The sequence below is a fragment of the Channa argus genome, chromosome 16, assembly GCF_033026475.1.
Source record: "Channa argus isolate prfri chromosome 16, Channa argus male v1.0, whole genome shotgun sequence".
Taxonomy (NCBI): domain Eukaryota; kingdom Metazoa; phylum Chordata; class Actinopteri; order Anabantiformes; family Channidae; genus Channa; species Channa argus.
In genome coordinates this window covers 5,981,943-6,126,121 of record NC_090212.1, presented here as the reverse complement: position 1 = coordinate 6,126,121, position 144,179 = coordinate 5,981,943, and the positions used below count along the sequence as shown (strand labels likewise).

Sequence of the window (144,179 nt, the reverse complement as noted above, 5' to 3'; positions counted from 1 at the left end):
CAACATGTATTTCAGTCACCATATTAAGAACAGAACAGGTTCTTATTAATTATCTAACTTAAACATAAATATGACTCCGGGTAGAAAATGGAGGGTTGCGTCACGAAGAGCATCCGGTGTAAAAACTATGCCAAGTGATCTGCTGTGATGACCCTGAACTCACAGGATAAGCCGAAAGGACAAACATAAATGTGACTATTTTCCACTGAGATCATATGAAAAATTCTCAGACGTTTGCCTCATTAATATCCACCCTGATCTGCGTGTGTTCTGACATACCCACGTCAGCCATGTTTTGTAGAGTAAACACTGATATTGACGTGCTCTCTGCCTGGGTGCTCTTTATTGACTGATCTTTGCTATTCCTGATTTAGCACTGGATTATTACATTTAGTGTGACTAAGCTGCAACTCTCCCCAATATATTTCTTTAATACTTCACTGGCACTTAGCAGTTATTAGGTGGTTGTTTGGAATAATCATCTGCCAGAATTACTTGGAGGACTGTTGCCCCATCAAAGTAAAGCCCAAAAGTAAGGACTGTGTTTTTACTGAGGTATGGAAACACTCCTCGGGTTATAAGTTGGACTGTCAGCAGTTTTACTGTGGGCTTATCCAGTGATGCAGTAGTGGACAAGTGCAAGTGTGGGATTTTGTAATTATTTCATTCTAAAATATATATTTTTATAATTTAAATACATCTATATGCATACTGTAAAATAGGCTCTTCCCGGTCAATGGTCAGCGGGCCCTTCATACGGTATATTATCCTGGTAATGGCTGAACAAAGCAAGTCTTACATTAGGAATGAAAACAAAAGACAGAAAGAATAGAACGTTTGCATGACAAATGTTTTTAAAAATATATGTACAATTACTTTTATGTGAATAACTCAATCCATATTTTGACGTATCAAGCTTTTCTCAATTGCTTTTTCCTACAGTACGTCACCCATCTACTGATCTATAATAATGCTTCATATTTTCTAAACATCAGATTTTTTAAATTGTATGTACAGTATACTATATAACAAAGTACAAATCATAAGTAATTATGTAAAAGTAATTGAAAGTAAAGTAATTGAAAAACTAATATAAAGATTTGACTAAAGTACACTCTGACATCTGCGGGTCTAAGAACAAACCACAACAACAGTCTATACATGCTACAGTTGATGACAGATTTGTTCCTTGTGGTCAAGGATGATAACATTCTTACAGGAGTCATTCTTCAAAAGATAATGGTTAGAAGGCTTGTGTTGTTTAACTTTAGCTCTAAAATAATCCACGTTTGATTGGAATCCCAGGACATAATTGGAAACCACATTTTTCCATAGATTCAAAAGTGAAAAGCACTTAAACTCTGCTGCTTGTCAGTGCAAGGGCTTAGTGAACAGTGGATTGTGTGTGGCGTCATTTTGAGGACAGCCACTGAGCCTTCTGTTATTGGTAGTATGACTCTTCCCATCTCCTAACCACTGCTGCAGCTACTTCATGTCCAGTGGCCTGCTGATGCCCTTGTACCTTTTCCAATTTTCATTAGGGTTTGCAATCTAATTTTTTACATATTTCAGGGAATTCCATGAAACAATGTTGCATTAGATAAAGCCCAGGCCAACACTAACAAAGCTGTGGTGTTTTTAGGTTATAACCCGCTTTACGTACTTAGACTTAATTAGAAATCAGAGGTGTACTGCACTCCCTTTTGTTCAGTTCAGTATTAGGGTTTGTATTTTCACAGTAATCTAACAGGTTTGTTTTTTAATTATTACAATGAGTTATTGCAAAGGGGTGATAACCCTGTCTAGTGCTGTTCACCCAGATACAGCTTGGATTGTGTCCAGCAATCCCAAGATTCATAACGGGATAAGTTGTTAAGATAAGAGACAGCTGTAGTCAAGTAGAAACATAAGGTAATACTCTAGTACAAGTACAAAATCATCCCTTCCACCACTGCTTGCATATAAAGTTATATAATCTTTCCCTTTTAAGGTCAATACATCTCACAGCATAAAGTCATGACTACAATCACTGCTTTGTCTAGTGCAGAGCAAAACATTTGCGCCTTTAAGTGCTGTACAAAAGGGATGATAAATATAATAATTATTATTCTTATTATAGTTGCTACAATTGTCTGAGATAAGGCATTTGCTTGTTTTATCTTGTATTCTACTGAATAACTTGGCGATTGATATGCACGTGAAAGTGTAGCTACTGCTCCGAAAATAAAGGTTTTAGGCTATTTATTTAAGAAACAACCAAAAAGAAGAGTTGCTCAGCCAGAGATGCTGTAAATGCTGATTTATTTTCTTTAATTTTCTTATCATTGTGAGCTGCCCAATGCATAAAATTAGAAAATACCTAATGAGGTATCCTATAAACAAGTTTTTAATTAACTGTGCAGAGCAGGCTTCCATTATTTATTATTATGTACCTGCAATGTCTAAATTATGCAACAAGACACACCCTAAAGAGAAATTAATGAGAGCAGACTAATAATAAATTTTCAATTTGAATAAAATCAAATGAAGTTAAATGTTACATCAACTTCCCCCTAAAAAACAGTAACTAAGAGTCATAATCATGAAAATACATTGTACCACACTAACTGTCACATTACATTTGGATTAAGATCAGAAACGATGATATGATTAAACACTGCTGATCATGTAAATGTGTTAATCTCCTCTCATCATACTTTGATAACAATTCTATAAATGGCATCTGCCATTAGTATGACAGGACTTTCATCAGTCATTAAATCTGAACCTGAAAACTGGTTCCAGCTCCATGTTCAGCAGCTGTATGGGATGTAGAAGTAATTACCTCCAAATAGTGAAAAATGTTAAACAATACACCTCTTTAGTTGTATTTGGTCCAACAGATTAGAAATTGCTGATTGAAAAAAAAAATATTTCTGAAGAAAAATAGGTGCAAAACCAGAGTGAAAAAGAAAATCAATATAAAAAGGACAGGCATAATAATCAAATGCATTTACAAGTTCGACCAGTGTTCTCACAGTCACACCTTCTGAGCCACAGACTCACAGCTGCAGTGACCTTTTAAGGAGTTTATGCCTGTGCATAGATATTGGCATTAACATCCTCCTGCCTAAATGAAAAGTGCTTGCTAAGCCAACAACTGTGCTCAGTGAACTGTGCCCCTTAGAGGTGAATTATATCATGCTGGATTACCCTTACCTTAATTTATCTGTGCCAGCTTTGTATCTGGAGACTCTGGCCATCAACAAGGGCAGGCAGACAGCATCCAGCCAGCGCTTCTCATACTTTGGTTCATTAGCTGAGGGCGAAGGGGGTGATGGAGCCTGCATGGAATACATGAACAATGCAATGAGCCTTCTTTTGATCACTGAGGACGTGGCCTGGATGCAACATTTGCACCATTTACATGCGAAAAGAAATACTTGAGTTAATCAGCTGTACAGTAGACTTACATCCAAATAACATCCTTTTACACTGAGAATTGCTTTAAAAAGTAGCACCTGCTCCTTTACCCTTTGCTGCCTTATTTAAGCGCTGCCCTAGTACTTAATACACTCGGAAGCTCTCACTGCAGGCTCGTCTCACCTGAGGCCATACACTCCAACTGGTTTCTAAGATACAGTATAAAAAGCATCACTTGAATTTTTTTGCCTAAAGTGTCTAATTTTGAGTATTTTAAATAACTTGAACAGGTCCTCTTCACACATTCAGAATATGCATGAAGACCTTAAGTGCTAGAGAGAGTATAATGTGCCAAAACATACCTGTAATGAACACTGCACACCAGCCTAACTACTGGCTTACAGTTCCACTGTTTGGATGTTGACCTTGTAGTGTGAAGAGTCTAGAGGGAATAATTAAGAATGGCTGGACCAGGATTATTGCATTGTGTGACTTGAGTAACGCTAAAATAAATAAATATTTAGATTTAGTGCTAACTTGATCTGTAAAACTTATTTTTTTCATCCATTGTAGTCATTTATTAAGCAAAAATGTCATCTTTTCTCTATAATAATGCAGCTTCATTGTGCTCTGTATTGTTTCCTACTTCCACTTCAATGTTAGTATTTATGTTGGTAAACAGTAAAATTATAATAATCTGTGATTTACAAAAGTATTCAGACCCCTTGCTGTAGCAGTCCAGATTGTGGTCAGTTGCTTCGAATTGCTTTGACTTTTATTGAGATCAGTCTAGAACTTGACTAAAGTGAAATTGAACTGATTAGACATGTTAGAAAGACACAGACTTGTTTCGTTAATCCCACATTTCACACTGCATTCTTCCTATTCTCATCTGATAGGCCAAACTGAGTAACCGCATAAGAAGGACCTCAGTCAGCTAGCTGACCAATAACCCACTTTAAAAAAAACTTCAAAAGTCAACCAAACCAAAAAGCACAGCTTAGAAAAATGCTCTTAAATGTGACAATTTACTTCAGGTTTTAATGAGGACATCTTAGACTTTAAAAAGCACCTAAAAAAAAAAAAAAAAGAATAAGCAGCTTCTCCTCCTTGGGTGTCAGGGTAAAGAATAACTATGGCATTTTTTCAGAAAACAAATATTTAGACTTAAGAACTACAAAGGATATTTGACTTTTTTATCCATTCCAAAGAATAGATCAATAGTTGCACATTGTCTGACTCATGTTGCACAGATGCACCTGTATGTAACAGTAGGCTGTTGTTTCACAGCTCTCACAGAGATGCACAAAAACTGGGTCCAGAGAAAACACACGCAATGTGTATAAAAACAGACAGATGATGCATGACATTTATGAAAAACAGAATAAACTGGTTGTCATATAATCTCAATCCCATAATCCCAAGTGCTGTGGCCTTATGACGTCATAGACTTGTTTAAATTGATGGATTATATTCGTGTTGGCAGTGGCAAGTCTCTGTGAGCTTCTTGTAATGGATTTTTGAAAACAAGCGAGTCCCCAGTATAAGCTTCTGACTGTGGCACAAATACACAGGTGCATTTTGGTTTTCACATGCAGTAATAAGCCATTAGTAGTTTAAAGATGCCTGCCCTATGGCAACAATAAAGATGTTAATGTGGCATGGAAACACATTTTGTTTTTGAAAGCTATGCACTGAATTATGGGTATATGATAGTGGCAATACACACAGCCGCAAACAAGACTTTATATTAGAATGCACTTCACAGCAATTCACAGTGTAATCACTATAATGGTCAACACTTCTTTCTCTAGATTAGAATATGCTCAAAATTGGACTGCATAGAAAAACAATGTGCATAGCCTTGCAGGTCTCTTTGTGCTTGTCAACAGTGCCTCACTTTAAAACTGACTTGTGTCAACGTTTTCCTTTGACAATGGCCTAAATGTGAAATGAGATGGTAATAGATGCTGATGTGACAGATGATACTAAGGACATTATTTACAAGCAATAACCCTACTGTTTGTCCCTACTGTTTTAATTGATTCTCATGCAATATTAATTCTTTACCAAGTGTTTTCAGCAAACTGAAATTCTATTACAGGTGTTCCTCAAGAGGTTTGAGAGAATAGCTGGAGCAGACTGCAGTCTTTCTACACAATGCACTGCAGCACAACACTGAAAACACAACCAACCAACTCCACCTTCAGCATAAACTTTACAGGTTAAAATGTAACACTGGACAGACACACACACACACACACACACACACACACAGAGCTCTGTTTTTGACCAGTATGAAAACCTCTAACTATTATCAGGGGATCGCCAGAGAAGAGCACAATGCAATATTTGATTCTAGACGTCATAAGAGCATCAAAAAAACATTTTTGATGGTGAGCTTGGTAAACTGTGCATATGTTGGCTGTGTTAAATAAATTGGAAAATGCAGTGTTTATTTTGTATATGGTTTAAAACAAAACAAGCGTTTTGAAAATTTTAACTGTACAGTCTGTGAAATTGTGCAGCCATCAAGATTTATGAAGGAAAGCCATTAAAACTGAACCAACAAGCAACACTCCTCTGGGTTTCCAAAGGCAGAAGTTATTAAAAATCCAGAAAGCTGGGAGGAGTCTGGCTGTTAGAAATCTGTCTCAGCATAGCAGTGATAATTTATGTTGTATTTATTTTAAATGTGACTGAGCCTCTTCAGAACATTTTTGCACAACAAAAATGGTTCAAAAAGGGAGCATCAGGTTGAATGTAGTAGTAGTAGTGTAAGAGAATTGAATCATTATGTACAATACTCGGACATGAGCGGAAGCAGGCAAGCGTCCACCCAGGTTAAGAAGTGTAGGAGAGTGTTATCATCCAGTGTCGAAGGCAGCACACAGATCTATAATCCTACAATAAGAGACACTTAATTAATAAGTGTATTTGCCTGAATCTGAATAAAATCTAAAAGTCAAGAAGATTAGGAGACAGATGGACAGTGAGTTGGCAGCAAATAGTATTTTTTACCAGTTTAGACGTGAAGGGGAGATGTATGATGGCTCTGTTGCTTAGAGATTGAGCATTGAGGCTTGTTCCTTCAAAAAAAAAAAAAAGCACTATGTACAATACTAGAAGTATATTGATGATGCAGAGAAGATGGCTTAGGAGCTGTAAGAAATGTGGGTTTTTTTGTTTGTTTGTTTGTGTGGTTGCCAGAAGTGTATAGTGAGTTTAGAGCTTTCGAGTGCATGAACACACTAAACCAACCCCACTGTCATTTATTAACTAGTTTTTCTGTTACTGGTATCAAAGTTAATTGTGGGAAAACACCAGACTATGACATGTTTCAGATGCATCTGAAACTTTAAGGTTTGCTGAATCCCCCTCAGAGAGACTGATGGCACTGCATCAAAACGCATTCATCCTAATGGTCCTGAAGCACAATGTGTTGACAAAAGCTCTGATAGCTTGAAGAGCGGCACATTTAAATGCAAATCACACAGCACTTAATGAAGAACAGATGCATTTCACATTATGTAATGAGTTACAAGCTTAGGGATCAAATGGGTGAAGCTTTAGCAACATCATGTGTCATTACTGCAGAGATCATCCGTCAGCACAAAACCCCCAAATCTCATCTAAACAATCCCATGTAGCGCGTGTATCATTAGACACGCAGTGCAGGTACTGCAGGTGTGTTCATCCCAGAAAGTGAGTTGAAAAATAAAATGGAGCCTATAGTGATCAGCAGACAAAAAACTGCCTAACATTACTGCTTTACATGTCACATGCAGGACCCTTCACCAGTGATTACCACATTTCTGAAGAAATTATCATCCTTTGCTCCATTTATGTCAACCTTGAACAAAATGTTTGAGTTAACTCTCAAGTGGGGGCTTCGCAGTAAGGAGAGGAAGTGACAGAATAGAAAACTATCAGGCTGTCAGAGTGGATTACACTGACAAAGCACCTGCTTAAGAGCAGAAAACCAGGAACCACAGTGCTGTTCTTCACTCATTGAGTCACTTCTTCGTGGATCCTAGTACATTAATGGGGACGGACCAGGTATAATTCAAAAAACTAATTATTATTGTTAATATTATTACAAACTGTAAATGAGCAAATGACTGAATGAATGCATGAATGAAATAATATATGTACGAACTAACGAGTCATAGCAGCTTCACCTGCTAATAGACCTTTTTCCAAAAAAAAAAAAAAAAAAACACAATGGATTGCAGTAGTGTTTTCAACTTCTCTGTCAATGTATAAAATGTTTGTATTTGTATAGTTATGAGCATAAACATTCATAAAGCCGGACATTTAGCCAGGTGGCTGTATTTCAACAACATGCCAGAATATTTTTATGCGACATGCTTGATAAACGTGATTATGTCCGATTTAATGTCTCAGGGTACAAATCATCACCACTTGAATCACTTATATCTCTCTCTACTGTACACAGATTCAGGTACACTACAAATGCTCCCATTTTTAGATTATGCCATTGTCCCTATGTCGTAACTTACAACGGGACGTTAAGCAGCCCAATTTTAGCAAGTTCTGGTAAAACACTGTGGAAGTCTGAAAAATGTCTATTGCTCTTTAACCTTGTGCTTTGGCTAACATTAGCCGAATAGCATGCACACAATGCTAACATGCTAAGCAGGTTTAATGTTTGCCTTTAGCACTTTTTTAGATCAGTACGTGAGTAGGTTTGGTCAGAACATCGATATGGATAAAAGTGTCTGCCCGCTTACATTACATGGCTGGTTTATTTCATTTTGTTTACACGTTTCATTTCTTTTTGGTTTTTATTTCCCATCTCTGTGATTGGAAATTACAATTTTGTATTTCTGACAGCATAAACGTTCAGTTACAGGTGACAGTGTTGGTTATACAGATGATAGCTCTCAGTGGCATACATGGCAACATAGGGAAAAGATCACTAATCTCGCAGTGCAAGCTTTCAGCGTTACATCATTATTAGATGGTTAAAAAAGTGTGAGAGTCCTTTTCTGATTTCAAATTGCAATTTCCCTGTATCAGCCTTGTCTCAATTTCCCTACTTTGACCCCATTTCCCCATTTTCTTCCCCTACATTTACCAGAATGAGTTTGGACATCCCCAGTGAACTCTGGCTATCCTCACAGCATAAAGCCATTTAATGTACAGTTATACAGGACGATATGAGGCTCACAATGTCCTGTCAAGAAAACGGGAGCATCATGCATCTCAGCAGGCTGTGCCCCATGTGGCAGCACTGGATCCAGGTTTATTGGGGCTGCTGTCAGGGAAGAAATTGCTGTCTCTTACTCTATCATTTCTCCCCGTGTGACTGTTGAGCATTAATGAAAAATGTTGCGTTGAAAAAGAAGCCCTTCTGTAGTTCTGAGAAACTCTCATCAAAAGCATTTTCTTCATGTGCTTTCTTCAAATATCTAATTTGTCCTAACATAGGGTCTGGTTGAAACAAGATAATAGACTCGGGAATTTATGAATGACAAAATGTCTCAGAGTTTTTTGCGTCTTTCTTTCATCATCAAGGTCATGCTGGTTAAAAAATAAAAATAAAAAAATTCAAATCCCCAGCCATGGAAGAGCCTGGCAGTTGGCCAGCTACATACTTGATACTGAAAAAAGAAGAAGTGGTACACATGAGGGTTAACACTGAGCTCTAGCACAATATCTAAGTTAAAAGAAACATTTCAGTATAGCTGCTACAAATGACTCAAAGCCTTTCTCTTTGTTAGCCAGCAAATTAGTTGTAAAGTGAGCACTTGAACACTGCATTTTGAAATTCTAGTCCTCATACATTTAATACTGGAAAAACAGCTGGTCAATCTTAGGTTAGTTAATTGGGTTTGAGGGGTTTTGGACACTTTATCTGGACATGTTTGCTGGTCAGGCCACTCAGAGTTGTCATTTACACCAATGTGGCTCACAGCAGACAGACAGTACTTCCTATTGAGTATATGTCCAATAGCAACTTACAACAACAGTAGAAGATGTACTGGCATTGTAATACCATGGATTCTTTTCATGAACTGTTTCAGAAAGCAGAACAGCCAATCAGAGCGGTGCCACTTACTGCTGGACGCTGCTGATCTACTATGTTTGTAGATTCAGGGGAAAAAGCTGTCAATGAGGGTCCCAGTAGGAAACACTGCAAAGACGAAGCCAACAAACACTCCCCAACTGTCTGGCACCTCCTGACGGCTGACTTCGTGTGTCCCGTGGCTTACATCTCATTCCACTTTCAGCAGATACAGTGCAACATTTGCCTTTAGGTGGAAACTCCTGTAGCAGTCCACTATTCATTCCACATTTAGCTCGACTTTGCTCTTTTAGAAATTAATTTATAATCTTCAGAAACTTTGTTAAAAAGGGAGAGGACGGCCAAGAAAGAAAGAAATATTAGCAAGTTCATCTCTATTACTAAACAGAGAGTGCAGAAGCTGTGTAGTATGCACAAGGTCAATTACGATCTCAACCCCCCAACCTCAGGCGTAATGATCCTTTCCATTACAGACTTTTTCATACAATGCAGAGTTGCTTAATGGCATTCAATGTTATTTTCTTTCTTTTTGCGGAAAAAAAAAATAAGTGATGGGTTGCCCTACTTTCCTGCAAATCTCTATCTGGAGGCTTTCTATCATTATTCTCTAAACATTAAAATGAATTCACAAGGTTTACTGTTCAGAAAAAAAAGACACTACAAGCAATTATTTTAAGAACAAAAACAACCACTCACATAATAGTTTTTATTTTGTGAGGCAAGAAGAACCTCACTTGACATGAGCAAAATTAACTGGAGGCCAGTTCTTACTGGTTGTGTTTTCCACTTCTTAAATACTATGTGGCACGAGGATGTCACAGAGCTAATTGTGTAGGTTAGTCAAATGTAAGCATCCCTGCTGGAGCCAGCTGACCTATTATGTGACACTGAGTCATTCCTTATTTGTTTTTGCATAGGTAGGCAAGTGCCAGAGTCTATTATACACTTTCCCCCAGATAAACTACGTGCATCTACGCAGCATTGAAAAAAATGCAGACTATGCAAAGGCCAAGTGCACATGGATGTTTTGCCTCCTCCGGCTCCTACTAGGACTTTAAATTGAATTAAACTCTACTTCATCTATAAAAAGTAACAGTAAAAGTTTTTCCAGTCCTCCTGTATACTGTAGAAACCTTTAGTTTTACACAAAATTTAAGCCAATGTGCTTCATAGTTCTGTACCATGTGCAGCACAGTGGATTTACGTACGGAGACATTTAATAGGTAACCATGACCTTAACCTGGGATATTTTTCTAGGACGAATGGCCACGACAGAGATATACAGTATGTCTTCAGAAGTCGGTGCTGTATTTTTCATATTGACACAAGTAATAAACTGACTGTTTCACAAATTTCTTGGCAAGGTTGAAATATTTCTCTATGGTATCTGCTGTCACAGTACAGTGACCCTCCTCCAACCATGTCGTCCCAGCAGCATAAACTGCAATCACAGCCATTACCTCTGTAAGACTGTGTTACATCACCAGCACCAGCTTTGCAGGTTAACAAAAAGTCAAATGAATGATTTCAACTGTTCTTTTTGACCTTTTTCTCCCTACAAACCCACGGCCACTGATTGAACTTCAGTGTGGTTTTTCACAGGAGATCAATCCGGTATTTGTGTTGCTTTATTGCTAAGGTGTGCGGTAATCACATATCGATCAAATGGCTGCGGAGATGAGATGAAAATTAATAAATGATCTAATCCTCCACATTCTACATCTAATAATCAGTATCTATTTCACTCCCCACTCCCTTTTTTGTGAAAGTCTAGAAAAACAGAACCAGTTTGTACATCAAATCTGATCAGATAAGCTACAACATAAAGACAAACATCCTACTTTATGAGAAAAATTGTCAAAGCTGAAATGAATGCCAGGACTTTCCCCTAATGTAAGATAATCACATTAATTAAATCAAAGCACATTCCTTTACATTACATTGATAAAATGTCTTTACATGTCAACAAAACCATTATTTGTCTTGTTTTTAATTACAATTTTTAGGGACACAAAAACCTGATATAATTTCACAATAAGATAAAATAAAATGCATCTACCATTCGTAAAAAGACTTTTTGAAACTGAGGACTGCTTTCCTCATTTTAAAACTTGTTCCAAGCAAAGTCTCTTGCATCAATCACTGGAGTTAAGATTTAGATTTATAAAATCCACAGAACTTGCCAACGCATTCTGTATGCTTGCAGCTAACAACCTAGTTTACTTCACCTCTGGGCCTTTTTTTAAATTTATTTTGTGGTGGAAGAACAACAGAGAAAGTTGCTAAGATAAGTTTCATTTTCTATCCCTCTGCCACAGGAACAGTTCCACAGAAGTCAGCTATCAGGGCCTGAAGCAACACTGGACAGACAAACTGAATCCTAGTATATATGCGAAGCGGATGTTATGGATTATTTCACACTTAACATGTCAAAGTCAAAGTGGATTTGTAGGAGCCACAGTCCACAAAGAGAGGCAGAGGCTCAGGCTGCTGCTGATAGTGCAGCTGCTGCTGCCTGGCTAGTGGTCAGCTCTGCTGACCAAGCTAGAATGATAAAAACAGAGCCTTGGTGGCCAATAGTTGGCACTTTTGCCCTCACTAACCTCTACAGTGTTATTTTATCATTAATGTAGTGAGACACCAACAGATTATTGGACAAATTGGACACTACATTTTGAGTGTTTTAACAAGCTACTGTAAAGAAATGTGTTTGCATACTGCTGACAATCTACAGTAAGGTGTCATGTTGTCTTATTACTATTTAGGTTTTATTCAGGCCTAAATAATTTGACTAATTACTCAACCCCATAAAAACTATTCACTTTTAACTTTCATTTTTTTATGGAGGACAACTCACATCATCTTCTAATTCATGAAAGCAGGTACATGTACTATAGAAATAAAATAATGTACACTGATACTCAAGCTAATCTACTGGAGCTGCATTGTCTTCACTGTCTTGAAGCAATAGGGTCCACACATTATCCAAACTCAACAAAACCCAGGTGTTCCCTGAATGAAGCCTTAAATATCCTTAGCCAGCAACATAACAAGACACAGAATGTATATTATTAATCTATGAAGTAGCCGGGAGGCAAGATTTGAGGCTCCTTTTTCTACCTCTATGCTCCTCCCCAACTTAATACAGTACATATCAAACAAGGATGTCCACTGCACTTAGTCAAACTCAAAACAATCCAGCTCCTGTATACCAACAAACAAGCTCATAATATAGAACTGTATGTGGCATTAATTACTACATTTAAAACTGTAATTCCTTACATTGGTTTTTAGAGTCAAAGCATAATGAAAAATATTCTATTTAAATTAAGATGACCACACAGCTTTGGCTGATGTATGTGTCCAGCTGTTAAGCAGAAGGCTACACAGTGTTGTTGGCTGCTTAACTTGAGCCTTTCGAACCACATGATCATATTTCAATTTTGTCTTGGACTACTGTATAATGTTAAGGGCATTATGCAGATAGATTATCTTAAAAGATGTTTAGTTACCAGCAAATTGTGTTTCCCCCCAAAGACAGTCTGCAAAACAGGCTCTTTAAGCAGGAGCATCATTTGTCAATATGACTGGCGCTGACAGTCTTAATGGACTGCTAATGGACATCTTGTACATCTTGAACACAGCTCATTGTAGGCCATGTCTAAAGTTCCAGCTATGGGATTTGTAAAATGTATGTGCAGGTTCAAAAGCATATGTATCTAACTGCGAAGTGAACTAGTGAAAACATTTTTGTAACAGCTTATTTAGCAGACGGTAATGAGCCTCTCAGATAATGATCCCTATACTGTGTAAATACTGCATTATTTCCATGGGTCCTTATGCCATCTTAAACATTAAACTAATAAATGATGTTCACTTTAGCTTATTCTGCTTTAATTACATTTGCAGTTATCTGTCCCCTAAAGAATAAAACAAGAAAAGAAAAAAAAGGTACCAAACACAGCCTAATCGATATTGCACTTGCAGTATTAAATAGATATTCTTACTGTGTTGTTTCCATTTCCATTTAAGTGTAAGCCACTGTCGAAGAGTGGAGAGGACACTCTGCTGTGATTTGTGGAGGGCCCAGGAGAACCTTAGGAAACAAAGACAGGAGTAGCTATGACTCATGTTCTTCAGAAAAAGGCTTCACAGTGAATCATTGTTAAACATTTGGCCCAACTTGGTGTTGTGTCTATTATTTTATTGCTTCAGAAACAGAAACAACAAGTCAAGAGTTTCACCTAAAGCTGAAATAAACCATGATTCAGTCGATGGTGTTAAATTGTAAGGTTTATTACTGGCTTTGTTCTAGTGACCGGACCTAAAACTGTGCAGACCATAAACAGCATCCGAAAGGAAAAAATGCAGCACGAATTAATTTGAAGTTGAAATGATATCAGAGGTTCTTCTGATTCACTCACACTAAAGGAAGGGAACCAGCTGCCAGCTTCTTGTGCTCATCATTTGTATCATGGTAAAACAAAGGACAGTTCAGAGGGAATTCAACTTGAATCATTCTGTTCTTGGGCAACCAACACGATTCACCGGCCAAACAACCTGCAGCAAAACCTGAGCATCTCTGCTCTGACACCTTCCTCCTGTATGAATGTTAATATACTGGCATAATGTGAGGGCTGAATTACTCCCAGCCCTGACTTTGAATTTGGGAGAATGTGTTGGTTTATCAACTAAGCCATAAATATTTCTGCACATCTATTAGTATTAATTATTTTTCTACATCTGTGTACTTATCATAATTAGGTAAATTGTACAAAATGATCATTATGTTTGCTGGCAGAGACGGAAATAAGTTGTATTACATGGTGTGAATTCACTTTTTCCTCACAGCTAATTCATCAGACAACAATTGTTAGTGGCTCAGCAGTGTAGATGTTTTCATGTAACACACAACTGATCATCTGAAGATCCAGATGTGATGCCCAGTGATGATTCCTATCAAATCTGTGTCAGCTTAGATTAGCATAAAGACTTAAGACACAAGAAATAGCTGAACCTTGCCCTGTCCAAAAATTGTAAAAAGAAAATAAATGAATCCTTCCATCTCCAGCCTTCCATCTCGTCTAAAACTCCCTAATCAGCATGTCATGTTGTTTGATATGTTGAAAAATTCAGCCATTTGCGGGGGTTATGTGCCATGCCACACTTAGATAGGGGATATCAAAAATATTTTACCAAAATTTTAATTCAAGGTCAACTTATTATTTTATTCCACAGCTTTTAACCAAATCTCATATTCTTCCGTAAAGAGTTTCCCCAGATTCAAACAACTTTTAAATCAGACTCCATATCAGCAGTCAACATATTCAGGGATTCAAGGATTTAGACCGAGATGAAGTCCAAAAATACTTAATTAAGACTTCCCTAATATTTATTCATGAGTACAATCACCACATGTTAAAGGGGCTTTGCTAAATGTGTGATCCAACTGTATTAAGTGTGTATATAACTGTGTACTATATCACTATCCCTAACAGGAAGTCACGGGTATTTGGTTAGATGGTGTAAAGCTGTACAATGGTGGAAAAAAAAAACATTGGAAATTAATTGGAATGAATAATAGAATGATTAGGATGATAACTGTAGTTACAACACAACTGATCTATGCTCTGTGCAGTCTCTGAGCTCCAAACAGCTTGCGTTGTGAATGATGCTCAATTTTAAGTAATTAAATAAGTAAATAAATATACTGCGTTTACAGTTCAGCAAAGAAATGTGTGTGTTCAAGGAACAGCCTCTTTTTAACACTTCAAGGACAGCTATGTAACTGGTTTTACTGCATCCAATACCATAAGCAGTTATGAGCTGTGACTGCTTTTCTGATTTCCAAAAAGAAAATGCAATGTGAATGCTTCGGCACTGAAAGGATTTTCCAAGCAAAAGTGAAAAGAAGCGGAACTGTTTTTGCTGAACGAAATGTCACCTCTTTATAAACTGGTTAGGCAAACAAGCCTTATAGAATAGTGTCCTTTATAAGCTGAACGTTTAGAAGTTTGAACGGTGTTTCCAGCTGAAAGTCTGCCGAAGTAGTTAGGCACCGAAAAGCGTACAGAAGTACAGAAGTACCTACTGTGATTGCTGTTTTTGGACGTCATCATCCTTTTTGTAGCTGAAATAGTTACATGCAACTTACTTTTGATAAAAGGACTATCAAGGACTAAATAATGTTACATCTGATGAACTTGAGGGAAAAGAACCACGTGATTTTTTTGAGATTCTTGGCCTTGTCATACAACTGACTGTAAACAGTCCACATGTGCATATTGTGAAGGTGATACTGAAACAATTTATCACGCAGCCCTAAAATGGTGTTAATGTTTTCATAGCTAAACGATAACCTTTTAAAATGTATCAAATTACTCTGTCTTCTCACCTTTAGCTGCATCTCTGCATTTCTCAGTGTTGACTGGCTCCACATGAATTATTATAGTGTCTTTGTTTTCATCTCACCAAACTGCTGAAGGTAAGAACAGGGGCAGGGAGCTGCAGCTCTAGGTTTGTGACATTACTGCTAACCTCAGGCCACTGTGCATTTACAATTTATTAATGTGAAATAAATGCTCACCTATTGAACGGCTCTGAACTGTTAAGGTGACCAAAAAGAAAATTGCCCATAAATATGGCTTATGCCTTTATTGCTGAAAATGCTTGGTAAAAGAAGGCTTATTGGGAGCTTACATGCCATTATAACTACTGGAATCTTACCTAGAGGCAGTTTTAGAAATGATGGGACTTCTCGCAGGTAGCGAACTGTGATGGTGACCTCATCTCCAGCAGTGCGCAAGAGGTGAACCTGATGGGAAGAAGAGAGAGATTCAAATAGATAGCAAGAGGGAGAGATAGAGAGAGAGAGAGAGAGAGAGAGAAATTGTGGGTGATGCAGCGAGATAAAATGTAATCTCATATAAATGAAACAAGCCACATTCGTGTCAAGCTGTACACAGTCTGAGCAAACAAAATGTAACAGGAGATGAGTGACAAATATGTAATCATACGTTAAAGCCTGACTGAAGTGGCTTCATTTAAATCATCAATCACTGAAGACTGGCGTTTCGTGTGACGGGCGGCGGTAAAGTGACAGCAGACACCACGAAGTACGTTCTCAATCTCTGATTATCTGATGTCTAAGTGATGTAAAACACGTCCTCAAAGATGTCAAGTCATGGTTTTAAACACCCATTCAACTAACGTATAAAGATGAAATATTAAATTGGTCTTTCATGTATGTTGGCAAATATATAAAATAAAACTTAAAAAAAAGTAAAAGTAACTTGGAAGATTTTTGGATCCTCTATGTGCACATCTGCTATCAGGTCCTTTGCGTACAGTATGTGTGTTACTTTAGCCTGAGCATCTGTCAGCGCTGAGAGTGCGACAGCCTGCCATTAAAAGCTCTGGATTTTGTTCTGAAGAGAAAATGCTCATTATGTGTTTCGATGCTCTGAAGGTGAATATAGTGAACAGCTGTTTCGAGCTGCACGAAAAGCCAGATGACAGACGTGGGAAGAGTGTGTGTGGGAGATGGGGGATGGTGGCAGAGAATATAGAGAATATGTAACAAAGTGAGAAGCTAAACTGGGGAGACACTGAGCAAGAAAATAATAATAATAATTTAAAAAAAAGCTACAATCAGTGTGTAAAAATGTCTGCCAAACATTAGTTGCCTCATTTCTTCCAAACCAATCTACTCCCTTTCACTCTTTTCAATTTGTCACAGTTTAAACCAAAATAAAGACAGTTTCCTGCCAAGATGGAAACTCAGATAGTTAATTAGCACCTCTGTGTTGATAACCAGTGGGACTTAACCTGGGGGAAAGGGTGGAACAATAATGGATGGATGGGGATTCAATTAATTACAAATATACTCACAACTTCCTCATGAGTACAATGCTCTACATTTATGCCATTGACCTAAAGAAACCAACAGAGAGAGGTGAAAATTATATAAGTGAATATATAATAAAGAATGTGAGTAGTTTATTAAGTATATATTGGTGTGCAGCAGGGGTGGAAAGAAGAGAGGGAAGACAAGTCCCCTTACATTTCTATGGGAGTGTGTGATTGGTCCACAAGAACAACGCGGTGCAAAACTCCTCAAAATACTTTAAAAAGGCCACAAAGAGCCACAAATCAGCAACAAAATTAAGAAAAAATGGTCAATGCAAAAAGGACAAAACTAAAGAAAGAGAAGCAAAAATGCCCACAATGAAATGCAAAATGACTAGTTAATTAAAAAAAAAAAAAGAGTAGGAATACAACAAAAAGACATGGGAAATAACAGAAACAAGTGTCACAAGAGACACAAAACAACCACAAAGAAACATAAAATGACCACCGTCAACACTCAGCAGGCCTCAAGTCTTAGAATCCACATACATGGCTGATGGGCATTTGGTGCTGCAAACATAAACTACTTATTGATACGGCTGTATGTTTTAACTATTATGCACCATCACAGAAAACTGGGGTATGTGTTCCAGTCTGGTTCCTCCATACCCCTGATGCCCGAGTTTTTAAACCTGCCTCTCTTGCTTTGGTTTAAAGCATGTAAATAGATTCAATTTTTCTGCAGCCTGACAATTCAAATAAGCTATATTGCAAATAAATATGAAACATGGGTGATCCAAAGGTGGAAGCAATAGCAACTCAGTTCATAATATAATTCATAATAACTTGCTGAATGTCTGAATGTTAATATTCCTCGGCTGTCCAATGAATCTACTCGATATTCTAGATAAACAGCTCACCTAATAAACCTGCCAGACAGATTGAAATGAACTTGGAAAAAGATGAAATATGTATTGTTAATAAATACTAGACACTTTTGAGTTTAGATGATTATAATAATCAAAAGAAGTTATTTTTTGCTGACCATGTTACTAATCTACTATGACAAGAGACATTTGTTTGTATTTCACAAAGAGCATTTCACAAAAATATTATCTCTCAAGTGAGACTTTAAAAGACTCACTGGAATTTAACATTTGAACTTCATGATATAAACATGTTCTCTTCCTTTTTCCAGAATGAAATTACACCACAGTCAAAATAACAGGGTTCAAAGTAGATGCAACAAGTTGACACGCTTGACTGTGACCCAAATCAACCTTGAAGCAAATAAGTCACGAACTGATGTACCAACCTGCAACACAGCGTCCCCGACGAATAGCTTCCCCGTCTGATCCGCTGCAGGCGTCCATTGTCAAGTGTCAGAGGTTAATGAAAACATTACAAAATAATTGCTCATTTCATACATGGTAATGTGTTGGAAATAGCAATCAGTGTCGCTGTCTGACTAATCTCTGGCAACATCCTACAGCTCAGAGAACGAAAACAGGAAAGCATGAAATCTGAAACTAATCAGGATATCAACTCATTTGCAGTGGTATGGGAGGAAACAATGAAAGCTCTGTTGTGAAAAGATTTGTAAGGCTCTGTGAAAAGGGCTTTTACCATCCTCTGGAATACAGTTTGAAGCCATGATATTCAAATCGGTCTTATGAGGGACGTGGACAAAAAGACAAATTAGAGGGAGACGATTCACTCACACGATGCTCTGATATTGAATCCTAGCGGGACACTGAGAGGTCATCAGCTCATACCGTTTTACATCATTAAAGTATTTTCTTTTCCATCAAGAAAGCTGCATGCTCACATTACGTTTCTGCTGGATACTTCTTCTTACTTTGTGTTTCTTTTTGCATGGCCAATGTTGAAGAAAAAAACAAAAAACACACTTTGATATTAGGTTGGAAAGTGAGGGACACAGTGAGAGTCCCATGTATGGAACCTGTGCTCATGACAAAACATGTTTTATCTCTCATTTTCAAAAGCAAATTCTGGCTCAGGTCCACATAATTTGCTTCGATTTTCCTAGTGAACTGTATTTATTGGAGTCACACAGTGGATACCTGGATTGATTTGACATATATGTGCAAATAAAACACACCACTGTATACAAGTACCCGCACGTCACTGTGTCTCAGGGCAAAATTCAAGCTTGAAGCCCCAGAAATTGTAGAATTCATCATGGCAAGACACTGACGTGAAGTGTCGAGGCAAGACACTGATTGCTAACCAAAAACCCCCATAGATCATCTGTGGAGAGACTAGAAGATGGTCTTTCATAGGCGCTTTTCAGCTAATCTGTTGACAAGTGAGAGGATCTGCCAGGAAGAATGGGATGATCTGCCCAAAGCCAGTTTAGCAAAAGCTTGTAGAAACTTACCCAAGAAGACTCAAAGCTACTGGTGCTGCCAAAGTGGCTTCTACGCAGAACTGAATTAATGGTCTGAATTTTTTTGTATGAGAGATTAGAATAGAAATGTTTTCTAGTTTACAATGATCATCGTGGATTATTGAGTGATCTAAAAAAGCCAACCCAGTGCAGGAAATCTGAAACTTGGTGTTGCTCTAAAACTAACTTTTTATGTGAGTTTGAATGTCACCTGTAAAATATTCATCTAACTCTACAGTATCGATATTTCTACAATCAACTTGATGATATTTACCAATGCGCTGACAACATTTTCCAGCTTCCCATTACAGTATTGAGAAAAAGCACTTTCTTACCTACTTGGTCTTTGAAAATCTTTGATATAACCACAGGCACGTTGTGCTCTGCACCTCCCTGAAAAGCGGGAGAAAAAGATGAGAATGAATATTATTGAGTTTTGACGGGGAAACCTGGTGCCAAAACAGTTTTCGCAGACAAACAGTCATCTGTGCTACCCAAAGCCTTTTCATTTTCACTTGAGTCTCTCCATAATCAAAACTTATCTGCTTACTTTGATGCTTAAGCCCAGACCGCCAGTCGCCTGTCTTCGCAGTACAACAGTTCTGTGCTTTAGAAAGTGGGAGTTTCTTATTGGCAAAAGGATATTGTGTAAATTGAAACAGTATTATGGAGTTATGTGGCATGAATTACAATGCAAGTCTCAAGCCCTCGGGCGCACTTACATTTACTTGGGATTCACTTCCACTTGTGCAAACCACATCCAGCTTCTGTATGGTTAAAACTTCTTTGGTCAATTTCAGGCAGACATCATAGGTATTGTTGGTCTCCTCATTGTACAGCAAAGCAATTCCAGATTTTGTCTGTTGAAATTGAGAAGAGCATTGACATTTTGCCAAGCAGAGCAATTACACAATGAACATTTTAATCTTCTTTTCTCAGTGTGTCATTTGTGTACCCCATTCTACTGGTGTAGTTTTGGGTTAATTGGTTTTGCTTGACATTGTCAAAGTGTGAACGTTTGTGTGGGAGGGGGGGAGGAAAAAAAAAGGATTTGGATTTTATATCTTTACCTTACAAAAAAAGGGGATACACAAAAGTTCAGGCAATTGCACTAGACAATTTAAGTTTGAGGACAGAAATGACAACAGTGGCCAACTCTAGATAAAAGAAGGCAGCTCAGGCGTCACATTTTACATTATGACTATCTCTGTGTAGGTGAAGATTCCACAAATACCTGTAACCTAACACAGTGCGGATTAATCTAACCCTCAAACCTAATGCATTATTCTCTGATCTTTTACTGCTTAGTCGCTATCTGCCAATGCCAAATAGAATGAAATACTTTAACAAAACCCTGAAGTTGCTTTAATGAATCCGAAATAGCTTGAACTTTTTAAATAAGAGATTAAGTAAATGGCAGCCAAGTGGAGTGGGAATCCTACAGGGCTGTTTGTCAGCACTAAGGGTACAGCTCAGGGGTTTCCAATCATTTGTCTCACATCCTAATCAGATGAACTCAAGTGCCCCTTCATTGGAGCCATTATTCAAACGGGCTTTTGAATACATTTTTTTTTAATGCTATCGATTAAATAAGACCGGATTTTTTCACCCCATCAAAGACATGTTAATGCTTAAATCATTTATTATTTGGATTCGTCTCACTTGGCCAAATTTGTCTTTATCACTATTCCTAAATCTTACTCAGGTTAGTGGGAGGCCTGTCCTATAAACAACAGCTGGTAGGTAATAGTTATTGTGACAATCATTTTAATGAGGATAAACTGCTTTGTGTGTGTGTGTGTACGTTTTTTGTCTCTACAATGTGCCAGACACAGAAGAGTTATTTCAGATATGTCACCCCTCTAAACATTTCTAAAAAGGTGGCTGTGGTCACAAAACACAGGTCTTTCCACAGGCAGCTGGAGTTTAGGATTGGAAACAACTGGCATTAATCTTATTGAACCAGTCATGTGACGAGCCACCGTATCCGGTTGTCCTAATACATGTTTTCATTAGACCCCTGCCTGAACGGGGGCATTTTTTCCACAAAGGTTCCAAATTGTCCCAACGACCAATGAATGTAAACACTGAAGGACTTACAGCCCCAACCTTACAGTGCCACACCCATGAGTTGTTTTTATCATTGCTTGAAATTAGCTTTGAAACTATTTTTTTTTTTAAATGATTCACTGATTCTGTTTTTAACTAATGAACGGTGAACATTCTAGGCTCCATGAATGAAGACACCTTTACTCCTGTTTGAAAATAATAAACACAACTTGTCATGAGCCAACCTGTCATCTTCTTTTCCTTTAGGCTGTTACCATTCAGGGGTCGCCACAGCGAATCATGTGCCTCCATCTAACCCCATACTCTGCATCCTCTTCTCTCACACCATCTAACATGAGCTGTCCCTCTGATGTACTAATTCCTGATCCTATGCTCATCTCTCCCAAAGAGAACCTCAGCATCTTACGCTCTGCTACCTCAAGCTCTGCATCCTGTTTTTTCTTCTTCTTCTTCTTCTTCAAAAAAGAAACATTCAACCAAGTCAAACCTCCGTAAACGGCTCCTGTTTTATTGGTATTTTTTTCAAACATTGTTTAAGAGCAGAGTTCATGTGACTAGGAGGATGTTGTTCACACCATTTCAAGAGAAATATACCATTATGGGTTTCACAAAAGATTTGTTGCAATATCCTTCTGTTGTATTTCAGTTCTGGTGTCCACCCCCTCTCTTATCTGATACTGTGGCAGGTTCTACCCGACAGGCTTCCTTTCTGGGTGAAGTATTATCAAATGCCTCCTACAGCTCTGTTCACAGTAAGTGTTGCACTATGTAGAGTACCCTAACATTTTAACCCTTTTATCAACGCTTTAAACCGAGCATTTTCAAAAGACTTTACCGATAAAAAGTCATACATAAAGGTTTGTCATTATTGCTGTATCCCTATAATGCTTTATGGACAGACCCACTGAAAGTATGGTGGTTTAATAGAAATTTATTCACGATTGATTTAAAGAAATGCATGAACAGGAAATATTACTTGTTAAGTACAGCTGTGTAATAAAATTTATTTTGTTGAACCTTGATCAATTAAAAAAAAAAAAAAAAAAAAAGTATAAAATACAAATGTTAGTGGTCTGTTGACCTTTTAATAGATGATGGGTCCTTGAAGGTCCAAGTTGGAGAAAAAGATGATAATCAGTATGTGAGGAAAGTGAACTAACTCTGTTCAAAGCATCTTTGGATACAAGGTCACACTCTGTTCCCACCAAAGAAGACTGTAAATTAAAGCTTCGTCTCTGACATCTGCAAATATAGGGTGGATACAGTGAGGGAACACAAAACAAGTGTAAAGTTTTGATGTGAGCACTGGTCTTAGTGAGTGCTTGCAAAGGAAATCTGATTCATTTTATTCCTCGTCACTGACCAACGTCTGCAAACTTGTTCAGTTTAAATAATACCACACTACAAAACACAGTAACTTTATTACAGAAAAGGCAGAGAGGAAAAGTATCAATTTCTTGCCGAAAATTAAATAAAAAAAAAAATAAAATAAAACGAAATCATTTGGAGGAATCTCAGTTCTTTATGATGTCATCTGGCTGCTCATACTACAGGAGGTTGTAGTCTTGGTCAATCTGTTCCTTCAGAACTTTGAGAGTGAGAGAAATTCGGGGATGCTAAACAGGTGTACTCCTCCATCTTTGGTGTTGCATGAAAAAGCTGATCCTAAGGGGGTTTTACCAATTTAAAAACTTAAAACCCATTGACGTGAGTTTGAGTTCAATGTAACAAAGTGCCTCTTGGGTCCCTGATCATGAATCATTTTCACATTTACAATTAGGGCTTTCAAGAAAGAGCTAGACTGTAGGAAAATGTGTAGGAAGTGGGAACTGAGGTTCCCAAATAAAGCACCAGCTCTTGGGCAAATCATTTATCAGGGATGTGAGACCATGATGTATACTGTGTTCAACGCATTCTGTTTGCAGAGCCCAATATATTCAAGGTGGAATTGAGTTAAAAACTTGTGACAGCATATTCATCATGCTGACTGTGGTCAAGCTGTGTCCTCTTTTCCCTTCAAAACCTTACAGCCAAACTGTGGGGGGTGAAGCAAAAACCTAATGCAATCCAGTACTATACTATATCCAGTCTTTGTGAAGCATAGAAAGCCCATCTGGGGGGCTTTGGTTGTAGTTTATCATCGTCTTTGAGGCTTTGGTTCAAGTGGAGAAATCAAACCGACTAAAATTGCCCCCACCCAACCCTTTTTTCTTGCCCCCCCCCCCCTTTTTTTTTAAACCAAAAAAAAAAAAAAAAAAAAAGGTTTGTAAGACCCACGCTGTTTAAAAAGTATTGTGATAAGGTGACCTTTGATAAATATCATCAATTGCAGCCTACCTGAAGTAAAATGTGCAAGACTTCATGCAGAAGCAAAACCATTTTATCTACTAGTTGACAATGAGCGAGTCAGAATAATGTCACATTAGGTGTTGACCATGCAAGTCCAGATCCAGTTGTTAAGTGAAATAAACAAGCCTTTTTTATTTAATATATTTAATCCATGGAGAGGCAGCCACCCTGTCCTGACATGTTGCTTTTTTGGAAAAACTGTTCCTCATTGCAGAAGCCGTGGATATTGTATAAAACACTGTGGATAAAATGTAAATTCAATGGAAAAAAATCAACTAAACAAATGACACTGAAATTTTTTTTTGCCAAACAGATTTAGTTTCACTGCTTTGAGTCACTTAATTACGTATTGCGCTACATATTACAATATAGTTGGGTGGATCACCTTTTCAGTAATGATACAAGGTGCACTTAATGGGTAAAAGCATAATGGGTAAAAGATAACAATAAAGTAAAAACGAACCCCACCCCCTCCCATTTCTTTTTTTATTACTGTCATGCAGTTTGGTCAACAGCCACTCTTTGAATCTATTAAAGTGTTAAGTCTTGTAAACAACTGTTACTGGCTTACCAGGTGTTTCTATAGGTCACCTGTTATACAAGAAAATACATGATTGGAAAATTTGATGAGGCCTTTGTTGGACACAGAGCATAATAAATTCTACCAACTTAGAGAGTGATTGTACTAGGGCTGCACAAAAAAAAAGAGGCACGCCTTTTCACTTGTCCCTTCAGGGGTCGACACAACCACCAGGACACACCTGGTGTGGTGGGATCCCAACCCCATGCTCTACCTATTGAGCCGCCAGGCGAACTAGGCCTAGACAATTTTCACAAAAAATAAACTGCCAGTGATATTTTTTTATGATATATACAGTGCACCCACTTATTTTGACTAGGTGACTTGAGTAGCTCTATTTGTAAAGAATTACAATTACTAGAACAATTGGGATGATTTTCAAAGGCGAAACTCAACTGGACCACACTCTGTATGACTCCTGAATGCCTTGATACTGAGGTGTTGATTAATCTGCTGCTCAGAATAAACTTGTGTTAAAAACACCCAATTTCATGTTTTTACTTGAAAATTGGAGAGTTCAGTTCATTTTTAAAAAGTGCCCATTTAATGAAAAGCGCTCTACGATCACAAACACGTGGGTGATCCTACTTTTACAAACGATTTTAGAAAGGAGGGAATTTGGTAGTTTAACAGCGGTTGACTGAAGGCAGCGTTTTTGGTCAACATCATCCTTTTTGTAGTCAAATTCATTTCATACAACTGACGTGTGATAAACTCATCAAAAATGATTGATTGTTGGTTCACTGTGTATGCAGAGCCTTCATGTCCTGCATTTAGAGTATGTGATCAGATAGACTTCTCTCGTCACAGTAGATGAAAACTGTGAGGGTGCCTTTTATGTGGAGCAGAACAAAAAGTTGCAGCATGATGCGTTCGAGCTCACCTTAATAACACTGCATATCCTGTTTAGCGACTATTGCATATACGGGCACATTCACCAATGCTGAAGCAAGACATCATAGTGCCCCACATGAAACTGATGCCTAACTGCAGACTGTTAAGGTCGTGAGCTATAACAAATTAGGTCCCAGTATTATATCAAATTCCTCAGTGTGAACACGAGAAAAACGGTACAACAGTACCAGGGAAGCTATGTGCCTACAACTGCTGTGCACTAGGCAGCAAAACTTTGGACCTGTGAACACATGACCTCTGTCATATATCCACTTAGAGACTCCTGGGAACAGAAATCTTTACATGACCATGTCAAATTGAAGACAAAGGGAAAAAAAAATAAAAATAGTATTCAATGCAGTGTATTTAGCAGAATCAAAGTTACACTTTCAGTGACAACATCACTAAGACTCAATGCATAAAGGCTCACTTAGTGTCTGCAATTCAAAAGGGTTTTAAAATATGAACATGATTTCCAAAGAATGTCTCAACTTTATTCGAATGAGAAAAAATAAAAAATAAAATAAAAAAAGTTTAGAGGCATTTATTCATTTGAGACCATTTAAAGGTTTTGTTTGCTGCAGTTTTTTCTGAAATACAATAAGAAGCTCAGCAGGGGTTGCTGAATGACTTAAACAGACAAAATTCAAGGCACACCCAGTAGAGATCTTTGAAATCTCAAATCTTTTGTGAAATCAAAGAATGTCGAGGCTGATTTTGTTTTTGATGTTTTTTGCTTTTTAGTGTAGTACTTTGTTTACTCTCTGTCCGACAGACAAATCACACGGGCTAAAGAAGGACATGCCACCAGTGGAGATCTGAGATATGGTTAGGGAGAGGCCAGTGTCTGTTGATGTTTTAACTTCTGCATAACCAAGACACTAGGCACAGTAAGGACCATAGATTGAATAACATGACATTACTTGGTGACTTGGACAGTCTGTACTGCTCCTGTTGAGTATAATGAAAAGATGATAGAAAAGGTAATTTAGTATTTATCATCATCTACTATGGAAGCGAAATACTTACGTGAGCAAACCATTGAAATCCGGATGATGATAAAAAGATGTGAGTATATAAAAAGTTATAGTGTTGTTTGATGCAACAGCATGTGGGTCTAAACAACTTTAGAACACGTTAGCACAAAAAGTTAGTTCAGTTAATTGTCAATAGCCCTGTGTGTGCATGCAGTTATATCATTATAAAGTCCAGCTTTTGTAATCTGACTCTCAAAAGGATTTGAAGAGCCGACGTAACTGGATTACCTAATCCAGGATTTGAACATCCAGCATTACTCATTTGATCTTTTGGTTGTTAGGCCACATACAAAGAATAGAGCTCCAGCTGCCAACTCTGTCGTGTTTCTCCTCCTCACTCCTGTGTTTTGTGACCCATCCACCACCACAACTACTGTATATGCCCTTGTTATATTTGATACATCTGCTTGGTTCCACCAATACATGGTAATATGTCGGTACAAAGTTCCCATCAATCTAGACTGAATTGTTTGTGCAGTCCTTTTTAATTTGCTTAAGCAACAGTTCCTCTAGTCTCCTGCCTTTTTTCCTACTCTTTATGAAGTGGATTCATTGGGCTCCCTGCTGTAGATGTCAAACTTTCAGAGACACATTTCCCAGATTTAATGATCTGGCAGCATCCTTTGACTGATCTTCTAAGCAATCATGGCACATCTAAAACACAACTGAAGAATATTCATATCACAGCAAACACAGAAGGGGTGTTGTGCTGTGAGGTATTTACTTGTCCAGAAATCCCAGCAGAACAGTAGAAACACTGCCAACTTAACCACTATGGTAATGTTGCTAACTGAGGATTGCTACGCTTGACAGACCCAAATAGTGCGGTTTTTGTGCCAAACCCGGTGCTGTAGCTGCATCTGCATGCTAATATCTGCTTGGGCTGCTCTTGAATTCAGAGATGCAGAAGTTACTTTTTGGTCCGTCTTATGGTTCGTGTGGGGGGGGGCACCAAAAAGGTGGTCAGCACAGCTTGGGTCATAGTTCAAGAGATTTAAACCTCTGACTTGCCCCCACTCCTCTTTTAGCAACCATCCCCTGGACATCCATGCAGAGCAGTTTTCCCACTATGATGTGAATATGCTTAAGCCTTTAACTGAGAGCACCTACAGATCCCTGTAGTTTTGGACCTGAACAGCATACAAATGGGTAAGACATAATTACTATTATCATTGCATCAGTATAGCTACAGTGCAGGTACTGTGACAATGTACAAGAAGAAATGGAGAATTGTTCAAATGAAGGGAAGCTCATGTTGCACTTTGATCAAATAAAACACCACAGGACAGTGTGACCATGTTTTGTCCATGCTCTCATCATAGGGCCTGTTCACATCTTGTGGTCAGTAAAGGCTCACCTATCCTAGTGCTCCATGTGGAGCAATTTAGAGATGATTAAAAAAATATATATATAGATTCTTCCCCCCAAAACTAATCTATTCTTGATCCCCAGCAAGTTTCAAAACTGTGGAAACCATCAGCGTTCTTGCTATATAGTAAAATAAAGAATTTGAGAGTTTGCTTTAACCGTGGTTGATTACATCTTGTTAGACTGGACGCCTGTTCTGAATATATTTAAACGCAGACTACTGGCTTGTACACTGTAATTTATTGTGTGCAGCTGACTAGATTTCATGAGGTCTCTTCAGTGTATCTGCTGTTCTACCAGAGCAAACAGCACAAGTAGCTACATTTTTATTTTTTTTTGGATAACATGCAGCAACATGGAAACATTTTTCATAAAAGTGAAATGTCGGGAGCAGTAGCCCCTCTTAATTGCATGAGGCAGCAGGTGCTGTCTCAACTTTTGCACCAAAGTACCAACACAGCTGTGGCTCAAATAGAAAGCAGTGAAATACACCGTTCAGAGTAGAAGAAATTGTATCAGAGACAGATATTACTTGACTTGGCACAACTGAAGCAGAAAAAGAAAAAAAAAATCATTGTATATGTTCAGTGGATCATTGAGTACCAGGATGCATGTTTTTTTTTTGTTTTTTTTTCTCCGAGCTAGAAATTGCTGTCAAGGGGCTTTGTTATTGACTATTTCTGTAAGTGCCACATTTCAAGTTCACTGGAAATGAAGCACCAGTGGCAGGGCCACAGCACTGTACACACACACACACACACACACACACACACACACACACACACACACACACACACACACACACACACACACACACACACACACACACACACACACACACACACACACACACACACACACACACACACACACACACACACACACACACACACACACACACACACACACACACACACACACACACACACACACACACACACACACACACACACACACACACACACACACACACACACACACACACACACACACACACACACACACACACACACACACACACACACACACACACACACACACACACACACACACACACACACACACACACACACACACACACACACACACACACACACACACACACACACACACACACACACACACACACACACACACACACACACACACACACACACACACACACACACACACACACACACACGTTTCCCTGTAGGACTAAAACAACTTCACAGATAAAACACAATTTACTCCTTTTCCAGACCCTGCACCATTACCCAATACAAATAAAGCATTTTGTTTTATAGCATTTTATTAAACCACATTTTTCTATTGCATCTAATTTACAGTGATTAAACGATTTTTAGATTCTCGGATAAAAGATTCACTTTAGATCTTTAATCAGCATTTGTTGTCAGACAGCTCATGAATAGTTTTACTGGCAGCCTAATTATTGTTGACAAGCTGTAGCTACAATACAATCTGGAAATGATAAGAGCAGCATATAGTGTCAAATGTATTCAGCACCTACTTACGTTCTCACCTTATTTTTCACAAGCTAAATGCTCCTACCACCATTTTTATGCTTATGCATAAGAGTTGCACACATACTCTTCTGAGTCCACCCTGATGTGATCAGCTGCCATCGTCACACTTTTGTTTGCTCTTGCCTCTGAAAGACCTGGTGAAATGGACTGGGCATCTTTATAACTATTTACATTTCATTTAGCACCACTAAGTTGGTTGTGGTGAACTACAACACATGTTGCCCACAACCAGTTGCATGTTTTGCAAAACATTACCTGAATGTTTTCTACAATCAGGTTGGATATGTGCACTGTACTGCATAAATATTTAGACTTAGATCCTCACCTTTCTATTTAAACACCCTCATGAAGGCCTACAATCCCTCTCACCAACGATGCTCCAATGTGGAACAGTGCCTGGGGGGCCCCAGAGCACACTGCAAAAGACCACGATGTTCCACAATGGAGGAATGTGCAAACTAATTCTGCTCAGTCAGCAACTCCTAATATTCAAAAGAGCAAGACTGAACTCTGCACCTTCCTACTACATGCTTTTTTTTGTTTTTTTAAGTGGTACAAAATGAAAAATTGGTCTGACACAATGGTCCCTTTCATGGCACTAAGTAAAGTTATATAATGTAGATGAAGTTTTACTGAATTCATAAATAACTGCATGTAGAATTTGAAACAGCCAAATCAATTCCAATCGAATCAATTGCATGGGGATCACATGAATTCAGGTGAATGTCTTAACACCACCTTCACAGTGCTGACATTTGAAGAGAAAGAGAGCCATCATAGCTTATGTTGTACAGTACGCTGAAGCCTTTCATTATCCTCCTGTGTCAGAGCACAAACTGCTCCACAAAAGAGCCCTGCTTCCACAAACAGCATTATAAGACAGTTAATAGTAAACCTGTGTGAACTTATTGTCCCATTAGCAGTTCAGCTAAAGGGTACAAGCTAAAAAGTTTGCTTAATAACAGGAAGTTGTTGAGATAGGGCTATTAATTCAAAATATCTAAGTTCAGATAATCAATCACTGTCCGTAGTTAGTCGTGATTAATCACAAACCAATCCCACATTTGAATAGTAAATCCAGTTTACCCACAAGCCATTCAAGTTTCTGATCCCAACAACTTCACAAGAATGAATTAATTTCCCCTGTGCTTCAGTCTATTCAGTTTGGCTGTAGTTGAAAAAACCTGCGATTGAAATGCACATGACTGATATTGTATGAACAGTCAGAAACCAGATTTCTTTGCACACTCACCACGGGTGCACTTTTTAAAAATGTGTTGCACGGATCAGTCACATGGCATCTGAAGAAGTCATCAAACCTGCGTAAGAGCTCAAATAAAACCTTAAGTCCCTAATCCACTTACAGCCCAGTGAATCACACATCAGGTCCATCAGTTTTGTTTAACGTTAATGAACCTCTCATGTCTTTCATACCATTTCAGTTGTGATTCATGCATTTTGATCAGTGCAAGTGTCTGAGCCATAACTACACATATTCCCCAGTCTCCTGTCTGGCTACAGGCCAGACTACAATAAAACCTCATTCATTTAAACCTGGAGGTCATTAATGAGCCTAAAATATACCAAACTGAAAAACCTCTTAATTATACACATTGTAAATTCTTACACATTTATATATATATATATATATATATATATATATATATATATATATATATATATATATATATATATATACATATATACACATATATATATATATATACACATATATATATATATATATACATATATATATATATATATACATATATATATATACATATATATATATATATATATATACATATATATATACATATACATATATATATACATATACATATATATATACATATATATATATACATATATATATATATATATATATATATATATATATATATATATATATATATATATATATATATATATATATATATATATATATATATATATATATATATATATATATATATATATATATATATATATATATATATATATATATATATATATATATATATATATATATATATATATATATATATATATATATATATATATATATATATATATATATATATATATATATATATATATATATATATATATATAATTCCACAAAATTAATTAACATAAATATTGAAATTTTTAGGGCCTGCAGGCTCAGTGGGTAGAGCCTCAGGTTGGGATGCAGGAGGCCATGGGATCAAATCCCACTATACCAGGTGTGGCCCGGCCCAGCCATCAAGGGCCACCTTGGTGTTGGTCCTGAGCTCAGATAAAAATGGTAGGATCACGGCGGGAAGGGGCTGCGGCGTAAAAAAACACAAACAAAAAAAACATGCCAAATCAACATGGGGAACACGTTCCACTGTGGCGAGCCCTGAATGGACAAGCCGAAAGCCGTTATTCTACTAACCAATTCCAAAAAATGAATGCAGAATGCAATGACTTGCAAAGCTCATCAACCCATATTCTTTTTACCATAGAACACAAACAACATCAGATGTTGGAATTTAGACAATTTATAATTTCATGGAAATATTAGCTAATTTTGAATTTGATGGTAGCAACACGTCGAAAAAGTTGGAAGAAGTGATGTTTACCATTGTGCAGCATCCCCTCTGCTTTTAACAACTGTAGACGTCTGGCAAGTGAGGAGACCAGTTCCGGGAGTTTTAGGAGAGGAATGTTGTCCCATTCTTGTCTGATGCAGGATTCTAGCTGCTCAACAGTCCTGGGCCTTTGTTGCTGCATTTCCTGTTTAATGATGCACCAAATGTTTCCTATTGTTGTCCAATTTTTGGACAGCTTTTTTGGAATTGGGGCCGTTTTACATTTTAAGTTAATTCAACTTAATGCGTCTGCTTGTCAGAACTTTTACTGTCAGAGTTAATGTCTACTTGAAGTCAACTTTAAAATAATTTGTTGAATGAATTTTTGAGACTCTCAAAACGTTGAGCTTTGTTTAGTTTACAGAACAAATGAAACAGTGTATAATTGTTGCCATTTTTTAAAACCTGTTAAATTAGGTCACATACACACACACCTACCCAACCACCACTGGCTGCAGTGGAACATGATGATTTTTTACAGACTTTAGCTTTTAGAGAGAGATATATAGAGAGAAAGAGAAAGAGTTTGTTGTGTAAAACACCAAGTTTGGTTGATCTTGCATCTGCATCCTTTAAAAAAAACTTCATTTTAAAATCAGAATGACAAAACAGAGGATGAACAGCAAAGCACAAATCAGTCAATTAAAATTATGTCAGTGTCAGCAATGAAACAGCTCTGGATGCACGGTTTTACATTTATATAGGAATGTTGATGTATCATCTAAATTTGCTTGGGATTTCTTTCAGAAAAGTTGTTATACCACTATCAGACACAGATGGATAAGGGGCACATTTTTATTTATTTGCAATAGTTAAAATGCATATTACTCTGGCTCACACACCAGAATTGCAAACACATACTGCATCATTTGCAGATGGTACGTTTGCATTTTACAAACATACCACATTCACATTTTAAACTGACAAACACCAAGCTGTGGCCTCTTGGTTGGAAAAACTAACATTCAGTGCTCTCTGGCAACTTTAAAGTAAAAAGATTAAAAAAATATTAATGGATTTTCCAAAAATCCATTAAAAACAGCCCAAAGGTACAGCTGCACCAATGAACATAATCCATCACTTTAAATGAGACAACTTTGGTAATTTCTCTTAACATGGCTTTGCCACACTGCTAAATACCCAATTTGGGGAGCTATGTTCACATCTTACAGTCACAAAAGAAAGATGTACATGAAACTCTCTCTCTCTCTCTCTCTCGATATCTATCTATCTATCTATATATATAAAGTAAGTTACTCCAGAACAGACCTTTAAATACCACTGCAATGATTGTTATAAAGCTGTGTTATACAATTGCACAAGTAAATGTCGTCTGTAATCTCATTTACAGTGATGGATTATGTTCATCAATGCAGCAGCACAAGCGGTTTAATGCATTTTGGAAAACAGCAGGAGCCTGTGACTCAGACATGCTGGTTAAACCTGCCAGTGTGGTCCACTAGATACATAGTGGTTGACTCTTCAGACCTCAAACTGGTTACACTGGAGTTAGTGAAACTTCCACTGCTTCAAGTGCAGCCTAAGAACCTCTGTTCATTTAGACTAAATAGTGACTATAGGAAAGACATTTTAAAAACACAAATGTGTTTTCTAATTTATAGTTACTGATCTTTATCACATAAATGTTTTACTTGAAGCAGCAGCCAACTTTTCTATTTGATCAAGATCATTCTTGTTTGGTCTTAATTTTGTCCTGTTAATTAAAAATGGATTAAAATTAGTTTGTTTTTTTTCTTAAGCGAAGGCTCTCTGAAATTCATGCATTTAGATTTTCATAAATGAATGTGAATACCCCCTTTGAAAGCTCAGATTCTACTCCTTTCCTCCGGTTTATGACACCACAAAAAAATCACTAATTTATGTGCAAACTGAAGAAACATTAACAGGGGTACACTTAGTTGAGTCCTGTGTAGGTGGCAGCCTACACAAGGTGATATACAGTATGTAGATGAATAAAACTATTTGACCCATCATGTTTGGCTGACTTACATGTACAAACAAAACCAATCAACATCTCCCTATAATCTAAACCCTATGGGCAATCTAATGAAAATACATTATTAGATTTATCCAGTAAAAGTGCCTTTCTAACCCTATAAAAAGACCTGTTGTGAGCAGGTATTTTGGTTGATAAATATAATTACATGCTTACTGTAATGTAAAGCCAGTATATTAAAGATTAGGTCAGTGATGTGTCAACTCTGGCTTTTAAGATATTTTGAGGCCAGTGTTGCGGTTTTGCAATACCCAACCTGCTGATGCTAAACACTGTGAAATGATGTCATATCTTGCTTATTTTAATGTAAAACATGGCATATACAAACCTTATAATTGATAGGTAATAAGACAAACAGAACTGCACTGTTATCATTGATTGTAGGATGTTATCATTTCTGAAATGTACAAAAAAATAATAATAAATCAATCTTTTCTCTCAAAATGAACTGTGAATAAAACACTAAACACTATTGTTATGTTATATGGAACCATGGACATGGAGCTGTAAGGGGTTTTGGAATCAAACTGTTACATAAATAAATAAAATTAGGGCTGTCAAGCAATTTTAAAAAAATTATCAAATGATTTTTTTTTTTTTTTTTTCAGTTTTTCAGAGTTCAGGGTCGACACAGCGGATCATTGTCCGCATGTTGATTTGGCACAGTTTTTACGCCGGATGCCCTTCCTGACGCAACCCTCCCCAATTTCTACCGGGCTTGGACCAGCACTGCACAGCTGGGGAGGGGAATGGGCTGTTAGGGGTTCAGTGTCTTGCCCAGGGACATCTGAACAAATTAATTGCATCAATTCTGAAAGTATTTTGAAATATTTCAATTCAAATGAATTCTGGCAAATGAGTGAATCAATGAACACTGTAATTGAAAGACTTCAAAAAAAGTTAACTTTAGAATATGCAATATAAAAAAAAATTAGTTCAGCCTAATATTCTGAGAAAACAAATTGCAAAATGCTTGTTTACCTTTAGGTTACCTGGGTTAATAGAGGGCGAATAATCAGCATTTTTTAATGTTATTCTGTGATCAGTTAATCAAAATTATAGAACCCTAATAAAAACAAAACATGTTAATCTGTACAAAAATTACGGAGTTAATGTACAAACCACTTTTTAGCTGGTTCACATTTACATAACACCTTTTCAAACGCAACTTACAAAGTGCTTTGTAGTAAAATACAACTATTAAAGATTATACAATTGCCTCATGATGCAGAAGTGTGAATAATGACATTTTTAGGAAATAACTGAGCAGTGAGCAAAGAATGGCTATTTCACTGCTTTATAGGTTGAAATGCTCATTGTCTAGATCTGGGAACCTCTAGAAGTAGTTGATTAAATCACCCAAGAGAGCTTTCTGGTGTGTGAAGATGTAAAAGATCTGAAATTACAAAGGGGCGAGGCCACGCAGAGAAATAAAAATTAATGGCAACAATTTGAAAATGATTCTGTAATGAACAGGGAACCAATGAAGCTTGAGGGATGCAAACATATAGAGCAGCACAGTAAACGGTTCTTGAGCTAATGATGGCAGGAATTGCTTTTTCAAAGTCTAGGAAAGACCTCAACTTTTGCCCACAATCTCAGCTGAAGAAAACAAGAATTAGCTTTAGAATTTATATTTTTATCCAGTTGAAAAATTACTATCAAAGCCCTTAGGTTAAAAAATAAAAAATTTCCCTGAGGTTTTAGAAAGGGGATCAGAGTCCATTGATTCAACACAGCCAGGATAAAAAACAAAAAACAGCAGAAACTCAGTTTTGCTCTCGTAGATATGCAGGAAGTAAACGGTCAACCAGGTTTTAAAGTTTCTAAAGCATTATGCCAATGTTTCTAATGTCTTATGCTCTCATACTTTCTGGCAAATAAATTTGAATGTTATCAGCATAACAGTGGAATGATTGTTCTCTGCCTTGCAGCAAGAGCATACCAGCTTTATTTCACTCCGTGTAACATTTGTATCAGCCTGAGCACATACCTTACAAGACTAACAGATAAACATCCACTAAACTCTGAGTTTTCTTTAAGATAACTGAGGTTTCAACTACAACTATGACGTCAAGTTATTTTGTCACTTATATGCACTTAGACCTGATATCAATTCATAATCGGTGACTGTGTGAAAATCCCTCCCTGTTCACTTATTCACTACTCCGTATAACGCGATGGTAATTGTCTTGTCTCCAACACAGGGAGCACTGCATTGTATGATTGTCAGGTGAAAAAAAAAAAAAAAAAGTCTAAATGCCATTTATATTTTTCTTTCCATTGTGGAAAATTCAAGTGCACCATATATAATGCACACTCAATATGTGGACAAAACTAACAAATTGTGAGTAAACACACACACACATAATACTGAGCTATGTCTCAATTTGGGGGCTGCCTGCGTCGAAGGTTACCTTTAAAGATCGTCGCATTTCAAAGGCTCCTTCAAATGTGGCCGACACAGTATTGTTTCCCCCGGCAACGAAGGCTCCAATGGGGGGGTCACCAAAATATGATACGCACTACAGTACTAAAAAGGTACCCACTAACACTACCTACCAATATACTGTGATACATACAGCATCATAATACAACCATGGTAGCCATTATACCTACTCTGATACTTTGAAGTTCTATGGTGGCGACTAAAGTATTGTTAGAGTTAACAGAGGAAGACTATGGTAGAACCGGAAACACCTGGTGTCCTGAGATGAAAGTCATCCATAGACCAGACTGTTTCATTTTCGGTTCTCATGGTCTACACCTGGGGTGCCCAATACGTCAATCGCGATGGTGGTGCAGGTAAATCACATGGAATTAACAAAGTAGCCGTCAGCAGATCATCCGTCCTCACTATGTAATTTGTCCCTTGATTGACGTACAGGGCAGCCAATCTGACATCTGATTTTTTTTTCTGACACATCGTTCATTGTGCATGCGCATGCATACAACAGCACAAAGTGCTGCAAAACTCTAGCAAGCTAGCGAGATAGCCTCCCATGCATTCCTGGCTGATTCGATTCTGTGCAAGTCATCAGAGTAAGGTAATGATGATAAATAACAGAGTTGTATTGTGCAATATGGGTTCATATAAAGTGCATATAAAGAACTTTCAATATACTAATAAATAAATAAATACATACATGTTTTGTATTTTTATAGTAGGTAGATCATTTTGACTTGGTCATTTTATAAGTAGCTCACAAGCAAAGGAAAGTGTGGACACCCATGGTCTACACAGTCTACAGAGGCAATACAGCCCAGAAACTCAGGCACAGCTAACGGTGCACTGCATCATGAGTAGGGGATGATTTCAGCCGAAGTTTTAAGTTCAACTTCAGTTCCCTAAATTATCATGGAAGCTTAGCGTGTGGTTATCAACATTACACAGTACATTGCCATTTAGTGTGAGTATGAAGTATTTCTGTTCACCTGACTACTCTGATCTTCTGCAATCATCCTTGTGATTAACAGAGAGGGATTATGAACAAAGCAGTCACAAGCCTGGCTTGAATGAGGTTGATGTTCTTCCGCTGGGAGAGGTAATGTGGGGTGAGGAACTAAGCTCAGACTTTTTACTCCCACACTTCTTTTATTCCCATATGAAGGACACATCTCTGGTATAGACACCAAACCGATTTTTTTGGTTGTTATTCAAGTGCAGCTGTTTGAAGTGCTGAGGGGTGTCCAAAACAATCCACTATCGTTTGGTGAAACGACAAGGTAAATTTCTTTATCTCTCATTTGAAAATAAATGGGGACATTAAAATGCATAAGTTTCCTGCCTTGAATCTAAATAAAAATGCTAATGAAATGCTGTGGGTATTAATAATGCAGAAGAGAAGTTTCCTTTTATTTGCTAAGCAAACATTTCAAGAAATGTGACAGCACAAGTTGTTTTGATGCATCAGGATTTATGACACTACATATCCTCTTGACATTTAAAAAATGAAAAACGCCATCTAATTAAGGATTTAATTACTGCCTGGTTATGTAGTTAGCTGAATAATAGAATACGACTGTGCATAATACTGTATTATATTTGTATCTTTGAGACTCATACAGGGACTAATTATAAGCTTTAAAAAAAAAAAAAAAAAAAAAAAAAAGGAGGAGACTAATTTCTGACAAAATACTGGGGTCTGCCCTTTGGCCCTTTTCACAACTCTCATAAGTTCCATGAGTTCTTGATATTACTTCATATGCAATAATTTGCAGAAGAAGCTATGTGTATTCATTTATATATAAACATTTTGGGTAGTGTCACTGAACATGTACTGCAGAATAGGGAAGAGATGCTTTGAGTCAAACATGTGCCTACTCACTCTTGGGTCATTAAATTACTCTCCATACATTAGAGAGCATGGCTCTATTGATAGGATGAAAATTTAATATTCTTTAAACATCAAAAGTACCTTAAATTCAGTTTTACAATAAAAAGTCTGATTACTTTGTGTCCTCTTCAATTACCTGAGTAGCGCTGGGAAAATGAAAACGTTAAAGAGAATACAAGACATGTTCGTGCTCCAATAGGACTGATTTGGTTAAAATATGATTGACTTTCTGAATACAAAAGCATCGACTTTCACACTCCACTGGGGTATAATTATGATTCTGCAGCTCCTGCCAAGAGAAAACCTCAGTGTATGACCACAGGCGGTAGAAAATTTTACATGCCATGCATGTCACTTATTTTTATACCTTCATAAAAAGCGACAAGCTGAGGTTTCCTAGTCTGATAATCCCACTGCATGCCTCTCTAATCCCCTCTGTAGCAATCTTAGTTTTGGATCGTCCTTACCTGCATTTTCTCTTTGTAAAGGTTATATTGACCAGCATGTCGATATCACCAACAGTCAGGACAATCCCATAAGGCTGTGTGTGGAATATTATTCCATCTTTGTAAATATCTTAGCCACAGCATATTTGCTCACACTGTTCTGACAAAGGAAACTGTCACACTTACTTCCCAGGAAGACTGGCAACGGATGCCTGTACATGAGAAGTACAAGCACAACACGTTTAAGTTTGAGTTACAGTTGCAATGAGCCTATTGAACAACCTTACATTTAACCTAGTTATAAAATGTGTTTACAACAGATTTAAAATAAGATGATAACAGTTCTGATTGAGAATAATTCTCCACACTGTGCCACTTGCCCAAGCAGGTTTTGTAGTAATGGGCTCATTACTGCCCCTTGAGGTCAGAGGGCATAAAACACCACACGATAACTGACAACTGTGGTCGGCGTGTTTTACCTCATCGGCAACAAGGCAAATTTCTTTAGTACATTGTGATACATGTGAATAAATGTCCAAATAAGCATTGCAAGTGCTACACACACAGTACAGACATATAACCACATACTGTGAACTCAAGTAACACAAAAGGTGAGACTTTACTACAAAGACTCAGTAGGGTGGAGATTAGGTCACTGGTTTTGCAAATGTAATGGTTAACGAAGCCCCCACGGGTAAAGAGCTGCTTCTCAAAGCTCTTCTATGGCACCATCTCCCACGCAGTGGATGACAGTTGCACTAAGAATCTGTGTTGCTGTTGTAATCATGATGTCTACCGAAACTTACACAGGGAATTTTCAGGGCTCCACAGAACAAAGGTACTGCATGAACTAGGACAGATATGGAGTCTCTCCCAGCATGGGAAGGCAGAAAACACCCTGCAAACCCCTGCCTGTCCATCACAGCCCTAATATACCCTGACATACAATTCAAACACACAGGCAGAGTAATGCACACAACTGCTGTAGGCACAGTGCTGTTTAGATTGGAGGAACCAGTCTACTGTATCCAGATGATTACTCCTAATAGCAAGCTGCCTTTGATTTACATCTGATGTACGATTGCTGTTACCTGGATCCCTGACAATCTTCCAACCAATCATGAGCACAACTAATTTAATCATAACGGTGATAATAAAAAGAGGAGTTGTGCCTCTCAAGGAGTTTCATGTAATTTGTGAGTGATTGGCAATCACGGAAAAAGACTCCGAACTGGCAATCACTGAAAAACTGGAGAAAGCAAACCTTAAGATTTTTAAAGATTTGTTTCAGGACCCGAAATTCATCGCAGGTCATTTTTAAAAACATAGAAAATAAAAGACAAAGTTGACATAAAATGTTTACAAGGGTTGGCATAAATTGGCTGGGGGAGAACAGAATCCAAGGAAATTAGCTGCATTGAGACAAAAAGACAAGATGTATTTGGCAAAGCACTACTTGCTTTTGTGGTCTGGAATATTCCAAGCAGGTAGCTATGTAATGCAATCACAAGTTTAAAATGATTTCTGCCAAGGTTAAATTAATATAACGTTTTTAGAACCTGCAAAAACCCAGTGTTTAATCACTATGGAAGCATAATCAAGTTTGTGCAGAACACCTGAGTCTGCACATCCGGAGATCATAAATGTGGAAGATGGAGTGAAAATCTTACAAGACCGTACTGGTTCTGTGCGAGAGTCTAAGAAAACACTGCTTACTGTATAATTTTAGCCATCTGTCAGTGGTAAATGCAGACTGGGATACGTGTGAAAACTGAACACACTCTAAGCAGAATTAGGCTGCAGACTTGTCCCCTCGAGGCTCAGGTATTGGGGCACATAAGACAACGCTTCATGAACACAGAAAGTGCCCAAAAAGACAGACCCCATGAGACTGATGAAATGAAGGGTGCTGTGGGTCTGGAGGAAGCAAAAACAGCTGGATCACATGTGGTAAATAATGGCTCATATAAAAAGATAAGTGAAGAGAACCATTAACAAATTATGAGACTGGAAAGCTACAGCAATGCAACATGACCACAGAAAGATGCAGCAGATAAGACTGACTCAGCTTCCACATGTGTTGGATCCTTACTTTAGGCAGAGCACATACAGGAAAGGCTGTTAAAAAAGGTCAACATCATTTGTTTTCATGTTCAAGTTACCTAATCACAGTATGAAGCCCTTGAAGCTCCATATACAAATGAAACTTAAAGAAAATAAAGTTTACACCATTCAGAGACACACTGGATGTCAAAATCTTTTCTTTTAACCAAGTAACGTTAACCCATTGAGACAATCAGTCTCTATTAAACGGTGAGTAAATGTAGGCTGAACTTGTAGGAAATAAAATGCTCACGTCTGTCCTGCCAGTCTTCCAGTCTAACATCTCGCTGTTTCACGTGCATTTGCTCCACGGTCACATTGCGTTGGTGGTATTTTAGAAAAGTTGTACTTTTTGCTCGTTTAAGATCGTTCTAGTTTATAGTGTGTATGCCGAACCGTGGAGATGTCGTTGCTGATAACGAAACGATTTATAAAACAAAACCAACTAAGTGACCACAAGTATTTAATATGCGATAAACATAAAACAGTCCGCTTTTTGAGGGAAGTCTGGGGTTCACTCCGTGCATCAAAGAAAAACGACGAATATGCGCTTTTTTGACTGTCTGTAGACAAAGCCCTTCTCATGGGATTAGTGCAAAATGATCTGTGATTAAAGTTGACATACATACATCTTTAGAAATCAATGTACTTGCCGAAGTTGGGACCGAAAGGCTGGCGGGTCGCTCGATCAGCTCAGGTTGCGGTTTCCCGGTCACATTCATTTCCCATAAAACCGCTTTTCTGTCCGCTGACTTCGTCCAGAGTTTCTCAAGTCATTTATCCAGCGACCGACTTGCAAGTGTTATTCACCGGCGTCCCGTTCACCGTCAAAGGCACACGGACAAACCATGTCATGAGCTTTGTGAGGCTTTTGGTATTATTGAAAAAGCCGGCTGCGACTTACGATTGCAACGATTTTACCTGCTGCAGGGAGAAAAACATGAAGGGCGGTCGTTGGCTGTTCCTAGGCGGCTCAGCCCTAAACTGTCAGCGCAGCACACAGCGGCTCCTCTGCTGCTGCTCATCAGTCTGCATGTCTCTCCACCTGCTGCCTGTCCTCCTTTTAACCATTTCTGCGTCAACCCACAGGACATTAACCCATTCACTTTCTGAGTGCACTTAATCAGCTTAAACCATAGCCATGTTTATAATGCGTGTATTGTGCTCTACACAACTGTGCTACCATGCAATTACAAAATTAGTGGTGGATTTCAGTTCTGCCTGCAGTAAGAAACCAGATATGAAACAGAAACATCCAAAAAAAAAAGAAAAAAAAATCAATGAAGCTGCACTAGAACTCCATCCTTCAGCTGTGTGCTCAGGTGAAGCTTACTGGATTCCCCGAGCATGTTAAATCTTAATGGATACTGGCACAAATTAATTTCTGAGGGCAATTGGGAACCCTTAAAGGCAGTGCTGGAGGGGAGCAGGCCTTGCTCATTTTTTTTGGTGGAAGAGAGATGGTTCACAGATATTTTTTCCCAAGCACATCCCAACACAGAGTCCTCATCATTGGCCTGAGGGAGCTGGTGCTGCTGTCTGACTCCTACAACCTTCAGACTTCCATTGGACCTCAGTGACATAAGTGCTATAGACAGGTTTGCTATATAGCTACACCATACACTGGTGGAGAGCTCTTCCAATGACCAAAACTGTCAGCAGCAATAGTGGTTATAAATAGAGACTCTCAAATGCCTAAGTGCACACAGCACCTGAGGGATGGTTTCACGTTGTATGATTACAGGCTTATAATCAGGCACAGACTTAGTATTTTAGTATGTCCAGGATTAGAGTCTGATGTGCATCTGGGTGGGTAACAATGATGTACTGCTACGGAATAGTATATTACAGCACAGAACTGTCACCACAATGTACGGAAAAGTGCCATCAGAGGATTTAAAAGATGTGATTGCCATAAAAGCTACTTTACCTTAATACCTCAATGACAGGGATCCGCATGGCATCCTAAAATGTTTGCATATTTCTAACTTGCTGCAAATGGAGCCAGCCTTGTGGAAATCAGTATGCAGCCTTGAGTCTCAGTTAAAGAAAGTGCAGAGCAAAGCTACAGAACATTAAAGCAAAACAGCCTTAATGTTTGAAAAAAAAGCACAAAAGTCACAGCAAACAACACACTTTGTGTTCTCCTAAATAAAACTGCACATTTCAATATCTCTATGCTGAAAAAAATGCATTTATTATTTAAGAAAATGCAGAAATGTCTTTTCACCTACTGTATAAAGACAGAATTGTCACACAATTCACTTAATATACCCACAGAGACCTAAAGACAGGGCGTCCCAGGGTCTCTGCAACAGAATTGTTAGTGCTGGTTCCTTCATAGTTCAAGAAGTCATTTAAATGCATTCTTTTTTTCTTTCTTCCTTGACCCACGTTTGTGTTTGTTTCGTTTGACTTGGACATTTTTACATTTATCTGAGGCCTTTAGGACCTAAAATACTCCGGAGGCTCTTGGAAACAACAACAAACTACCAAAACTTGAACGGCAAAGCACAAGAACTGCAAGTTTTGATACTTTGGTCAGTGTTGTTTCTTCAAAATTAACCCGAACCCCCTTGTTTTTGTACCTATGCCTATACTCATAAGAGTGAATCTAATCCACAAAACATTACAGCACATACAGTATTATTGCATAATAACAACCTACTGAGCCAACACACCAGCGCTACTGACGCTCACAAACACGTTCCGTCTCTGAGATGAAGTGTAAAAATGTTAATCTGCAATTTGGTGTCAGTGCCAATACTTAGCTTAGCTCATCACAAAGATCTATGACATGCCCTATGGCATCATCTGAACAACAGCAACAAAAACAGACGACATCATCTGGAGGAGTAATTGTTAGTTTGATGGTTTGTAGAGGGAGGTATTTTAATATAGGAAATGCAATGGGACGTTCAGTTGCCTTCATATAGATTTAGTCCCCAAACTGGAAGCATACGAAGCCCTTTAATCGCTGTTGACAACCGAATGTGAAATTAAAATCCAAGTATGGATAAACTTCCTCAGTGTGACTGAGCACATGTTCCAAATTGAACGAAAACTTTACGGATAAGTTACAAGAACTGTTCAGTCTTTCTTGTTCTATAATATTCTTGAATTTGTCATTGTCTTACATCTACTTCTGCATTTGAGTTCAGTCTTGTTAAAATCTGTAGCTCAGGTTTTTTTTAACATGGTAAGTTATGTGTTTCAGTGTAGCACAAACGTGCTCCTTTATCATGAGGGAAAATGATATTCTAGTGTGATGTAGTTCTATAGCGTCTGTTCTCACAGTGTGGGAAGAAATAGACTTTTCCGTATGTCCGATCATCAATCAGTTATTTTTAAAGCTCTGTCGGCCCCTCTCTCAGCTATGAGCGAATTGCTGTGGATCTCTCTCTTGCATCTTTAACTTCAGTGGGGCTTTGAAAACCTTATGTCAAAGCTTCAAAGTGACTTTCTTTCTCTGATATTACATCCAAAAGTGCTCACTTTTCTTGGGGTTGTGTTTTAAATATGGGACTCGGCTTCAGGCCTATTTCTGGTGGTGAAAATAATACTTCGCCAGAAATATGGACAATCTGTTTTCGAGGGATCTTTGCCTCATTCAGAATAATTCCTGCCCGGTTTCTGCTGAATTTTGACACTTTAAGCTTCTTCTTCTCTTGACTCAGTGACTGAGACTAATGATGCACATGTTCCCTTGGTGTTGTCCTTGTTCCCATTAAATTCTGAAAGAAGTGTTTGTGAGAGTGAACTCGGGAAAATATTGGAGAGACCACTTTCTAAACTTTTAAACCTTTCCCGGAAGCAGGTATGAGCAGAACTTATTTTTATGGGTAATTCAGAAACTTTTCAATCTGGTTTTTGAACAATACGCAGAATTGGGGGCTGCCCTGATAAAAGCATCCCATGTAACGTAAGTGAATTTAGGTGAAACTCCTGTTTTAATCCTTCCATATCTTTGCACAGCTTTTGTGTGGTTGAATTCTTTGCTTGGCATTAAGGATGCTGCTGTAAATTGGTTCGGCTTCTATCTTTCTTGGGCTGTACAACCTTTTCTGTTTAAATTGGAAACTCATCAGACAGTCATTCTCTGCAGACAATGACAGGGGCAGGGGTCCTCAAAGTTCAGCCTAGGGTCTCATATGTTCTTGCATTCTCTCAATCGCTTTTCTTTTTTTTTTTTCATACTGCACACGTTGCCACACTTTCCAATTTTACCTTAGTACGATCTGTGGCAGGCACACGGCCATGTGCTCATTTTAAGGTGGTGTATTCTTTAGCAAAATAACACTTAAGGTTTGTTTTCTCTATTTTTATGATGTGAAATCTAAGATTTAGGGCAGACGTGTCTAAAAAGGCTTCATCTAGCTTCATCAAGTTAAAGGCTACATGAGTAAATTATTCATCTTAGTCCAGATGTCTTTTTTTAAATGTCTCTTTTTCAATGACCTAAACATAATCTGCACATATGATGGAGTGAGACGATGAGAGAACATTTTTATGAAATCAGATATGTCTTATTCTGTCCTAAATTATGTTGTCTCTTTTCCACAGCACCCAATTTCTACATGTGGCCTAACTTCTATGAGTCATTCCAGGGGTGATTCTGAGGGTGGTCAGAAGGGGGGGCAGTGCCAGGCCGGCCCCGCCACAGCCCTCCCACACATAAGAATATTTTTGTCTCATTTACATGAATTGGTACAGTGTTTATAAAAAGACAATTTACTATTTAAAATCATTATTACCTTTATTCTGTCCAAATAATTGTATAAAAATAAAATAATCTTTTTAAATGGTCGGTACTTGCCCACGGACTCATTCTTAAACCCTTTAACAAGATTCTACAGCCAAACTAACTGCTCCATCAGGCTGTACTTACAACACCAGTGGAGCTTTGAGCTAAACGCTAAAATTAGTTGAGCCCCATAAACGCCACCTGCTATCCAAATCCCTGCAAACACTCTGAGGCTGAGCTAAGGTTTCATATTAAAGAGAATTAAACATTCCCGCAAAGTTAAAAAAAATAAAAAATTACAAAAATTACAAAACAAATCATCTGAAGCAGACACGCTCACTGTTCAGAGACAACTCGAAGTTTTGTTCCTGCCTCTTCGTTGTCTGGCAGCTGACAGGATTTTAACTGTTGTTAACAACATTAGTTTCATTATTGATAGGTGTTTGTCAGCACAGATGGACTGAGTGGCTTCCCGCTGAGCTAAAACGCAACAATGAGTTTGCTCTTACATGTCATCATCTCTCTCTGTCCTCGCTTTCCTCGTCTTTTTTCAACCTAAACTGCTCAATTACAAAAAATAAAATGCAATCGTAAAATCAAACACTTCTGGTTTCCGGTACCTAATACGTTGAAACAGCCTAGAACATCTGACAAGTAAATACTGTATACTGTAAAATTATGGTCCCTAATGTGTACACTGCATTGTTTTAAGGGAAACTAATGAGTACATGGTTATGTTCTCATGCTACATATTTACTGAATGAATGAAGCCTTGCATTTACTTACAGTACAGAAAGAGAGTTACAAGTTACGTTGTATTATTAACATTAACATTTTATTGATATATTCAGTATTAACATATTTACAACTTGCCAATTAAATTACATGTCAACTATTCTCATTATGTTCACAGTAAATGTAGTCAGTGGTAATATGTAATCATGTTTGCAGTTTAGTTTAGTTTAGTTTAATTTAGTTTAGTTTAGAGAGACTGGATTATAAACTAAATGTAAGGTGCTGGATTTTTACCCCCACACGACACACTCTGAATACTTTTTAAGTAGAGATCCTCTATTGACCTCTTTGTTGTGCTCATGTTTTAATGAGGCACATTTTGTACAGCTTACTTTGTTAATTGCATTATGTATGTGGTGGTGTTCATATCAAGTTATATGTCATGGGATATGTTGGTCAATCAAAGTGGAACTTGTAAGGGAAAAGGCTAAATAAAATTCATAAAGTAATCATATTGTAGTCATAACAGAAATGTCTACATCCAAAAGTAAAATTATCTTGGACTCATATTGGCTGCCACATGCCACATGCTGTGTCCGTCCACATAAAAAAACTCCTATAATCACATACTGTATATTACAGGTGACCTTTAAATTTCCATCTATAAAGGAAATTCAAAAGGCAAAAAATAAAGGTCAAACTGAACTTTACCTTTTTATCAAAGTGGGTTAAGTAATAAGTAAGAGGGTTTTTTTTTAAAGTCCTTTAATATGGCTGTGGGTCTTGTCAAGGTATTTATAGGTATATTCATCTCACCAAAAGAGCCACATGCAGTTTTATTTAAAGCCATTTCCAGCTGGGAGCTTGTACCGTACAGGGACAAATGGACAGAACCTAGAACTGAGCTCTGTGGGAGTTTTTAGGGACCTCCCAGAGACCAATTGTCAGACAAAGATCTATTAGAAAGTCAGGATCTGAGGCAGCTCAGTGCTGAGCCAAATACCCACCTTAGTGCTTAAATGAGTTGATTAAAATTTCATGATCAAATCTAAAAAGCTGCACTGAGGTCTGAAGGAATCATCTCCCGCAAGCCTCCATTTTGTTTTGTTTTTTAAAGAGGGGTCTTGTTGACCTGCAAGTTGTACTAAATGCCAATAAATGAGTTCTCATTTAAATCACACTGTATTCTTCACATGTTTTATTGATACTGGCTGAGTCTGACTGCATTAGTCACAACAGTTAGAACGTAAAAACTCAGTAAAGCAGCCGAAACTGCATAGAAGCATCTTCTTAATCAAGTACGATTAGGTCTACTGTATTTCATTATCAAATTCCTTCTCAAAGAGGTAATAAGCACATGAGGCTTTTAATGCAAATAGTCCAAGAATGAAATATCTCATGTCCTTGTTTACATAAATCTGAATAATCCTGGGTCAGTGAACATGCTGTGTGAAAGCAGACCTGTCTAAAGTTCATGTTGTGCCTGGAGAGATGTTTAACTAAAACACCAGTCTGGGTGAATTAATTAAAAATGCAAAAAAGGCTGTTGTCATTAAAACTGCAGCGAATGTGTTAAAAGGATATTACATGTAATATACATCCAATATTAAAAATATTACATCCAATAAAGATTCATGCTCCAAGCGTTAATGGCACAATGGTTACTTTGGCTGAAATTGGTTCAAACTTACTATTGTGCAAACAGGTGTGTGTGTGTGTGTGTGTGTGTCCGGTGTTTCAGTGCTGGCTGGGGTTTGTTTGAATGAACCAACAGACTTTATCTTTTGCTGCCAGAGATAAGTCTGACAAGTGCCACAGGTGAGAGCGGTCAGTGGTGTGACATGCCTTCGGGTGCTGAAGATGTGTAATTTTCTCGAAGAATTGACTGGTTTGAAACAGTCTCTGCAAATATTGAGCGTGTGCAGATGGAGAATGGCAGGATTCAGCTCGGTAAAAAGTCAACTATCCTCAGCTTTTCACAGCTGTTTCACAATCTCCACTGAGGATCTGTAATATTGATGTACTGTACTGTAGGCATGTTTAAACCACACAGTTGCATTACTGCACATACAGAATTTAAAGCTGCATTAATGATTTTTTTGCCCGCATAAATGATATAATGAGTCTTTCTTCGAACTAAAATTTGTTAAAATACAAAACAATTACAGTATCTAACTCTTCAAAATATATTTTCTCAGTAGGAATATGCTCCATAACTAATGTAGAGAGGTGCTGTCAGAAATATTCCCTTCTAAAGGTTTTTGAGTGAGGCTCCCCTTCCAACCAATCAGAGGAGGTCAGAAACTCTGCGGCGTTGGCATGTGACGCCATGGCTGCAATTATTTTATGTCTCATGCCACAGTTAGTTTGAATAGCAAAAATTGCATATTGTAGATTCAGGAGTGAAATGATGCTTCAGTTTCAGTGTTTGATGTTTCAGTGTGTGCATTAATTGAAGTTCTTGGGTAATTTAGGACATTATGACAGCAAAAAAAGGCAAAAGTGGCAAAGCAGGTACTGCGAGCACACACACGGAAACATGAGCATTCATGTTCATTTTCAATAAAAATCTCTGATAACCTCATTACATATAGCAGCAAACAACAGACTGTTGTCAAACTGTAAGAAACATCACTTAATATGAATTTTCCACATCCACTAATTCTAATAATCTCCTGCTGGCAACAGGTTCACAGTATAAAACTGGTTAATATCCTCCCAGAGACCCATCCGTTATGTCCTCTGTAGTGGACATTGTTTTTTGACCTATATCTTTTGACTCATTTTAGATACTCTACGAGGTCCTGATGTGCTCAGTAGAGGACATCCTGGCCTTTTCTAAGGATATTTCATGTTTTTGGGTGGGATGAAGGGAACTTTGTTGTCATGCTGAGACAAAATGGAGACTGCAGCACAATGCACTTTTTTCCTCAGGTCTCAGGAGGATATGCCCGTGTTTACACAGATAGCTAAATTGGGTAGTGATTAGGTCATTTTGCCTAATGCAAAAGCAAAAGATCACACTGAAAGATGCCAAAAAGCCCCACAGAACGAATAAGAAATCCAGACATTTTGTTGCTATGAGCAACACATTTGGCACAATGTTACGTGATCCATTATTTTAAAATTAAAAATAATGATGTGCACAGCTTTAAATACTTAGATCCGGAGATTGTTATTATTATATTCAGATTAACTAGTTAAAGCATCTTTAGTTAAGATGCTGAACACCAGGTAGCTCCTGCTGTTTGCTCCTGACAAGACTCTGCTAAATGACTAAATGTAAATCTACTGTCTGAGAAAAGTGTGAGAAGCTTTATTTCCACAGATTAATCCAGACTGAAGCTGATACGTTGGCGCTAGTACAGAAACACCATATTCAATTTAGCAGACATAAGAGAGCTGCAGCAGCCATGGCAGATGTCCATGGTGAGGAGAACGGGGCCAGATGGCAGGCAGGGAAGTCACCACCAAGTGAGTGAAGACTAATACACTAACACTAACTAATCACGAACTGCATCCCCGAGAAACAGCAACGCTAACTACCAGCTTCTTCCTTCAAGACATTAAACCATATTGTTACACCGAATTAATAAATCAAGGTAAAGCAGATGAAGTGGAACAAGCAATTAAAAACTCAATCAAAAAGTAGCACAAATCTCAATTTGCTCATTTGTATTAAGGCAGTTTAGTTGCTGTAAATCATAATGGCACTGTGTGGCATTTAATTGAATGCAGTTCAGCCTTTATTGGCCCACACGGGCACATTTGTTCTGTAGGGCACAGCTTAAAAGACAGCTTTCAAGGCATTTCCGACATTTTTAAAGTAATCGCATCTGCTTTTTTTTCTGTCCATCATTAGGGCAATGAGGAGTATAATAACAGGATCATAACTTCAAAAATATGTCGAAAGTTATCTGGACTGACAGTAAATTAAATTATTAAGTTTATTAGGATAATTATTATCAATGTTGAATTTTGGGCCGGGGAGGGTGGTCTTTTTGAACGTCTAAGTATGTATCATACACACAATAAGTAAGATCATTCATAATGTTTTAACTGAATGGTTCTTACATTTGTAACTTTTTCTGCTTTTCTTTTCCTATGTGTGTAATCTTAAGATGCAAACCCTCTAAATATATTTCTATCGCCTCACTTATTGAACCTGTACAGTTGAGGTAGTTAGACGTGGTTGGGGTTTGTGATAATAAAATGAAAATAATATAAACTAGGTCAGGAGAAAGGTGTTTCCCCTTTATGATAAGCTAATGCTAACATCTCCTGACTATAAAGTAGTTTTTACATATGTTGGAGCTGTCAAGTGATTGAAAAACTCTTAGTCATTACATGCTCTCTGAATAATTAATCAAAATTTTAAAAAGTATTCAAAATAAAAGTATTTAAAATATTTTAGTTCATATTCATTTGGGCATATGAGTGAATCCAATGAATAGTTTAATGGCTTTTATATTTCAGATTCAGATTATGTTTTATTTGTTGGTTTGCCACAAAAGTTGTGCTCAACGTTTACTGAGCTTGGGACCAGCGCTCAGATGTGTCATGGGTTGCACAACCTCACTGACTGAGGTTGGACAGTTTGGGGGTTAGCTGTCTTGTCCACAGACATTTCAGCATATGGGCAGGGGGAGTCAAACTGCTGACTCATCACTTGGTAGGGACTTAATGCATTTAGGCTTGTAGACATGGTTAAGATGATCTGCTGAAATTCGAATGGAGCATCTGAAGGGGAAAGATTTAAGTGACTTTGAACATAACATGGTCGTTGGTGTCACATGGACCAGTCTGATTTTTTTCCGAAAACCGCTGATACTGGGATTTTAACACTCAGCAAGAGAAACTATTCAGTGAGCAGCAGCTCTCTGGTCCTCAGTAACACTTGAGCAGTACTACAGGCTGACTGCCTCCACGCCACATAAATGCAGTAATTCATGGTCGAAGAGCCCCGACCAGGTTTTAATGAACATACAGAAGTAGACATTTCGCTATTGTGGATCCTTTTTGAAATGTATTTATTTGATCTTAGGAAATATTGATACTTATATGAGACACTGAATTTTAGATTTTCTTGAGTCATAAGTAGTAATCATTTGAGGAAAGAAAATCACTTTATATGTAATGAATCTAGAATGTTTCACTTTTTGATTTACCAGATAATTAACTTTTTCAGAATGTTCAAATTGACTGAGATGCACTAGTATATATGTTTTTTTTTATTGATGAATAATCCATAGCTTTTAATTGATTTATGAATTGCCATAAAATTTATTAACGATTATTAGTCGTGTTGCTGTAAGACTTACATAACATAAGGGTTTATGATCGGTGTGTTACATGGGTACATTTATTTTTCCTAAAGTTTAAAACATGTCCCATATGACACATTTTTGGAACAATTTTCATTTTCAGCTAATCTTTTTACTGCACAACTTGCACACAATTTATACTGTAAGGACGTTTACAAGATACTGTGTTGTGTTTCTATGCACTGCCGACCATTTTGTAACGAGACAGTGCATCTTTCTAATGCTTTATGTCAAAAATGATCAAAAATAAATTAATATCTGGTTCATTTGTTTCTGAATTCTACTGATAAACTATTTAAAAGTTTACCAGAGAGCCCTGCAAGACTTTACTTTACATCTAAGTAATGAAAACAGTCCAGAGCTCACTGAAGACCAGTATGGACAAAGTTAGGCAGCTGAAGCTGCAAAACATCCCTGGTCACTTCATGACTTCTTAATGTCTTCTACTCTGTTTCTATTTTATAATTCAATTGCAGGACAGTATCCAGTACTGCAGGGAGCCAGTGTCTTTGAGGAGTTCAGCTTGTAGGATAACTGGCTTTTGACTCCATCTACTGGTCATTTACTTGGCTTTTATGTCAAAGTGTATAGTACAGCTCTAAGAGGAGAAGAAAATAAAGTACTGAGGAGTGATATGTAAAACAGAATTCACTTCAAAGCAAAGTGTGTGCAGCAGGCGGAATCAAAATCAAAAATAATATCTGGCCCAGGCAAGCAGGAGCAAAGACCTGAGTCTGCTCTCACTGAGCTGTCTGGGTTTCCTCAGGTAACACTGCTGTAATCTCACAGCAGACATCACAGAGGAAAACGGCTCTTCTGTTCCTCTCCACAGTGCCACCGTGCTTTCCTTCACCCACCAATGCACCATCAAAAATGCAAAACCATGGCATGGAACCAAAAGTGAACATGGCTCACGGTGAGCGGGTATATCAAAGTGAAGGAGATTAGCACTGGTGAAGGGCGTCTTGCGGTCAGAGTGCTGTATTAGCTGAACCCTGCAGTGATCACAGCAGGCTTTTTATGGATCGAGGGCTGTGGTTTTCTGACAAGCACTGGAGGACTCTAGTAGTGGTTGTTATAAAATACTAAGTGAATGTTACACATGCGCTCATTGACCTAAAAACTCTGTACACAACAAAATTGCTGCCTAAAAGAATAAAAAAACAAACATATAACCACTGAAGGTTTGATTTAAACATCACGAAATGTTAAGGGGAAAAAAAGCAATTCCCAGTTGATTAAAGAGTATTTGAAGCTCCAAACACCTGGCTGACAGCCGTTTCATAGAGGGGTGGGTGGGGTGGCTGAGACAAATCAGCATCACAAAGTGATGCATTTTACAGATTGGAAAAAGCTCAGTAAACATCACAACAGCTTTTAAAATTAAAAAAAAAAAAAAAAGAAAAAAAAAAAAGAAAAGAAAAACAGCGTGCCACACATAGAAACCAAGATCATTATAATGTGAATTCTTCAAGTAAAAATCTTCTGTAAAGCTGGACGATTCCACTAGAGACAGACAAACAGCCGAACTAGTAATCACAGAAGGTCAACGTCACACAAAGTAAACTAACCTTTTTGTTTTAAATCTGTACTAGTACTTCCCAAAACAGCAGACCATCTAAATATGAATGGCAATATTTTTATTAAGTTAGGAAATCATCACAATCATGAAATTTTATTATGGATTTAAAAAAATAACACAAAAATAAGCTTGACACACCAGGCTGATGCATGTTCTAGACTTTGCGTTTCACATCCTCATATATAATAAGTTTGTTGAAAATACAGTTACAAGTTCAGTTACATCTTAATGACTGAGTGGATGATGTGCTAGTGTTTATTTGTTCACGTCCAAAACCACACACAAAAACACCTTTCCATATTGGTCTATACTATAAAATTCATAAAGCATATCTACCATGTGTTCCATGGGAAACAAAAAAAAGGCAATGTTTAAAAAAAATAAAAATAAAAAAAACATTTCTCATGAAATATCAGTAAGCCTTAAAATAAACTTTCAAGCGATTTCAGTAGGTTCATTTACAGGTAACAGGTAAAACTGGCAGGGTTTTTACACATTAAAGCAGTGAAGTAATACAATCATTTGCTACTTTGTTCAAAATATACAGAAAATAACATTGGTGCAAAACTGTTCAGTCAGAGCTGCTAGTGGCCTGCACCACGATTACCAGCTCTGCTGAAATTCACAGGAATTAGCAGTAAAAATGACAAATGTGTTGTACAGTAATGGCCATGATAATACATTAATCCAGTGTTTTTGACCTGTACAGAACGTGTGCACAGCTTCCATTACAGTGGTTTCAGTGTTCATCAGTGCTCCTCCTTGTCACGACCTTTCTTGTCCTTCTCATCCTGCAGGGAGGTGCCTAGCTTCTTGATCAGCACTGACAACACCTTGTCCAGTGGGTCCATCACGCCCCTCTGCAGCCACTTGGGAATTGTAGTCCTGGCGTGGTGGAAGCCAAGCTTCTGCAAGATGTAGTCCACACCCACTGGGTCAATCTTACGTCCTGTCCAGGAGATGAGCCTGAAGGCCAAAGAAATGTTCAGTTTGGTCATACTTAAAAGCTTGTCAGACAGCACAAGGTTGTTTGAAAGAATTTCAGTCCTAATGTCTACATTTTAGGTTGCTTTATATTTTTATTATAGCTGAAAGGTGAATTTTGTACTTTTTACTTCACTGTATTTATTTAAATCTTTAGTACTAGTTACTTTATAGATGCAGTTTATACACAAAACCCCTGACTAAATTAATCGCATACATCAATTTTTGCTGTGAAAGCTTCCAGACTCTTCTGGTCTATGACAAAATTAGTGGACAAATTAGTTTGACTCAGTAGAAAAACATGCATTGTAGTAACCTGATTACTTGAACTCGTATACGGGCTATAGTAACATAGCTCAGGCTGTGGCTGTACAGTCGCAAAAGACTCTGCCTTCCTAACTTTCTTTTGGGTGAGTGTTATGCATCTCCCAGGAGAGATGGAGTGAGTGAGAGACTTAACAACACAAACACTTTCAATAAGTAAAAGAGATAATGAAAACACCATTAAAGTGTCACAAATGGACTTTTCTATTTGCTTCTCCGTTAATTTTAAATTACTGAAGTTCAATGAGCTGTGTGACTTAATTTGACTTCGTCATATGAAAGGGTCTGCGTCTGCAAACATGCACACACACACTTCAAATGTATGTGATGCAGATGAGTGGAGCTGACCTAAGAGTGGGCTCCAAGTGCCAGGTGTTGCATGCAAACTCCCTCCAATCCACGGTGGTGTAGTTGATGCAGTCATCCTTGTCCTTGTCTGAGGAGCTTTCGTCATGCAGGGCAGTGGGGCTTTTCTGGCCTGGACGAGCTGTGAACATCCGTGGTGCAAAGAGGGCTGGGACAACACGGGGAAACAAAGAAAGGTAAAAAAGTTGTTGTTTTTTTAAACATGACAAACACATTCTTTAACACAGGTAAGCTGGGCAAAATAAGCATCCATTAATATTTGACACCTTCATAGTGTAGATCTAACTGCTATTCACATTCAAATACCCATCTGTCTGACTTCAGTTCATTAGGATTTACAAACATGATGTAAATCTCTAAAGCTTGCCTTGCCAAAGAACTCAGAATCAACAGAGCAAAATAATGGCGCTATTTTAATTGTCATGGAGAATGCAAGTTGCTCCCGTGTGACAATAGGAAACCCATTAAAATGCTGCCTGCACAGGGCTCCGTGACCTCCTCACTGTGTGAAAATAACAGTCAGCTGCCTGCATTTCCTGCTGCTCTCCAAAATTTGTCCAACAGCACACAAACAGCTTGGCAGGTACTAAGGCATACAGATTATTTTTTTCTTAGATATTCAAGACTCACTTTCTTGATATGCAATATAATGTCGTTTTTGAATCTCTGAAGGCCAAATTTTACTCCTAAATAATTTGCAGAACATACAAAAGAGTTGACCTTCTGTGTAAATAGTTAAAAAAATAGAATGTTTTTATAACAATTCGAAACCTATTATCAAATTCTAAATGTATGAAATACAGAACAATTTTTTCATGAATTGCTTTCTCTTTAACATGTAGTATGAAGGTGACATACCACGTACAATCTAAAAAATAGTTATCAAACAATTTTGAAATCATAAAATTTGCTTTACTTGCATTTTATTTTCTAGGAAAAGGGAATGTCATTTTTATTGTTGGAGATGAATCTGGCCCAGAGAGTGTTGACACATTTTACAGAAACAGCTTGTCGTCTTCTTAATGATAGTTATAGACAAAACCTGACAAAAACCTTTCTCCTTCTCCTTCAGGTACGCGGACACCAGATCGTGAAGGAACATGATGAGCTCAGCATCCATGGTGACACATATGTGGTCGGTGAATTCTGTCACGACGCTACACTCCACTTTTGGCTTGCTGTTAGAATCTGGAATAAATAAAAACAAAAAATAATAGAATACAATTTGTATTTATTTACCCACAGTTTAATTTTGGACTTTGGAAAATACAGTATACATTTTCCCTTTTTTTTTTTTAAAAAAAAGGCCGACTTACCATACAAGTTCGGCTGTCAAGCTGTTAGAAAAGTTCACTAATTAAGATATTATGTATCTTTTTTTAATCCAAACTGAATCCCAACAGTAACAGTAATAATTGGCTGCTGCAAGGGGGTTGTGTCCCAGATTACATCTCGGCTAGAAGCAGTTACCAGGCAACCAGCAGAGACTTAGTAAGAACATAAACCTCTTTAATGGTGCAGTCAAACCAAAATCTTTCTGGCGAAACTGGCTTATGTGGTGCATCCAAAAGCAGGAGGGGAGAATTAATAATGTGGGGAGAATTGTAAACCTAACCTCCAAAAGCTACTGGCAACTACAGTTCACAAAATTGTACTTAACATTTACGTCTGTCACTGTCCTCACACTAATGAAAGCCAAACAGGATCTCAGTTTCTCTGCGAATTGTTTTCTCTCTCCAACAGTTATGAATGTGAACACTCATCATTTCCTAAATGAGAGGTCACTTCCACGCCTTAAAAATCATCTAGACACTGGAGAAGCTTATGACTTTACGGGTCGACGTTAAGTCTGAGTGAACTCTGGAACAAAATGAAGAAGGGAAACAGCGTCTGGGAGTGAATGTGTCACCCTCACTCAAACAGCAATGAGGGAAGAGCTCGTTTTGATCTGACTGCACCATAAAATGCCGAAAGAAAGCAAATAAGCATGTTTTCCTAAAAATGTCAAACTATTCCCATAATACCAGCCACTGTTTTTTAAGAGAAGATTTGAGTGTTTACAAAGGCTTGATACCTGACAGTAGACTGTAATCACTTTTCTTTAAAGCAGCGCAAGAAAGAGAGCAAACTTTCTTTAGTACAAATATGACTGTGCAAACTGCCTAATATGATTGCGATAAAGTCCTGTTAATAGAGTGCAGAGATTTCCACCACATTTCCCCACTAACGTGATGAGAGTTTAATGTGGATGTAAAATCTGCAGCAAAACCGTTTATTGGCTTGATCTACTCTGTCATTAAATCATGTAGTACCTATTAGTGTAGGTTCATCTGGATCTTGTACATGGATGGACTTAAAGTCCAGCTGCATTCTGGGAAGGGCAAAGATGGTCTCTGTTTCATGGTTGTAGTTGGAGGAGCTGCGGAAGCTGCTTAGCAGACTGGAGCTTTTGGCAGCTGCTCCGCTCTCTTGGTTGTTGGCTTCCACATTCCTGAGCAAGTTCAGCTCTGAAACAAGAGATAAGACATGTTAAAACTCTATAGAGTTTAAGGTCATGTTCACACGTCTCTGCTCTTCAGCTTTGTTAAACACTATCTGCACCTATTTTACATTTCAGATAACAGGCAGCGGGTACATGAAAGTAAAAAGTAGCTAATTTCTGTCTTGTTTTAGTTAGAACTATCTTAGAGCGGTTAATAAAAGTTTGGCGTTTGAAAAAATCATTTACATTCAGTTGCCAATTAATTAAATACACCTAGACTAGCTTTTGATGGATTGATTGAATTGCCATCTTAATTGTCTTTCCTCACTGAACTAAAACACAAATTTCATGCCAAAACTGTAAAAAGAACCATTTCCCAGAATCAGCAAGACGCTAAGACAAACACTGATCCATTGCCTTCAACTAAGGGAGGTTTACAGGTTTTATATTTGTGGAAAAAAAAAAAGCACTGCTACTTTCAGATTCACTTACCTTCATTCCTCATGGCAGTGACGTAGTTGAACCATTCTTTGACAGTGGCAACTCCATGTGGAGGGTTTTCATGCCGTCTGCGGGTTATTTTTGTTATGGTGGCCATCGGGCTTTCAAGCGCACCACAGGGTTTGGTCACCATGGTGTTGTGACCAAGATGGAAATCCAGTGTTTGGACAATGTAGGTTGAGTCATCTTTGGAGCCTAGATTGCAGAAACAAATGTCAGTTAATACAAATTTTACAGTGACAAATCTGAATTTATAGACTAAAATGTGTTTTAATGTTTCTTAGGACTAAAAAAAAGGACAGTTGAATATCTATTCCAAATATTGCCTGTACAATACATTTCTCCAAAATGAACATTTTGGCTCACCATCCTCCCAGATCTTCTGCGCCTCTGTCCAGAAGGCGATGTTAGGCTCTTCCAGGTGGAACAGAGCCCAGGACTTGGAACGGAAGTTGGGCCCATGAAAGCATGCCAGGGTCATGTGATTGCCATGGAGGCTCATTGAACCACCCAGCTGCACAGCATCCTCAGGTAGAGGCATCTGGAAGAGGGAGATGTGGCAGCCTGCGATTACCTTCAGCACCCCGGGCCAGTGGCGGTGATGGGCAGCATCCATGTCTGCGTGACAAAGACGGTTAGGAGACATAACGTGAGAAGTGAGGGTGGTGAGGGTAGGAGATGTAGGCAGACAAATAAATTCTGACCAGAACAGGAGGCCCGTTGTCAATGCTAAGAGGATCAGATTTGTTTGATCTGTTTTTATCTTTATAAAGCCTTAACTTAAAAACAAAATGCTTAAGCATTTTGTTTTTAAGTTATCTCTTCAGCAAGATGTATTACATCCAGTTGGTAAACTACCTTGACAATAAGTGGTACACAAATTAAGCACATTACAATTACAAATAATTTCACTTCCTATAAGCAGCAGAACTGCCAAAGACACTTGCTGTGTGTAACTGCTTATGCTGCAGTGTGCGCTACATACTTCACCCAGCAGTAGAGAAAAGGAATGCTTACAAAGCTCAGCTGCTCCTTTCTCAGTGTTGATGACTGGGGTTTTGGGAGGAAGGTAGGGGCCAGGGCCCCAGGTGGAAAGTGCTCGCTTGCTGGTGTCAAACTGCTGCGTAAAAAACTCCTGCAGCTTCATGCCGATCTTGATGAGGTCTGGTGTGGTGGAGCGTGAAATAATCACCTGGAAAATGTCCCACTGCAAGTCTCCATGGATGAAGATTTCACTGTAAGAAGATGAGGAAGAAAAGGTGGAGAGGGAAGAGGGAAGTGGCAGAGGTGGGAAAAATATGATTGAGAAGATGATTAAAATTGCAGGAAGCAAAGGAAGGCACAGAAAGCAGACAGAAATGACATGTACTGTAGGTTAAAGAAAACTGCATCTTGAATGATCACAAATACGGCATCTTATCTGTTTTTTTTGACCTGTCGGCTTATCCCGTGAGTTCAGGGTCGGGCATGCTGATTTGGCACAGTTTTTTACGCTGGATGCCCTTCCTGACGCAACCTTCTCCAATTTCTACCGGGCTTGGTAGCTGGGGAAGGGAATGGGCTGTTGGGGGTTCAGTGTCTTGCCCAGAGACACTTCGACATATAGCCTTGTCGAACTGGCGATCGAACCACTGAGCACCATGCCACCGTGGACGATTGCCTTACCAACTGAGCTACAGCCATATAACTGCTTTATTTTAGGGTCCATACCTACACATGCACTCAAGTTCAGACATACACTTTGGCTTTCCAAGCCAACTGTTGGCCCCAAGATCCCAACATTTGGCTCTTTCTCTTCATAAACCTGATGTTTTACAATTGCAATATACAGAGAACATACACAGATTAGACTGGATTTAAATTAATCTATGCCTGTTTATGCTTTTCTATTAGAAATACTGTACTTCATGAACAAGATGTGCTGGTAGTCAGCTTTTGCTGGCATCGCTTGTTACCTTTTCTCTGATAGGCTAGTCTCCACAGTGCACAGATTGACCTTCCATTCATCTTGGAGCCGTAAGTCAGCATTACTAAACACTCCCATCAGGATGCTGGAGCCCATGTAGTCCACTCGCGCCTCTGTCGAACCCATGGTGATCTTGATCTTATGGCTGGGTTGCTGGTTGGGGTGCTCTGAAATGTGGGCTGGAAAAGAGATGGCAATTTACACAGTGACAAGGTAATAGTGTATTTACAACCCCAATCCCAAAAAAGTTGTAAATTAAAACATAAGTAAAAACAGAATGCAATGATTTGCAAATCCCATTAACCCATATCTTGACCCAACATTTCATGGAAAATATTAGCTCATTTTGAATTTGATGACAGCAACACATCAAAAAAGTTTAATGCAGGGTGATGTTAACCATTGTGTAGCATCCCCTCTTCTTTTAACAACTGTCCATGGTGAACTGGTGAACTTCACAGACAGTGATTTATGGAATTGTCCTAAACCCATGCAATGACGTCCAGTAGAGAATCATGCCCGTTTTTAATGCCCAAAGATCACACACATCCAGTTTTGACTTTCAGCCTTGTGCACAAAGATTCGTCCTGATTCTCTGTATCTTTTGATCATATTATATACTGTAGATGGACTTTGGAGATGGATCTTCAAAGTCTTTGCAATTTTACGCTGAGCAACATTTTCCTGAAATTGTTTCCCCAACTTTTAATGCAGTTTGTCGCAGATTGGTGAACCTCTGCCCATCTTTACATTTGAGAGGATCTGCCTCTCTGAAATGCTCCTTTTATACACGGCCATGTTACTGAACTGTTGCCAATTAACCTAATTAGTTGTCCAATGCTGCTCCCTTTTTTTATTTGCAGCAATTCCTTTTCCAAGCTTTTGTTGCCTCTGTTCCAACTTTTTTGAGATGTTTTGCTGCCATCAAATTCAAAGTGAGCTAATATTTTCCCCGAAATAGTTAAATTTTTCATTTTCAACATCTGATATGTTGTTTCTGTTCTATTGTGAATAAAATCTGGGTTGATGATATTTGGGTTGTAAACTGAACCAGCTTGTTTTTAGGACCAACTCTATGTAGTACAATCTGCTACATAAGTATGTCTTGGAGTATAAAAGCTAATTTAAACACTAAATTGAATGCATATACAAAGTAAGTGTAAAAAATGTAATCATGTCTGTTTTATCACTGCACATTTCCCAGGTTGTGTGCACTGAATTCTGGCTCAGCTGCACACTCTGCTAGAACAAGATCTACTAATGAGTTCCAGAAAAACACCAGATGTCTGAAAAGTTGATGCTTTTGTTTACATACCAACCATCTCCAGGGTGTTCACGTCTATATTGCCACCCACCACGCCGCCTTTGGAATCTAGCTTGGAGCGGCCGAGGCCAACAGACATGCTGATTTCTCGGTCCTGGTTGCTGCCCACAGACAGTCGGCCCTGACTCTTCAGGCCACTGGTCGTCCAGCTGTGGGGCCAAACACAACTGTGAGCTCTCGTGAAATGCTGCTAAATAATGCAGAAGTACTGTCTATAAAACTTAAATGACTCATGAAATGACTCAACTGAGAATAAACACAGGTTACTCACAAGGAGAAGACAGATTCACCTCGAGCAATGAACCTGACTGACAAGTCAACATGTTGAATTCACCTAGTTTATTATTATATAATCGTGTCAACTTTATGTACCATTACATTTTTGTGGATTTAGAAAAAAACCTACAACTTTGAATAAATGTTTTCATGACGGAGGATACTCTGAAGACATAAATAATTTAAATTAGAAGTAGAAGGGCCAAACGTACACTGGCGGGTTGAGGAAGGGGCAAGAGACATGCACACGTTTTTAACTTGATCTTGACACAGAGCTCATAAAACAGTTCTACCTTAGTTATGAGGGTGTTGTGTTTGCACTTATTCAGCAGGATTTTCTGCAGATCTGTGTTAACTGCGAGGTCATTACATCTTTCAGCTGTAATGTAGCAGTAAGTAACAGTGAAAACTGCCACACGAGATGCCAGTGTATACGATAAGACTGATACATGTAAACGGATGATGTAAACTTTTTTGGGAGTGCTCAATCATATTACACGCTTACATTTTCACCATTACTGTCTCTATGGATTGTCATTCACACTAAAACAACTGTCACAAATCCCTCTTGGAGTCATTTGGCAGAATCTTTTCAAAACAAATAAATAAATAAAATAAATACACATTTAAGTTTAAGGCCAGTTTAAAGCAAAATTCTTAGGGATTTATCTACACAAGCCCTAGGGGTAGAAAGGAAGATGGTTGTTTGTGTATAAATATTTATTAAGTATTGCATGAATTATAATTTTGCAGAGAGGGTTCTGAATATTAGTTTTCAATTAGGATAAGCTGTGGAAAAAAGTAAAAAAGTTAGGAAAAAAATGGACTATTAACACAAGCTTCCATGGTTTTCAATGTGTTTTTTTCAAAAATTTTTTTTAGTTTCTGAATTTTTTAATTCATAAAAATAGTAAATAGTAGTAAAATGTGTAAACAGTGTGAACTCTTACGTGTTGTTTCCCATGACATTGCTCATGTTCATTTGGACTGTGAGCTGTTTCAAGTTGATGGCGAACACCACCAATGTCTCCCAAGGTGCCCCCTGCTGACCCCCAGCTTTACCATTTTTACTGATGGAAGGAGTGGATGTTTTGGTCACAGAGTCTAGAAGAAAGCAAAGAAAGATTAGGGAAACTGTTGTCATGGCATTCTGGTTGTTCCGGTCTTGATTTGTAGGTTTATACATTCCAAATTAGATTTTTACTTCTTTCTTTTTTAAGTCTCAAAATTTTAGATGGTATGAAGTACTGCAATAGATATGTGACAAATGTGTGTTTTTGGGTTCCATCTGGAACCAGCAAGAGTAATTACCTCTCCTAGGAGCTGAGGAATCAGACACACTCCTAGTGCGAACAGGTGCAGGGGACTTAAGTTGGCTCAGTCCACCTGGGGATGTGCTGCTTCCAGTTGAGTGCTCTGTAAAGACGTTCGGGGACTGAGGTATGTGCTGTGTTGTGGTGCTGCCATCCCAAGTCTTCCAGTAAGCTTTCCGGCTAGACTCAGGGGACAGATGTTGGGTGATGTTTTCAGCTGAGTCAGGGGTGGCGGGGCCAGAGGCTGAAGCAAGGTAAAGGTTGAGAGGTGTAAGTAATGCACGACCTTGGAAATGTCAATACGGTGAAGTGGAAGAAAATGGTGGCTGAAGGAAGGTCAGCAAGATGGGATATTAAAAATGAACGCAAGCTAAAGCCATAGAGGCTAGTAGATAGAAAAAGACAGACATGTTTGAACCATATGGAACCTCCTATCATTTTTCTGTATAAGGTTGGACCTTTCCATTCTATTTTTTTTTTTAAATATTATTTATTTCCCTTGAAGGTCATGTTAACATCAGCATTATACAAAAGTTAACAACAGAAAGTATTTTGGAAAATTGTTAGAGGAACAAGGAAGCTTGTTATTTACAGTGTAAGATGCCACATAAAAGCTGAAATTGTCAAATGAGCTGAGCACATAACTTTTCTTATTTTGACACTAATTCAGAAAGGCAGTTATTTTCTACAGCAGCAGAGCTTTATAAACATACTATACTTGTGAACCAACCCCAACACAGAGCAAAACTTAGGAGATCAAAAAGTCACCTGGTAGGTTGATTGTCTGGTCACCAAGGAAAAGACGTCTAGCGATACTTCGTCGGTACCACGCTCTGGGGAAGGCCAGGATCTCACTAAGTCGCCGCATGTCGTATTTGAAAGAAGCCGAGCCAATGTCACACACAGCTAAGAGGAGCAGATTATCTTATTAATTAATATTATAGATAGTATACAATATTATATATTAGCTTATAATATCTGGAACATCGGTTTCAGTTTTACAATGAAAAGAGATGTTAGCAGATGTTTCTATAAATCTCCTGACATTCATAGATGCATTCTTCATCAATCGTACTCCCCCAGTGTCATTTATAACAATAGGAGAAAATGTTGAATTAACACTACTTCTGCATAGGTAATAAAAGATAAAAGAATGAAGTTGGTGTTGTAATACCACTTCCAGTAAAATCCTTTGTGAATGTCTGGTCCACTGCCTGGAAATAACCCTTTAGAAAACCTCAGCCAATTTTTCTCGAATATCTAAATAACTCTGCAATGCCCTAAAAGAAACAAAGGTATCTGCACACTTCAAATCAAATTATATTTAATACTTTTTTAGAGACCTACACAAAGAAAATGTAATTCCTTTTGTTTTTCTTTTTAAAGAGGAACAAATGTACAACAGGACTGAGTGAGATCTTAAATCATTCAAAATATTAAAATTGGTATTTTTACATACATACAAATAACCAATTATTTTAAATCTTTTTATTCAGAGTATAACCTTTACACCTGGAATCTATCCTTCATTAATGCTTGTAAAAAAAACTTTAGGTAGCTTTTAATTACATTTTCCTCATAATCCTTAAATTGGACTATGGAAATGAGCCAAGAACAACAGTCCAACTTAAAGATTAAACTTAAAAGGCAACTTTCCTACTTGCTTTCTCCGGCTTTAGTTTAGGGTGTAAATGTACATTAATTGCTTTTAAACGTCTATCTGACATCCCTATATTAAAATATTTCCCTGCTTCTATCTGAAAAACTCCTCCAGATGACATCACCTAGAGGAGTTTTTCATTATTAGAAGTTCATATGATGTCATGTTGGGGGAGTTTTGGAAAAGCAGGTTGACTATAATCAAAAACTTCTAAACAGGAGACGTGGTTACAGAAAATGGATAGATGAATCTTGTTAGAGGGTCAGAACTCAACCTCAACATTTATATTTTTAATCACAGTTACTCTGCACTGTCTTAACAAACTTGGACTTTACATGAAAAAAAAGAGTTAACAGTTTTTAAAAGAGTTTTTAAGTATCTGCAGATACCACGAGAAACTGTAAGATCTATAATCTTAAGTGCATAAAAGAGAAATCTCTTATCCTGGGGGCTGACAAAGTACCTGAAATGTTGATGAGGGTGGCATCCATTTTACCGCCTTTGGCAGGAATGAAGCTTTCAATAAAGGTGGGTCCTCCAGTACGCCTCATTCTAGATAGGCTGACCTTTACAAACTCCAGGTTGATACTTAAAGAGTCCTTTCTTCCTGTGACAGAGGATGGCTCCTCATCTACTGTACCTTCTCACATACACACACACACGCATGCACGCACGCACACACAGTGATATTCATTGAAATAATCAGTCACTAAAGTTTGATCTGATTCTAATCTTTGCCATTTAACACATTATTAACTAGTGAAATAAGACAGTAATTTTACACCTTTAGCATTAATATATACATTCTATTGAGGCCTATCAAGGATAAGTCCATCTGCATTAGACCTTGTTCGTGTTTGTACATGTATATTTTACAGATTTTTAACAGCAGTAACACGGGTTTTTATAAGACTACATCCCTACATCATTAGTAAATTAGAATATTAAAATAACTTTTCCTCTTTCCATACCTAATGGCCCTGGGCCTGGAGGCAGTCCTGTGACGGCAGATTTTTGCTTTCCGGCGCCGTAGGGGTGGAAGACGTAGAGGGAAAAGTCAGACATGCAGGCTGTGAAGCTGAGGCCTGAGGAGTTACTTGGGGGGCCGGTGAGGTCAGACTGACTGCTGCTGTGGCGGCTTCTGCCCAGAGGGCTTCCCAGCAACGGAGATGCTGCAAGGAAAACAGAGAGGAAGTAAGGTGAAAGAGTCGGCATTAATTTAATACAATCTGATCTGTAAGTCTGAACAGTAAGAACTATGTTAAAACTTAGTCGGTATCAGTAGCATCTGTTTGACATAAACGATAAAGTCACATTTTCATAATACAGCGGACTAAGTTAGAGTAACTAAAAATAATACAAATTTAATGCATCACCAGCATATTAAGGCTACAATATGGAACTTTTGGCACATACTGTACCAGCAGGCTTTGAAACTGCGTGTCATACATATGTGCGAGGTACCAAACCGTGTCAGCATGTGACACATTTAACTTTTTCTGATTGGTTAGAAGGGGTAGCCTCACTCACAAACCTTTAGAATTGAATACCACTGCACTGCTCCCAAATCAGCTCTGTCAGTCCGTGTTATGGGAGGCATCAACATCCCCTCTCAGTGTTTAAATAAGGCATAGAACATATCTCTGCTTAAAAGAAAAAAAAAAGTGACCTGAGATAATGTATGGCACAGCCTTTACTGACCTTTGCTGGGAGGGGGTTTGGGAATGTGCTGCCCTGGTGGAGTGGAGCAGGGCGGGTGAGAGCCATCATTGGGGTGGGCTCCTGTGGAGGTCTCTAGCTCACCACGATTAGAGGAGAAGACCAGGTCTAGAGAGGGAAGTTTAAGCATACACTCCACCCTGGACATGGGCAAGCAGCTAAAACGGATCTGAGAGGGCTGGAAACACATATAATAACTGATATGATATACGGTACTGTACACATTTCTCACTTTAGGGTAAAAATGTGGAAATAGTCTTAGAGTATGGTTCGCAAGCTCGCATTTAATATGCAGGGACAGAATATATTTAATTAGCTTTAAATAGATTCAAAGGTAGTGGTGGAGTAAACCCAGGATACAAAAAAAAAACAAAAAACTGTTATACAGCATCTGGTACCTTAAGGTCCCATTAGGGTCCCTGTTAAATACGTGGTAGTTTGTCTCTGTACATTTTCCTGTTTAAAGTGTGATGGAAAGTTTAATATATTTCGTTAAAATGCTATTAACAGAAAGTTAAATTGTCACTATTAGGAATTAGGGGACAGTAGCTCCCCTGAGACGGGATAAATGGCAAGTAATTGGTCTCATTAGAAAAACAGACATATGTTGAACTGAGAGAAATTATCTGGGATTAAGAATTGGAAAAACTGACATTATACAACGCTCATTAAAGGTCATTTTAACCAGGCTACAAATAAAAACATCAGTTGGATTGCGTGAAAATTGGAAAATGTGACTGAACTGAAATTCTTTTATTTGCTTACTGTTTTTTAAGTGTCAAATGTCTTTAAAATAAAAGTAGAGCATTTCAGTGTAAAACATTTACAATCCCACACCTGCACTCGGACATAAACAACCACATCCACAGGAAAGGAGGAGTAGGCAGATGTGGAAGAGGAAACAAGAGAAGTGGTTGACTCCTCCAGCTGCTCCACTGTATCAAACTGAGCCATGTCTTCCTCCTGAGAAGCTACAGCTGACGGAGGAATAAAAATGTAAACAAAATCTATGTCAATTTTAATGCCAGACACAGAAGGTGTTACTGAACAAAACCGTGTATTGGCCAAAATATTGCAATGTGATATGTATCACGATAAAGGGGTTACGATTCAACATATTGCAATACTGTAACAAGACAGTATTTTATTAAATAAGTTTATTAACTGTTTTCGTACAAAGAAAACACCACCAAATACATAAAATCTGTGTGAATGAAAGTTGACTTTTTATGCAACCTGAGCAGTTGAAAATCAGAGCATCTGTCTACTCATAGGTTTACACAGCATACAAAATGATCCACTATCACTACATTTTGAATGTAAACCGTAAAAATTGGTATTATTTTTGAGAACATACATTATAACCAAACATAATAACGCATAATCAAGTGCATTAATCTTTTTTTTCCACACACCTATTATTGACAAAAATCAAATGGTTCAAAAAACAAACCTGCATAGTTCCTGTCCACAGGAGTGATAGGAATTGTCTCCAGTGCTTTTTCCAGAAAGTCCAGCAGGCAAGGGCTGATGACCATTTCTTCTGGCAGAGTCTGGAGAGCCACCCAGGCGTACAGCTTGGCTGTCTTTACACCTCCACTGCCCTTACCCTTGGCTGAAAAGACACATGGTTTAAGTCATGTATAGTCTGGACCATCAATTATATAAAAGACCTAAACTTTATTAACAGCAGTTTCTTATAATTATCTTTCGTATATTTTCCTTTGTGGTTTGCATCAATATGCATGAGCCCATTTGATCGGTGCCCCCTGGATGAAATCACATGCATTTGACTTGGTGCGTCGAAGTTTAGATGTAAATCATCAGATCGGAGAGGCATGGCACTAGTGTCGGTGACTACGCAAGGTGGTAGAGCATGCAATTAAAAATGAGGGAATGCTCAGTACCTGATGGAATAGGTGGGGGTGGGGGAGGTAGGAGCAAATTAGTCTTGCTTTGGACAGCATTGGGAGGACCGATATCTTTCATACCATACAGCTTAGACTCTTTGGAGAGAGTGCGGGGGAGAGAGGAACCACGAGAGGCGTTGGGTGACTCCGTTTTCAGGGTCTTGGAGTTGTAGTGCAACTGGGGTCAAAGGAAAAAAAAAAATCATTAATTAAGATCCACAGCACAAAGTAGAAAGTTGTGGATGCAAAGGGAAATGCTGACCTTAACATCTACTCCTGGAATGTAGAAGACTGTTGTCTCAATGTCATTAGATTTGGTCTGTAGAGAGGAGGGACACTTCTTTCCTGCTAGGAGATGGGTGGTAGAAGTGTAGGTTGGCTGCAGCTTCTTCTTCTTGGGGGGAGACTCCTGGTCAAGGCTCTTGAGACTGCGCTCACAGCTTCTATAATACCCATGTGGAGACAAGTCTTGTCATACAAAGAAGGTGTGTTGTTCAGTTAACTGAATATATAAAAGGTATATTTCTGCTTCCATGGGGAACAAGCTGTCACTGTTGTTCCAGCTGAGGCATAAACATTTATCTGGCAACTCATTCGAGTCGATTGCATAATGGGCAGTTTTCAAAATGAATGCAGAAAACCGCAGGAAATGTCAGCTAGGTATTAAAGGAAATTCTGGAGCCATCATGTGGCTTTCAGTGTACCTCCTGAAAGAAATGTCCTCGTGCTCTGGCTGCTGAGTAGTGGGGTGTAGGACACACTTCCCGCTGTCAATCTCTACACGGACATCCAGTTCAAAGTCAATGTTTCTTTCAGTTGTTGGTCCACTGAAGCTGCGGTTGGCAGGTGTGCTCGGCCAGCGCTCGCTGAATAGCTGACTCACAGCGGCAAAGCCTGAAGGTTTCCTGTTAGGTGCTTGGCTGAGAGTAAAGATTAAAACAATTGTTTAGTGATTTCTGAAGCCAGAAAATATGTACAAAAGAAAACATACGCTATTATAAGCATGGCTTTCAGCATGGCAAAAAGTGGAGTCCAAGTAAGTACTTCAGGTTTTCCTACATTGAGAAACACTGTCCTTTGATTTATATCTAGACAAACTTGTTGCACTTGTTTTTAGTGTAGCACTACTGGTTTTGAGAAATAATTCCCTAAACATTCCTCATTTAAACACAATAGCATTTGCTAAATGTAGGTACATTTGAGAAATAAAAAAAAAAAAAAAAATCTTGTTTTTAGTCTTGCTGCACTAGTTTTCAGATGTGTGGGTTCTTTGAGACTAGATTTTTTCTATTTACATGTTTTAGTCTTGATGAGTAAAAGTTTCAGATCATTTCTTATTTCTGACATTTTATTACTTTTTTCTTGTTTTCGTAAGCTGAGTTTTTGCAGAGAGGCAGTTACAATGCAAGTTTACTGTCATGTGACATTCACATGGGAAGGTTGGGTAAACAAACCAATAAGAATACTCACAAAGGCCTCCGATAACTTGGTGGTCTTTCACGTTCAAATTCATCTTCCTTCTCTGAGTCTTCAGAAGAGGATGAGGACAGGTCATCGCGCCTCATGTCTTCATGCTGGAAGGGAATTGTGGGTGAGAACACAGCAGGGGTGCCAGGAGCACTGAAAACTGAGCTCTGGCCCTCGCTTATGGGTGGAGAATGTAGATGAAGGTGATGGTGAGGATGAGATGGCTCATCAATGGTGACTGACAACAGGTCCACCTCTGTCTCCTCAGGAAACTTCAGAAAAGGACAGAAAGTCAAATTTTACATCTGCAGGAAGCTCCTCCTACTTAGAGACATCATTTCAGCAATTTTGGAGATGAAACTGATGTCTTAAGTAAGAAGCCAAGGAATCACGAGTGTTCTGTAGATTGAACATGTGGATCACAAGGTATTTTCCTGTCTTTTTTTTGACATTCAGTATAGTTTTATAAACACATGTTCAATGACAGAACACAGCTAGCTTACAACTGTTGTCACAGGAGGTAAGAAGTCATGCACTTTCTGTGAGGAGGAATGAAAGATAGATGCGGAGAGACAAGGAAGATGAGAAGGATGACCTAATACCACAAGAGGAGAAAAAAAAAAAAAAAGAAAAAAAAAACAGTGAAACACATTCTTAGGAAGGTGGACCATGGGAAAAACATATAAGGAAAAAAAATTGAAAGGTGGAGAGAAAGATCAATAACAGGTATGACACTGGCTGCTACTGATCATTGATAAAAGTACTGAAAATATTTCCTGCATCTGAAGCAAACACATACAGCCTGGGTCTGTCATCATAAAGAGTGGATACGGGAGCATAGTAGGATTTGATTATTTACACTAATCAAGTGAAGATAGATTTAACAGCATTTACCGGCACTCAACCATGGCAGAATCTTTGTTGATTCACTAATTAACTACTACATTAATGTGCTATACTATATATTCATTAAAAATGTACAGGTAAATTAGGATTGTTATTTGACATTGGAAGATAATTTGAAGTCACAGAGGAAACATTCCATCACATAAGCACCCTCAATAGTGGTTAACCATGCAGAGATGTCAGAAATTAGTTAGGGTTGAATGAGAGTGTATTTAGATTTGTATGCTGGTTCAAAACAGGATGAGAATGTGAAACTCTTGACCATAAACTCATATCCAAAAGTGAGTGTTAACCAAGCAACTCATTTTCTATGATCTTGCTTACATTGAGGTATCAGGAACAAATGCTGTCTTACATTAAATATATTTACGATGACATTCCAGTGATAAACCAACAGTGAACCAATAATGAAGAGTGAGAGTGAAACGCAAATTATAATTTGTTTCCACATACAAATATAAATCCAAGAACAAATCATAATCACACAGAGAACAAGGTAGGACTAAATCATCATGCAAATGACTCATCATCATCCTGTTTTGATTTTGCATATTTAAAATAATATCAGCACTCTCAAGGTAATCACAGAGAAGAGGAAACAGAAGTATTTGTTGGTGTTGGTTAGGTATTTTATTTTGTTTGATTTTAACTTTTGAACCATATACCTTGAATATCTCTCCTGGACTGACAGGTGCATTTGTTGAATCCCAGGCCTGATTATTAATCTTTAATTGAACAAAAATGTTATTAAAAAGAAGCTTGTTCAAAACACAAAAATAAAATTCTTAAGAGCACAATCGTCCCTTCACTTCGAGGACTTTAAAAATAAAATGTGAAGCAACTGTGGCCTACATAGACGGCTGAAGTGTGGAGATCCGTTACACTGACAAACATTCACAGAAATGGACGATGACAAAATGGTATTGAAAATGTCAACATAAAAATGGACAAAAACACCTACTTCTACACTGACTTACATAACGAGTGGTTTAGAACAAATATACAGTATGACCACACTTTTACGCAGTGAGTTTACCGTGTCCTGAATGTTGAAGGTGACTCGGGGTCCAGGAGAGGAAGCATCCACACGGATATCTGGTAGGTCATCCACATCCCCTATTCTGGAACTGAAGACATAGACAAGTATGATGAGATGTACATATACTCTACATGCTGTCGAATGTTAGGTTGTGACATTTGTATAATATAAAGTTCTTTTAAGTTTGTTTTTAATATACCTGTACTTTTTCCAATTGATTTTTTTTCTAGTTATTTATATTCATCTGTTCAACCCTAGACCTAGACTAGTTTTTCTTTTGCTAAAGGTTCTAGAGTTTGTGGACCATTTAATATATTAACTACATTCATTTAGAGATAGGCCTATAATTACTATAAACAACTGAAACAAGTAGATTTTTCTTCTCTACACTCCACTCTAATCTGTGAGTCACCACATCCATTTTGCAAGATGGTTAATGCAAAATGTGTTTCAAAAACATGCAACGTTGGTAGCAAAAGTGCTGTGAGACAGAGGGTACATGATACCTGCAAGATGAAGCACCGTTAACAGTGTCATTTCTATGTTAATGTGATGCAGCGAAAGTGGCTACTGTTGCCCTTTAATTACCTCTGTCTGTCCATCCTTTTTAGAGTTGGTCTGCCTGCAGCTGCTGAAATGCTTTTGGAGCGGTTGTAGCTTGGTTTGTAGCCAAGACCCCACTTATCTTTCAGTGAGGCAGCCTAGTGAGGAACAAATATAAAAGCATAAACAGGTTGCTACTGTGTCATTTTTTGATTTGAGTGCTGAGATAAACAGGTTAATATAAGGGGAAAGTAAATAGGTGTGAATTTACCCTCATACTAGAGCGACGCAGTTTCTTTCTGACATCTCTCCTGATGTCATTGACAGCCACAGACTCCAGCTGCTGATAGCGCTGGATTTCCTGGTTGATTGTCCCTTCACTGGCTCCCAATTTCCTGTGGTGATGACAAGAGAATACAGATATGCAAGGGAATTCATCAACAGTGGAACCATTAAGATTTAATAATCACATGACATAGAAAAAAAAAAGGAAAAAAAAGGAGTAAGTGGGTAAAAACCAATCTTACTTGAGGTCATCGATGACCTTTGCCTGTTCATTTAGCTCTCTAATGTCCACAACTCTTTTGGTGAACTTTCTCCCTCGAGAGTCAATCACCTGGTTTCCCATCACCATCTGCCTTCTGGGGTCAATAGTCTCCTGTTGGGTCAAAACCATGATACCCAACAGATTTATCTAATGAAACTCATGACAAGTTAAAACAATCACCCATTAATCAAAAGACAAAACATTTTTTTTCTTTAAAGCAGGTTTGTTTTCATCAAGCAGCTGCAATAAAAAAAAAACTCCCAATTCAATTAAGAGTGAGTTATTTTGATCATAGTTCAATCACAATAGGACCTATGTTGTTCAATCCGCACACCAGGGATAATAAAACACAGAATGTCAAAGAAGACAACACCACCACCACTCCAACAAAGGTGTAGGAAGAGAAACTTAAGCTCTACTGCCACACTAATTTCTCTATACCCATCATAGAAGCTTGAAGTATAACTCTATTCATTTTCTAAATAACAGTCTACAATCACCATACAGATGCTATAAACAACATTAAGTCTGTGGTCCCAAAACAATTAGCAACACATCAACCAGACAGACTGTTGCACTGGGTGATTCTTCGTTCTTCAAAATAGGGGATACAAATTAAAGTCTGATCTAATTTGAATAGATTTGAATGGTCTTGGACATGCGCAGTTGACACTTGTTAAAAATACGTTGATCACACATTGTGGAATGAAGAAATATGTCAGGCAGAAGAGTGCACCTAGGTGATTTGGTAAGCTAATGTAAATAAGGAAGATTCAATGTTGTTCAATGTTTTAGCACCTGTATGATGATTGTAGAAAATCCAAATTATTTAGAAAGTAACTGAAGTTAGCCTGTAATAAGAAGGATGGTGAAAACCAATGCCAAAAGACACTTTTATGCATTACCATGCCATTTAGCAAAAGCATACAATAGAATGCTCAGGACTTTGGAATTCACAACAATCTGATAACTGCCAGTGACTGTAAAAGATCGCCAGGTGATTTTTGTCAACCCAAGGAAGAGTTTAACACTGTGCGTGGCTACATACACAGCCCCAGGAGAAAGGTCTTTGGGCCCTGGCACTGCCTGCTCGTAGGCGAGGCGATGCAAAGTTTAAGTCGTCAGCTGGGAAAGATAAACTCTCAGGCCTGGGACTGAGGCCCAGGATGCGATTTACCAGACGCTTCTTTAAGGTCAGCCGAGGGCTAAACTGGCTCTCTGGATTCTGTAAACAATAGCAGGGACAGATAGATGGACAAACGGAAGAGTGGACAACTCTTGTTATACTTTACCTCTTGGAGGTTTGCAGTCAATAAAGTAGGATTTATTCAAACGTTGAAATTGATAAAAATATTGATCAAATATTCAATAGGAACAGTTTTGCATTTTGGAAAATGTGTAATTTGTTTTCTTGCAGGGAATTAGATGATAAAACCGACAGCACGCTCACATGTATACAATTAATATGAAGCTACAAATAGTAGCCAGTTAGCCAAAATTATAACAAAGACTCGAAGCAGGTGGAAACCTCCATCTTTGGCTCTATCTTGACCCCGACCAGCAAGTTCCTTGAGTCTTATCAACTTGAGGTTTCAGGCAATCACATGCGACTTTGTTACTTGTAAAGGAGTAATTTTACCTGTTTCCAATCTGTATAATAAGCTAACAGTCTCGTGTTAATTGTACACCCACTATTATCCAGCTCTCTGAAAGACAAAAAATGTACTACCAAAAATGGTGAACTATTCTGTAAATTCTTTACAAATGCTCAGTGTTTGTCTAAAGAAACTGAAAGTACTGTATTGATATCTTAGCAGACCTTTCAAATTCACACATCCCAACTTCTATACTACTATGCACAGATGTATATTTCCCACATTAAACTGTATCAACAAAGTTTATTTGAAAGTAAAATTAAACTGAATTAAATTGTAAAAAGGTACCAACTATACTTAAAACTAAACGCTAACATGTAACTGCTCAATACTGACTAACCAGGTGGATGGCGGGTGACATTGTGTCGGTCTCGTCTTCATCCGAAAGATCCGCCATGTTGATGGAGTTAAGGTCGGCGATGTCGTCTTTGTCCTCCTCGCCTGTCAGTGACGTCAGCGTGTTGCCCAGAGCATTGAGACGTTTGCCAATGTTGGGATCCATGTGGACGTCAATACCGCACATTTTCCAAAGTACATTCAGAGTCCAGGTACCAGCACTGCTGCTCTCTGTTTTGAAGAGGAAAATGCGAGTGTGGAGATGAAAGCAAGAATAGCAGAGGATGGAGATGAAATTAATGCAAAATATTTTGGGCCACAGTCTCAAGTTTATTGTGCAGCTCTAGGGTGTGATCCATATTTTATAGACTACAGCTTAGTTAAAAGAACTTGCCCGCAGAGGGTTGCCCTGTAGTTCTGGAACATACTTCATATGTACCATCAGGGACTACACCTGTATATAGACCGAACACAGAAAAAAAAAAGTCAATATTTCAGACACAATGTATGAATAGAAAGTAACAGGAGATGTCTGCAAAACTCAAAATTTGAATCTGATGAAAAGGCGTATCATAAAATAATTCCTTGTATTATATGCTTGCTATTATATATCTTTAGTTAGGTATTGTGTTAAAAAGTCTGCCAGCAACAATTGAAACCAAAACAGACAAATGCGATGCATCACTCACAAGCATTTATGACCAGATCCCCTCGAACTTCAGGCTTCCAGTCGTCCCACGTGGTCTCAAAGCCCTCTGCAAAGCGGATGCAGAAATTCTTGAAGTGTCCTTTGCTGACAAGAGACTCAGAGGAGCAGGCGGTGATTAGTGTGCTCTCGATGGTCAGGACCAGAGCTGAGCCCGTGTCAAAATCTATGCTGTGGTTTGCCTGGCAGAGGAGCAATGACAGGGGTTATCTGGGCCTTAATCGACAGGTAGGTATATGGAAATAAAGACCACCTCCATGTATGTGGAAAATGGGAGTTGCCTAGTAACATTTCATCATACCTATGAAATAGAACTACAAGAAATACATTTTTTAACGTGCATTTCAATAAATAATTCATGATAGTTTTGTGAAATATCATGCTTTTGGCAAAATTTGAAAATGATAATTCATCTGGTCTGATTATGTAAATAAAACTATATACACAAGTGAAATGTTACCAAGCTTTTCCGTTTGTTAGATTGTGTTTAATTGCAGGATTTGAAGAGATTGGTCCATAAAACCCAAATTTCGGGATTAACTCTGCTTGAATCCTAAAACAGCAGTCTGATCATTATCTCAGTCATAACAGAAGGGCAGGAAATACTATGTCCTAAATTATTTACAACTATGACCTGGATAAAAATCAGACCTCAGTTTTGGGGGAGTTACTGCAGAAATCTTGGCAATTTAGAAATAACCACATGCTATATCAAAGAAGAGTAAGCACACAATGTCACTCATTCTCCAGCTACTGTAACATTAAAATAGGTATACAATTTTATACACATTCAAGGCACTGTGAAAGAATAGAATTTCCATCTTAGCAACACATATAAGCAAGACACTGAAAACCAACTGGCATAACCCCATTTTAGTAATTACACACCCAAAACACCTCGGACAACAGCGCAAGCTTCATTAATTTTTATGCCAGCCTTCTGGAGGCAATCTGACAAAGTGGTACGACCCCTAATTTTAAACAGAACAAGACTTGTGATGCAGTGTGTTTGTGGCATAGAAAAATATTAATTGCAGTAAGTTGATGTCCCACAACAAGCCATCACAAGAGATGTAATAAATAGTTGGTTACTTTTTGTGCATTTTTTTGCTGGCCTACTGATGTGCTGGCCCCAGCTTCAGAGTTGTTGCCTTCCGTAACTGGTACTTGTCCTCTCTATGGAAATAAGTGTGACATAACAGCTGGTATATGTTGTGTCAATGGTAAGAAAAGAACTGATATTGATCAATTAATATCTAGTGTTTCCCCTAAAAATGTCTTCTCACTGTTTGGGAGTATATTTTTCATTAAAAAGAAAATAACTATATTTCCAATGCAAAATCAACTGCTTTTTAGGTTTTTATGCAAAAATATGCACTAGCAGCAGTAAGTGTTTTGCAAAGTTAAAACACTTTCTGTAAGTCTGGCAAATACTAAAGTATAGTAGCGCACAGTGCATAGATGGCTCAAAAACTATGGTCACATTACAGGCCTCAATGCTGAATTCACATTTATTTTTTTTTGCCAAATTCACATTAAATGTGAGCCAACTGTCTACACCAATGACAACACCACCACGTGTGTGACAGTAAAACATTTTATTAAAACTTACAATATTCCAGTTTGGTCAGAGGCTTCTTCATAATTAGTTATAACAAATATGTAACTTGTTCATCTCTCTAATTGTTTTTTTTTTCAATTACTACTATATCTGTTGTTGATTGACTTTGTTTTATTTTTACATATATTTAACATCTGGTATTACAATCCTGGGTGTTTGCAACATTCAATGATTAAACTGTTGAGGCCAGTCAGAACAAAGTAATGTTCAGGCCAGCCTGCAAACCAAAAGCTAAAGTAGGGGAAACACTGATATCAATACTCAGTACAGATGAATAGCTTTTTATTTCTTTTTTTCCCCTTTTTAAAAAGGAGCACAAAGAACAAGATGGCAACACAGCTTCTCAAGGTGTTTTGCCAAAAGCAAAATGAATGCCATGAACACCAGTAAATGAAAAGAAATTTATTTAATCATTTTATTTCTGAATTTAGGGTTAAAATGAGATGCACTGTAGCTATATATTTAATCAGACATAAATGAGTTTTCTAATAAAAGCAAGGGAGAAAGAGACTTATTGAAAACTTTCTAATCTGAGATCTACAGAATTAAATGTAAAAATGTGTGTTAAGAATTAAATTTCAACTAAATAAACTTTAAGCCAACAGACCACAAAACTGCTATATATATATATATATATATATATATATATATATATATATATATATATATATATATATATATATATATATATATATATATATATATATATATATATATATATATATATATATATATATATATATATATATATATATATATATATATATATATATATTTTAATTCATATACAGTTTATGATCTTGGCCACTTATTCCCACAGATATAGATGTTAGAATGTAACATTCTAACACTATTAAATATTGAGAATCTAAACCACAAATAGCAGTGTACCTGGGATGTGCCAGTGATGGGCAGGCATATGCCGAGGTCATTGACAGTCAATTGTAGGAAGAGGGTGCTGAAGGCCTGAGCTGAGGTCTGTTGAATGCCTGGCAGCTTGTCTACCACCTCCTTTGTGGCCACGTGGATGTCCTTGTTGAGGGCCATACGCTGCTCATTCCAGTTGTCATAAGCTGCTTTGTAATTCAGCCAGAAGAGCACAGCTGCAGGAGGGCACACAGCAGGGAGAACTTTAAATTAGACCCTGAATGTCATGTAAACAAGTTGCATTAAAGTTAGAACTGTCAAGGAACTAACAAGCCATAAAAAGTTCTACTTTTGTTGTGTGCAAAAATCCAATGCAGGTCCATCATCAAGCCATTTCTCTTTAACAACCAGTTCTACTTAGGCAGAATATACTTTCTTAAAATACAAACAATCTTCTGTGGTGTCGATGTTTTCTGTGTCAATAAACAAGGTTAATAACTGAAAATTTGGGTTGATTCGGCTTTGCTCATTTAAGAACAGAAAACATGTAGAATGACACACCCAAAAGTTGAGCACAAGAGATTTAACAGTTACAAATATATGCAGATATTAGTGACACCATTGGAGAAGTTAAACCAATGGGGCTAATGCTTAAATATAATCTCTTATAGTACATATAAAAGCTTTTGATATTAAATTTAATATAGAGAAAGCATAAACTGAACCTCTGTCAAATGCCACTGGTTGGGCAAAAACAATTGGCCTGTTAAGTGTGATAAGAACAGCCTCCTTGTCTGAGGAGCCGCTGATCTCCTCCTGCAGAGCATTCCGCAGACCAATCCGAGTTCGGAAGTATGCCACCTGGTGGAAGTCTGAGCCAGCTTCTTCATATACCTGTATAGTGAAGGGAGATTTACATCAGATAGTGATCTATAGTAAGTAAGCACGGCACTATCAGAGTATCAGAGGTGAGATTCCCAATCTGTACCTGGTGCTTGACTATCTGTCCGAGGGCCAGGTTAAGATCTACTTGACATTTGCCAAAGAGCTTTAGGTAACTGCTGCTGCCACCAGGCTGAGCCTTGCACTGGATTCTGTTGGATAGCTCCAGCTCAATCAGACCCGTCTCAAAGCGCACAGCTCGCATTGAAGGAGTGGTGGCTGTCATCTGGATCCCCTGTGAGGAAGACAATTTAATTCCGAAAACTCCTCATAGTGGTTCTAAACACAAATTCATGGGTTTTAGCACTTAATTAAACAAACTTTAGACCAAAAACTTCGGCTACCCTGTTTTACATTTTTAATATATATATATATTTTTTTATCTTGAACACAGACATACCTTGAACATGAGACTGAGAGAATAAAGCAGGATTTTTGGTTTTTCTGCATCTGTGGAGGTGTCATGCTCATTCCACAGCGGGATGGGTTGTTCTCCTCCTGCATTCATGGAAATTATGTGAATCAAGCTCACAAACTCACAGTCTGTTGTAAGATAATGATGCTAAATAATCATGTTGTCTATGTGAGTGTGTACATGAATATGTGTGAGGTCTAATATCTACTGATGAGTTGATTTTGAAATTACATTTAAAGGCTCCTCCAAGTGTCCATTTGTTACATATTCAGCTGAAGGCCACACCATTATTCTTTAACCTAAATGGGTTTTGGTGTTGGGTACCATACCTGACACCTTCTGAATGACCTCATTGACCTCCTTCATGAAAACCTTCTGCAGGAAGACCAGATGGTTAAGCAGGTCTGTGGTCAGGTTGTGCTCAAATGAACCAATCTGCAAATCACAAAAGACAAGCATGGGATTCATTTTGGTGGCTCATTAGTTTTTATTTCTTCTCCTGAAATAGTGAAAGGTCAAATCAGGAGCCTCTTACCTCAGCCACACAGCGAAGGTAGTTGCCTTGGAGATAGTTGCCTTGCTTTGCTGGGAAGTCGTCTACAGCCCAGCCTTGTTCCGAGTGGCTCTCATGATCCTCCATGATGTATTCTCCTGACATATTGACTGGAGGCAGGGTGAGGCTGGCTGATGGTGGCATGGTGGACATGTCCACTGGGGACACTTTTGACTGGAAGCAAAGCTTATGGTTTGGCAGCTCAAAGGTGAAACTGGTTTGAGCCCCTAAATGTAAGAGAAGGAAAAACATCAAAAGGCATAATTTCAGTTGTTCGGCAGTTTACGTACTAAGTAACAACAGCATTGAAAAAGCACAAAGTAAAACATGCATTTTTGCATTCAGTTTTTTTCGCTAAACAATATTTGTAGAATATAAAAGAACATATCAAAATGGCTGTTTACATAGCCACATCAATGTAAATAATACTAGGTGAAATTAATTTCTTTCATGCTAAAATAAATAAATAAAAGGAAATCAACGTCAGATCTTATTGTACACACACCTGTCATGCCATGACTCTTCATGCGACCCATTTTATACTCTGCTTTTAGTGAGGGCAGCAAGGCAGCCCCGATGGTGATGCCGTCCACCATGGCGCTGAACTTGAGTACAATGGGCTTCTTCTCCAGGCCTTCCGGAAGCTGGGGGAACTCGTTGGCCTCTACAGGGGTTTGATTGATGCTGGATGCTTTGTCAGATGGTTGTGTGGTTGGTGTGTCCTCCCTATTTGGAGGTTGACTTTATGAAAGTAGGAAAAAAATGAAAACATTAACTCACTTCAGGGTTTAGGGTTTCTTCAGCATCTATATAAAGTAAGCAGTGACTTAGAATATGTGAATCAAGTGCGTTATCAAAACATGTTTGCTATGTTAATGGCTAAATCTGATTTAACGTCTTGTATCTCAGTTTTTCCATTACATTAATCCCAAACTGTTGGGGCAAAGTGTTGTTAAACTACAAAATGAAAAAGTGAACACTACTGCTTTAATTTAGTTATGTGTGCACTATTGTGCAGAACTTTGCAGATACAGGCTTATATTCCAGTGACTATGAATGATAGAAAACTTGTTTAATATCCAAAGCACACCTACAACTCTATAAATATATTAACATAATTCAGAGTATTACCATGGAAACAGACCCCACACGGGCTTTGAAGGCAGCTAAATGGCAACAGTGCAGATACAATGAAGTAACCTGTCACTTATACAGATGAAAGACTTCTTAGGAGAATTTAATTTACTATAGACTCTATTTTAGTGACATTTGCTGTTTCTTGACAGCTTCATTTCACATTGTAAATATACTTGCAACATGAAAGTTTATTGTTTGTTTTTAAGGCAATATAAATTACGCTTGGTGAAATAAAATGAAAAGGTAAATGAGACCAACATACACATTGGATGGTTGGCGGATGAGGTCAGAGATCTGTTTGGAGAGCTGGTGGGAGCTGCGGACCATCATACTGTGCAAAGTGGCAGGATGCTGTGGGATGTTGATCATAATGGTGCCCACTTTTAAAACAGCTGCATTATTGGTCTTGAGTCCTCGTTGGGCGCTGTACAAAGCCTGGGATTTGGCGATGTTGCATTTGACCACCGTTCTGTAAAACAGAGTGAAATGGAATAAGCCAAAGCACAAAAATATTTTTTTTTTCTCCCCACCCAGGTGATGTGGACAAATGTATGAATGTGCAACTGAAGACTGTACTGGGAGGACATCAAATAGTCAAACACCATGCATTCGTTTGTCAGGGCACAAGAATTATGAGCAACCATGACAGTGACAAATGTTTCACTATGAATGAATAAAGTGATGAATTGTGCATTATGGCAGTCAAATTCATAGAGTTTTATTCAGATACAAGATTCCTATGCTGTTTTGTACTTGCATTTAAAAATGGGTTACGGGCGTGTTACTTGATAGAAACTAAAACAAAACACTGAAACATTAAACCATTTCATCTTTTGGCTTTTAGGATCTGTTTTACTTGGGTGGCTTCATTCATATATACAGACAAGGTGACAGACAAATGAAGGATGTACAATTAGAGCGGTTTTTGTTATGCATGTGAGTCCTAAATGGCAGTAATAACATACAGAAACTCTTGTTTAGCTGTGCTGGTGGGAGATGTGGGGAAATCCTCCAGTCTAGGCAAGTAGTTGGAAGAGAAAGCAAAGAGAAATCCAAAGAAAATAAGACCAGAAGAAAGTGTGAAATGGTTCTAAGACACATAAAGAGAGAATACAGTGTTTCAAATAGGAGGTACTTCAAATGAAAATGTGGTTAGAGGCTAGTGTGCTCTTGAAATTATTTAGATTTAGATGCTCAAGCTCCAGTAATGTTAATAATATCGAACTGCATCTGGACAGCACATTGTCAGCAACTGTTTTCAGATACTAATATTACAAACGCTTGTCTTGTCTCACTTCTTTTGCTCAGCCTGATATAGGTTATGGCCTAATTAATTTAGCGACTCTGCTGTGTTCTTTTAAATCAAACAGGATAGCGGGGGGGAATATATGTGAGTGGCACTGCAATCACTACTGCAGGGAAATGGTACACTTCAGCAACAACTACAATGTTTCTGGCTGGCTGTCATATGCAAATTTAAATACACTGGACCCGTTTGGAGCATTTTGTTTGAAAACAAGATTAAGTTTTATTTTCACACCATTTGTTGAGAAAAAACATATTGAAGGGATTTTTATAAGGGGCTTAACCCGTAAATATATACACTTAGTAGCAAATATTTGCTACTAACTCTCCTGATGACTGTTGTTATTACAACACAAACTACGTAGCAGTCCATGTACCACAGACAGTTAGGATGAATAGAGTGTTATAAGTATTTTAGAATTCAAAAGTTAATTACATGGTATTGTTTTCAAAATATTCCCTTAAAGATGAGCCAGGGACATTTATATTTAAAATCATCAATAATAATAATAATAATAATAATAATAATAATAATAATTCTAGTTCTAGGCAGAATGGAGGGAATATTTACGTACTGGATGTCAGGAGTTATGCCCTCCAGCAGAACTATGTTTACCCCTCCTATGTGAGCTGATGCACAAGTTTCAGTCATTTTCTGGTGCAGGATATCTGTGAATTCAAGTTAAAAAGAGTAAAATCAACAACTACCAACAATTACTGCAGACAGAAGTCAATAAAATTGTCGCTAATTTTCCATGAAATTCATTTTTATAAATTGTTCCTGCAATCATTTGAAACTGATACAGGAAAATGAAAGTCTTTGCTTTTGATTGAACAGAATCATTTAAATGAAAAAAAAATTAAAAAGGCATAGAAAATTTGTTAGAAATGATGATAAGTAATTGGATTATAGTGATATTACTGTTTCCTGTAATTAGCATAACACATATCCTCAAAATTTTAACAAGTCATTTGGCATATTTTAAATCTGGGAAAAGTAGTCACTGTGCCGTTTGGATTGGCCTTTGTTGTATTATTTAAAAAAAAAATGTAATCACAAATCAAAATCAATGTCAGATTTTTATTTGTTTCTTTTTTCTCTCCAAATACATTTGTCAGTTTATTACAGTGAAAATTATAGGTTCGTTGTTTTTTTGAAAGGGTACCAACAACTTGGTCCGTGTCTATAGCTGTTTGTTGCAGACATTATACTACCGTCTTATTCAGTCACTAACTGAATTAAAAGAGTTTTAATTTGGAACTTGAGGTTTTAGAACCCTTAAATAGAAAAATCAAGGTTCATAACATAACAGAAATACTGAAGTCAGAGCACAGGTAACCAGTATGTCTGAAGACAAAACACTAACCTATCCCTATAGTTCTCACCCATTCAGTCTCACCTTTCATTTTCTCCTTTAGGGTGAAACTTCCATGGATCTTCTTCAGTTCAGCCTCCATGGTCAGCCCTCCGATGTCTGCCTCCAGGTGAGTGCGATTCACCATGCCGATACCAAACACTATAAGGGTAACGTGCTGAGGCTCAGAGCTCACCAGGCTACGCCGCCTCCCACCCACACCTGGGGGCTTGTTGGGTGTGGTGGAGTCCTGCTGCTCGTTCTCAAAGATGACCTTACAGAGTGGTTCTGAGGGCCGACGGCCACTTTCTGCAGACAGTATACACATAGAAAAGGTTGTTCACAGTAGAGTTACACATTGCACAGTAATGCAACTGTTATCATTTTTAAGATATATTTTTGCAAAGACTAGACATCATTTATACAAAATATTTTCAGTTCACTATGATATCGTCATTACTTCTAACTGACTGACTTCATTTGGCTTGTGTTGTAAAGGCACTATAATTTAACAACGGGAGAGAGCCAAGTTCCCTCAGGAACCTTTTTTAGCCTTGGTGTATTCTGCTGAAAGATTGTTCCACAAGCTGCTGTGGAACTTAATGAACTCCTCTGGGAAATGTGGGGTCAAAGCAGCAGAAAAGGGGTGATATAAAGATAAACTGACTAGAAATAAATGAATAATGCAGTGACTGGGAAGTATGTATTAAATTATTTGCTAACTAGACTACCAAATAATTCAAATATATGTATGTATATAGTATTTAAAAGGAATGTTTAAATAATGACAAAAAGTATACAAATCTGCAATAAAACTTAAAACTTCAGGTTAAGTTAGAAAGATAAGAAGGACTAAACAGAGGAATATGTAAAAGGGATGTAACCGAACTGCCAGGAGAGAAAGTACGATGTAAGAGGGTGACTGGGAGAAGGTGCAGATGTAAAGGACTTGGTAGGAAAAAAGAAAAAGGGTGGGAAATTGACAGAAGGAAAAAAAAAAGGCAGAAGTGCAGCATGACTGTGTGCAAATAATGTGTGAAAAGAAGGTATTGAAGGTAAAAATGGAATTGGAAGTTGAAGGCAAGCATAGAGGTGTGAAGAAAGGACAAAAATAAAGAAGTGACTGACTACCAGAGACTGATTCCCACCTGAAAGGCAGTTCTCTGGGGAGCTTTTCTCCAGGATGCCAGTAGGATCTGAGATAAGGGAGTAGAAGTTTAGCAGCTTGTACATGTTCTGCCAACATTCTGCTGATGGCTCGCTCTGCTCTGACACTGTGATTGAGTCGGAGTCATCCATCTGGATCGCCATGTGGTCCGCCACGTCACGGGAGCCCTTCCTTGACACCTGGAGACGTTACGAAATATTCCCCATTATGAAACAAGCAGAAATGTCTCAATATGCATCCTGAGGCTGAAATGTAAATAAACAAGCTACTTCTTTATACATACACTGTTTATTCAAGCAGTATATTTAAGCTATCAAATACACTGTACACTGACAATAGATACAGGAGGGAAATCTCAGCACACTTAAATACTCTGATGTAGATAATACCTGTAAAAGGCAAAGTCTGTCATGAGTCCCTCTGATACATTCTATACTTTGATAAAAATGTATTGTCTTCAAAAAGTGCTTAGTTTGAAGCCCATGTTCCTACTGCCAAGGCAAAAATAACTTTCCTGGTAATAACTACAAAGTGAAACAAATCACTTTCTAACAAAAGACTTTCTTGCATACAGATCACAGGGAGAAATTGATATTATACACTGGCTCCCTCTAGAGATAGTAAGAAGAACATCCAGAATTTATCAAGGATCATATTTAAGGTTGTGGACAGGTGTGCTGCTAAGGAATTATAGACCTTCAAACATTTAAGCCAGATTGTAACTGAAGTTCTCAGGCAGGTACCAAGTAGTAGAAAGCAACATGTCTCTCTCTATAATGTTCTTGAGTGTAAGAAAGCTACTGGGCTTTTCTAACATAACAAATAAATATTCAGTATATATTTTTTGTGGCATTGTAGCATTTGACAATGTCTATGTACTATGCATCACATGTTTTTATGTTTTATTCTTGCTTTTAATCTGCTTAAGTAGCACTTGGAGATTTGTCGACAACTGTAAAGTGCTTTATAAATAAAATGAATCATCATCATTATTATTGTTATTGTTGTTGTTGTTGTTACTATTATTACCATTACTACAATAACTGACTAAAACAAACCTGGATGCACTTAGGTCATTTATGGTATTCAGATGAAAATTATTTACCAAGTCTACTTAAAGGGCTCTACAGGTTAAATTTGATTTTCAAAGTTATGGATTTACAATATAATTAGAATATTTATTCATCATCAAGTATACACATATACCTGTTACAAAGAAATTTCTCCAGGAGGCACACAGGGAGCTATTGCTGAGTGTCTTGATCAAGGACCCCCCACCTAGCTCTCATCTTACCATAGTTCTCCCAACTTAAAGTAGTTCTGTCTTTTGTTTTTGTGTTCATATTGTACTGTTATGTACAGGTACATGTTTTATGTTAACTCTTATCCTATGCTTGCATAATTGTGTAACTTGGGTTTAATTTGACTGGGGTGGCTGTGGCTGTGCTGTCTGTACTAATACTGTTAAGTGTTAGTTAATTTGTGTTTTTTTTTTCTGTTTTATTTTATGTCATTATTGTGTTTTACGTGGCATTTAACACCCTGCCTGGGGATTACAGTTGCAAATTAGCTAAAAAGCTAAAACATATTTCTGAAATATTTACAGAAAGGTTGATTAATGTGCATTGTCCCTGTTCAAATAAACAGATAAAGTAAAGGACACAGCTGATGTGTGGGCTGGGATTGAAGAGGGTGAATTCAGTATCCCAGCCTTATGCTCTACCCATTTAGCCACCAGGCCGCCAACACAAACATAAATTCTCTATATTACTGTCCATTTATTGACTCCTCAATTTTATATTGTTTTATTAATTTTGTGTTAAAAACTAAACAAACATTGTACCTTTGAGGTGCGTCTCTCAGAACGTCCAAGAGAGCTCCGTCCTCGGGGCTCCCGTCTCCCCAGTGTGTCCATGCCTGACGTAGGTCCATTGGGGGGTAAACCTCCAGTCATGCCTGCTCCTCCTCCACCTGCTCCTCCCCCACCCCCTATACCTCTCTTGCTCTTCAAGGTTTGGGTTCCGCTGCGCCCCCCTCCGTTCAGGCTTCCCCGGGAGCTGCGGCTGAAGTCAGACGACCTAAAATGGCGGTACGGCCGGGCTTTGAAAGTGGGGGTGGGCGAGGCAGAGCCAGCAGTGTATCGGCTTAGCTTGATATCAGTCTGCGTGGCTTTTATGTCATCAATCATGGTGCTGAACTGGTGGATGAGGCGAACCAGGGCCATGTCGACTCGTTGGCTGATAGCCTGGCAGGCTGTGGTGAAATCACAGTGGAAAGTGTTGTAGTGGCGGCGGTTGAGGTCGTGGAAAGACAGTGGGGCTGTGGTGGAGCCCTGTGGAGCACAAGTCGACTTCTCCATCACTACTGCATTCAGGCTGAATGTCTCAATCAGCAGCGCAGGCTTGAACTCAAGTGGAGGGAGGTTCACCATACCTTGTCTGCACATAACGGGAAGACAGACTGGGGGTTATGTATATGCCACACAAAAACATTAACAAGTAAGAAAATAGAGCTCATTATGGGTTTTTTTTGTAATATTGGGTAAATAATGGTTAAAGTGTGTTTTACCTCCTGGATCTTTTGTTTTTACGCTCTTTGGAAGTATCAGAGTCAACAATGTCTGCTCTCAGACACTCAAGGTTGCCAGAAAAAGACAGGTGTTCTCCAAAATACATCTTGTAGCTAAGAGGAGTGGTGTCTTGAGCCTGGATACCTGTGTAGTTCAGCAAAGGCTTGAAAACAACCTGGGGGATGAAGAAAACAGATATTAACTCACGAATGTTTTTCTTCGGGAAGGATGTTTAAACTGAACTGTGTGAGCCATGAAGAAAGAGTTTGATGTCCATATTACTGTAAGGAAAGACTAGGCTTATTCTGACACATGGGAATGAGACCTAACACTGATTCATACTAAATACAATCTTTCATCTGCTGGCATAGGTCCCTACATTATTATCATAACAACAGCAACCTTTTAAGCCAATTTCTTCCTATTTTTTGTTCCCTGACTTTAAATTATCAACACAAATAAAAACTTAATAAAACATTTGTCCAGAGATATATTGCCAGCACCTGAGCATCTGCCAGTTGAACAGCAGCTGGACACTGGTTGCCCTCCTCTATGTCAGCAATGTCATCCTGGCTGGTGCTGCGCTGGGAATGCTGGGAGTGGGTTCCATCTAGGGTGTTCTGGTCGCTGGACAGCACTGTGTTAAAGTCTGACGCCGAGGGGATTGTAGGCAAGTTACACATTGCACCTGAGGGTGTGGAAGAGAAGTTTGCGATACATGTGCTTTGAAACCAGGCAGTGCACAAGAGCTATGGTTTCCTTGCTACAATACATCGTCAGAATGTGAGCAGTGACAGTGAGTGCTGTAGAGTGAAACACTTTAATTCCTCATAACAAATATGTTGGAGGGAATTAAAAAGAAGGCAACAGCCACATTACAGAACTTTATAGGCATTTTATGCATAATCTGGCAATCTAAAGAACCCTACCACATCCACATTATTTGTTTGTGTGAACCTGCTCCAACTAATTTGTTGTGCAAAAATGGAAAGGAAAGGAAAACGTGTCTTTTCAGCGATCCAACTGAATGATTACCAATTATGATTAGATTGGATGACGATGAAACAAACGCAAAGTGAGGGATTAACAAAAGTTCAGGTCGCTAAGCTTTGTTAACATTCTTTGGTCCTTACTGTGTGTTTGGCAGCTGGAAAACAACATGACTTTGTCTAGCCTTCATGATAATACAGGTGCAGACCTCTTGTTATAAGCGCTGCTAGAGCCTAGAAAGACACCATTTAATTACAGCGATATCAAACCAATTTGACAACTATAAGCACGCAAATGCTGCATCCGGTCTTAATGGGTAGTCTAAGACTTATTCTTCGTAACTTATTCTGATGCCATCAGAATAATATACATGTAAAATGGTATAGTCACAAGTTCTACACTTCATTATCATAACGACTTTTAGTCGATACCTGTTAACACGTTTTTCTTAATGAGAGTTGACAGAGTACTACTGCTAATCTCAAGGAGGGAAACAAACTAACTGCTAACTAATTAGTTCACACACACCACCAGCACAACACTTAGCAACAATCCCTGACCTCCTTCTGGGCTTTTAGCTGTTGGCAGTGGTTGATACTGGTACAGGTTCACAGGAGAATCCAGTGGGTCTAATAAAACAGCAATAAACATGGAGACTGAATTCCTCAGCTGTTCTTCTGTAAGTACTGGAGTAGGAGTGTGATGGTGTTAATGATTCGTTTCTACAATAACTGAATTATAGTAACTTAAACATGCTTCATTTTTAGCATCCAAATTATTGAACCCATCTTCGTGAATGGACATCTGCAAATCTTTGAGGATTCTCTCAAAGAAACGTATTTTAAAATCTTTCATGGAAAATCACCCCTCCATGAGATTCCATGAATCCCTGGCATCTGACCTGTCTGTAGGCTGTTGTGCTGAGAGCGGTTCATGGGGGACTCCTGGTGTCCAGCCCCCGTTCTGTTGCCCACAGCGTTCGACATCCAGTTGTAAAAACTGACGGAGGAAGGCTCCGACAGCAGTGGGTGTTCTGTCAGCATGTCTGTCCCTAAGAACCAAAAAGAACATAACACAGATCACATTATATTATGGAACGCACTACAAAAATCTGGAAATCATAGAGTTAATAAACTTGATGATAACATTCATCTTTAATCATAGAGGTGGTGTGGTTAATGTACAGTTCAATTGGAATTTCAAAATGATGAAAATCATGAAAAACCCAAGGATTTCACAATTTTCAAGCCCTTTTACAAATTTCAACACAGACTTGTTATATAATGTTGCATTAAACACCTAAACAGATTACTTATGCTTTAATAAAACAAGACGATATCAGCAGGGCTTAATAAATGTTACAGAGAGAAACAGTAAATAACTCAAGGTATACTGGCTCTGTGTGTTTGTTTACAAAGTGCCTGAGGAGAAACCAAGCTGAGAGTCTATTTTGGTTTGTTATAATTCACATTACTGAACATTAGAGGTCAGCATTGCAGCAAAAGTCAAACAGGTTACATGTTGCGATAAAGCCTCTATTTTAAAAGCAGTTCAGGTATGAGTACCTGTGCGAGTAAGGGAGCTGCTCTTGGCTGCAGTGGCAGCAGACGGTTCGATCCTCTGTGGTGTGCCCTCCAGCAGGTTGTGAAGGCTCCTAAAGCTGCCCGTCAGGTTGCTCAGGAGACTCTCCTTCCTGGGGCTGTCCTTGGCTGGCAGACCGGCACGGCTCACATGGGCCGGCGAGTCAGCTGCTGTGTCACCACTGGTGTAGCTCAGCGACTGGTATGGATGGGAACCCTGGGTGGGACCAATGAACAAATTACTGAGTGGAGTTCAAACTGTATCACTTTTCACAAATTCTCAACGTCTATTTTTTTTCTTTTTGCAAAACTGCTGTATACATTCCGTCTCGTACGTTATAAAAAAAAAAAAAAAAAGTTTTTGACAAAGGAGCGGTGTTTTGTCCTAAACTTCACTATAATTTTCATGTACAGACACCTTTACAGGGCTCTGCATCTTGACTATTAAAGTGTATCTGGTGTCTCAGTGCAAACATAACAGACGCCGATTCTGTTGCTCCTAAACTGCATTATTTATTCTTACTTTTACAGAAAAAAATAATGACAGCATTAACACAACATCTAACTTAAGGGATAGCGCGAGGTTTAACACTCAGTCGGTGCCCCATTCCACTGCTTCCATTTTCCTACCTCCTTCGTACCTAAGAATACTATGTCCCTCCTCCATCTTCTAGTCCAGTTGGCATCTTCTGATTACAAATAGTGCCAAAACTAATATATCCAATAAATATCTTTTCTATGTTAAAGACACTGTTTATATTCTTCAGGTAACTAAGTTAATATTTCAACAAACACTAGAAATGGCGCTAACAAGTTAAATAACCATAACAGACAGTGACAAAATACTTGTGGCAAAGAGATGAAAATGCAATCTCTCTGCCCAGCTGGGATCTACTTAACGCCACAGACAGAATACTCAAATGTGAAATGTGCATTTTTTCTGTGTCTTAAGGCTGCAAATAGTGTTTAAGAAAAACATCTTTAGATTTACTGTTGATGAATATAATCAATGGTTTGCTCTTTAAAATACTACATTGGAGTTTTATTTTTGATCTCACAGTATTCATGAATTCTGGGAAAAAGTAAAAAAAGAGAATATCTCATTATCATTTCTGTGATAGATAGCCATGGAATCATCCTTATCAGGAAGAACTGACATAACCTTTGCTAACACATCCTGTTGGCTACAAAGAATGTTCTTAAAAAAAAAAAAAAAAAAAACCTTAACTTGCATTATAAATGCATTCTTCTAGTGCAGCCCTTCACTGTGTGTGTGTGTGTGTGTGTGTGTGTGTGTGTTATATATACACAGGCAATAATTGTCAATGCTGTACCTTTATCCTGAGCACAGATTCGTTGTGTGTGTGGGACTTGGACAGTTTCCTCATGATTTCCACTCCGCTGACAGGACCGGAGTTGCCTTCTTTTGGCGGAGGACGACTGCATGCTCCCTCCAGTAGCATGGTGTGTTCACTCACTGTGGCTTCACAATAATTACATAAAATAAAACTCCTACAAGAACCATGCACTTACATGCTATTAAAATGCATTTTCATCCATCCATTCTCATGTAATTTCTGTTCATCTCCTGAACCACTGCTAGCAAGTGGTACAGTCTGTTTATTTCCGTGCAAACACTGAAGAAGTAGAGGTTAAGAGTTTAACAGTCCATCTGTGGTAACAGATGGGTGGGTCAACAGAATATCAAAACACTGAAAGCTGAAAGTTTCCCACCTGCGTCAAATTCAAATTCAGCTCCATCAGCACTGGTGTCACTGTGTAGTGCAGCACCGTTGTCCAAGCCAAGGATGGTCTCTCCCAGGCTCTGCTGGGGAGGCTCTTTGGGTTTCGTAAGCTGGTTGGGCCTTATTAGACCAATTGCCTTGAAGCCCTGAGTTACCACGATGAATTTCATCCATTGTCTAGCCAGAGCTACCAAACCTTTCTTTAGAGTTACAAGGGCTGGAACCCCATCATTCTGTGATAAATAATAAGAGCAAAGAACAAAATTGTTGCCACGTTTTCAGATTGGAAAAGGACTCATTAAATGTGTAAGTTCAGGATGAACCAGTAATGGGAGCCAAAAGCATTTTAGACCACTTATAATAATTGCCAGTTGTTATCTGTACAGTTGGCTCCAAATGAGACCACGTAACTTTATTTTATTATTAAATTGTCACGCAGGTAAGGTTTGTATAGTTAAAGGAAGAAGAAATATGGCCTTGCACTAACCATAGTAGCCTCGTCTATGACAGAATAGTCTGCTTGCTGCAGATAGCGGTGAAGGATGTTGCAGAGCATACAGGATGGATTTTCATGTAAGTATCTAGCTCGTTTAGAAACACGGTTGTACTTGCTTCGGATGGGTATATGGATGGTCTTTTTCTGTTGGGAAATAAAATTAAACGGTTAAGACAATGCTGTGAATGATGTGGTTTTAAGGAGTTTGATTAAAGTTTACTAAAGTGTTTTTGTTTAGGTCTATAGATGTACTTACCTCAAGAGCTTCTGTCATTATGCAGCCCATTACAGCACACACACGCAGCGTGCCCTCCATGTCAAGTTTACGCAGAGAAGACTTGAGCTGGTCGATGGGAACCAACCACGCTCCAATTGCAGGTGTGGCTGTGCTGAGCAGATTCAGCTGCCTGCAACCAGAGTCAGAGCAGCTTTAATTCTTACTACCCCCTTTATGAACACATTCAGAAATACATTTTGTCTTTTCTTTCAGACTGCCAGTTAACATATGTTAATGTATACTTTTGTAATGCTCTCTAAGGGTAAGAGCATATATTGTTTCTCCTTCATTGTTTCTCCTTGGTTACCTCAAAAAAACAAATCATCATGAAAACACAGAATATACCTGCCAATTTGAAGACCTGTGAGTCTGACAGGTCAGCAAAATTGATAATACTAGACAACTGTTGCAACAGTCTTACAGTAGAACACACTAAAAATATCCTCAAGCAGATAATAACAACTACTGTTTGATACTATATTTCTACTATATTTTCTTTTTATTGTCAGAATTCTCGTTGTGTAATTTACTCACTCATTTACTTTGTGTAAAAGCATTTATGTAAATTAGTTGTTATTCTGTCAGTGCTGTTGTACCTGGAGATGGCCTGTGAAGGCGAGCGCACATTAGTGGGAGCAGCAAAGCTGAACCAGATCTCCTTGATGGTCAGTTTCATGCTGCTGGAGTCGGGCGGGGGGGGCATGAGGGGGAGGTCTTTCTTTAGGTCATCTGACTCTACCCCTTCGTCCTACAGAGCAGAAGAGAGCAGTAAAAAGGAGGTTCCAGTATTGCAGTCTTGCTATTCTCTGTGGTATTTTCAGTGTAGTTTAGATTTGAAAAACATCATGAATTATATCCAAGGTAGGAGTGGATCTTTGCATGTTTGACTACTTTACTCTTTCTTCTCTTTAACAATGTCTTATAAATATGTTCCAGTCTAATAGTGTAATAATTTTGTGTAAAAACTCAAATCAGAAGATGGGCAAAATGCAGCATCATTTGCATGTGTGCATGGATAGACACATAAAATATAGGAAACCCAAACAATATTCCACAATTGTAGTGTGAGACAGGGCTGACAGTACCATAACCAATAAGATCAGGGGAGCAGAGCTTTGACCAACTGCAAACTCTGACATTCAGGAGCACATTAACTTAGGTCAATTTGAAAAAGGAACCCAGAAAGTTAATAACACAATAGGGAACTTAAGAACTAATTTTGTACTCCCATTAAGAAGACAGATATGTGCCAAATTAGCTATCAAAGTGTACTTGACCATTCCAAGTATCTCACCTGGTCATCTAATTCTGAGTGGTCATTGACATCAGAAGGAGGGCTGATAGTATCATGCGGCAGGTTGTCATCAGAGACGTCCGTGCTGTAACCACTGCCAGTCTGTGAGCCTGTTGAGCCATTGGACTTAGTCATACCAGTCTTGCCCCCATTGTCTGAGCACCCCATCACACCAAACGCATTATAAAGAATGGCTCCTGACTGACGGCCTCCTGTAATACAAAATATAATACAGTCACAAATCTATAGAGGACTTATTTCACCTTACATTCTTTTTGATATGACTTATGAAGTTTTTTTTTTTTCCATTTCTCTTCATCTCTGTATAAACAATTACGCCTCTTCTTTCACCTTTGACCGTGAGGTTCTCAATGCCACATTCAAACATGATCCAGCCCCATTTCTCAAGAAATGATATAGAACGGCCCAGATCGCCTGCTGCAGTGTGAGTATCTGTCTCATCCACAAGTGAAAACTCCTCCACTTCCTCCAGGCCAAAAAGCACTTTGGACTTCTCAAAGGGAATGGCTGTGATGGCAGATGTGCCGATGTCTACAGGACAACAAAATTCGTAGAAAAATAATTAGAGCTACTACACTTTACTACTATACTTTTCCACATTATACAAGGGGTAACCCTTGCAGCACATTAAGAAGCAGACGGTAAGTTATATGAAAGGTTAGTATCCAACTTTAAAATTCTTTTCATTTACTAAACCAACCAGTAGAGTCGAGGCCTCGGAGCTGGCTGTGAATACGGTGGATGTTGAGCCTTGCAGCAATCTCTTTGCCTTTCTCGATGCCGGCATTGGAGCGTAAAGAGCCAGATGACTGAGGCTGCATCTTGGTCGCTGACGCATACTTCTCCAACATGACAGAAGGTCGCCCATGTTCTGTGGTGTTGGGAGTTTCTTCTACAATACCCCTGAAAAAAACAAAACAAAATTAAATCTGAGTTTGTATTCTGGTTGTATGTACTTGTCAGTGTTGGGGGAAAAAAAAAAAAAAAAAGGTACTCTAATCACTTGCACCGAAAGAAAAAAATAAAAATACAAAGCTTATGACCTCTACTGGGTGTGAGATAATGAGTAGTAAAATGAGTAGGTTTTAGGCATCAAAAATTAAATGAATAAATAAATAAGAAGAAAAAACTTCACTGTGCACACAATGACACGTTGGTTAGATGAGGCATTACCTGTTCATCCTGAACTGGGTGGCAATCCTGTCAAAGCACAGCGCCACTAGTGACACGTGCGTGACACACTTACTGGAGCAAGACGGTGACCCTTCTTCTACTGAAGCCTGCAGGAGGCAAAGGTTGACCTGCACAGAAAGAAAATGAAAAAAAATAAAAGAAAAAAAAATAAAGAACAGTAAACTCCCACAAGAATTACGTTTAAAAAGCGAAATTAGGGATCCACAAATGTGACTGGGTTGAATTTACATATAGGGCTGTGCCCAAAAAAAATTATTTTTTTTTTGTCAACAATCTTTTTGATGAATTAAATTTTAAATTAATATATAATAATATAACATAATATAATAACATAGTACCGGTCCAAGCCGGGTAGAAATTGGGGAGGGTTGCATCAGGAAGGGCATCCGGCATAAAAACTGAGCCAAATCAACTTGCGGACCATGATCTGCTGTGTCCATTCAAGTTAAAGGAATGTGGTGCAATCTACATTTCCTCAGTAAACAGTTCAGTTTAGTTTAACTACTGTAACAGAATAGAAGAATGAACATTAATTCAGTCGCTATTACGGATCCCTGTCCTCCTCTGTCTGGTGTGGTTGAGGACTCTTTGCTGACAGTTACAGCTGCTACAGGGTCCTGCTTGGTTTGGGGGTGTGACTGTGTCAGTTTCCACCAGAACCTGTGGCACATTTGGTTGAACAGTTATGGCATTAAGTGCAGCACATACAGCTTTTTATAACTTCCAGCTTTAGGTGTATGTAACCGAACATGTTCATAGCAGTTAGCGATTAGCCAACAAGCTTGTTGACGTTAACGCATGGCCTTCGATGGGGAACTGCGGGCACAGCAGATGATCGCTTTCTGCACGTTTCTGATAGTTTAACTAGTGTTTGGATTATTTCTTCTTACTCACTAATCTCAGTAGAAGAAAAATTCATATCCAGTGATTTCATAACACCAATAGTTTTATTTTCGTGTTTTTAGTTAACCTTTATTAACTAAATCCGTACACTTTGAGGCAATTTCTTTATCGTCCCAAAATTGTTCAGGGTACAGAATCTTTGTGGGCCATTAATTTCTAGCCCAACTTGCCAAACGTCTATGCATGTTTTGTAAATCAACATATTTTTGTAATCCATTTTGTCGATTATGTCGAAGCGTCACCCCACTCGTTTAAAACCACATTTTTAGACTTAAAAAAAAAAAAAAAAAAAAAAAGTTAAATGTCAGGTTTACAAGGTGATACAATATTATTATTGTAATGCAGTTTAGAAAACCATAATGTGTAATGCAGTGTGTAATGTATATATTAACCATGAAAAATACAGTGATGTACAGTAATGCTTGTGATCCTGTTCTTGCCCTTGAAGCTCTCTTGATCAGAAATTTTAAGAAACACTGCAGGTCTCTCATTAGTCAGGGTCATGGTGCTTACCTTGGGAATAGAGACGTTGGCTTGGAGGCCCTTGATTTTCACATTATCTGGTTTGACAGACAGGTCTGTCTGGCCATGTGAGATGTTGAGGGAGCCAGGGGTCGTGCCTTCCGTTTTGGACAGTTTGTGCTCCTGCTTGCCTGTTTGGCTCTGTGTGGATCCAGATTGAAAACAGGATGAGTCACTGGGCAATAAAGTTACTTTTAAATTGTGAAGGTGCAAAATCTTAAAACACCATGTTAGTCTATCTTCTGCATTTTTACTTACAGACTCTGTGACTGTGGACTTGCTGATCTGGTAGGCTTCATTGAGGACTTTTCCATGTAGGTCGTCTAGAATGGCTGCAGGGTGACGGATACTGACAAAGTGGACCATGGACTCAATGTACCTGAAACAATCCAAACATAGACAGAAAGACTAGATAGATCAGACTCTATAGCACAGAAGCAAGTGATCTGAAACGGAACGAAGATGCTGTGGCCCTAAAGATTAAAGTGCCTTAAGGTCAAAGCTTAGCCTTAGGCTTAAAAAAAAGAAAACAACTTATAATTATAATAACTAAAATATAGAAAATAAATAAATAACTTATAATGTACAGTGTGAGAAAGACTGAGACAAGCATTGGGGTTTAATTTTAAGTAATGTTTTCCTGTTTTCCAAACTGAGATCAAAACTTGAAGATGGAGTCCAAAAAAAGCAGGATATGTATAAAATACATAGATATTTATATAAAAATAAAAATAAAAAATGCAGTAAGTCTGGTTGTTACCTGTCCAGGGATTCGGCAACAAGTGGCGTGAGAACCACATTGATGGCCCCCTTTACCTCCACAATAGCTGTGGTCCTGGTTTGAGCTAAAGGCTGCTCTAGAGTCCAGTCATCTGTTGTTGTGTCCTCATCTGTGTTCTCCATGGCCCTCCTATCCAGCGGGGTATATGGTGTACTATGAAAAAATAGGAAGAAAATCGAATATTTAGAAGGCATTCCATATAAATATTCAAACACCACACCACTTTCTGCTTGAAATGTAAAGGGATTCACTTCTGAGAAACTGTACAACGCATAAAAGTTAAAGGTAAAGGTGAAAAAAATGTTATTACCTGTTGTTCTCCCCCATTAGTTGAACTCCTCTGTCTAGTAAAGAGCTGGCTGAGAGGCCCTGCTTTATTATCTGCAATGCAAAACCAAACATTTACTCCTTATAAGTGAAGTACAAGGTTTATTTGGGATGTACACATACCATTTTTAAACAATGTATAATAACTTTAATAATAAAGTTTAGTCAAACACCTTAAAGCTGGGCACAGAGAGCTGATCAAAGGAGGCAGAGCTTTCTTCACTGGTTGGAGTATCCAGATCTAGGGGGCGATGTAGAGAAGACTTGGAGGTCCTTTTATTGGTGGGCTGCTTGACAGACCAATTTGAGACCTGACAAATCGAGTCATTAAGCATTCAAATGTGAGAGAGTTTGGCAGTGATAAGTAAAGTTATCAGCTGTAACCATTTTATGCGGGAACCAACGGCCTTCTGCATCCCAACCCAATTCTCTACCACTGAGCCACCAGGCCCTTAACCGTATTTCTAAAGAGGAAGAACGAAGGACTTAATTTACAAATGTACAGTACTTTCAGAGAAATTGTAAAAAGTGATGGATTTATTGATTTCTCTGATTTCAGAGTTACATGTTCAGTATCTTGCATCTTACAGACAAACATGAAATCTTTTACCTGGTAGTGGCCGAGGTAGTTCTGGTAACATGCCATGACATGGGGCTGTCGGGTGACTGGTCCGGGTTCGGCTGTTTTTTCTGCCTCCACTGAGCTCTCCTCTTCCATGGCCAAAGCTGAGACAAAGGAAGCCTGCGATGTGTGGCTGGGCAGGGGATGGGGGGGCAGTGGAGGCAATATTGGCGGCATGGGCTGGGGGCGTGGCTCAGTGATCAGCTCCCCATTGAGAACGTATGTGAGGGGACCCTCAACACTGTGGTAGATGGAGCTCCGACTGTGAGAGGTTGAAAGGTGTAAAGAAGGGCAAACAATAGGCCAAAATGTGACTTCTGCTCTGTATATGGTTTTATGATCTTAAATTAAACTTATTACTCAGGCTTGTGTCTGTTGAAACTTTTTATAAGGCCAAATTGATTATTTGTGTTTGTGTGGATGCTGCATCAATGAAAAAGCACACTGAAATCAATGTGAAAACATTTTGAATAATAGAAAAATGGCAAGGTAGTTGCAAAACAAAACTGAAATCAAATTTGCTAAACACACCAGCAGTAAGTGGCTGCCCATAGATCAAACATTTCATCTGCTACAACCCGTCTGCACTGCATCCATCCATCCATGATCAAATCAAAGTAATAAATGAAAGCTGCAATGCCTTCGGCTTCAGGGCAAGTTGCTTTACACAATGAAATTCAAAAGTGGGTGGGTATTATAACAAAAAAGTGACACTAATAATGTTTTCCACATAATGTGCCATCAAGATGTTTTACAATCATGGCTAAGATGACAGCATAAAGATTAAGGGTTATTTCTCATGCTATTCAGGAAAATTGTTTACAGCTTGTTTTGTAATCCAATCTGCAACAGTTCAGACTATGAGTTAAATACCCTACTGTTACAGTAACAATAATACATTTGTTTTTTGATTTTCAATGCTAAAATGTCTCTATGGGATTTACCTTCAACTCCAGCTATCATGAAACTTAAAAGAATAAACATACATTTTATTGCTCTATAGAAAATTATATTGAAATACAGTGTTGTATTTAAAAGCCTGAAAATGTGACTCTCTGTACTTAGCAGTATTAAAATCAGAATGGACCTTTAACATTATTCATGAAGCAAGTACTTCAAACAATCTGGGAAGGTCAGAACTTGCTAGACGTTAATTCAACTTCTTTTACAGATGAAAAACAAAAGACTCTTTGATGTTACTGTGAGCTGTCTTGAATCTATCTTAATCCTATACTTAACCTTGTAGTTGACCAGGCCATCCAACCAGTCTCTTCTCAAATTATCAAACTCTTTAACTTTGAGAACTTTTCTGATTTACACCGAAGCCCAGCATAATTAGCAGAATATTCCACCCTTCATTTTCTACAGTATAATATTGTCTTAGCTGACCTGTAGTTCTCCATGTGATACGGGGGCTGCTGGGGCTGCTGCATCTGCTGCCTCCGCTTCCTTTTGCGACCTGGGTATGTCCCTGGACCCTCATCTGCGCTGCTAATCGGCTCAAAGTCCTCAGCAGCGGAGAAGTAGGCCTCACTGTCAGCCACTGACATGCTGGAGTCTGCAGAGCGGTACTGGTGGAAAGTGTTGGAATCTGCTGATGGAGTGAAGGGAAAGGAGCCGTAGCTCCTGCGTTGGCGAGGTGAATCCAGGACATTCTCGTCGCTGCGGGAAACGTCACTGCTGAACTGGACCCCTCCAGACAGGACTGGTGGAGGCTTGTCGGCAAAGACCGCAGCCGATAGGCTCTTGGTACTGCCAAGACGGCCTGAGTGTACAGACGACTGGCGCTTGAGGGGAGAGGTGAGCGGTGAACGCACAGAGGAGCGGTCCTGGGAGCTGTTGGGTGAGACTGGTGAGACCTCAGGAACCTCCCCTATGGTACTATGGTAACAGGGGAAAATATAACATTAAAAAAATATACTGACTGTTTGAGGGCATTAAAATTACGTGAATATAATTTTAATTAAATCCATGAATATAATTATAATAATTAAACCCAGGCTAAAAATCTTACTTGTGGTGCCAAAAACTGTTAGTGGTACTTCCTGCATTACATCGCATTTTACAAATATAGCCACAGATTAAACAACCTGTCACATTGGACTCACTCTCCGGGGCTTTTTCCATTCATGGGGAACATGCGCTCCTCTGTACTTGGAGAAGGGGAGTCCCTCTCTCCTGCCAGCAATGGCAAAGCAGCACTAGAGGAACTATTTTCTTCAGAGGAAGAGGCAGAGCTGTGGGAGCGCTGGGGCACTTGGAGACTGAGGTGTTGCTGACCACGTCTCTCGGGGACCTCAGGAGGCAGGCATGGTGAATGTGTATCTGTTTTTAGTCCAACAACTCTCCCTAAGAAAATATGAGGAATAAACTCTTTAAATCAACCTTATGTCATGTTGGGGATATTTTTTTACATTTAGCTTTAGGGAAGAAAAATTATGCTCTTAGCCTGCAATCTAATGTTTCAATTGACCTATGATTGATTTGACTGATATTTCACACAATTGTAGATTTTTATGAAGTCATAAAGGCAAACAAAATAAAATCAGATACTTTTGTGAGCTCCTCTGTTCACTACCTTTAGTTCAACATAACTGACATCTGAAATTGGAATGGCTTACAGGACGCATATCTATTTTTAGGATACTAGTACAGAGGAACTTGCTTAGCTTTAACATACTGTATGTTAAAACTTAAGCTGAGCGGTTAGTGTACACAAAGCCACGTTTAGCTTTAGCATATTCGTAGCAATTAGCGACTAGCCAAGTAAGATTAACACATACAGTATGTGGTGGATGGGAGACGTCACATTACACTAATTAACAGTAGGGGGAGACAAATCACACTTAAGTACTAAATCCTGATTTTTGGAGCTTTGACTATATTAAAGTTTACTTAATTTGTAATCTCTGTCAACATATGTTTCAGTCAACATTTAAACCTTCTGCATACAGTTTTCTTAGGTAGCTAAATGGTCTCTTAGTTTTGCGGATATGACCATAACAACACAATATCCACACCTACAAAAGATCTCAATCACAATCTCACTCTGGGTGATTTAGCACAAAATGAAAGCATTATGGATACAACAATTCTTTGTTGTGAGTGTGTTTCACAAGAAATCCCTAAAGCAAGAATTGGGGGAAGAATTGCAGTCCTGGGGAAAATGTTAAAAAAACCCATACCATCCACTTTGGGTGTTTCCTTGGTAATGATCCACTCTCCAGGCTGTAGTAAGGACTGGCCATAACACATGTCAGACTCTGTGCCGGAGGAGGAGAATGCAGACGAGGAGGACGGTGTCAGCTCTTCAAGCCTGAAGAAGTCTAGGCCCATGTTGGTGCCTCCGAAGAACCTGCAGCCTCCAAGACAGCCACAGCGGCTTCTGTTGCGCTTGTTTCGAATGCCAGTTTCTTCTGGCCATAGAAACCAGAGTCTTAGGAGGAGACAGAGAGAGGTAGAGTGAATCATAGACTATGACAAAGAGCAAGATAATCATAATTATATAAGATATGCATATATTCTACCACTTCTTAGACATTGTTTATTTAGTGATAGTAATAGGAAACATCATCTCCAGTTACACAACTGAAAATAACATCTGTACAAATAATAGCTTCCTGCAGACTTTTATGAGAGCTAGAATTACTATGTAAAATGTATTACTGTAGCATAGCACTTGGCCCAACTCCTGGGCAGATCAGAAGTAAAGGTAGCAGTGGGCCAGTGGTCAACAGACAGTTGAATTTGGATGACTGGAATAAAATCTGAATTTATGAGTCACAGTTTGAGTTGTCTGGATCCAAGCGAAGCGATCCATTTCCTCTGGGTAACAAACTGATTGGGGATGACTTCATTTTGCAACAAGTCAAAGACTACAAGCATTGTTCGTGGTGGAGCTGATGGAATACTCTTTGGGATGGCTTGTTCAACTAAATAACCAGATCTGAACCGAGAACATTGCAAAACCAGCACAGTGACAGTCACTTCTGAGTTTTAACACTAATAATCATAATAATAATAATAAAAATAAAGGGTGGTAGTACCTGTATGCAAAATCTGAAATAATATAACTGTCAGTGACAGTAGAAAAAAATGCCAAAATGCTGATAAAACGCTTAGGCAGAAACAAATATACCGAAACACACACACAGAGTGTTTTTTACCTTTTGGTCTGAGCATCATGTAGTTCCAGAAAATGTCTCTGAACGTCACATTTGGCGGGGTGGTCGGCAGCCAGGGCAATGTCAGCTGTGATGAGGTTCAGGTTGACTGAACCTGCCTCCAGCCAGACAGAGCGTCGCAACAAAGGGGGCTGACCAAGACCTAACGGCTGACCTGGAGCCTGACCCTGTCCAGCTGGCTGTAGCCTGGTCGCCTCGCTGTGCTGCTGCTGTTCAATGTACTGCCGAATGTTTATGTTCTGCACCACAGCGCTGATGCCCTCTCCCACTGCCTGGTTGTGCAGGTTGCAGTTGGCAACACGAATAATACCCGTCTGGACAGAAATAGTGAAAGTTAAAATGAAAGATCTGTTATAACAATTTCTACAGTAGCTACAGTACATAAATAGCTGGTGAAAATTACCTTGATGTTAGCAGCACAGCCATGTTCAACAATAAAGAGGTCAGCTCCATCAATTGCTAGTCGGGTCATGGTGTACTTCAGCTCCTCAGATGTGCGACAGTGACCTGGCAGACAGCTCAGCTGAAAAACAAAAGTTATGAAACTTTCCAATGTTGTAAGCAAACCATTTTAAATTTAGTCTGTCTTTACATACCACTACAGAGCCTGTAGCCACAACTGCTCAGTTGTCAGAAGGTAATAAGAGCTCTCAACTGGAGTTTTAAAATTATCATTGTAAGTATTTGCATACAAACAAGACATTTTAGATTAGAGATTATTAGAGATAGAGATTATTTTGTATTGTAGGGGGTTCAGTTTCGGCTTCTGTGTAAAATAATGCTTTCTGGGTTTAATTTTAATACATAAAAGTTCAGTGGTCTCTGTTCATCTGCACATTTTTTTTTCCACAATTGACATTTTTGACTACAATTCAATTTTAAAAAAAAAAAGCCAGCAGCCATAATGAGCAAATTCAGTAGCTTCCAGTGTGAGGTTAAGACACATGGCTGCTAAATAGTTTAAACCAAAGACAGCTACAGAAAAGCAAATGAAAGTTTGCAAATAAATGTGGCCCAGACCATTCATAGTACAGTAGACACAATATTTGTACCTTGGCATCGCAGATGCGACGGTCAACGCCGTGCTGGCAGATGATGGAGGGCTTGGGTTGTTCCAGTTGAAACTCTCGAGACACAACATGGAAAACGAAGGTCTCACCCCACTCTATTATACTGGCCAACTAATAAACACAATTGCACAGAGCCACATTTGTGATTTAGTGCATCAATAATTAGGCCCACAAATGATAAATGCAGAGAATAAAAAACTAAAGTAAGACTGAGTCTAAAGACAATAACTAAAATAAAGACAGAAAACATGTAGTTGGACAAAGCACAAAGAAAGTCCTTAATATCTGTAAAATAATTGTGGTATTTTGTAAAACAATACATTCAGTTACATCAAGCAATAACACACCCACCTGTGGAACAGTAACCCTGCCGGTGAGCCCCCCAGCCTGCATGTCGATTAACCAGGCGTACTCTAGTGTGTCACTGCCCAAGGGGAGACCTTGAGCAGAGAACATGGCATGGGCTCTCATCTGTAGACCAGAGAGACTTAGGTGGCCGTCCCTCAACACCCCGTCTGATGTGGGACGCTGCAAGTGGAAGACCAGAATCACACCAACACACTTAGCTTACATAACAAAATAACACGTGTTAGTTAAAATAAAGAGGAACTGTGATGCTAAAACATTATTTATCCATATATTAAAGTTTATTTAGTTTATTTAAGTTTATTAAACATGAAGATTTGCAGATTCCTATACAGGAATGCGACTGTCGAGAGCATGTTTCACATTATGCAACACTGACTGCAGGCTTCATTTTGAAAGTTTAAGGTATTAAGCCACACTTTCCTTTCACAGATTAAAGGCCCAGTGATTTGTGTGCTGACTGTTCAGTCTATTAACATACAGCGACACACAGTATTAATCCACTTTAATAAACTGGCTTAACCGAATGTAGACACCAAAATGGTCATTTCACCACAGCAATACAGTAGATATGTGATTCTTTGTTTCTATGCCGTACTGTTTATATCTGCTATAACCGTTAAAACAAATTAAAGCTAAACCTAAACAATTTCTGAATTGCAGGGAGCCAACCTGATGAGCACCAGACAAGTGCAGTGTGTAGAGTTGAATTTCTACCTGGTAGTTGTCACTAATAAAGATGTGAATGGGAGATAGGAGTAGCTGAAGCATTGTCTCCTTGTAACCCTTTTTCATCTCAAAGCACAGCCGCTCTAAGAAGCCGGAAGGACCTTCGGGACCCTCGCTGCTGCAGTGCTAGAGGCACCAGAGAAAGTAAGCAAACACAAAGTCATGTATCAGGATGTTTTCACAAACATAAAGACACATACATTTTTTAAAATGCAGCCGGGAGGTGTAATAAATTAAAAAACTAATTCCTCACAAAGCAGGAGACAACTGACAGTTAATAAAGTAGGGTTACCTACAATTTTTTATAAATTGAATCCATCATCTTGATAATTTTCATGCTTCAGATTTATGCACATTTATTTCTTTTGGTGTCAAATACCAACACATCAGTGCTCATTCTGACAATTTGTAATTCACACTGAAGTAAGGGAATTGTTTCTTTATCTTGATCATATTCTATTTGCTTCTCTTTTTTTAAATCAAACTATTAAACTGAACTTATGGCTGTCATCAATCTTACTACTGGCAGTCATCAATCTTACCATTGGCAGTCGGCCATGGACTTTGTAGAGGTTGATGAGAACAGTGATGTCCCAAGGGCGCAGGTCTAAGGGATGGATGTCTGAGGATTCCTTCCGTTCGCTGTCCTCCATTCCCAGGGGAGACCATCCAAGGCCAGAGGACGTTGAATTGGACAACACAGGACTGGAAACGGCCTCCTCAAAGTCTGTGTACATGTCGTCCTCACCAAAATAGTTTTCCTGTGGATTTTTAATCAATTGGAAGCTTCTCATTAATTACTTGTACCAATGATTTTGTGGTGCTTGTGTTAATTTAAAAAATCTCCCACGAGTGTATTGATTATTCACTTGGACCGTTGATTTCAAAACACCAAAACAAAGACCATTCGCTACAAGATATACTATTAAGTGATTCTAGACTTTTTGTACCTTGATGGAGATCAGTGCTCGGAGCAAAGGCCCATACAGGATGATTTGAGAGTCTGGGGACATTTCCATTTCCACATGTAGTCTGTCAGGGGGTAGCTCTGAGGGGTCAGTGGGCACCCGGCTGGGGGCAGACGTAGAGGTATAGCGTGGCAGTGCATTGTGGGGTACAGAGGTGTTTTCAGGGGGTCGCAAAGCCGACAGCATAGATTCCTCCATCTCAGATACTGGTTATAGAATCACAGGTAAGTTAGACAAAGAGCCTGAAAAGCCGAAGGTAGGCTAAAATTCTTTACACAGCTCACAGTCTTATGGGAGGGTAGGTGGCTTTACAAAGAAACACAAAGATTTGAAATTGAGGCAGTGATCTTACGTGACTGCTTGAGTTGTTCATCAGCCTTCTGGGGATAAATGGGGTGCCAAGTGTAGTCAATGATGAGAAAGAAATTAGGAACACTCCAGCAATCCAGCCAGCCAGCTCTGATGTAGGCAAGAATAAGGGGGGAAAAAACCCATGTACACTCAAAAAATTCATAATAATTCATAATTATACCATCATTTCAAGTAAATTTTCAGGATCATTTTTTGCTTTGTGAACCATTCAACTCAAAGACATACAGTAGAGGCAAGAGAGAGTAAATAGGTCGCGCCTAGTTTCTTTGCAGCACTGAGTGCACCAGTCCAAACAGGAATTGATCATAACCTCCCAGGAGGGCAAGTGGTCTAGTACAGTCAGTATTCTATGCCTTTGGGCAATACGCAAGAAATTATCTTGTACAGAACAAGCAAAGCTTCTATAACTTTCAATGACCTTCAGGGTCGCACTTACAAAGTAAAAAAAAAAAACCCTGCTCTGCTATATTCTTCAAAACACACAAGACTATATATGTGGAGGAATGTTTTACATAACAACAGTTATAATAGAGAACACTTGCACAATACCGATGCATCCTCAAAAAAAAAAAAAAAAAAGGCAGAGAGGTTATCTATATCTCAAGTTGGTCAAAAATGTAACAATTCTTCTCACAACTACGGGCACAAAATAGAAAGCTTTTTTGAACACAGCACAATCCAAAATTAAACAGTCCTATTAGACAAGCTATTAAATTCCCCTAAAATTACCACCTACTCCCTTGGCAACATTTCCATTTTAACTAAGCTTTGATATGAGTCAGTGTTACCATGATGAATCACCCTGCTCCTTACTAACACACTCACTTTTTGCCCACAACTAGAGACAAATAAATCCCAGGTTTAACTCACTCTGCGTAGGTGATGTTCCTCCAGCGAGACTTAGTGGACTTGGGAGGAGGAGCGCCTTGATTCTCCCCAGGCATGAACATATCCGAGGGCAGCTTGACGTTCTGGTAGTCTTTGGCCAGGGTCAGGAGGGGGTAGCGGCTCGGGTGGCACTCTGGCAGGGACAGTCGCATGTCTGTATCTTCTGCCTAAAGAGGAAAAAACGCACATACTTTCATGCACCCGCAATATTCAGAGTTGGTGTTAAACTGTTCACATCTGAGGGTGCACAGCCGAAGCATCTTAAATAACTAATATGAAAGCATACAGTTCAGTGCACTCATCGGTAGATTTACTGTCCAAACAGGAAAAACTCAAATACAAAATAGACACAAGAGACATTTATTGTTGGGAGCAAATCATTTTCACTTAAGGCATAACTTACCTTCAGACTGAACCGCGTATGGCAGGTGGTGGGAACAAACTCATTGAAAGGCAAAGTGAAGTCTATAATGAGCGTCTCGCCACACGCCGCCAGGTACACTATAGAAGATCAATAACGTAATTGATTAGTCTGCCCTGCTGAGGGATTAAGTGGAGTATATACTGTATAACATACAGCTTTACCACCTAATCAAGTCATGGTATCCTGTCATGGGCAGTTTCCAGTGTTAAAGAGGCATTATAGTATTGACTAACTTCATAGCTGGGTTTGGATTGTTTGGGTATTTTTTGTAGAGGTGCTAGCTATGAACCATGAAAGCAAGATACACTTCAAAAACTAACACTACTACATCACTCAATTATTATTATAATTTGCTAACTAATGTAATTTCTTCAAGATCAATGGGACAACGTGCAAAATTTGGTTGTATGTGCATTCAGAGGAGAAAATGTTGTACCATTCTCCTGCTGCTTTGTGGAACAGTCAATCCAGTTGTGCTGGTTTGCAGCCCAAATCATCTCAAACTGGTGGAAGAGGATCTTGAACTTCCAAGAATAGGGCACAAAGGAGTAGATGTCTGGGGCACTGTCACTAGCCCAGTCCTGGATTAAATCTAAAAAGAAAAAACTGGTTCATTTAGTTTCAAAATCCTCAGCTCCAAATGATAAATGTATGATGTTACTAAAGCCTCTTTCACACATCCTGGAATCCGGATCTTCTCCAGACTTTGCCCAAAGTTGGTTTATACTCTACAGATTACTCAGACTTGCAAGCAATGCAAGCAACTGGGCATGTTGATGCCAAATCTATTGGACGACTGCCACTGCATTGGCTTCCATGTGTCGTAAACAAAACAATTATATCTGTTTTCATATGGGAAAGAGGCCATAAGCTACCAAAAATGCTGATAGTCGTGCATGTGTGTTTGCTGGAGGGCTCACCAGTGAAGAAGTTTTTCTGGGCATAGATGAAGTGGTAGGTGGCTTTGTATACCTCAATCTCACACTGCCACGACTGAGGCATGTTCCACACCTGAGGGTAACTGGCTATCACGTGGAACTGAAAATGAGCCAGAGGCAGGACATAGTTTCACTTTTAAAAGTGCACTTACTACGTATATGTGAGTTGGACATGCATTTGATCGCTTCTCTTATGCATCTTGAGGCAGCTAAAAAGTGGTCATTTTTCAAATGTCTCTTCAAAGTCAACTGTAAATGTTCTTACTTAATTGTCTACAACTTACAGCTAACATCTCAGCCTCCAGAAGAGTCCTGTACTGCATGCTGCTGGTGGTGTCCACATGAAGCAACTGACCTTTGATAGTGGGAGAGTAGCCTGATGCCAAAAGATAGAAAGCAGAAGAGCAGGGCCATCACTTTTCGAAACCTAAAGGTGCAGCTGAGTTCTTGCCATTAGTGTTTCTACCAGTGAAACTTGAAAACTTCTAATGTTCACAACATATTTAGGGACAATGGAGAAACCTGAGTGATGACCGGCCAAATAGCACCTGTTCAGTGTAATTATTGATTACCCATATCTCTATAACTGGTTGTCAGTGTTGAGAATGCAAATGTTCCCTTAAGTTAGGTGTTATGTTCTGGACAAAGGTGACATACATGATTGATACTTACTAGAATTCTCCATAAGAACCAGAAACCAGAAAAGAACCACAAAACACAACAAAAATGTAAACTTGGGTTTACAATAAACTGAGGTGATATGCAGTTAAATGAATGACTGAACAGTGATGATAGAATGACATACAAAGTTCTGCACTGATGGTCAATAGTTGGTCTATGACCATATGACACAATTAAGATTCATAAAGAAAGCTATTTTCTGTGATGTACAGCTCAATCACGGGGGTCTCCACACTTCTGTTATATCTTGCCCACAGAGTCCCTGGATTGAACAAGACTATTTATAGTATTTTGGTATTGATTTTGAATTTGACCAAACACTCTAGAAGTGATTATTTCAGCTTTGTCACTGTGAGTATGGTCATGCTCAGATTAAGCATAAGGTGCAGTTCTGATAAATGTGACAAGGGAACAAGATTGTCCAATTCATAGACCTAGTTTCAGGTCCAGACAAACACCCCTTGCAGAAGGAAGATAAGTTATACAGTTTAATGGCCAGTGGGAGAAAAGATATACATATGTATCCTTATTACTGAGTGCTCTGTAACTATTTTGATTTCTGACCAACAAACTCCTTAAACCTTGTACATATTAATTACTATAAAAGTTGTGGTTATCTTAACTTTTGAGAAACACAGGATGATCACATACATACACATCCACATACAAATCTTTTGGAGTTGTTGTGTGCTTTTATGTGAACAACTGTCCTTGAGGCAGTGGAACATCTGCCAAAATGAATGATGCGAGTTCTGGCATGTTGACCTGCTGGTCTTATTTCTATGGAACACTTACCATTGTCTCCTACAGTCATGGGGATGTTGACTTCCAGGTAAGAACCAGCGCCTACATTCACATGGATGGCATTGGTTTCCTAGTAACACAGATTAGGATGGGGAGAGACAGAGAGAGAGAGAGCAAACAGAGCAGAAATCACACATGCTGTCAAATGAATGCAGAGTGTGCATTTCTGCCTTGAAAATAAAGGAAAACCCATTTAATCTGAACAAAAATGTGTTCCACAGAGCTGATGAAATGAAAATCGTTTCTGATTCAAAACATTTAATGTTTTTTATCTAACGTGCATTTATGTTTTTATTGAGGATGCACTTCACATACTTAGCTTTGTAAAAATCCCTGCACTGCTTCAGTATAAACATTTTAAAAAGCATAAAACAAATATCAATAGCTAAAACATGGTGAAGAATAGATACAATGACAAAGGGAGCAGCAGAGAGAGGAAGAAAAATCAAAGGTGTTGGCAAAAAAGAGGAAAAAAAAAGAAAAAGAAGAAGGCACACAAGAGAGGGAGCAAAAGTCACCCTGTTTTTAGTAAAAAGCAGATCGATGGTGGCGTCAGCTATGATGTTCATGCGGAGTTCAAAGGCCTGGATCTGTCTTGGTTTTCCTGGCTGGGCAACCTCGGTCACTTTCATGGCCTGGTAATCAGCCGGAAGGAAGAACTTCCACAAACAGTCCCTGAGAAAGGTACAGATGCTCATCTAAATGCAAAACCAGCAGGTTTGTAAAGGCCAAATTAAAAGGCATTAAAAATACACACACACATACACACACGTCAATTGGACTGGCTAATGTCTAAGGTGAGTTTTTCAAAAGCTACCAGGAACAGCTCAGATTAATCAAATCTCAAAACCAAGGGTGCAGTTTTTACTGGTATTTTAATATTTGCCAAACCTTTAGCAGCATTTATATCCATGTTTTAATTTCAAAACAAAGGCAATTTTTAATGCTGAGGTTAATTGATAATCTTGATTACTTTGTTTTTTGTTCTGTTTTTTTAGACAGACCTTTGGCGATCTGCCCAGGGCCCATAGTTGAAGTCAGTCCCTTTACCACAGACTATGTCCAGACCCCAACATGGTGGCAAATCCTGGAGCTTATCACCCTCACTGCATGATTCGGCCTCCTCCCCGCTCTCCTGCTCCACAGGGACCAGACCTGCACACACAAACAGATGTTAAACAACTATACACAAAGCCTTTGAATCCAAAGATTATTAGAAAAGATTATTATCTGAAATAATAATAACTGGCTAAAATTCCCCTCACAAAATCCAATAACAATTTCTCTTTGGAAATAGACAACACATAGACATTAGCATTTTCACCTGCAAAGACATGCACATCCAGACTCGATTAACAGCATACCATCCTCATTGGTTAACCTTCAAAACTTTGTCCAGCTTTTCATATTCGGCGCAACCTCCACTGGCTTTCTATACTTAATGCATCCAATTTAGGTCCCCTCGAAGCCCAATATGGAATTATCATACCTTTCTGATCTCTTTCACTATAACCCCCCAATAAGAAACCTGTAATCCACTGATTCAGACCACCATTCTATCTCCCACAGGAATAAGAATCAAACCTGGAATGACACTGCCCCCCACCATCTGGAATTCTCTCCCCATAACATAAAGACATAAAAAAGCACTCAAAACTCAGTTTTAAATGAGTTTTTGAACTAATGTCCGGTCCTAGTTTATTTTTTTGAGTAAACATCTTTTATTTTCGATGTACATTTTGTTATGTAAAATCAATACTAATTACTTAGCTCTGTAAAGTGTGTTTGACTGTCTTTAAAAGCACTTCATAAATAAAAAAAATATTCTATCTATTACCAGCCAGTCACTGTCAATCTCTCAGTCAATATGTTAAGAAAAAAAACATACAATCGGTATTGTTGTTATAGTATCGTTGCTGTTTTTTTACATTTTTGAACCATCTGTGTGCTTGTCATGTGTTCATACCAGGTTCATCTTGGTAATAATAGATGTCTACATCGTTGGACTGCATGACAACAAAGCCTTCGCCCATCAGTCTGGGAGGTCTAGAAGAAGAATCATCAAGCAAGAATTTAATCTTTATTCTGCAATGAAGATTCATGCTGACATGAAAACACTTATTTAGTTTTATAAGCTGGCAGTGTCCTTCCTCTTAAATATTTTTACTTCATCTCACTAAAGCTTTCCAATAAAGCATAAAGATATGTCAAGGACTGCTTGAGGTTAAAATGACTGTTGGCTCTCCCAGAGGTTGTGGTCACAAAATGCTGTATGTTGAGTGTGGTTCTTTAAGCCCTGAGTTAACGCAATTTCATTCACATAAAATGTGGATATTGGCTTCCAGCACTCCTGCTCAATACACAATACAGATAAAGCAGCCAAGTGAAAAGAAGAGAAATGGGAAGGTTTAATCAGGCATTGTCCCAACATTTTGGCATCAAATGAAATTGTCAAATGCCCAATTACAAATCCTAACCTTTCTTCTATATCAAAAAGCTTCAGCCCTTAAGAAGGGTTCACTTCATATTCACAGCAAACTAAATGCAGTAGGATTCACAAAATGCAATATATATTGCAGGATAACTGGGAAGAAATATTGAGGGCAATGCTCAGATCTATTCCAAACTGTTATTATGGTATGCTTGAGTGGTAAGAAAAATTGTGAAGTAAATAATCTTAAAATGAGAAATAATCTCAGGTAAAGTTAAAGAACATAGTTTTAGCACTAAGGACACAAGTTACAAATATAATTTCAGTTTGCTATATTTATTTAATCCTTTTACTATTTGGTTTGTATGAATTTCACCCATGAATATAAACAGCATGACCTCCTGGCTCACAGACTTTGAAAACAGCTGAATTCTACAGCAGCACTTAAATAATTTTAAGTGCTTTATTTATAAATGATTTAATAAATGCAAATATTGCAAAGTAAAGCAAACTACTGGAACTTACTCATCATTCTGCATGCCCAGGTAACGTGGGCTGGGAACCAGCATGACGCGTACATTCTCCAGTGACCCTTTGACAATGTGCATGTATTGGTCCAGGTGGCTGGACGGAGGCTTTGTGGCATATGTCAGGAAGGCATCCTCAAAGTTCACACACAGAGTCTGGGGGAGGTGGTGATTCCCAAATGCCAAACGACCCTACAGGAGAACAAAATAAAAAACCAAGGCCATAAAAAAAATTGATAAATAAATCACCAGTTTTTCTAATCATTGATCTTGAGTATCTGAAATCCTGCTGCTTAATTAGCTTCCTGACTACATTTTGTTGAATCCTACAGGTACTTACAGTGCTGATGTTAACTTTAATGACAGGAATGAGGGAGCGCCAAGATGATGTGGTGTCTGGATTTTCTGTTTGGATGTTCACACTATGTAAGGACCAAAAGACATTTAGTCTTAGTAAAATTTGTTCTGTTACAAATCAAGCTACCACAGAAAAATTTGAGTGTCACTGGAAAATAACAATAGCTCTATTCAGTTTCTGGAGTTCTAATGCATTCAGGAAATGGAGACAACAAAAAAAGGGGAACTTCATATGCAGCTCACTCAGATTTTGCCATCAAATCTCATTTCATCAATCATCTCACTGAAAATTGCTCATTTCTGCTTTTCTGCAGTCCCAACCATTTCTCTAAACGTGCTCCTTAAAAGTCATTTCTGGAAAAAAAAAAAATCTTACCCCTTGATAGTAGTCTTTCAAATTAGAATACACTAGAAACTATTTACTAAGCAATTACCCTGCAAGTACAGTATATTTTTACGCTGTACTTTAGGATGGTACATATTATCAAAGCACTTTACCCATGGACATTTTATATTATTCTAAGGTAAACAACACCAACATTTAATACAATGGAAATCTGTTAGAAAAGACCTTGATCGTACCTTTCGAGGGTCTTATTTCTACCTTCTCGTCCCCTCTCTTCATCTTTTTTGAGTGTTATGAGTGTAGGTTCTAGTCCGAAGGTCTCCTGTAGCCGTGCGTAGAGATCGGTGCGATTGTAGACGTGAAACTCAAAGCCATTAACTGTTACGTAAAGCCTGGTTTCTGCTTTGGGGTCTGGTGACAAGAGCCAAAAGCAACACTTTAACACTCAGCATCAAGACGTGTCATTTTTCTATTCAAGTTCATATTTCCAGAATCTACTGGCTGTGCCTCGCACCAGGCTTAAAACCAAGGGTGCTACTGTTGCACCAAGATTGTAGAATGCTAAAATGGTAAATGGGTACTTATATAGCGTTTTTATCCAAAGCACTTTGCAATGTTTATTCCCATTCACACACACACACCAATGGTGTGCAAGGTGCTCACCTGACCCACCGGGAGCAACTTTGGGTTCAGTGTCTTCCCCAAGGAAGTTTCGACATGTAGCCGAGAGCGGGGATCGAACCACAGACCCTGTGGTCTGTGGACGACTGCTTTACCAAATGAGCTACAGCCGCAAGACACAGGTTTTAACCAACTCTGACCATAAATGAACGAGAATGCCTGAACTGTGGATAATCGGCTACTTTGACTGATGTGGTACATTTCTCTTTTTCTGTTGTCAATATTTGATGTGTTCTATTTTGGTTTGTTCTTATTTTATGTCCCATGGTGTTTTATTTTTTATTATAAAGCATTTTGTGACCTCTTCTTTATGAAAGTTGCCATACAAATACATTTTACTTACATTTCCTAACATAAACTATTTATTGATTGATTGATTGAAAACAGTTCATCTTTGTCAGGTAAGAGAACCAGCAAATATTTATATCTGACAAGCAACACCAGCAAAAATTTGCTTAAAGTGATTATCAAAATAGTGGCACATTGTTTATCACAGACAGCAGGCTACAGTAGGTTTTCATAAGATTATTTATACTCAAGAACACAGTTATAGGTAACTCACCATGCTGTTTCTGTTTTGGGTTATACATTTTCCACCAACGAAATATAAGGAAGCCATCTTGTATCCTGCCACACAGACACAAGCATTAAGTAAAGTACAGAAGAAACGAGGAGAAGCAAAAGATGTTAACTCAGGTCAGGTTACCTGATTGACATATCTTGGTTGATGTAGTAGACATCTCTGAACATGACTTTCCCTGACAGCACAGAGAAAGAGAAGGATCCTGCGGAGAAAGGGTCAGACAGTTTTATGTGTGTATCTACACACACACACACACACACACACACACACACACATACACACACTTAAACTTAAGGTACCAAACTAACTATTTCAAATAATTAAATCCTGTTAGATTGCTGTGTAAGTTCTGGTATAAATGAAAGAACTTGTCATAGATAATTAAAGAAAAATCAGTCAGATACTGAAACAGAGTAAAAACAATAAATAAAACATAATAATATTCATTATTTAGTGATTCTACTGTCATCATTATCTCAGCTGATGCTTCCTCCTGACTGCTAGGCCAAAGATCATCTTAATAAAAAGCTTGTTTAAGTCAGTAATTCCCAGTAACTCTGTAGCATTTTTTACAAAGCTCAGCCCTGGCAGCGAGAAGGCAAAAAACTGTGCTGTCCATGATGAAGGTTTGTGCTTCTGTTTACTTCCAAACACTTGTGTACTTCCAGTGCTTTTTGTAAATCCCACCTCTTAGGGGGTACAACCTCTTGGGCACTTTCAATTTGATTAAAGGAATAGATTTTAAAATAGATTAGTGGTCACACAGGTGGCTGCTCACAAAGAACTGCAAACTGAGCCATGCCCTCTTCATGAAAAATGAAACGTTGTTCTTGCACTTTATATTTACTCACAGCCAGTGAGCTGTGGATATCTGTCGACACACACTGTTGTGATGCTATACAAATTTATGAAAAAAATGTTAAACAAATTGTGCCCCGTTACACAGTAAACTAATGTGACTTACTTTGGGGTTTTTTTGGCACATGATTCAAAAGCTGTATTACATAGAGCAGATCCTTCTGACAAGAACTAGTGTTAAGCAAAAAATTTATGTTTTCAGAAAATCTAATGACTTGCTAAAATATAATGCCAGAATTGCAAATTCTCATATCAGTTTGTAGAGAAACTCAATCTGGTGTTGTTTGCTGTTCAGCTCTATGGAGATAATCACAGAGAGAACCTGGCTCATCATGAAATATTCAGCAAACTGTATTAACGCTTTAAACTGAAAATGTTGGCAGTGTTCCGCCTTCCCTGAGCTCACGGTCAACGCACCAATGTGAATGTAGCCATCCTTGTAGAGTCTGTTGATGACGAGGGTGAGGATGAGGCCGATGTTGCGGGAGTTGTAATAAGTTAAATAGATTATCCATCCACAGGACAGAATGGTGGCTGAAAGGCGAAAGCACAACATAGGCTCAGCTCAGGCAGTTGGAAAAAAAAAAAAGGACATTTTTATTTCATTCCTCCTCACTTCCTTCCACCACTACCCACTACTTCTTTTGACATGATTCATCCATACACAGAAACCACTTTTCAAATTTCAGCTGAGTGTTACGTGCTAAACTGAGGGTTCGTTTGAAGTTTTTTCATTATTCTATTACCAAGTTTGGACACTACAGTCATACAAATAAATGTGTTTTCTATTTTTGTGTGAGTCATGCAATATCCTTAGCCTGGACTGAGCAATACATGGAAATTATCATTTTGTCTTATTGTAATTAAATCAATGAAGTAAATATACGGCCAGAAGAACTAAATGATAAAAACCAAATACTGATTTAAATTCTTCATGAACTGAAAAACACATTAGGGTATATTATATCTTGAACATAATTTCAAAAAAACATATAGTAAACATTATAAAACTGTCTCTTTATGATTTCCTAAATAAACAACTACTATGCATGTTATAGTAAACTATGTTTTAGCATGTTTTTATTCAGTATGAAGGCCAAAGAAGTTCCTTTATGTAAAAAGGTGCAGAGAAGCCCACTGTTTATATTATTAGTCGTCCAAATAGTCCAAAACCCTTTTGACCAAATAAGGTACATATTCAAAAAAAGTAGCAATTATTTTCTACAATAGTATTGAACAAAGATAGCAAAAGCACATACATGTAAATAAAATGCAATGTGAATGAGCTCTGCCCTTTATATGTGATCTATTACTCAAGAAAGTCTTTGCTGACCTTGATATTTTTCCATTAGTGTGATTGCAGAGTGCTTACCGACAAGGAGCCAGATAAAGTTTGAGTCGTGCTTGTTAAGAAAATCATCCAGATCCCCAAAGGTGGGGAAGGTGCTTTCATTGTTTTTGGCAGCATGCCCATCCATGGCTACAGGCTCTCAGTATGATGTCTAAAACCAAAATAACAGACGTCATATAACTTCCACAACACAGGAACAAAATCAAGTGCTAAACCAATCAAAATATAAGAGCACCACAGTAAAGGAAGTACAAAAAGTATAAGATACCAAGTTTTCTAAAGAAAATCTCAGGAAACATTTTTAATCCCTTCCAATTCATCAAACAGTTGATGACTATCTAAACTTTAATTCTAAAATGGAAATGATTTAGTGCTTTTTGAATGCAATTTATTCTCTGTTTCTTCAGCCAAAGCAAGTTAAAGATTGGTGAAAACCATTTCTCAATACATCATTTTATATTCATATGCATTTAATGTATGTTTTTCTTATTACATAATTATGTTAATATTAACTATTAAACCTGACACAGATAAGATAAGCAGCAAAAAATGAAAGGATGAGTTCCATATATGCATTTTACATACAGTTAGAAATCTGGAACCAGCAGCCATTTTTTGCTAAAACCGAAGGGTGTTGTGCATGTTTGTATGTGGCAAAAAGTTTGCCCACGCTTTGGTGTTACTTGAGTACTGTTAAAACACAAACAAACTCAAACACAAATCCTAACAAATGATGTTTGCTCAAAAATCATTAAGATAAAACAAAGCACCGCACGCACTTACAGAAAACATGATTGTTAAATGTGTCTCTGTTTAGAACTATGTTTTACAATCTAATTAAACAAATTAAACCAACTAATAAAACTATTATTACCTATTTGATGCTACATTTCAGACTTTAATAGAAGATCAGGATCTCACAGGGTACTGAACACCAGCAACATATCAGATGCTAATTTCTGGCTTTGCTTGTTAGGTCTGTTAACCATGCCAAATTAGCCAGGGGGTAAATTCTTATTTAGGTTCTCAAGTTCACTTTAAAATTACTAAAACTGTGTCTGTATGAGTGTGTCTCCTGAATGTAAGCAGTTGTATTTTTAAAAACGACCTAACGGGGACTTAGTCTATCGGAAAAGAATCACAACACAGATATTCTTGTAAAGTCAGGTTTGGAGAGACACCTTATGAGCTGAGATGAGACGTGAGTACAGATTATATGGCCTTCTCAGAAACTGACTCATCTCATATGTAACCTCAAGTGTTTTCAGTTTTGGGTAATAAGATGTTACATAAATTGCGTGATACATGGCGAGATGTCAGCCATTGTTGGATTACATATTTGGTGGATTATATATTTGTGGTTCTTAACAGGGAATAAAAACTGTTTTGCTGAATAATCTGATAACAAAAGTAGAGACATACATTTACAGCTGTAGCTGCTGTTGCAATATAGCACATCCATGGGCAAAACAAAAGAGCAGCAACTCAAGAAATAGACTAGAAATCAATACTAATGTAACAAAATGTAAGATAACAAGATATAATTCTGCTCACGGCGCCAAACTGCCTCGACATTCTGATGATTATCTTCTCTTAGACCTGGTTTAGCAGAAAAACACGCACTTAGTTGAATATGATTTGAAGCCTTTTCAGTATCGCCAGAGAAACTAATTATGCAACGGACCATTAACGAAGCAGCAGTAAAAACATTTCATTAAAATCCTTTCGGTTCTCTGTTGGTGTTGTATGTTGCTGGACGTTAAAGAAGACAATTAGGAGAGTGACAAAGACTATGGCCTTGTTTACGTTACACAATCAACTAGTAAAGCTTAAACACAATATAGTATAATATAATTTTGTGGGTTTTACGAAAGTTTAACATGGTTAGGCTGACTAAATCACCAATTAATTTAACTTAACATGTCACCTGTAACACAGCCATCACGAAACCTAAAATACACCACACACCTAGGTTGGCTAACTTAGTCCCACATCTTGAGCAATTTCCTGATTATCCTCCGTAAAAACTGTTGTCTAATGTGTTTCATTTTTTGACATTATTACGACGACATTAAGAAGCTGACGACCCGTCTGGTACAGCCAGCCAGCTGCCCGGCAAATGACGTTTAAGCCTGTGCACAGAGCATTAATAAAGCTAACCGCTAAATCATAACGTTAGCATTCGGGTAAGATAGCATGCTAAAAGAAGGCAGGCCGCACCCTATGACTTCTCTTTATTGAAACTGCAAAAACAAATTTCCTAATAATAGTAACTTACCTTGTTGCCCTGGATAAAGCATGCTGTTTCATCTTTACTCCAGTTATTTAGGAGTTGGTGTCCTTTTGTCGTGCTACACTTAGCTGTAGCTAGCATCCTCTGCTGAATATTTACTTGGCAGTAGGTTCCATCACTTCCTGTTAGCTTGACAGCAGTCACAAAATTGACCAATAGGAAACATGGGCATACAGAGACTGACCAATTAAATGAAAGTTTGAGCAAGAAAAGCTGACAGATATTTATATCTACGTATCAACATCAATGTTTTTATAGTTTTTGGGGCAGTGATGTTTTGATGTTGATGCGGAATTTATCAGCCCACCGACCTATCAGTTGCCATATACTTATATTTTTTAATTATTTTCAAATTACAAAAACCTCTGAGTAATCATGAGTACTACTGCTACTAAATATAATAATTCACATTACACATTGAAAATAGAAGCAAATCAGGGTGACTGCATTCTGTGATTTTCCAAATATAGGCGTAAGGCAAAAATAATATTTTTCATTTACATTGTAGATCCAGCACTTTTCTGTACATGGCCAAATGTTTTTGTATTTAATGTAGATTGTGTTTTAAAAGGAAACATGCCAAAACATTACCTTCACCTGTGAATATCTTACACAAGGGTGGCAGATTTCCATTTCAGTTCAGTTCAGGAAAACAAGGCCTGTGGGGTATATGGTTTGCATATTGCAGTTGCAGAAGCAGAAGCATTGTGGTGCTGGTGGGACCACCCCATACTTAAATTAGAGTCATTACCCTGGTAGATGCAGCTGGTATGATATAATTTAAAAACTAAATGTCCATTTAGTTTGTATTCCTCAAAATAAGGAATGTAGACATTTAGTCTAGTGTAAAAATGATCACAGCAACAAAACCAACACTCTATACTTAATCTGTTCCACAATTGTAGTTATTTCATTTAATTATTACTATTTTTCCAACAAGATTTCAATGGCTATCTGCTGATTGCCACTGGGCTAACCCCTTTTATTAGGAAGGGGAAAAGATGTTCTTCAAAGTGTCAAAACAACTACCTTTTGTTTTTCTTGCTATTTTAATAATTTTATATTCTTTATATTCTTTTTATATTCTGTTTATTAACAGTCACAGCCAGTGTTAAAGAACTTGATATGACGCAGGCCATAAACTGCGTGGGCTCACTTTACCTTCTATCTGGGCCGACAGCTGGAATTTAAAGGTTACAGGTGACAAGCAGGGGCATGCATGTTTTGTATGAGCAACAGAGAGGAAGAGAAAGCAGAAGAGCTGGGACTTTGCATGTACAAACGGAAAACAAAGCAGAAGTAGCTTATCATTTTGGCACCTCTCCGACTTACCACAGATGGTTTATAATTACTTCTAAGATTACTCATGTTGAACTTAAAGATCCAGACATCCTGTTAATTATCTTAAGGGACTTGAACTGAGCAAACCTCAGAGATGAACTACCAAAATAAAAACTACACATTACATGTGGCATCTGGGAAAAATACACACTACACAATTGTTACACTATTACGCTGTTCCTTGTGAAGGCCTGGGACTTTCTGATCACTGTATGGTACATTATCTCCCAACCAACAGAATCTGCAAAACCTGTGGTCAAGACAGTGAAAATGGACCAATGAGGAAAGGCAGAAACTACAGGGCTGTCTTGACTGCACTAACTGTAGTGCTTTTGAGGCTGCGGCCACAGGATCCAACAAAGTTGCTGACACTGTGACATCTTACATCAGCTCTAGTGAGAATTGGTGTGTGCCTACTTAGACTTTCACCACATTCAATAACAATAAGCCCTGGTTCACAGCCAAACTCAGGCAGCTCCATCGTGCAAAAAAGGATGCCTATAGGATCCATTTTAGAGATGCCAGAAATACACTGATCAGAGCAGCCAAGAGAAGTTTGCCAGGAGTCCAGTGTGAAATTTCTGCTACTGCTGTTGTTGCAAGCAATGACATGATGTGCATCATGTGACAGGCAATGTGATGGTAAGGAAACAGGGATTTTTTTTTTAAAACAAGCCATAACTTTATTTTACTAATCTTAAACATAAAATCCTAACAAACCCTTCATGCTTACACAAATTTAATCTCATATTTTTAAATGTTTAAAGCAAAAAAGTTGTGTCAAACTGGCTGCCATTTTGGCACAATTTTAAGCAACGAATGCACCCCCCCCCCCCCCCCCCCCCCCCCCCCCCCATGTGGCAGCGCTATGTCAGTAAACGGTTTAATAAAGTAAATAGTGAGTAGTATCAGATGGTAGAGACAAAGGACCAAAATAAGCAATAAATTTGGAGGTGTGGCTGACCCTGATCAGTTTGGAGGGGCCTGCAAGACATAAGCAACTATCTCCTGACGCTGTAAAGAACCATCAACTAGCTGAAGACCTAAATGCATTTTTCTGAAGGTATGACAATACTCCACAGACTCCTAGTGTTTGGCATCAAAAATCTACCACTATCATTAAACTATCTAATGTCAACACAATCATCAAAAAACTCCAACCAGTGTAAGGAGCTACTGTTCTACCCTTCGATAACTGAGTCCATTCTCTGCACGTCTATCACTGTATGGTTTGTTTCTGCCACCAAACAAAACAGAGACTACAACAGACAGTCAGGACTGCAGAAAAGGATCATCAGTTTCACCATGCCCACTATCCAGGATTTGCCTCTGCATTTCAGAGTCAGGAAATGGGCAGGGAAAATCAGTACAGACCACCCACATCCTGGACAAAACCTGTTTCAACTCCTTCCCTCTAGTCCACACTGCAGGACAGTGCACGCTAAAACAAACAGACACAACAACAGTTTCTCCCCACCTGCCATCTCTCAGATAAACAATTAATCTTTCCTGGATTATCATAAATAATCTCTATGCAATAACATTATGGCACTAACACAACCACTGGGATTTAAATTGCATCAACATAATGAACCCAATGTGCAAAGAGTGTCTATAGAGAGGTTAACAATCAAATACAAGCTGTCTCCTTTGTACCTCACATGGAGTAATTTAAGTTATTTACTCATCACTTACATTACAGTTCGACATTGAAACCTTTTCTCACCTTCACACTTGTACTAATTGTGTTTGATCTGTGCTCATTTTGTGTCTGTGTCAGTATGACTCTTCCTTGTAAGTAAAATGAAAGAAACTAGAAATCCTTGTATGAGCAAACATACCTTGCGAATAAAAACTGATTCTGATCCTGATATTAAGTACTTCCTGCCAAGGTTAGTAGTCCGCCATATTTAATCTGCAACCAGGTTCCCTGACACTCGTTTGAGGCATTTCTACAAACTTGACATCTTCAATTGTGGTTCTGTGAATGTTTATTTCCTCTATCACAAAATGCACAACACAAATGGTTTAAATAAATTGTTTTTAAAATTACATTTACATTTAAGTAACACTAATGTTATGCTCTGTCCTTGGTGACACGGGAAAAAAAAAATACAAGGGCCTTTTGATTTTCTGTTCTATTAAAAAACAATCTAATGTCAAAGCACCAGAAAACAGTAAAGGGTACAGTATCATCTACAGTTATCTCTGAAGGTAAATGCCAGAACTCAAAGGTACTGTTTAGGTTGTTGCCATGCATTCCTCCAGTCACAACAACAAAGAATCCCCAGTCGTTTCATTGAGGAGGTGCCAAACCCTGACTCAAAGTCTTTTCTTGCCAATCAAGCCTTCCCTAGACCAACCTATTTTTCATGCAATATGAAATCACATCTCACATGAATACTAGTTCCTGTCCTCTGAATATTATTTCAAATAAATTCCCGAAGGAGGTCCTTGGTATCTTCACTTCAGATATTCTATTAATAATTACCAGCTCCTTCATTTTTGGTTCTTTCCCTTTTTGTTTTAAATATGCAACAGCTCAAAGCTCTCTTGAGGAAACATAATTATAACTTTTTTTAGCTGGAGGCAATTGTAGAAAACTACAATCTTCGAGTTGCCATTGTGTCTACAATGTTTTAGAAAAAGCAGTCCCCTCATAGATTGTATCATTTATTCATAACCACATCTCCGTGAAAGTGTAGTAAGTATTTGAAGGGATCAAGGTTCTTGACTTGCCTCTACATGTATGTGCCAATATAAGGGGAAGCAAATTGCAGCTTGAGTTTGCAGCTATTTGCTTATCATTCAAAATAGTAGAAAAAGTAACTTAAAGGTCAATAGGTTTTTAAAAGTAGTGCATCATCTGGTGAGGTTTACACAAGTTGTAAATTCCTGTAAAATCATCACATAAAAAAGTAAACTTTACATTAAACTTTAGTAAAGCAGTTAACCACACACAGCTGTTAATTTTAAAGTAAATGTATGTTCTCACATTTTATTGTATAAATGACAGAATACTGTACCTTAAACAAACAAAAACTGTAAGATAAAAACCAATAGAATACAGCTAAAATTACAACAAAATGGTTTTAATATGAGGATTTTTGTCCTTTTGTTTACAGAAAGAACCTGCATAACATTTTACAAAATCATATACTATACTTTACAGATACGAGTTATTACTATTCTTAAAGGCATTATATAGCCTTTAAGATATATTAATGGGTGGATGAGAACGATGAGCTACTAAATGAGAACTAAATGAGCAGCCATTTAACTACACATAGCCGATGTTGTTTCTTAACGTAACCATGAAGTTATTTTCTCTAACCATAATGCAGTTTTGTCGCTGCTGTGGTGTAAAATAACTGCATGTAAATCTTACTGACAAAATGTGTAGTTTTTACAGCATGGTAATGTTAATACAGCAGATAAGGGCTGTTAGGTTTACAGGTTTAAAAAGTACATTTTCTGTAGAATTTCAACTCCTGTATTAAAATATAATTTATTGTTTGTGCATTGCTTTATCACTATGCTAAATAACTTCCATAGTGCTGCAATTTTAGGAGCTTGAATATATTTGGACAATTGACTGCTCAGATGCGTCATGCCTAGGTTTGTGTTTTCCTTTTATTAGCTCATTTACAAGTAAGCAGATTAAATGTCTGAAGTTGATTTGAAATTTGGCATTTGCAATCTGTTGTTGCTCAATTTGAGTGTAGGACAAAAACATTAGGGAGACCAAAAAAAAAAAAAAAAGGTCAGGAAGCGATTATGTAAAAGATTATGTAAAAAGCCAGTACAGATTAACATTCTATGAAGAAATACACAGTTTGGAAAAGGCTTGTGCTCCTAATTTGAAGCATACCTCTTCAACTGTGAAGCATGATGGAGGTATTATTCTGCTGTTTCCTGTGCTTCTCCAGATAATGTGACAACTGAAGCTTTTAGGATCCTAAAATAAAGGGTCTATATATAAAAATAGAGGTAATTCACACATATTTTACAGATTATTTTTAATCACAGGCTCAGTGTTTCATTTCAACTTTACTGTGGTGACATACAAACACTGTCAATGTCTAAATACATATGGACTGTTATTGTGACGACATATGAACAATAAAGATGTTTTTGAAAAAACTCTGATAAGGTACACTTAATAAACAGTATTTGTGAAAAGAAACCAGATTAAATATTTCATAAGGAGCTAAATCTTCACATAATTCCATGGCTTTATTCCCATTTAATCTTAGGACATCTGATTCCTGGAAAAATCTCAGAGGTTTTTGATGTTTGATGATTTGAATTCCATAATTCATCCCCATGGTTTGTCATTTAGAAAATTTCAAAAGGGCCTGAAACTGTAAAAATGTAAAGTTTATCATTGTTTATTGATCGCCCTCTTTACAGACACTGATGAACAACAGAACAAAAGTTCAAAGTTACGTCAAAGTAACTAATGAACTGAAATGAAAAGGAGCAAAGTGAGTACATAAATATAAATAAATAATTGGAAAATTTGGTAGATTCCAACTTGCATGTTAACATAGTAATGGAAACGTTGGGCCTGCGTAAAACAGAATGGAATTCTTTGCAAATAATTTCCAATCTAATTCTGAATGTATAGTACTGTGACTGTTTCTGTATTTTATTTGTATTTATATGTATACAGACTATGGTTACTGACAGTGGTTTCCGGAGGTGTTTTGTTCGCACACCCCAAATGTGTAGAAATGTTGAAATTATGCTTGTATTCTACTTTTATTTATGTTTTGCAAAACAAGGTGAATGGTCTGTTAAACAAAATTGCATTTTTTGGAATACATACTCAAAGCATATACACTAAATTGTTTGACTTTAAAAGTACAACAAATTTCTGGTTTGCAGTAAAGCTGAATAATACAAGCAGCAAATTGCTTGGTTTTTGCTGAGGGAGGAAAAGAAAATCTGTGTAAAAGGAATTAATGATGACATGTCAGCAGAAAACACAAATCTACTTTGTCAGGGCGATTGTGACAAGATTTTATTTAATAAGTCCTTTTGTTTTTTTTTCTTAATGAAATCTCTGCCCTTTGTCATTACTCACAATATTTTCTGCACTATTCACAGTAAGCACACGTTCATTAAAGGGCGATCCAATTGTACAGTGGCCGACTGAGGTTGTGGAATAATACAGGGAAATGAAAAACTAATAAGGCATGTTTTAATAAATATTATTTAAATTAAATTGCAAATGTCCTGCTGGGCATCTCAGCCAAATCTAACTCCATAAATTAATACAGTCACTCTATCAACAGAAGGCATAGAATACATGAATAATTTAAGACTAAAACATTAAAGTCAGATTATGCTTACAGTTGGTCAAGGTAATATATCACAACTTTAATTCTAATTGCGCATAACAGCAGTAACAATCAAGTCTTTAAAACCATGCTTTGTACAAGACACAGCAACAAGGCAAAAATGTTTAATTTAAGCAAAGCAAAAACCAATGTTCTTCTCTGACGAGTACACAAGTGCATACTTTCACTTTCAACAATAAAAATAAAATAAAATCATACTACTAAAAGTTTGCTTCCATTAGCCACCCAGATTAAAAGCTCATGAGTACATCTCGCTCCTGCATACTGGTGTAAAAAGGTTTCCCAAACACGAATGAGTGCAGACCTGCCCTCAGCTTCTCAGCAAAGGCCATTATAATGTTAAGGTCTCCTTCCACCGTCAGATCCAGATCCGTCTTTAAATTGCGCAAAGATCGAAACGGCTTCTTCCCTTTTTGCCTGTGAAGAGAGGAGGAAAGATACTGTAGCATGGTTGTTAATCTTCAATACTCAGGGTCAGAGGGTTGCATTAGCATTTAGTTTGGCTGCAGCTGTGCGCAGGAATGCCACACCATGATGAATTATGTATGCTGCTACAGGATGGCAACTGAGCATAAACAATCTTGTCAAGGCACCTGTAAAATAGCATGGCCTTAGACCTCAGGTTGTTAGCAACACCATAAGCAAGACAACGTTAATGCTTTCACACACACACACACACACACACACACACACACACACAAATATGCTGGCTGTGCTTTATGTATTTAGTGCTTTCTCTGGGAGGTGTGTCCAGCCATTTACTCTGTAACAATGAAACAAATGTAAATACAATTTTCATAGTAACATTTGGTGCAATTAATATAATAAGTATCTATAATAAATAAACAGATTGTGATTTTGCTTTTTTTGTCATCTACAATTAAAAATATCAAACAAGCTGGTCAGGGTGAAGCGAAAAACTTTTTGTTTTCTACACGGTCTCCTCTGATGGTACAGATGCCCATTACGGCTAAAAGCACATAATACATCTATAAAAAAAGACATTACCTTTCTGAAAATGTATTGAGCATTTACTTATTTTGATAAATACACTTCAAAAGTTTCCAAAAAGTGTACAGTGCAGCCCTGTGTTTGCTGTAAACTAACTCCTGAGGGAAGAAACTGGCTATTAACAGCTATATGCACAGGTTTTCCACTGAAAACAGCTACTATTACTAAAATTATGGTTATGGGAGCATTGAGAGCTAATCAAAATTGTAAAGTTGTGAGACATAAAAACAAACAAATTAAAAACAAAAAAAGCCACTAAAACACTAAGGCATTTAACCTTTTTTAATATAGTGACAACATTTTTATCTGCAATTCAGATATTCATGCACACTCAGCAAGCCCCATGTAGTCGTCAGGTTAATGTGTACTGATAAATTTAATTGCAAGTGCAAGTGATAAAAATGTCATCACTAATTTTAGATAATCTCTGGCTAAAACAAATGATAGATTGTACCGGACTACATGAGGTAGGTTTGAAAATGCCTTTAGAGTCAGGATATCTGGCCAGTTGCAAAAGTATTTTGACATTTAGAGAAGACAAATACATTTCCTGAGGTAAAAATAAGAGAAGAGGCAGAGATTCATCAGCTCCATAACCAGGCATAAGTAAAGCATGTGCAATTCTAAGTAAAGCCTGTGCAAAGAAAAAAAAAAAAAAGCACTTTGTTTTCTTTAAATAGAGAAAAGCAAGATTGTTGAACCAGAAGAACAAGCAGTGAGAGACTGCTGTCCTAAAAGCAGTGGGAATGTCGTTCTACTGATGGAAAGCACATAAGGAGATGAGTCAAGCCCAGATGGAGTGATGACCAGGTCTCCACAGGGAGGGCGGCATGAAAAAACATGGGGAAACATAAAGACATGGTGGACTGCAGTGTCTGATGACCTGCTGTTGATTATGAAGGAACTTCTGGAGCCGAGCCAGAAGGTGGTTACTACAACCCTGGGGGGACCTGAGCATGAATAGAGATACAATTATTTGTAGTTATTTTACAAGTAACTGAACAAGGTCCAAGAGATGGAGGGTAATTCAACGAATTTCGTCGAGTGTAAAGCTACAGTGCTGGATTCTACCTAGATTTACAGGTGAGCGAATGTTCTGCGAGCTGCCTAAATTAAAGGCGCATTAATGCAGTGAGAGACCATCACAAGCCACTAGGTCACCTTGCAACCTGGCATACAATCTCATTTTTGAGCCCGAGGGGGGCAGAGTAATGAGATTGTCTTGTCAGTGATCAAATGCTGATCATAAAAACATCGTTTCAATGAGGTTGAGATAAAACGCTATCTCTGGTGCTGCCCCCGGGTCTTTCAGAAGTTGAGCTGTGTTGACTGTGACAGCGGTGGTAATTTCTCGGTCAACACATTATTCTTGTGCTATGTTGATGCGAAAGCTGTCACTCTGGGATGATGCGGATGATTCATCACACTGTGTTGCTCAACGGACAGCCCTTTCTTCCCAACACCAATCATTCTCATAAACCAGTCCTAAGGCCCTCACTCATGTGAGCCAATTTTGCCGATTAAGCCGTTTTTGTTAAATTTGAAAACTTGAAATGACATTTCCCTCCATTTTGTAAATGAGCAGAATGTTTTTTTTTTTTTTACTTTATTGTGTCCATAAAAGAATTCAAATGTATTCTATTGAGAATAATATAAAAAATAGAAAAGTATCCGGTTAAAATGACCAGCCAGAACATGCAAGTGTTCAGTTTGGTTGATTCATAACTTTATCAAAATGGTTGTTTTGATCATCCAATGTTATTTCTAGATTAATATCAAATTCTTAATCCAAATTATTGGACCTTTCTGTGTTTTTCACTCCATATACTTCAGGAGGTAGGTCCCATCTGACCTAGGAAGATCAAGGATAATGGGATTACTGCAGTTATACAAAGGCCTTCACAGAAAACAGCTCAGTTAATTTTATGAGAATACCGTACACAGTGAGCTATCTACCGGGTTGCTGAACAGGAGCATGAAAATTCACTGGAACACACTGAAATAAAAGTTGTACAGCATAATAAAATACACTATTATTTCAGGAGCTACTTCACTCTTTTTAACCAGGCCCTGGTTACAAAATATTATTATATTATTATATATTATATTATTGGGAGCCTCCAGAGTCAACATAATATAAAATGGTGACATCCATTAACTTGCAGGAAGTGTTTTCTGTATATCTTGTATGTAAAACTGCATGTATTCAAATATGTTCCTACAAATCAATAAGAAAACATACCTCACGTGTTTGAAGCAATAAACTGATAAATCTACAACCTTCCTCTCTCAACACATCACAACTACTTCATTCAGAGCAGCATGAAAGATGACTCGTATGGTCACAGGAGTTGTACCTACTGCTCACCAGAACAGTGTCACCTGCATGGCAGTTCTGCATCTGACCATATATTTCACTCTGACATCATGCTCTTCATCTTCTTCTGGGCACCAAGTGTCTGCCTTACACCTCCAGGCAACTGAATCCAAATCATTTATTCCTACACATTTTAATGTTGTGCACAAATGTTAACTGTACAGGACACCCCCCATAAGGAAGCACCTGACTGTTCCTTTCCTGCAGCCCCCTCCATCCATTTATCCAGTGGCACCCATCATGCAATATAACATTAACAGATGCACAAAAAAACTGAGATGACTGTTTCGAGTCTAAACTTAGAAAATCATTTTACATCAGGTCACTGACTTCAAAGCTTTAGGGTAATTCTGTGCGTCCTATGAGAGGGGTCACCGGACATCAGTGAGGGTGTCGCCGTCAGACCAACGTTTGACCACTGGCTGCAGTGTGAAGTCACAGCAAATGCAATAGCAAAAAACTCCTAAATTACAAGCTCTGGTTTTTTTAAATTTCTCCCATGGTTCAGTGTGTGTGTGTGTGTGTGTGTGTGTGTGTGTGTGTGTGTGTGTGTGTGTGTGTGTGGTGGAGCACTGCCACACACAAATCCCTTTTGTTGTCTGCATTAAAGCCTTATTAGTGACAGCTCTTACGTTTCGTCCTCGATGTACTTGAGCAGCGTGAGGGCTTTCCTGTGGAGCAGCAACAGGAACTGGGCCAGATATGTTCTCCGCAGGGACAGACCTGGCTTCAGCATGAACACCTGCATACAACAGTAAATGTCAATTAGTAGTCAAGGCTACGGGTCTGCCTGCCCCTCCCCTCCTTTGTTTTAACCTTGAGAAAAAAAACATGCTGCTATTGTCATGAGAAAAACTTGCAACCACAACTCTAGGAGCACTTTCATGGGAACAGATGATGGGTTTGCGACCCGTGGGAATAAATTCAAATGTTTTTGTATCTTTGGGCTCTAGAGATTACACCAGTGAGATGGGATCATCTATTTCAGATATTTGCTGAAGCCAGGTACGAGCACTGGTCTATTTTCAATACCGTGACACCTCAAACAAAATATGACTATGCATCTGACACTTTCAACTCCACAACAGTATACTGTACACCGCAGTGCATAAACAATAATAAGAATCTGGAGACAACAAATAAGATAAAATTTTGAGTGGATCAACATTTCAGTGTAAAAGGAATGAGTCTCTATTTTTTGGATTATGTTTTTGTCACAGACATCACCACTGTTACTGTTTCAAACAGAAAGAATTCATGTGTCCACTGCAGGATACAGCAGATAGGAAAGGGCCATGTTACTCAGCATATTGTAGCAATTTTCTTTCTATATCACTGTGATACATACAGTATATGACTCATCCCGACCAAAGTTGTCAAGTGAGTCATATCAACAACTCGCCATTTTTGATAATTAATGTAATAACACTGTAGTTTGGCAACAGCATAGTGATGGCTGAAGGTATTAGCAGTTACGAGTTCAAAGGTTGCTGGGGACCCAGTGGATCAGTGGTAGAGTAGATTGGGTTGGGATGCAGAAGGCCACGGGTTTAAATCCCATCCCGCCAGGTGCGGCCCCGCCCAGCTGGTCCCGAGCCCGAAAAGAAAGGGAGGGTTGTGGCATGAAGGGCATCCGGGGTAAAAACTCATGCCAAATCAACCCCTGAAGGGACGAGCTGAAAGCCATTGATTTGATAAATTATTTATTTTAGTTTATGAATGGTCCCTAATGTATGCATTAGGCTATCCAGTACATTTTTCATAGTATAATGGCCAAGATTTGTTTTCTCCTATTATGGTCTTGGGAAGTGACTTTTCGTTCATTTATTTCTTTACAAATAAATTAATTAATTTATTCAAGTAATTTCTCCTCTCTTTCCTTTGGCAGATTTAAGTGGTTTTCAATAAAACAAAAAGGAATAAAATGTGTTATTATATTCTTACCTCATCTATAAATGACTTCACCAAAGTGTCTTTATGCAGAACGTCTTGAAATACATTCCTATGAAGAAAGGCATAGTGGTTAAGGCACCGGCACTTTCTTAATTTCAAAGCAAAAAATAAAATAATATAATAATTATAATAATAATAATATAACATTTTACTATCTTAAAATGTACAGTGATTTGGACAGTGATACGTTTTGGCTCTCTTTGCCAGCATATCAGAAGTTGGCTAAATTAACTATATGGTACATTTTTTTAAAAAGCCAGAATGCACAGGTGAGCTCAGGACATCAAAAGGCCTGAAAGACCACAGAAAGCAACTATGGTGAATGACATCACCTACTTCTCCCTTAATTACTGATAATGGGACTGCTGATTTCTGAACTGTTCATGGTTCTAACATCTACCTGTATTTAAAAGATGGCTTTAATTCGTTCAAAGCTGAAAAAAAATTATAACAAAACCTATAATTCAAAGCCGATATTCCACGGGTTAAGCACACATTGACTGTTTAATTTCAATTCCACTCTAGTGGCATACAAAGCAAAAAATGATGAAAACTGTCACTGTTGAAATACCTTAGGGCCTGACAGTGCTACATCTTTTATTTCAACTGACAACAGATAAATGCATGGCTTACAGGTCAGGTGTGAAGGATTCATCAGTGTGGATGACTGTGTCTGGAGGTATGTCCTCCTCGCTGTCTGTTTTCCACAGTGCGCTTAGCTCAGACCTCATGTAGCGCCGCTGGTTGTAGGTGTGCTCGTGGCACGGCGGCATCTGCTTTACAGTGTTGATGTCAACGTCAATGTGAGTGGTTGGGTATGGCGAGTAGAGCACCTGACGGAAGGGCAAAACAAAGCTGCCTGTGGAGTCCTGGAGAGGGGGAAAAAAAAAAAAAAAAAGGTGGTGGTGGGCAAATTGACACCGTATCAAACCTTTGGTAATTTTTAAACCTGGTAGGAGCAGTTTTTTATTTACACGTGAGAGCACGTTTGTATTATTGTGTGTAGGGTGTCGGACATGTGTTCTCGCCACCACTTTGGCCAATTAAAAAGATAAAAATAGCTAGTACTTTAAGAGTTTAAAGCCCAAAAAACAAGTAAGCTTTAATAAATAATTGTACTTTTCGAAGGCCAGAAGCTTCCCATGTCCCTTTTGTCATGTATCATTATCAATGATAAAAGTTCAGTGTATTAAAACAGATCTGAATGTGATACCTAAAGGTAAAAAAATAAAACAATGTCATCACAACAGGTTCGGTATGATAAAACAAGCAGGCTCTAATTCAAATCAGTCAACTGCACAATGAGGTGGAGCGGGTAGTTACTTTGAGCAGACCCTGCACGAACAGGCCTGTGTCATATTTGAAGGAAGAGTCAGTCTTGCACAGGCGAGAGCACTTTCTCTCAGCTGGGGTGAGGAAGAGGCAGAGTGTTCGCACAATCTGCAAGCAAACACAGCACAGTGACAGTTTAACTCTTTATCCGCTGAAGCCCTAACAAAAACTGATGATCAAGGATTTAGAAAAAAAAACAAAAAACCCTGTTTGGGTGAGTTTCAGTACTGAATACATAAAATGCAATGTAATCTCAGCTATTTGCCAACGTAATAACTGCAACCATTCTCTACTTGGTTAAAGATTAACTAGTGGATTCCCAGTTTCATTTTAGACCATAACCTGGCATTAGGTTTGAGTCTAGTTGTTAGATACGAATACTTTAACTGGCCTTATATTCAGGCTTCAAAACCAGCAAGTTTGCGCTGTGTATGCTTTTGAAATAAATTGGCATAAATTAACAGTATATAGCTGCCTTCTGCCATAGATGTGCTAATTCGGTTTCATTTCTCTATCATCATTTCGCAACTTGTCTGTTTTCAATTCATATAACCGCTCTTTTTAAGTAGCTTATATGTTTTCACATATTCCTGTGCTGCCAAGCACGGAACATCATTCAAAATGAGGGCCTAATTAAACTCAAAGCAACAGCACAACCATTTTTAATTATGCAGATGCATTACAAATTTCGTCTGTGTGCAGCCACTAATCCAGCAAATTTACCTTATTTACTTTCTCAGGGTTACTTCCAACCACTATGGAACAACCACACGTCTGCAGATGAGAACTGATGGCCCTGAACCAAGGAGACAAATACATGCAAATGAGAGCCAATTAGTTTCATTAGCATCGACCTAATTATTAATGACAGCTTTTAGGAATAATGATTGAGACAGATAAACTCTGTCTGGAAAACATTTATGAAGCTTTAGTTAGAGGAGGGAGTGAGATGGTATCTGGCTCTGGACCAGTGAAGAGATCTGCATGACAAAACCTTTAACTTAATTTTCTGCTCATGTAGTATAACTCGTATTTATAGAATTGAATCTATTCTGGTAGTCACAAGACACAACAGGGATATCGAAAAACAATGCTCACCTATCTTTCGTACTAGTAGATGGATTTTCAAACTTTATTACATTATCTGAATTACTGTACAGGTAGTCTGTCTCTTCTAACAATCTATAAATTCTAGTTTAGAGGATGCTGAACTAATCCTCTTCTACTCTGAGCATGTGGGACCTTTAATGCCGAAATGGACTTTCCGGGCCCTCAACACTTAACAGCGATTTAGCTTTCGTCCTTTCTCTGGAGGAAACTTCAGCTAAGTGGAGAGCCATTACTCATCATTGGAAGGTTGATGGGTGTTAAATGGGCATTGTTCATCATCTGTCTCCATTTGCCTGGGCTGGAGTGCTTACTTGTGGAGGAAATCCTCGTGGCAGCTGTCCCCGATGTCATCATCATTTAGCACCGTGTCTTTTATCTACTCAGCAGGAGCGAAACAAATGAGTCATTTTAAAAACTGGTGTCAACAAAGACAAAAGTGATGGTGGGCACATTTACAGACATTGCCATGAAAATAAAGTTTCGCTGTGTAAGACTGTTGGAAACAGCAAGAAAGATTCTAGGGAGCCACTCTGCGCTTGACTATTCGTTGCATTTGCATATTACAAGGGAACAAATGTGTTGAAACGCACTGGGTGGTAATGTAGCCACAGAATTTGGATAATTTAATCCTCTTGGAAATAGAGGCCATTTGTACAAGAAAAGACTATGAAACACATCGAATTTACTGAATCGTGAATTTCTTTGAGTTAAATAAGAAACAATTACTATAATGTATTTTATTAACTCCTTCTCCATTCACTACAAACGATAAATGATGTTAACTCTTTTCATACTTTCATCATGTCAAACTAAAATGAATGCTTATTAATGGTACTCCTAATTAAGGTTTGTACTTCTTATTAGCAACTACAGTAGTAAAACACAATGAGAAAGCAGGTGTGTACATGAGCTGCTCACATCTATATCTTCTGGCACACTGTGTGACTTCATAGACGCCAACAGCTCCATGATGGGGACAATCTCCAAGCTTAGTACAGAGATGATGTTGTAGCCCTAAAGTTACAACAACAAAAAAAAAGATTTAGCACAGATTTCATGACAATCAATTTCAGTTTTGGGCCAGTTGCTAAGTTTCTTACATAAGTATTTTGTGCACCTGTTCAATTCAATAAATAGTGTAGTAATAAATAGTTGTAAAATGTCTTACTTCTAGTACATACAAGTGGGTTTTTAACTGCATGAGCCTTACAGTACTATAATGTGAATTTATTGGGTAAAGGTGGCCACTTCTGGTTTGTGTCTGTTTTGTTAGTTGCGGTTTAAACCCGTGGGTGTGTTTTCACACTTTGCTTGTTATACTACACACATTTACCATGAACTCATCACAGCTGATCGCTCCCAAAGTGCCTACCCACCTATCCCTGCTAGTACCTGAACCTTGTTTTTAGTACTGCCTCCTGAGGTGGTAGTAAATTTAGCTCCCAGAATTTGTTTCGAAAGCAGGCTAAGTGCAGTGGAAACAAAAAAAAACAAGAAACAAGACAAACAAAAAAAAAAACTACCTGAATCCTGAGGGCAAAGTTGAATTCTGGCTCACAAACTTCCTATATTAAAAAAAGCCCTGTAAGTACGATGGAAATAAACCACTAACGGCCTGAATATTTTTACCAACTAAAAGGCTCCATGTCAAAAAAAGCATGTTTGTTAGGTTAGGTTTTAGGTACAAATGAATGAACGTATTAATGAATGAATGAATAAAGCAAGTAAGAAGCAATTGAAGATTTGCATAATGCCATTGTGGACATGAATCATCTCAAAACACGACTTTAAATAACTGCTTTTTGATGACAGGTGAGTATAATGTAAAGCCTGTAATGAAAAAGCCTGTAATGATGTCACAAAAAAATCAATAGGGTTTCAGTTTAATAAAGACTATCATGTTGCCTAAGCAAAAATAAATAAAAACATGTTCAAATGAATCCTTCCAAAAACCACATCTGAGCCAGTTCATTACGTAATGTGTAAACTGGCACAGTACCAGTACTGGCCTCCACAATCTGTAATTTTCAGACAAAATTTTCACATTTTGTCTAAACCAAAAAAAGACCAAAAAAACAAAACAACAAAAAAAAAGTACAGGATTATAAACTGACCAGATGCTTAGTGCTACCTTTCTGCATAGTTTTGACACACATTGGTACACATATATAAAGACAGATTTTGGTCACTGCTAAAAAAGCACTGAGGATCAATATAAAGCCCTGGGGGGCCTGTAAACAGTATCTACCTGCTCTGAAAGTCCTGGCAACCACAACAGTAATCAACATAGGCTTTAAATCAACTATGATGGCACAAAAAAGTCCAAAAAGCAGCCGTATTAGTCAAAAGATTTTTGATGGAACACTAGTCATAAGGCAAAACTAATGTAAGAGAAGAGGATGATAGAGCAGTGTCAGCAGGTGACATATTTTTTAAGCTGTTTTTCATTAAATGTTGTGTGTCACATTATTGTGTGTACCCCTATTATTACCTGCCCACCAGCTTGCTCTGTAGGGGCTCTCAGACCTAATTAGCCAACTTACTCACCTGTTTTGGGAGACTGCAACCATAGTAATTTGCCAATGTTGCTGCAATCCCAAATGGGCAATACAGAGGCAATAATCTATTTTATAAGCTCTTACAGTCAAGATAAACTGTGTGCCTATTCTGTGTAAATACTAAGCAAATGTCCAAGACAAGTGATTAACAAGACTAGCTGGGTACCTTCTGCATCCAAATGCGCCCCTTGCGGATGACATGCTTTAATCTTTCCACACAGATGGTGTGCAGAGGCAAGTAGAAAGCCAGCTCTGTCTGTGGCAGGATAATGGACAAGGCACATGTGTTCTTGTCTCCCTTCAGCTCTCCATCAAAAATGAGAGACACAATGATGACACCCTTCTCTGCCAGGACAAAGAACTTCACATCCACAGCACCACACTCAGCGCTCCTCAGAATCTCTCCATTAAGGGTATGATTGGCCAAAAAGGTGACATCTCCGTCACTGAGGAACATGAGTTGGTCGCCCTTTGGTGACCAGATGTGGCGCACTCGTGGCCCTAGGATGTTGTCCCAGTAGGCAAAGGTAGCAGCAAGCAGCGGGCATTCTCCCTCCACTGGTACCTCAGACTTTGCCACAGCAGGTGACTGAGGCGGGCAGCCAGAAGACATTGGAGTGGCTTGAAAATGTCCCTGTAAAGAGAATCATTGTCAAAAAAAAAGAAGTCAGTGTAGACAGGTGGTGAACAGTTAAATGTCAGATGGGTTTGATCTCAAACCATGTCCTGAAATGTATTGTATTCGGTAAACTACAAAGAAACATAGGCAATCTAAGTATCTCCTGTGAAAATGGAAGTGATTTGTCTTGCTCAAGTCAGCTGACAACATTTAGACCCATCCCACACCCACCAGTCCTTTTGCTGTCATGACAAATGTAATGTCATGACATGAATAAGTGCATGTTATCTAAAAGGTTTCATTAAATTACATTCAATAATGTGGCAATTTAGTGTTTTGTTCACATTGATCCCAATATGCATCTATGTAGCTTACCCCTTTATACAACATATCCTAACTGATTTGATATTCTGATGCATTTGGCATATAGAATTAATTTACATCAGCAAAAGTTTCTTTTTTATTTGATAATGAGCAAGTTGCTCTGGAATTTAACATCAACGTTGAATAAATTAGCATTGTTAAATTAGCAGGCTTACACAAGAATTGAGTGATTGTTAGGTTTATCATAGACAGTTAAATAGCTAAATAAATAAAAAAATATATATGATGCTTTCTGGTTGACTATAAATATGCCGAATTACCAGCATCCCCTAGGAAATACGGACTTTTAGTTGACTTGTTTCGAGTAGCTATGTAGTTCTATCTACATAAACAAGTCTTTAAATTGACAACTTTTCAAATCGAATACAGCGTTAACCTACATATTGAAACAAATATTAATCCATATTGTAAAATAAAGCAGTTTATTAACGGTAACGTTAATAAACAAAACTCAATGTGTGTTTGAAGAACAAAATAAGGTTCAGTGATTCAATATTTTGTAGCAGGCTTTTGCAACCAGGCTAACACTTAGCTCGCTATCTAGCTAGACAAATTAACATTAACAAAGCACAATGAGAACATCGCCGTTGCTTACTTGTTGGGTCTTTCTTCTGTAAATCAGCACACCACAGTCCTACTAGATGAGTTACAACTAAGACTGACGACTCTTCATTGCTGTTTTTTTCATTCACTGCTGTAGCATGTGATTAGCCTACTACAGACTTGTTGTTAACACACTTCCTTATACGTACGTCTTACGTCAGACACTGTTTTGCGCGCACAGCGCCCTCTAGTGAACGAGGATTGACAGTGGACAATAACAAGGCAAAGATGTTTTTAGGCGGCCACTTTCAGAAAATGACTTCTTTAATTTAATTTGCTCATGCAAATGGCTGTGTTTGCAAGCACAAAACTTGTGTTTGTCTTGTGATTTCCTCTTCTCTGGACACTGTGTCCAAACTTACGGCATCAAACTTCTGTTCTAGAATTGTAATGTCCCAATTTCTCAGTATCCGGCTGTAGACCTCATACAAAGAGAACCATAACTTTGCTGACAGATATGATTGTGTTAATTTCCCATCAGATTTATTTAACGTTTTCAAATGATCAAAGACTTTAAAGACTGGCTCATCTATTGTAATTCAGTGATCCCCTCCCATCATAGAAACGTGGTGGAAATCCAGACCACAAATGCCTCTTCACCTTTTTCAGCACCTTTAGGCCTGTTTATCTACACACTGTATACACACTTGAGTTCGCACCTAATTCACAATAATATTCCTAATGGCCTCAGTGAGACACTAATGGCACGGCTGATGCTGTTGGCTCTAACTGGCTCATCAGCACTTCAGAGACTGAATTGCCTCTACAAACAGTCAGCCCTAATTATGTAAAGCAGTTACACCCAGCGTTAAAAGTGGCATACACAGTTGTGCAACTAAGATATTTTTTTTGGTGTCTCAGCCCTGAATAGTTTCTATTCAAACAGAGCTGGTGTCCATTCTTCTCAGTGTCTTTGGCTGCTGTTTTTCAATTTCTTTTGAGGCCTCTTGTGGCCTGTTGCAATCCAAAACCCCTTTCAGACATAAACTCTAGAGAATGTCAGGGTGATAAGGTCCTGACATTGTCTGGAGTTTCTTTTTCAGACATGTAATCTACATCGGGAGATAGTCCGTGTGAGAAGCATTCTGGGCAAGGGGTGGTTCTTGGGCACTTCGAGCAGGGGGTGGGACATGACGCAAAAACAAAGCTGCGGAGTTCTTCACATTGGAGTGTTTGTATTTGCCAGGTTTAGCGGCATTTGCGGGGAATGGACGTCATCAACACGTCCACTCACTCATGGTGAATCCTCCGCAGTATTACCTCCTCTATTCACAAATGAACTCGGGTGGAGATAACCTGGACTTTGCGCTAGGGAGCTGGCTGGGTGAAATCTGTGTAATGCCAGGGCCAACAGACTTGGGTGTTTCTGTCCCATCCCAGAGAAAGTTAGGAAAATGTATGAATTCCAGTGCATGTCTGAAAGGGGCTTTAGACTGCAAATCTCACGGAGTAAACCAGTGGTGGATAGGTTACAAATACCAAGCAGCTCTATTCTACAGGCTTTCCAGCAGTTTCTGTCCATCTAAATTCCTTCCTAAACCTCCTCTACATTAGACCTTCCCTTTGTGCAGCAAAGGTCCCTGAAGTAAACAATTATAGGCCACAGTAGATCAATAGATCAGAGTAGTGGTTCATGTCTACCCATACCTCTCAATCTTTTGATTTCCTTACTCCTGTAACTCATGTTCATTTAGCAATTGTTCTCGACTGACCTGTTCCCTTTAGGCCAATCTGTCATCTGTCCTAACACTTAAGGGAATAGTTTGACATTTTCGAAAAAGAGATTCTAGGACAAGAAGTAGTCAGACATGGCTCATAAAACCACCAATTGTCATTTTCATGCACAAACCAGATGAATTATGTTACTAAATGGCTGATAGGCGAGCTCTGCAAAAGAGCTAATACACATAGTTTCAAAAAAGCTAAAACATCTCTTTAAGGTTTTTTTCTTTTTGGCTGGCGTGTGACTGCACTTTCCTCAAACAGGAATAATTGTGAATGCAGTTAAGCACAGTGCTTATGCGATAAATGAATCAGAATTTCTATCTTCTGTTTCTGTTTCTTTCTTCCTGGTGTTTACATTAGTCCTTCTTATCTTAAGGAATTTTTTTGATAGCTTTTCGTGTTCGTCAGCTCAATTCTGACTAAATGTCCATGAGTCAAAGAGAGCAAGTCAATGAAAGTCGACCAGGCAGTCTGCTGAAGATTAAAAAAAAAAAAAAAAAAGATGTCTCCTGCTGACGTTTTCAAGGTCACCGACTGTCAACAGCCACTCCAAATTGTGTACCTCCCGGCTGCTCTACTTTTAAGTGCTCATTGAGGCCAGCATCGCAGCCTCACTACTGCTTCAGAGGTGAGAGGGTGATTTCAAATGCTCGTCAACATTTGTTACAAATTTAGAGGCAACATTACCAAAAATCTCTGCCAGCGTATTTCTAGAGCCATTGTGTTGTATATAGATTCCCCCTAATTTACTGTAGATTTTCTATACTTACATCACCAGGCTTTACGCTTAATATCATATCATCTGTGCCCTGACGAAGATCCTTTGAAATAGGTGTCTTTATTTTCAACTATCATCATGCCAGATTAAAAGGATTTTAATGTACCTCATCACCTTGCTTTATATAAGTATTTTGATATTATTTTTTTCATCTTCAAAAGAACCTCAAAGTTCCAGAATTGCAATTCATGACATTTGTTGTGAATTTTTCACAAATGACATTTAGAAACTAATTTCATTTATTGCTTGCGACAAGGACAGATTACAATAAAAAAATAAAAATAAAAAATTCTGTTTGCCCATTAGCACTTGCCAGGCACCAAAATACATTACATAGATTAGATTTACCTTCTCAGGCGCCTTGTGCCTGGAGACCACCACAAAGTTGCAATCTGGCTCTCTAACTATCCACAGTCAGGACAGGCTAGACAAATAATCAATTTAATGTAACAGCAGGGCCAGTGCTGGGTTGGTGTATTTCCCACATTATCCTGGTGTCTCTAAGTAGCACTTTTTTCATGTGCAGTATTTTAGTCACACATTTGACACATAATAACAACTCATTACTATATAATGTATGAGCTCCTATATATTTTGTTTTTCTGTGTGAGAAAATCAGTACAACTCTCTTAAATATGAAGCCATAGTGAGGAGATAGTTAACAGCCTTTAAAACCGAAACCACTCATTTTACAAAGCTGTATTTCTGAATTTGTGTCATATATTGGCAAAAATAATATCAGTGTTACTCTGCCTTCTAAACTGTATCCTGTTATTGACCCCTCTATGCACTTTTTACAGTGCCACACATTGTTTCTTAATTCCTGGATTTACTCTTCATCTGGAAAGATCGCATTAAACCGTGTCACTCAACTATTTAGACTCTCTGATTCTGTTAAATATGCATCATTGTCAATGTAGCTTCTGCTCCCCGTGATAGTAGAAAGGTTTTATTTTAAACTTGCATGACTGTACTTTCATTCGAGCTCATCATTCAACTCGGTGAACAGACTTTTTGAGCAGCAGCACTGTTGTCTTCGCTTGTCATTTTATCCATATGCGGCCTAATGAGGGGAAAGCAAATGTGTCTGCGCTGCTTTTTTTTTTTTACCATTCCATTCACATTCCAAGGTGGTAAAATAACAAGCCATTTGTCTGATGTTCAGCAGCTCTATAGCTTCAGATTCATCCGGTTTCTTATTCTTAGGTTTTGAAACACCGATGCTTTGGTCAAACCCAGTACTGATTCACACCCATGTGCAAGTTTCCCCGTAGTGTTTAGTGTTTGATTCCAATGTCAGCCCATTCATGGACATCCATCTACTCCAACCATTGACTGACTCGATTGTGAACCTACCCACAGCATGATGCAGATTTTCCTCCTAAATACAGTAAGGGCTCTAATGGGACTTTCTACCCTAAGTATTTATTGGGGTTGCTGACCCCGCAATTGTATGGCCTTAAAGGCATCTATATAGTGCAACGCAAAGCATACATGTTCTGTCATGTATGTTAGCTAACATTAGAGCTCTTTAGAGCTTAAAGAACACATAATATATCACGTTAATGTTGTAGCAAACCAATGTAAGGCAATACAAATTTTATTTACTTAAAAAAAACTAGAACAAGGGAAATAATGGATTAAATTACTGCTTTAAATACCAGAGATAAACCTGGAATTTACCCTGCGCACGTGTTTACAGATGTCTAACTGAACCTTGTGCAACTCAATGAGGCAACAGCAGGATTGACAAGGCCTCAGTGTTTGACAACCTGTGAATGAGAACAGGTTGCCACATTATGCCATTGTTTGTCATTGTAATGACTGATTGCATGAAACCTTCTGCTCCACAGCTTTACTCATTATCAGCATCCCAGCTGAGAACCCCGTCCTGTGTGCTAATGATTCTATAGGCAGCCTGCAGTACACATCACTAAGTACAGAGTTTTTTTTTTACATGTTACATTAGTCAACTAGTGAAGGACCTGCATTTTTATAATATGAAGAAAGAATTGCATTACTTACCATGAACATTTTAGTGCAAGTTGGAAACACACATTCTTTTCTTTGGCGGCCACATCATTCACAGGAATACATCATATTAAATGCCAATTAACCATTTTAGCCTCCTATCATGCTTTTAGAAGCTGTTCAACAATGTAAACCCTGCAAATAGTGCAAATAGTCTAATTCTAAGGATACTAGCAACTTGTTAATCTTGTGGATGACTTGGACTTGGATGAGAAAAACTAATTAATGATTTTAACTTCAAATAACTGGCATCTCATTATCATCAACCGTGTTTTAAGTTAAGAATGTTAATTTTCTAGCGTTGATGAAGACGGTCTAGTCACTTATCATCTGTGTAAGTCGACTGAATGAATCTACATTGTGTTTGGCACAGTAAATACCTCATGAATTGCTAATACAATTAATTAGGGATTTTAAGTACAAAGAGTTAAATTGGATGACTGAGCAGTGATTTGTGCTCAAAACTCGGAGGTTATGGAGTCTGGATGTGTCTGTTTCTGTGGTTCACTTCATTAGTGTCAATGTTTTTGCTCAGGGAGACATGATTGAGAGTAGTGACAGCATAGCATCTCCTTTCATCTGACATTAGACAGAAAGACAGGCTCCTGTTTCCGCCCAGGCCGACAGCCTGATGCCCGCTGCCAGAATCCATTAGGATCGGTTAAACATCAGTCCTCTCCCCTCTAATCTACATGGCCATGAGAAATGGGCTAAAACTGCCCTCGGAGTGGCCTCGAAGGCCTCCATGAATCCTAGCTCCCCTCATTCTACCACTTTACTCCACTGTCCGTGTGAAATAACTTCCCATTTGTTCCCTTCACGTATCCCGAGTTAGAACTGAAATTTTCACAGATATTGGTGGTAAAGGCAGAGTGCGCTGGGCACAGTGACTTAGGATTAAAACAATATAGAACACTGATATGAATACACATTGCAAATAAAGTGGGAAGACGAATGAGAAATTATACAGATGAATAATGTATGCGTGATCACGAAGATCCACAGTCTGTCACACTCGTGATCACCCTCAGTAAAGGCTGAAAGCAATTACTCCTCAATTTTTAAAAAAATGGCAAGCACAGACAGGCTACTGGGCCATAATAAGGCTGATCCCTTTGTATGGTTTCAAAGCAGGCTCCAGGTTGGAAACAAGGCACACCAACACAGAGCTGTGTGACCATTTAAAAGGGGGAACTTCAAAGAACCTCATTTTCTCTTGCCCAGCTGCACTGTGGCTCACTGCCATGGGCCAATCATTATAACGAGTATAAAAAAAGTACTTTGGAAAAGGCTGCTATGCAGTGTCACATTGCAAGTTACTGTACAGAATATATCAGATTTTGTCTCATTTACATAACAATGGCAATTGCACCAGTAAATGCAGCAAAAAGTGGCTTATTGATGACAAGCTGACAATAGATAAAGTAAATGAAACTCAAAAAACTGTAATGATCAACGGCTTTCGGCTTGCCCCCTTCAGGGGTCCCCACAGCAGAACGTGTTCATTGATTTGGCGTGAGTTTTTACTCTGGATCCCCTTCCTGCCTTTATCCGGGATCCGGATTGGCACCAAGGTGGCCCTTGGTGGCCGGGCGGGGATTCTAACCTACGGACTTCTGATACCCGCCCCCAATGCTCTACCACTACGCCCACCTCGAAATTCAAAAACTGTCATGAATACAGCTAAATCAAATGAAAATATATATAATAGGCTTAACACTAATTAAAAGTGATGTTAAAAAATACACAATTTTTTTTCCACCATGACTTTTAGCTGTTGTTTTCCAGCTGCTTTGAATGTAAACACTGAACACGGCTTTGCCAAAGGTTTTAATCCTGCACGTCAGAACAACAAAAAAGACTCGTGCCAGAGACCCTGTAATGGTTTATAGAGTGGATGCATGTCAGATAAATAGGCTGGTGCAGCACCATGAAGCGATTTAAAAACAAGGGTGGTAAAATCAATACAGAAACTGACAGGTAGCCT

The 144,179-nt window shown here is 38.3% G+C and overlaps 3 protein-coding genes across 7 annotated transcripts in view; all 3 read right to left on the bottom strand.

Moving 5' to 3' along the window:
* Nucleotides 1–42,262, bottom strand: part of sntg2 (syntrophin, gamma 2) — a 68,164-nt gene extending 25,902 nt beyond the window's left edge. The window contains exons 1-9 of one of the 3 annotated variants that reach the window (XM_067480862.1): nucleotides 41,714–42,257; nucleotides 20,435–20,572; nucleotides 20,263–20,319; nucleotides 20,048–20,105; nucleotides 18,618–18,661; nucleotides 17,345–17,386; nucleotides 16,181–16,268; nucleotides 13,462–13,550; nucleotides 3,199–3,323 (exon numbers count right to left, since the gene is read on the bottom strand). In XM_067480862.1, the coding sequence (XP_067336963.1) occupies nucleotides 3,199–3,323; nucleotides 13,462–13,550; nucleotides 16,181–16,268; nucleotides 17,345–17,386; nucleotides 18,618–18,661; nucleotides 20,048–20,105; nucleotides 20,263–20,319; nucleotides 20,435–20,572; nucleotides 41,714–41,782 (710 nt within the window). In that variant the 5' untranslated portion in view covers nucleotides 41,783–42,257. Of the gene's footprint in view, nucleotides 1–3,198; nucleotides 3,324–13,461; nucleotides 13,551–16,180; nucleotides 16,269–17,344; nucleotides 17,387–18,617; nucleotides 18,662–20,047; nucleotides 20,106–20,262; nucleotides 20,320–20,434; nucleotides 20,573–41,713 lie in introns of all 3 variants that reach the window. The other 2 variants (XM_067480863.1, XM_067480864.1) reach the window with 2 other exon arrangements.
* An 11,226-nt stretch (nucleotides 42,263–53,488) lies between these two features.
* On the bottom strand, nucleotides 53,489–119,147 carry kiaa1109 (KIAA1109 ortholog). The gene is made up of 88 exons (XM_067478626.1): nucleotides 118,990–119,147; nucleotides 116,733–116,862; nucleotides 115,778–115,894; nucleotides 114,626–114,704; nucleotides 114,482–114,546; nucleotides 113,475–113,649; nucleotides 112,876–112,957; nucleotides 112,534–112,727; nucleotides 111,544–111,623; nucleotides 110,582–110,732; nucleotides 110,096–110,252; nucleotides 109,569–109,647; nucleotides 108,377–108,468; nucleotides 108,075–108,192; nucleotides 107,591–107,746; nucleotides 107,134–107,231; nucleotides 106,713–106,897; nucleotides 105,823–105,929; nucleotides 105,453–105,676; nucleotides 105,045–105,263; nucleotides 104,491–104,628; nucleotides 103,759–103,935; nucleotides 103,390–103,518; nucleotides 102,741–102,860; nucleotides 102,320–102,651; nucleotides 101,339–101,589; nucleotides 100,262–100,502; nucleotides 99,543–100,034; nucleotides 98,142–98,415; nucleotides 97,705–97,842; nucleotides 97,515–97,585; nucleotides 97,184–97,357; nucleotides 96,682–96,802; nucleotides 96,415–96,564; nucleotides 94,978–95,105; nucleotides 94,505–94,707; nucleotides 94,135–94,335; nucleotides 93,784–93,995; nucleotides 93,086–93,237; nucleotides 92,469–92,619; nucleotides 92,204–92,356; nucleotides 91,706–91,949; nucleotides 91,306–91,454; nucleotides 89,957–90,188; nucleotides 89,293–89,442; nucleotides 87,905–88,089; nucleotides 87,401–87,576; nucleotides 86,676–87,270; nucleotides 84,813–85,011; nucleotides 83,710–83,973; nucleotides 82,885–82,978; nucleotides 81,970–82,020; nucleotides 81,267–81,473; nucleotides 80,373–80,608; nucleotides 79,850–80,094; nucleotides 79,644–79,749; nucleotides 79,300–79,397; nucleotides 78,946–79,134; nucleotides 78,683–78,851; nucleotides 77,982–78,193; nucleotides 75,453–75,651; nucleotides 75,158–75,217; nucleotides 74,768–74,994; nucleotides 72,753–72,883; nucleotides 72,497–72,620; nucleotides 72,271–72,383; nucleotides 71,680–71,770; nucleotides 69,741–70,009; nucleotides 68,975–69,190; nucleotides 68,533–68,713; nucleotides 68,268–68,448; nucleotides 67,814–67,975; nucleotides 67,198–67,337; nucleotides 66,343–66,538; nucleotides 65,613–65,813; nucleotides 65,105–65,281; nucleotides 63,750–63,887; nucleotides 62,980–63,225; nucleotides 62,619–62,772; nucleotides 61,384–61,541; nucleotides 60,058–60,247; nucleotides 59,120–59,337; nucleotides 58,469–58,720; nucleotides 58,094–58,297; nucleotides 57,432–57,626; nucleotides 56,173–56,307; nucleotides 55,102–55,267; nucleotides 53,489–54,411 (listed from the first exon to the last, which is right to left on the bottom strand). The coding sequence occupies exons 2-88, from the start codon at nucleotides 116,836–116,838 to the stop codon at nucleotides 54,195–54,197; spliced, it is 15,234 nt and encodes a 5,077-aa protein (XP_067334727.1). The 5' UTR covers nucleotides 116,839–116,862; nucleotides 118,990–119,147; the 3' UTR covers nucleotides 53,489–54,194.
* A 5,943-nt stretch (nucleotides 119,148–125,090) lies between these two features.
* c9orf72 (C9orf72-SMCR8 complex subunit) lies at nucleotides 125,091–137,808 on the bottom strand. Of its 3 annotated transcripts, none has more exons than XM_067480130.1 (10): nucleotides 137,651–137,808; nucleotides 136,219–136,686; nucleotides 134,413–134,508; nucleotides 133,806–133,870; nucleotides 133,108–133,180; nucleotides 132,376–132,492; nucleotides 131,686–131,921; nucleotides 131,044–131,101; nucleotides 129,732–129,841; nucleotides 125,091–126,128 (listed from the first exon to the last, which is right to left on the bottom strand). In XM_067480130.1, the coding sequence occupies exons 2-10, from the start codon at nucleotides 136,663–136,665 to the stop codon at nucleotides 125,942–125,944; spliced, it is 1,389 nt and encodes a 462-aa protein (XP_067336231.1). In that variant the 5' UTR covers nucleotides 136,666–136,686; nucleotides 137,651–137,808; the 3' UTR covers nucleotides 125,091–125,941. The 3 variants fall into 3 exon arrangements, with proteins under 3 accessions (XP_067336231.1, XP_067336232.1, XP_067336233.1); XM_067480131.1 differs by lacking the exon at nucleotides 125,091–126,128 and adding an exon at nucleotides 126,990–127,672; XM_067480132.1 differs by lacking the exon at nucleotides 125,091–126,128 and having other exon boundaries at nucleotides 129,741–130,775.
* Between the last annotated feature and the right edge of the window lie 6,371 nt (nucleotides 137,809–144,179).

Excerpts from the sequence above, each read along its gene's own strand:
- kiaa1109 (XM_067478626.1), bottom strand. The coding sequence starts at position 116,838 with ATGGATGGGCATGCTGCCAAAAACAATGAAAGCACCTTCCCCACCTTT. Across the intron at positions 107,232-107,590 it reads CACAAAGCAGCAGGAGAATG|TGTACCTGGCGGCGTGTGGC; the intron begins GTACAACATTTT and ends GATCTTCTATAG. Across the intron at positions 94,336-94,504 it reads CCGAGGCCTCGACTCTACTG|ACATCGGCACATCTGCCATC; the intron begins GTTGGTTTAGTA and ends GTTGTCCTGTAG.
- c9orf72 (XM_067480130.1), bottom strand. The coding sequence starts at position 136,665 with ATGTCTTCTGGCTGCCCGCCTCAGTCACCTGCTGTGGCAAAGTCTGAG. Across the intron at positions 131,102-131,685 it reads GAATCCTTCACACCTGACCT|GAATGTATTTCAAGACGTTC; the intron begins GTAAGCCATGCA and ends CTTTCTTCATAG. Across the intron at positions 126,129-129,731 it reads AAGTACATCGAGGACGAAAC|GCAAAAAGGGAAGAAGCCGT; the intron begins GTAAGAGCTGTC and ends CTCTCTTCACAG.